Source organism: Eschrichtius robustus, chromosome 1, assembly GCF_028021215.1.
Source record: "Eschrichtius robustus isolate mEscRob2 chromosome 1, mEscRob2.pri, whole genome shotgun sequence".
NCBI classification, from domain to species: domain Eukaryota; kingdom Metazoa; phylum Chordata; class Mammalia; order Artiodactyla; family Eschrichtiidae; genus Eschrichtius; species Eschrichtius robustus.
Window position 1 is genome coordinate 168,036,365 of NC_090824.1, and position 144,179 is coordinate 168,180,543.

At 44.8% G+C, this 144,179-nt stretch overlaps 2 protein-coding genes and 1 long non-coding RNA gene across 3 annotated transcripts; 1 reads left to right on the plus strand and 2 right to left on the minus strand.

Annotated features, from left to right (window-relative positions):
- Positions 1 to 2,457: 2,457 nt before the first annotated feature.
- TMED3 (transmembrane p24 trafficking protein 3) lies at positions 2,458 to 13,687 on the minus strand. Its single transcript, XM_068559153.1, is given in 4 exon segments — positions 2,458 to 3,320; positions 11,190 to 11,438; positions 13,123 to 13,626; positions 13,628 to 13,687. Coding segments are annotated over 4 exon segments (1,050 nt in total). The 3' UTR covers positions 2,458 to 3,083.
- LOC137774018 (uncharacterized) lies at positions 13,555 to 35,289 on the plus strand. The gene is made up of 4 exons (XR_011075773.1): positions 13,555 to 13,789; positions 17,207 to 17,352; positions 19,656 to 20,017; positions 34,297 to 35,289. It is a non-coding gene; the product is annotated as an uncharacterized lncRNA (long non-coding RNA).
- Positions 35,290 to 40,161: 4,872 nt separating this feature from the next.
- On the minus strand, positions 40,162 to 41,769 carry ANKRD34C (ankyrin repeat domain 34C). The gene has a single exon (XM_068559146.1). The coding sequence runs from the start codon at positions 41,767 to 41,769 to the stop codon at positions 40,162 to 40,164; it is 1,608 nt and encodes a 535-aa protein (XP_068415247.1).
- Between the last annotated feature and the right edge of the window lie 102,410 nt (positions 41,770 to 144,179).

A 144,179-nucleotide genomic window follows, 5' to 3' on the forward strand; every position in this document is an offset into this window, starting at 1 on the left:
TTAGCTTTTTTTTTTTTCTTTTAATATTTTCTCCTTTTTTCCTGCTGCCATCTAGGATGGTTTTTCATACAGATCAGCTCTATGTCATGCTTTTATTTCCTCTGGAGTAGTCTTCATTTCTACTTTTATATTTCTCATCCATAACATTTCCACTTGGATCTTTATTACAACTTCTTGCTACAGCTAAATATTATTAACATTTTCTCATTTAGAGTACATTTATTATGTTACTTAAAAATTGGGGTCCACACGTTCCAACAACTTTGCTTCAAATGACATGTTTGAATGGTGGTCAAGGTGTTGTATCTTTTTGGTATCCTCGGGGGTCTGGTTGTTTCTGCCTGGGTATTCATGTTCCCCTGGGGTCTGGGAATGTGTATTGACAAGGGCTAAAATCGAGGACCTAGCTGGTGTCTCTGCAGAGGATTTAATGAGGTGGTGGGGGAGGAAGCCCCAGGATGGAGAATCACAATGGGTAACCCTCATTTGCTAATACTTGCCAGCCTTGTTGTTCAATGTTCACTTTATTTTTTTTTGATAATTTTTAGTTAATTAATTAATTAATTTTTATTTTATTTTTGGCTGCATTGGGTTAGTTGTGGCGTGCAGGCTCTTCGTTGCGGTGGGCTCCTCTCAAGTTGTGGTGTGCGGGTTTTTTTCTCTCTCTAGTTGTGGTGCACAGGCTCTAGAGCATGTGGGCTCTGTAGTTTGCACATGCGGGCCCTCTCATTGAGGCGCGTGAGCTCAGCAGTTGTGGTGAGCGGGCTCAGTTGCCCCGCGGTATGTGGGATCTTAGTTCCCCGACCAGGGATTGAACCGACATACCCTGCGTTGGAAGGCAGATTCTTTACCATTGGACCACCAGGGAAGTCCCTTAATGTTCACTTTAAACACTCAGAAAGAACAGCCTTGGGATGAGAGAGTGGACTTAGTTTTTAATCCACCAGCCATGGGTCTTAGGGAGGGGAGGACAGGTAGATGCCCTGGGGCAGCTGGTCAACCACCGCTCACCACCCAGGGACAGGGCCTTTGCTCTGCCCTGGTCGTGCCCTACACAGGCACCTGCGGCCTGGCTGCTGCCACTCAAATCATGGCAAAGGAAGGGGGGCCATGGTAGCCCCAAGGCAAAATGCAGGAGAGGCAGGCACAGAATGTCAGCTTCTAAGAGGAAACAGTCACATTATATTGCTTAATCCAGGTAGTGGCACATAAGGATGTGCTGTATTGTTTTTCACTATACTGCAAACATATTTCATAAAAAATCTTTTATATATACTTGGTACTTAACTTTAAAAGAGAAGAAATACCATCAAAACTCTATGAACAGGTATAAGTAGGATTTATGTTTCAATCAAGCTAAGTAAGGCTTATGGAGTTTCTTTCTCATGGGATTGTTTATTGTTCCCTACAATGCACTATTAACGCTTGCTAGACAGCTGAGGATCTCAGATTTCTTGGTAGGTTTTTTAGGACAGACATCATAGCATCTTCCCTCAAGACCTACTATACAGACACTTGATCAGTATGCATTAATTTCTTACTAATGGGCAAGGCTGTTCATCTAATAACTAATATCTATTAAGAGCTTAGTATATATCAGGCATTATTCTATACACTAAGAATACAGCAGTGAACAAAGTCCCTACCTTCATGGAATTTACATCTAGACAATAAACAAACAAGTAAACATATCTGTCAATGGTGATAAATGACATACAGAGAAGTAAAGCAGAGACAGAGACACAGAGGGCCAGGGACAGGTGAGATGATGCCATCTTAAACAGAGTGGTTAGGAGAGACCTCACTGACAAGGTGACATTGGTTAGGAGGAAATGATGGAGCAGGTCATGCAGATATCAGGGAGAGGGTGTTCTAACAGAGGAAACAACCTGTGCAAAGGCCCTGGGGCAGAAGCATGGCCTGGTGTGATAGGAACAGCAGGACCTGGAAGACATGGGAGAAGTGAGTGGAGGGAGTAGGGTAGGGGATTTCCAGGGCCAGAGGCTGGGGCACCAGATGCAGGACTTCAAGATCACGGTGAGGACTTTCATGAACTGTGAATGACATGCAGAGCCTTGGGAAGGTTTTGAGCAGGAGTGACAGGGTCTGACTTAAGTTTTAAAGAGACCACTGTAGCTGCTGTGGAAATGGCCTTGGGACAGCCACTCATCATTGCTCGGTCTTTTCTTTTTCTGTTCTTAGCCCCTCTATTTGGATTAAATGATGACTCAGTTGTTGACAGTAAGCACTAGGGTCTGAGAACACAAAATAACCAACTCCCTATTTCACTGTTTTCATTCAGCTGAGAGTTATTTACTACTCCCTCCACAAATGCCTACACATACACATCTCTGAGGCATCACTTGCTCTATTATGCTGTAATTATTTATATGCACACCAATGCTCCCCATTAAGCCATGAGCTCCTTTAGAGCAAAGAAATAATGGCACAAGTCTCCATGGTGCTCACAGACAGTTTTTATTAGCCAGAGTCCTGCCTCCTAGGAGATACACAGCCAACCAAGGCACCCAGCTACCATTTTGTTCTTGCTCGCATGGCTGAGTCCATGGCTCACCTGGGATGGGGATTTCTGCAAAGCCGCTTCAAGGTCTGGTTTCCACAGGTACAGAGAGCTCCATGTGAGGAAAGGCCAGACAGGGCCCTGTCTCCTCCACACGGGATAGGACACACAAGCCAAATGGGCCATGCGTCGTGGAGCAAAAAGAGAGCCCTGAGCTGCCCCCTGGAGGCCTGGGCCCTTGGGGTTCCTCATACGAGCCAGGCCATTGGATGGCTGCCTGCCTGCCCTCCCACACTGGCCAATCCCTAGCCTGATTGCACCCTTTCTGCATTCAGTGTCGCACACATAATGCAGCTGGATGCCTTCCGCTTACTGGGCTCTATGAGCTTTGGCTGCTGGAGTATAAGGACCAAGCATCTGAATAGAAGGCAAGGTGAGAGCATGTTACCCTGTGCTCTTCTCCAGGCAGCTCCTGGGTTGCACCCACCAGCCCCAGGAGCCTGTGACCAAAGGGATCTGCTCCGTCCTGGGGTGTGAGGGGCCTGGGAGCAGAGTGCCCCAACTAGGAGTGGACCATCCTGCTGACGGGTCGTTTTTCTGTGAAGAAGCTTTTAAGCAGCAGCACCTGGCTGAAGCTGACCACGAACAGCGCGATCGTCTCACCAACAGACCAGTAAGAGACTCGGCTATTCAGATCTTCGGCCCGGGCTCTGTCCTGGGCCTCCCGGAGCCGGTAATGCGTCTGAGAGTCAATCACCGTCTTCAGAGCCTCGTGGATGGTCACACAGGCGGACTCCATCTAGGCAGGAAGAGAAAAGCAGTCATTGTGAACCCTCAGAAAAGAAGAACAGGATCCAGCACACACACAGCAAATGTGATCTTCAACATCCTAGGTAATTTCTACTGAATGCTAACTATGTGTCTATGCTAAGGATTTGACACGGTTGTACTCATAATAAGCCTAACTGAGGCTCAGAGAGGTTACGTAACTTGTTCGGAGTCACACAGTTAGTAGATGGCAGAGTCAGGATTTAACCTCAACTGTCTGAGTCCTGAGCCTATGCTTTCAAATACTGCCCTGTGTTCTTATTTAATACTCACCATACCCCTGACAGGCAGGGATCATTACTCCCAATTTTAAGGAGGATTGACTGCTTACTGCATATACTGACGAGGAAATTGAGGCTCAAAGAGGCTACATGACTTGCCCAAGGTCACACAGCTAATGAACAGCAGGGCGTGAAGTAAACCACAATTGTGTTGGACTCTGAATCTACTGTTCATTCTATTAAATTTGCTGCCTACACTTCTATGTATACACAAACACATGAAGACATACATTTCTCATGTACATAGACCCACACACACAAACATGTGCAAAGACAGACATGTGTGCACATGAATGTGCACACACATGCATATACTCACACATAACGCATACTACTTCACAACTTCCTTTACCTGCTAAAATATTATGTGTAGCATGCCGAATTCTGAATATGTCCCACCCCCACTACCAAGGTCCCCTGCTCCAGTCCCAGGAAGCTGTGAATATGATGAGCTGCCACTCCTGTGATTATGTTATATGTCACAGTTGACCTTAAGAGAGGGAGACCATCCAGTGGGCCTGACCGAATCACAGGAGCCCTTCAGAGCAGGGAGCTTTCTCCAGCTGCTGGCTGAAGGAAAAGTCAGAGAGGCTGGATTCAAAAGAATTCAGTGCACCGTTGCTGGCTCTCAAGATAGAGAAGGTCACATGCAAGGACCAGAAAAAGGCCTCTAGGAGTGGACAGCACAACAGCCAACAAGGAAACGGGAACCTCAGTCCTACAGCTACAAGGAAATAAATTCTGCCAACCACCTGAATGAGTGTGAGAGCAGATTCCTCCCCAGAGCCGCAAGAGAAGAGGCCAACCCAACCTGATTTCAGCCTTGAGACCCTGAGCAGAGAATCCAGCCGAGCTGGCCCAGGCTCAGAGCCTACAGAACTGTGAGATAATGAATGGCTGTTGTTTTCAGCCATTAGTAGTAATTATTGACTCAGCAACAGAAAACTAAGATATCATGCCTGTGAAAGAACATGTGTTCTTACTCACAGGCAACCTCTAAAGCAATCATTTTATCCACAACCCAGCAAATTCTAACCCAACAATAAGTTCTTGCGCTACGGAAGTTCATAAGCATCCAAAAAACGTTTGTTTCCCAAATTCCAAAGGTGAACTACTTATAAAGCTCAACATAAGAAGCTAGAAGGGACCAAACCATTGTGTCACCACCTTGATGGACCCCCGTGAAACCCTCATTCCTCTCACAAATTGAACAGTTTCTGGAAAGCAAAGGGGAGACCATGACCAAAAAAAGATGTTGCCCTTACTTGCTTCATAGATATTCTTGACTCTGGGCTGTTCTAGGAGCTAAACTAGACTACATGAGGAAAGAGAAAAGCTTCCCTTTAGCCTCTGTGTTGACAAGGCAGCATCTTCTGTCTGACAACTGGTCTACCTCCTAGGGGTGTGGGTTTCCTCTGCACGTGCTGGATGACCCCCTCATTCTGATCTATAGGGAAGAGGTGGTGAAATGTCACGTGGAGGGAAAATTGACAAGGTCACCGTGTACGAGATGGAATTAGTGTCAAGGGGCAGAATCCGCTGTAAAGAACAAGGTCATTTGTGCTTCACTTTTTCCCCCAAGGGGAACCTTGATCCTGCTTTCTCAGTGACACCTGCGTGCCCTATTATTTGGGCTATATTACGGTCTTCTCTGGCGACTGGAGTTAGCATGGGCTTCTTCACCTTCCCCATGTCTGGTAGGTAGGGTGTAGAGGGATACCTCGGAGATACTGCGGGTGTGGTTCCAGACCACCACAATAAAGCAAATGTCACGATAAAGTGAGTCACAGGGATTTTTTGGTTTCCCAGTGCATATAAAGGTTACGTTTACACTATACTGTAGTGTATTAAGAGTGTAATAGCATTATGTCTAAAAAAAAAAAAAATCAATGTACATACCTTAATTAGAAAATACTTTATTGCTAAAAAATGCTAACCATCATCTGACAACACAGCGTTGCCAAAAACCTTCAATTGTAAAAAATACAGCACCTGTGAAGTGCAGTAAAACAAGGTATGTCTGTACCTACAGATGTGTGATGTTGAGAGATGGACAAATGATCCTGAGAAGGGTTCCTGACATCAAGAAGTTGATTCCAAAGGGGACTCCTAAGTGACAACTGACTTCAGATGCCAACCACCAGAGGAGACCTCTCAGGGCACAGACCTCTGCACTGGACACGATGGTGGCATTTGTAGGCTTGCTCCCCCTAGCTCTCCTGGTAATGCTTCCAGAGTTGATGAAGGCATGTCAACTGTCACAGAGGAAGGAAGGGGACTAAACTGTGAAGGAACTAGGAAAGAGGTCACAGAGTGGAGTCAGGCTTAACCTACGCAAACCTGTGCCAAAGTGGAAGCAAGGTATGGCCTTGCTAGACGCTTCCCTACTGTGCCCTTCCGGTCACTCCCCATGACCAGGACACAGGAAGATCTGCTAAGTCCAATTAGTTCTATATTTACAGCACCCTGGTGATCTTCGGAAGACCACGGCTATTGAAGGTAGGGCTGGGGCACTCAGGAGAGACACCTCTCAAAATGACACTACAGGAATTCCAAATCATACTCGGTTTTCTTTGAGAGCCCAAACTACACTAATTCATTCTTTCAAATGTTTATTTATTAAGTGCCTACTCGCCTTCCAGACATTGTGTTGGGTCCTGGGAACTGAGAGATGAAATCAGAGTCAGACACAGTCCGGGGTCTCAAGAAGGTCATAATTTAGAGAATGTAATCAGCTTCATGCAATGCCAAAAGAGCTAACAACAGAGGGGTGAGCGGAGTTATGGGAACACCTCAGAGAAAGCTGCTAATCCTGCCAGAGATGGAGGCGTACCTGACACAGGGAAGAGACAAACTGAACCTTGACAGATGGGCAGCATGTCACCAGGCAGAGGATGAGGGGAACGCATTCCACATAGGAAAAGCATGGCAGGGCTTCCCTGGTGGCACAATGGTTAAGTATCTGCCTGCCAATGCAGTGGACACGGGTTCGAGCCCTGGTCGGGGAAGATCCCACATGCTGCAGAGCAACTAGGTCTGTGCACCACAACTACTGAGCCTGCGCTCTACAGCCCATGAGCCACAACTACTGAGCCTGCATGCCACAACTACTGAAGCCTGCGTGCCTACAGCCCGTGCTCCGGAACAAGAGAATCCACTGCAACGAGAAGCCCACGCACCACAAGGAAGAGTAGCCCCCACTTGCTGCACCTAGAGAAAGCCCGCGCGCAGCAACAAAGACCCAACGCAGCCAAAATTAAATAAATAAATTTATTTTTTAAAAAAAGGAAAGAAAAGCATGGCAAAGAGCACATGCAGGGCCCAGTATGTGCATCCCATTGGGGATATGTGGAAAGCAAGTCATGGGTAGGTGGAAGCTCACGGTAAAAGCCTTGAGAGTCAAGACTTTAACACGAAGCTCTGTGAGCATAAGAATGGCAAGGCAAGGATCCCACTTTAAGAGAACCTCCCTGCCAGCCATGATGCAGAGGGGGATTGGTGGTGGGGAAACCACTTTGGTGGCTGCAATTCTGCTGGGAAGAAAAGACGAGACCCTCAATTAAGAAGGTCACCAAGTGGAGGATGAAGAGCGGATCTGGGAGCGATTTAGGGGACTTGGTAACAAGGTAGAGAAGATCATTCTTAAAATTAGTGGGATGGACAGAGATACACATATACATGTGTATACATGCACATGCATGCCCGTGTGTATATGCATGCATATGCATGTATACACATAGACATACATACACACATGTTCAGAATGTATAAATACACAGAGGCTTTGTTTTTAAACACTAGGGAAGGGCTCACTGGTTTTCCAGGCTAGAATTCCACCCTCCGTGTTTATTTCCATCACAAGCTCATTCAGAAACTCAAGATGTACATTACACTCACTTGAACTGGGAGCTCCTGGGACCCCTGAGCCCTAGCCCAGGCGTTCAGCAGTACAGGCTGGTACCTCCAGCCTCCTCCCAGGGTCCAGAATCACTGGAGAAGGAGTCGGGGTGGGGGGGTGGAGGGGAAGAGAAACGGAGGAGGACACAGAAACCATGGGTGCTGACACCCCGGGCAAAGGACACATCAGATATGCCATGTAAGGCATCACTTCAAAGACGTGGATCAGATGTCACCAGCCAGAGACCAGCACTGCACTTCTATGAAGAGGGCCTGAGGTCTTTACAGGAACAACCTCAGATCCGATCAGTGACAGGGAAGGAAGCCAGTTCTCAGGAGGTAACAGAGCAGGAGGTGGTACTCTACGGCTTTCCTGGCGTCTAAAACCAGAAGACACCTTTAGAACCTGGCACAGGCCTCACAGGAGACCCCAGGGCAACACATCACCAAGATTCAGACACCTGGAAGCATCCCCTTACCGTAAAAGCATGCTACTTCCCCGTCCACTGGGATCTGCCGTTGGCATTAGTCAAAAATACCACTTCAGCTTGTTCCCACAAAATTTCAGTTAGGCAACCCAGCCAGCCTGCTTCCTACCCAGCAGGAAGCCAGCAGAGGCCCTTCTGTTGCAAAGAGCCCTGTTTTCGCAGGGCCATGGGTCCCCAGCTCTCCTGCAGTGCGACCTTCACCCCACTGAGACCTCCAGCCCTGGCTGGTTCCCAGTGTCCGGGAGCCCCACGGGGATTGTGGGCACTGCTCCATCATGACAGGTAGTCTCTGGAGACACCCTGACCTGTCTCCCTCCCAGGACCATCCCTTTCCTCCATCCCGTGCCCACATCCCATCCCGTCTCTACCACCTGCTGATGCCCAGGTCTTCACTCTGTAACCACCAGCAAATTCCTGCAGCCTCACCTCATCAGGACCTCCACGGATAGAAGCACTTGGCTCTTTATTTTATTTTATTTTTTGGCCATGCAGCACACGGGATCTTAGTTCCCCCAACCAGGGATCGAACTCGCACCCCCTGCAAGGGAAGCGCGGAGTCTTAACCACTGCACTGCCAGGGAAGTCCGCGCTTGGCTCTTTAAATTCTTCAAGAGCTCAAAAGCAGCGTCGCAGGGGCTGGCCTCAGGGTAGAGTTAGGAAAACCTTTAATCTTCCCTCGACCACCACTGAGGCAGCCCCGGACCTTGGACCTCTGTCAGGAACCTTCAGCCTCCGCTAGGGTCTGCCCAGACTCTCAGGACGCCCAGGGCACCTCAAGCTTGGCCTCCCTCAGCAGCATCCCTAGCCCATGTCCTCTGCCAGGAGCCTGGTCGTGCTGGAACTCAGGCCAAAGACAAGTCCCTCTGGCCTGGAGCCCTGGCCCGGGACTCGGTCACTCTGGATCCTATTCTTTCACCCTAGGGCTGCTACTGGTGCCAGAACACACAGCCTCTGGCCCAGCACTGAGCCGGACGAAGCCTCAGGGGAAGAGAGAAGACAGCTGCAGGTAGAAAGGGGATCCATGCCAAGCAAAATAAGATCAGGACCGGTGAGCAAAGTGAAGTGATGCCCTGAATACCTGCATCTGCTGTTCTCCCCACCCAGGAGGCCTTTCCTCCTCCCGTGCCAGACACACTCCTAGGCAAGCACCCAGAGTGTCGCTTTAAGCTAAAACTCTCCCTGTGAAGACTTCCCTGACACTCCTGGAAGAGTTAATTGGTCCATCCCCTGACAACCCTCACCCTTAAATCTCAGCTCTGATCAGAGCATCCTGGAGCTCCCTGGTTTACGGGGTCGCATTCCACGCAGGGCTCCTGACAGCCGGGACAGCGCCCTCTGACCTCCTCATACTCCCACCACCGGGTACAGTGTGCAGACTGAGCGCGGGCCCACCACAGGCGAGCGGGAGGCGTCCGAGACAGGCACAGACCAGGCAGGGGGGTCAGAGGTACAGAAGGAGAAGGAAAGAGCTCTTTTGCGGCCGGGCAGAAGGAAGGATGAGGTTCCCAGATGCAGAAGAGGGGAAGTGCAATCACTCCTTCCTGCAACAAAACCAAACTCTAACTCTAAGGCTCCAGGAAAGAACGTCTCTAGTGCGCTAATCCACAAAGCCTTTTCTCTACTGGTTTCTTTTCCTCTGCTTAGAGAGAGAAATCCTTCAGCTCAGCTTCTGGAGACTCACAAAATCTTCAAAACAGAAGCTATTTCATCAACGACCAACAGACCTCCTGAGAGGATAGGTTATGAAAGATCTTACACATAAGACACACCCTGGGCTGGACCTCCTATCAGCAGTCACGCCGCTAAGTTCAAACGCACTGCTGTCCAGTGGAACTCTCCATGCATGGGCACCAGCCACTCGTGACTACTGAGCACTACAAATGTTGGTATAGAGCTAACAAGGAAGGGAATTTTTAATTTAATTTCAATTAATTGTCAACAGCCATATGTAGATAGCTGTTACTGACTGGACAGTGCAGTGCTAACCTCCAACTGCTCAGAGAATGAGCCCATGGTCAAAGCCACAGAGGAATGGAGCCTGTGGTCACCTTGGAGGGCAGCCCAGAAGGTAATCTGGCATTGCTGGAGACTCAGATGCTCTGGCTTTGGTTCTGGAACAGGTGCAGCCACAGAGGGTCATTCCTGTCTTGCAGGTTTCCCTGGGTCCTGCCACTCAGTCACTTGACAACTATTTGGTGAGCTCTTATTCTATGCCACACCCCAGGCGCTGGGGCGCTGGGGATTCTGGGGTAATATAGAGTCCTAGCCTCAGAGCCTGCACATGGGAGGGAGGGAGAAGCTTAAATAGCAGGAGGGAAGACTGATGGAGGAGGCTGGGGTCGGACTATATATAGTTAACTGTGACAGCCATGGGTGACAGAGATGACTATCTGTCCTCCAAAAGTGTCACCGTTTCTCTTCCAGATTGTGAAGTTTGTTGCTAGGAGGTGACTGCCCAACTGAACTGTGTCTGCCGCCTTCGTTTCATCCAGACTGTCCACAGGACCATTTCTCAACAATGAGATATGAGTGGGTGTGATGGCGTCACTTCTGGGCCAGGGCTTTTAAGAAGCAGATGGGACTTTATCATTCTCTCCTGCTTTTGGTGGCTAGAAACAGAGGACTCTGAAGCCCTAAGGGACATCAGAAAGATGACAAGAAAGAAGGAGCCTGGTTTCCTGAGTCACTCCATGGAGGAAAGTCCTCCACCCCTATCCCCACTCTCTGGATTATTATGAGCGAGAAAAAAAAAAAAAATTTCATTGTGCTAAGCCATTGATATTTGGGGTTTATTTGTTATAGCAGCCAGCCGTTGTTACCTTAACTAATATATACCACACAAAGTAGGACTGGTCTTTCTCATGTAGATACATCGTATCAGCAGAGAGACATATGCTATGTGTACTTTGAAAGTGGTGCTGTGTCAAAGACTAAATGGGAACGCAGGAATACCAGAGGAAAGTATTGCAGGGATCCAGTTAAAGAATGGAGAGGAAGACCAAAAGGAGAACATAGGGTCTTGCAGGACTGGATGTGAACAGAGGAGCAAAGTCGATACTGAGACTTCAGACTGGAGCTGGATAGCTGGCGACTGCTCATCAGCCAAGACGGGCACAGACGAGAAGGAGCAGGCTGGGGGAGGGGGTTCATCTCAGCCTGTTAGTGTCCACTCACCTGGGTGAGAGCCGTGACTCTGTTCCCCATGTCTGGGAGAATGGGGGGCTCGTCGCCCACTTGAAAGTCAAAGTAGACGGTCTTGTGAGAGAAGGTGGAAAACTCATTACTGAAGCAAAACTGATAAACGCCCTTGACCTCAGCCTGGTGTGTGAAGCTGTCATACTGCTTCTTGGTTTCCCTGTAGATGGTGTTCCCCAGGGGGTCCTCCACATAGCAGTCAACGTCGTAGTGGCCTCCAGTGATGACCTGACAACCGCAAAAGACACCCACAGTCTGCTGTTACCAGAGGGGCAAACACCACTTACCAAAGGCCGACCAGGCACTGTGATTACACGTCACCAACATTTTTTTCATTTAATCTTCACAGCCTTCTAAAGGCTGACACTCCCCAGTTTACAGAGGATGACACTGAGGCTGAGAGAGTTGAAGTTCACTGGCCATGGTCATGCCGCTTGAAAGTGACAGAACTAAGACTCGAATCCATGTCTGCCTGACTCTAAAAGTTCTGCTCTGCAAAAGTGCAGAGAGCCTAATCCTTCCCATTTTACAGAAGAGGTAACTGAGGCTCCGAGGTTAAGTAAACTGCTGAATGTGTCTGGTAAACGTTAATATTATTGCTGATGGAATGCAAGGGGAAAGCACGTATAGACTGAAGCCTTCGCAGAATCAATGATTACCAGAGGTGGGAGAGTCCTCGGGAATCATTAGTTCAAACTCTGTGTCAACACAGGAAAGACAAGACCTGCAAAGGGCAAAAGTCACAGAGGTGGTCAATGACTACAACTAAGGCCCATCAAATAACACAGTCAATGGCCGCCATCTGCTTCCAAATGTTAAAATTTCCTTTTGTCCAGGTGGAAGAATTTGCTTTGTGATTAGTGAGCTTCCTAATGCTGGGGGTGTGTAAACTTATGCTGAACCTGCTCTAACAGGGGTTCCTGACCTGGCAGGGACCAGATGACCTCTCAGGCCCCTCCATCCTCACAACGATCATGTTTTGGTGCCTGTATCTAGGTTACCCCTGTTAGCCCAGCTGCAATTTCCACACTGTCCACGGACATGTGAAAGTGGCCCCATCAGCGACTCAGAGGTCATCGCACATAGTGCTGTCCCCAAGCACACGCCTCTTTTAGTGGCTTTGGTCAGAGAGGGCCCACCATATGGCCTGCCCCTACTCCTGCTTCCCGTGCCAACTCATCTCTGTAATGCCTGTCCGTATGTGTCCACAAGTAGACGCGGGTCTGGGTATGATTCCCACTCAGCTCCCTACTCTTAGATCTGCTCACTAAACCTTAGGGGCAGATCTCTCACTCAAGACCTGCTCCCCTGAACTGTGAGCCATGAGATCTCTCAAAGGAGCCAGGAGTGCAGGAGCTAGGAGCTTTTCTGAGTCATATGGCAGCAGCCACAACACCACTCCTTGGAAACACTGCCAGGGCTCAGAGCCTGCGCTGACACCTTTCCAAAGCGCCATTTCTCATCACTTGCTGCGCTCACCCCAACTTGACTTCAAACACTGGAGAGAGGGAAAAATAAAACCAAGAACCCATTTCCTCTCGCTGCCATTTTTCAGTACAGGCGGGGACAAACTGGTCCAAAAAACTTGGGACAGAGAGCCTGTGTCCAGCTAATCAGACATGGCATTCCTTAGAGTCAAGGGGCCTGCAGGTCATTGAGAACAACTCCCCAGGATGCAGGACCCGCCGCCGGGGCATCCGCATCCAGGTCGCGCACCTGCGGCGCTACCTCCCTCCCTGGTTAGTCGGGCCTGTCTCGAGTGGGCTCTGACTTCCTCGCGGGGAAGTCAGCTGGTCTCTGGTCATTCCCGCCCCCTTCAGCCTCTTTGGCTAATTCCAGCTACTCCAGCCTGGGGCGCACCAGTGACCAACGGAGACCTGGAAGGGGGAGAGGAGGCGCTGCCGGGTCTCACCTGGTAATCCAGGGAGAACTTCACGCCCTGCTCCACGTCCTCGTGGAAACACTGCTTGGCGTTGTCAGGTAGCTCGAAGGTGAGCTCCGCGCCCCGCGGCCGCTCCGCCTGGAGAAGCAGCAGCAGCAGCAGCAGAAGGGGCAGCGCGCAGGCGGAGCGCGAGGCCACGCTGCCCATGATGCTCCCGGTCCAGCCCCGTGGGCCGCGGCTCGGGCGTGCGCTCCTCGCGGGTGGGACGGTGGCTGGGGGACCAGGGATAAGGCGCAGAGACAGACGTGGCGCTAACCGGGCGCTGCGCTTCCGGGAGGGCGGGAAGCTCAGCGCGCAGCCGCGCGCTCGGGGGTGGTCCCGGGACCAAGGCCAGAGAGCACCGCAGCCTCCCCCCGCCCCTTCTGCCCGCTGCGCCTGCGCGCTGGCTGGGCTGGCGAAGGGGACACGCCCCCTCCCCCGCCCCGCGCTGTTCTGCTGGGGCGTCTCGGCGAAGGTGAGGCGGGACGGCCACCCCCCAGCGCGAACCTCCCCGGAAGGGCCCTCTGCCAACATCCCCGACAGACGTTTTCTGCATCCTCTGGGACCCGCAGGCTTGAGTATTCCCCGGAATTGGCCCAGGTCCACGCAGTCCTTCCTCTCTGGCCGCAGCAGCACGAAGCCCATGGGGTTTTACAAGGTACAGGCTCTGCTTCTGACTGGCTCTGTAACTTGTCTCGCGCTTCTCTGGAGAATCAGTCTCCTGGTCTAGAACTGGGTGTGCCCAAACTTACTATCCACAGTAGCAAGGAAGGCTAGAGGAAAGATATGCAAACTCTGGGGACCCAATTAACACCCCCTTTCTCATTCCCATCCCCTTCCCAAAGTTAAAAAAGTATGCCACGGGGCAGGGGGGTGGTTGGTGAGAGTAAGTAAAACCCCAGAATTACATCTGTTCTGGGGAAAACTGGCAGGCATGCTCACACATAAAGCTTCCTGAAGCTTCCTGAAGATACGAATACAGGTCTCTCACTCAGGGATTTCAGGTATCTCTTGGTTGTCAGGATAAGTTGAAGGTTCTTCTGGGACAAAACAATTTTTTTTTCCCTTTGACTTCTCAAAAGCGCTGAAAGCAGATAAATTAATTTACTGTCTTATCTATTACCATTGACCTAAGAAGATACTTTGTATAATCATTTCTACAGCGTTTTATATTCACTATGATCAAGTAAAGACAAAAAGAAAAAAACGATTGTAGTCTCGCTACTCAGTAAAGAATTTTTTTCAGAACATCATTAGGTGAGGTGTATCTTGATTTTAGCAAATAATTTTACTGCCTATATAGGTCTCCACGTGGATAAGACCGAAGTGTCCTGTCACTGGGCATACTTGATGTTGGATTAAGGTGCTAATTGATATGAAAGCAGTCTGTTGGCTGTTAAATAACATGCATGCATAATGTAATTATTAATATTTACTGGCTCTGTACCAGACTTAGCAAGGTATATAGTGTGCTTTGAGGTTCTTTCCATGGCTCTGTCCTGTTAAACATTATTTTTCAGTAACTGGTAGAAAACATGTAAGTAGTAATCATCTAATCTTGATGCACCAAGTGGAGAAACAAATGACAGATGTAAGACCAAGATTACCTTGGCCATCTGGAGTACTCAGCTAAGGTTAACAAAAGAAATTTCACCAGGTTAAATGTTAAATCCTACATTTAGTTCCAAGAAAACACCTGCATACTCTCAGGGACAAGAAACTTGGCTTGGCAGTAGCTCAAGTCAGAGCAGTTGAAGACTGATAATCAACAGTTAGCTGAATAAAAGACAGTGGAAACGGATGAACTAAAAAAGGAGCCCTGACTTGGGCTGAGTTAATTAAAAAAACAGCATTGTTTTAGCAGCTATTGTGTGGAAGTCACTATTACTAAAAGGAACTGCCTGCCCAGTAACAGGCAATGATCAGATCACATCTATTGTTCTGTTTTAAGAGGGACATTAATAAAACAGGGGGTATAGGAGGTAATTAGGAGGGGAGCAGTATAATAAATTGCCAGGAAGGCTTCTCAAGCAAGGTAAAGTCAAAGGAAACAGGATTTAACCTGGAAGAGTGGAAACTAAGAAGGAAGAGAGTGTTAGCTTTAAAAGTTTGCATAACAGCAATCGTAGCAGCTACCCTTATTTAGCAGTTACAATGAACCAGCACAGTGCTGGCTACTTATACACTTTTACATATTTTACACTAATTAATCCTCACTCACAATCATGGAAAGAATTATTATTGTTTTCCCTTGTAACAGTGAAGAAACAGAAGCTCTGGCTGTTTGAATAACATTTGTCTCAGTAAGCCTTTGCCATGTAACCACTCAGGGGCTTAAACGAACAATGACATAATTTCTCATGATTTTGTAGGTCGGCTGCGCAGTTCTTTAGCTGGTTTCGCTTGGGCTTCAGGGCTGGGAAATCCAAGATGGTCCCACCTACATGTCTGGCAGCTGGTATAGTCTGTTGACTGGGGCACCTTAATTCTCCATACATCCTCTCACCTCCTGTAGGCTAGATGATTTCCTTATGTGGCAGGCTCAGGGCCGCATCTCAAGAGAGCCTGAAACAGCCTGGCCCTTCTCCCCGTGCCCTCCCTGCACCCCCCCCACTGCTCACTACGTTCCAGAATTTTCCCAATATCACTTTTGCCACATTCTGTTGGTCAAAGCACGTCCCAAGGCCAGCCCAGATTCGAGGTGAAGAAATAAGACTCCATCCGTCTCTGGATTGGAGGAGCTGCAAAGTCACATTCAAAGGAGAAGCATACTAGGGTGGCGGGAATCTGTGATCATTACACAATCTGCCATAGTGCCCAAATTCGCTCAGCTTGTTGATGGCTAAGCTAGCAATTGAACCCAGGTCTGCCTGATTCTAAAGGCCACGTGCTTTTCACCACACACACTGCTCTACCCATTCCTCGGGGTACATCTGTCCTGCATATTCCATCTGCCAGACTTGGGATGAATCTGACATTGAGGTACATTTCAACTAACATAAGAAATGACTTTCTGGCAACCAGAGCTTTCCAAAAATTGATGAGCAGAGATAATTTCTTTCATCCCTTAAAATATTTAAGCAGAGACTGTATAAACAGCCAACCTCTTGGAATGTTGTAGAGAAGATTTGTGAACTGAGCGATGGAGTGTAATGGTTGATGACCTTTAAGCTTCCTTCCAAGCTTTGTTTTCCATGATATATGGTAGAAACTTCCAAAAGTAGGGAAACTTGGAAAACAAAAGCAAAACCATTACCTGTCCACTTTCATGGCTGCCTTTTGTAAAGGCCTTTTAAAACAGTAAATTAAAAATGAATATCTTAATAGATTCCGAAAAAGCATGATAAAAAAAGCATGACATCCACTCACAATAAAAACTCTTAGCAAACCAGAAATAATAGATAACTTCCTTCAATGTCTATAAAAATATCTATTAAAAAATAAGAGCCAACCTCATGGTTAATGACTAAACAATAAAATCCTTCCCTTTGAAATTGGAAATACGACATGAAAGCCTGCTATTTAACATTGTTCCAGAAATTGTAAGCAGTAAAATAAGGCAAGAAAAAGAAATACAAGGATAAGAATAGGAAATATGAAAGTCAGAATATGAGGGGCACCCAAGGGACGGACTCAGAAATGTTCCCATTGTGACTCTTTGTTGAATTGCACACTTATGTTCTGTGTGTGTGTTTTCTTTCACAATTTAAAAGGTTTAAAAAAGAGAGTAAGTGTCTTATAATGACATAGGCATTGTAAGGTGGACCCATCTGTCCCCTGAAGCAGGATTTTTCATGGTTGCATACAACAGGACCACTGCCCAGCATGCTCTTAGCATTTTGAAAGAAAATCCATTTTTATCCATGCCTTCTACATGTAATTGATGGTGAGGAAAGAAAGCAATGTAGTCACTGTGGACTGACTGAGGCAAATAGAAAGTTTGCAAACCACTTATGTTGCCACGGAACTATAGCCAATACCAGGCTTTCCCCAAACAAACCAGAGAAAGACGACACACAACACCTCGCGTCACAGCACCAAAAGGGCCAGATATTCCCTCTCTCCCTGCTTTTAGGTCCCAAGACATGTGGGCATGTGACCCAGGCTCCGCCAACCAGAGGCTCTTGCATCTGAAATCTTGAGGGGGTATCCGAAGACATGGAGACGTCAAAGATTATTGATGGCAGTGGTAGGATGGAGACTCCAGGGGTGTGAGAGCAAGTAAGTGCCCAGGAGCAGAAGTTCATCCTGAGCGGAAGTTTCCTATGACATGATTTTGGCAGTGAACTTGGCCACTTAGCCTTTCTTAAGTCTTGCCCCTTTTATGAGTCAATTTCCATTCTTCTCATTGGCTCTATAGAGTTTGAGACTTTTTAAACTGAAGTAGAATGGGACTGGATTCCTCATTACCCCAAGGCAGCTAGAAAGCTATAGGATTTACCTAAAATGTCAAGAAGGAATGGGAAAGGGAAATTCCATGAAGTGCTTTTGAAGGCAATGTTTAGAATAAAATAATCTTTTTATGATTATCAATAAACTGTCTGTATAATTGTGTGTTGTGGAAGCATAGGATCAGGAGGATGCTTTGAAATAGACTTTCTCAAATTTTTTGGTGTTTGTAGCACAGAAGAGACACATACACTAATCCCACTCACAGCCTGTTTTCCTCAATTATCTCACGGCCTTGCTCAATGACAGGGTGAATGGGAAGATTTGTCTCCCATATGTCCAGAAGGAGAGGAGAACTGAATATGAGTGAATACTATCTATATCTATTGCATTACAGTAAAAAATAATAAAAAACATAACAAAGACTCAGTGTCTGGTAAAGGCAGGTTAGATCATTTGAACCTAAGTTCCCCCTGAAAACAACTAAAAATACAACTTTAAATGTTTTCTAGAAAGCATCAAAGAGCTGACAAGATTGTAAAGAATTATCAAGCCAAAATTGAAGGGAAAATAGTCACCTGGAGACAGAGACGTTCCCAAATGCTACTTTTCCCATGAGGGCATTTGGCAATTCTGAAAATGTTTAATTTGAATGTTTACAGTCACACAGGGAGAGTGGGCAGAAAACAGAGCCTGAAGAGGGGTGTTGGGGGCGCATGATATCACTTTCTTTCTCAGAAGCTGCCAGGCATCACCCACACCGACCACATGCAATTGGCTACACAGAAACATCACAGTCCCTCCTGGTCCTAATTATACCAGTTGGTCCCGACCATCACCTCTGTGCTAGTCTCTGTTTGGAGCCCATGTCCTGTGACAGTCATTTCCAACTCCGTGATTTGCTTGTGTTGTTTGTATGCCTGGAAGGGTCTGCCAGCTCCATCTGGGGACCCTGTCCCACACACCATCCACAAAACCTCTACCTACTTGTAATGAGTCAATGTGGCTGGGCCATGGGGCACCCAGATATTTGGTCAGACATTATTCTGGGTGTTCCTGTAACATGCCTTTGCATGAAATTAACATTGGGATCAGTGCAGTTTAAGTAGAGCCAATTACCCTCCAGGATGTGAGTGGGCCTCGTTCAGTCAGTTGAAGGCCTGAATAGACCAAGTGGTTGACCTTCCCCTGAACGAGAGGAATTTTCCGGCAGACAGCTTTCAGACTTGAACTGGAACGTCCGCTCTGCTGGTTCTCCAGCCTGCCAGCCCACCCTGCAGACTGTGGACTTGCCAGCCTCCATAATTCAATTCCTTATAATGAATCTTTAGATAGACAGATATCTCATATATATGCCTCATATATCATATATCCTATACATTCCATGTATATGTATGTATACTATTGATATATATAATATATATAATTCCATATGTGTGTGTTTGTGTGTATGTACAATATCCTATTGGTTCTGCATCTCTGGAGAACCTGACTAATACACTCCTCTTACAGCCTGTGCTGTCTTACCTTCTCACTTTATATAATCACTCTTTTATTCTTCTATATCAGGAGAGCTCCTTATGGAACTTTGCTAAAAATTGAGGTGTAACTGACATACAACAGCCTGCATCTATTTAAAGTGTAGTTTGATAAGTTGTCACATATGTATACACCTGTGAAACCATCGTCGTAATCATGATAGTGAACATATCCATCTCCCCCAAAAGTTTTCTCGTGCCCTTTGTAATCCATCCCTCTCATACCTCCCTAACCTCCCCATTCATCCCCATAATCACTGATTTGCTTTCTATCACAATACATTCATTAGCATTTTCTAGAATTTTATATAAGTGAAATCATACAAAAGCACTCTTTTTAGTATAGCTTCTTAAACTCAACACAATTATTTTAGGATGCATTCATGCTGAAGTGTATGTCAGTAGTTTATTCCTTTTTATTGCTGAGCAATATTCTAGTCCACATATGCATGGGTTTATTTCTGATCTCTCTAATTGGTTCCATTGATCTGTTTGTCCTTATTTGTGCCAATATCACGCTGTCTTGATTGCTGTGACTTTAGAAAAAATCTTGAAATCATGTCATGCCAGTCCTCCAACTCTGCTATTCTTTTTCAGAGTTGTATTGGTGGGACTTCCCTGGTGGTCCAGTGGTGAAGAATCTGCCTTCCAATGCAGGGGGCGTGTGTTCGATCCCTGGTCAGGGAACTAAGATCCCACATGCTGCAGAGCAACTAAGCCCGTGCACCACAACTACTGAGCTCTCACACCTCAGTGAGAGAGCCTGCATACTGCAAACTACAGAGCCCACGCTCCCTGGAGCCCACGTGCCACAACTAGAGAGAGAAAACCCACATGCCACAACTAGAGAGAAGCCTGCATGCCACAACTAGAGAGAAGCCCACGTGCCGCAATGGAAGATCCCACATGCCTCAGTGAAGATCCCACATGCTGCAACTAAGACCCAAAGCAGACAATAAGTAAGTAAATATTAAGAAAAAAACATTGTATTGGCTATTATAGGTCCTTTGCATTTCCAAGTGAATTTTATTTTATTTTTTATATTTTGTTACGTGGCAAAGAATAATTAAGTTTGCCAATGGAATTACAGTTACTAATCAATTGACTTTTTTTTTTTTTTTTGGCTGCGCCGAGTTGCATGCAGGATCTTAGTTCCCCAACCAGGGATCAAACCCGTGCCCCCTGCAGTGGAAGCGCGGAGTCTTAACCACTGGACCACCAGGACAGTCCCTCCAAATGAATTTTAGAATCAGTTTGTTAATTTCTATAAAAATGCCTGCAGGGACTTCCCTGGTGGTGCAGTGAAGAATCCGCCTGCCAATGCAGGGGACATGGGTTTGATCCCTGGTCCAGGAAGATCCCACATGCCACAGAGCAACTAAGCCCGTGCGCCACAACTACTGAGCCTGTGCTCTAGAGCCCATGAGCCACAACTACTGAGCCCGCATGCCACAAGTACTGAAGCCTGTGTGCCTAGAGCCCGTGCTCCGCAACAAGAGCAGCCACCGCAATGAGAAACCTGCACACCACAAAGAAGAGTAGCCCCCGCTCACTGCAACTACAGAAAGCCCGTGCGCAACAATGAAGACCCAACGCAGCCAAAAAATAATATTAATTAATTAATTTTTTTAAAACCTGCAGAAATTAGCCTAACCATATATATGGGCAGCTGATTTACTACAAAGGCACAAAGGCAGTAATTCAATGGAGAAATGACAGCTTTTTCAATAAATGGTGCTGGAAAAATTGGATATTCATATGCAAAAAAAAACCCCTTGTTTTAAAGGACATGGATCCATATCTCACACCATACACCAAAATAACTCAAATGAATCATACACCTAAATGTAAAACATAAAGGTATAAAACTTTATAAAAAGGAAAAAGCAGGGCAAAATGTTTATGACCTTAGATTAGGCAGAGATTTCTTAAATAAGATCCTACAATCTGTAATAAAAGAATAAATTGATAAATTTGACTTCACAAAAGTTTTTTTAAATTTTAAAAGATTCTTCAAAAGACTCTATTAAGAGAGTGAAAAATAAGCCACTGGGAGAAAATCTTTACAAAGCATATACTGATAAAGGATGTATCCAGAATAAATGAAGAACTCTCAAAATTCAGCAATAAGAAAGCAACCTAATTTTTTAAATGGGCAAAAGATTTGAACAGATACTTCACCAAGAAGATAAATGGATGTCAAGAAGCACATGAAGAGATGCTCAGCATTATTAAGTCCTTAGGAAAGTCCAGATTAAAACCACAATGAGATACAACTAAATACCACTACACACCTATTAGAATAACTAAAATTAAAATGACCGACTAAGAGTTGGTGAAAAGATGGAAAACTGTAACTCTCATACACTGTTTATAGGAATGTAAAATAGTGCAATCACTTTGGAAAACAGTTTGGTAGTTTCTTAAAAATTTAAACATATACCTACCATATGATTCAGACATCCCATTCCTAGGTATTTACAAACAAGAAAAGGAAGTATATGACTATACAAAAGCTTGTACATGAACGTTTGTAGCAGCTTTCTTTGTAGTAGCCCAAAACTAGAAACAACTCAAATGTACCTCAACAGATGAGTGGATAAACAGTTACAGTATATCCACACAATGGAATACTACTCAGCAATAAAAAGGGATGAAGTATGGATACATGAAACAACCTGGATGACTCTCTAAATGGTTATGCTGAGGGAAAGGGGGTGGACACAAAAGAGTACATACTCTGTAACTTCATTTATATGAAACTCTAGAAAATGCAAATTAATGTGTAGTCATAAGAAGCAAATCAGTGGTTGCCAGGGACTGAGGGGAGAGATTACAAAGGATGTGGGCAAACTTGGTGGTGGTAAAAATGTTTATTATCTTGATGTGGTGATGATTCACAGGTGTTACACGTATGTCAAAATTATCCAAGTGTATATATACAATGTATCATATGCTAATTATATCTCAATAAGCTGTTTTTAAAATAATAAACATAATACTACGAATAATCCTATGCCAAAAAATTTATAAATTTAGGGGAAAAACTGGATAATTTCTTAGAAAAACATAACCTTCCAAATCTGACTCAAGAAGAAGTATAAAATCTGAATAGCTTCAACTGGACAGCAACTGTTTGGGTGCCCAGATTCCTTTTCCCTGACCAGTGCACTCATCCCCTGCTGCTCTGTTAATTGCTAAATTTTTACAGCTTCCCTCTGCCTCCCAGAATCACTCCCAGATCAAGGTCAGAAAACATAGCCCTTTCTCCTCTGCCTGTAGCCTATAACTGACTGAAGCAGGGATACAAAAGGCCAGCCCCTTGCATCAAGGAGGGACAATTCTACAAAAAAAAAAAAAAGGAGGGGCAATTCTATGGAGAATATTATTCTCTCTATACCCCTCCTCTGGGGATCAAGGCAAGGCTGGACTTCATCTGAGATCACCTCCTTGCCAGGTTCTTCTCCTTCCCAATCCTGCTTCCCAACCATCCTTTGAGGTTTTTCCTCAAATAAATTGCAGGAGACCAAATCCCTGTCTCAGGTTTTGCTTTTAGTGACCCCAGCATAAGAAACCCATAACCATTAAATAAATGGAATTAGTCATTCAAATTCGGAAGTGCTTGTTAAACCAGAGGGCTGAGTTCCAGTCCCACATTACCACTTCCCAGCTGTGTGACCTTGAGCAATTTACCTAATCTCTCCGTGCCTCAGGTTCATCATTTGTAAATGGAGATAATAATTCTGTTATAATATAAATAATTTGTAAATGGAGATAATAATTACATATGTGTGTGTGCACATATTCATACATAATCCCACCTGGACCAGATAGTTTTACCAGCAAGATCAACTTATGAGAAAAAATCTGTGAGGAACATTTAATCCAAACTAAAACTTTTCCAGAGAATATAAATTGAGGGAACATGCCATGATTAATTTTATAAAACTAGTATAAACTTGATATCAAAATAAGAAAAGCTATGAAAGAGGAAAACTGGAAGCCAATCGAATTTATGGATACAAATGCAAAACATCATAATCAAAATGTGTCTTGCTCTTTTCATTTAAGTTTTTAGATATATGCTATGAAAAAAGGATCCAATTTCATTTTTGTTTCATATGGAAAACAAATTGTCCAAGCGCCATTTATTAATCTGCAATAAATTAATCTCTGTCATACCTAAATTTTCCATCTATGTGAGAGTCTAGGTCCTCTATTCTGGTTTTGTGGGTCAACTTATCTATTACTGCATGTTATCACGCTGTTTAAATAATTATAACTTTTTAAATCTTGTCATCTGGTACCATAATACTCCCAGTCTTCTTATTCTTCTTCTAAATTGTCTTAGCTATTTTCAGCTCTTTGCTCTTCCATATGAATTATAGAATGGTTTTGTCATTTTTAATGAAAAAGTCCTGTGGGTATTTTCACTGTAATCACATTAAAGAAAATCTAGTTTTGCTACATACCAGCAATATCCAATGATGTGGGAAAGAATATCACATTGACAAGAGCAACAAAAATATATATGATGTCTAGAAATAGGATGAAAAAGAAAGTATAAGAGCCCTATGTAGACAACTAAACACTTTTTTTAACTGAAGTATAGTTGATATACAATGCTGTGCCAATCTCTGCCTCACAGCAAAGTGACTCATTTATACACATATAGACATTCCTTTTTTCACATTCTTTTCCATTATGGTTTATCCCAGGAGAATGGATATAGTTCCCTGTGCTATACAGTAGGACCTTGTTGTTTATCCATCCTATATATAATAGTTTGCATCTACCAACGCCAAACTCCCAGTCCATCCCTCTCCCTCCCCCCTCCCTCTTGGCAACCACAAGTCTGATTTCGGGGGAGCTTGGTAGGCAGTCACTGCAAGCGGGGCTCAGGCTACAGAGGTGACGAGTTCAGGCATCCTGACTCCCGTGTGGTGGTCACGATGTTTTTCTCCAGGGCCCGGCCGTGGGTGGGGGAAGCCAGCCTCTCAGAGCACAAGAAGTATTTAAAGCATGCAATGAAGATAACAAAGGCTATCTAAGCAGAGAGGACTTTAAAGTTGCTGTTGTAATGCTGTTTGGGTACAAGCCCTCCAAGCCGTGTGGCTGACAGGGTCTTGGTGCTCCAGCCAGGTGTCAAACCTGAGCCTCTGAGGTGGGAGAGCCGAGTTCAGGACATTGGACCACCAGAGACCTCCTGGCCCCACGTAATATCAGTCGGCAAGAGCTTTCCCAGAGATCTCCATCTCAACGCTAAGACCCAGCTCCACTCAACAACCAGCAAGCTCCAGTGCTAGACACCCCATGTCAAACAACTAGCAAGACACGAACACAACCCCACCCATTAGCAGACAGACTTCCTAAAGTCATCCCAAAACACATCACCAGACGCGGTCCTGTCCACCAGAAAGACAAGATCCAGCCTCATCCACCAGAACACAGGCACCAGTCCCCTCCACCAGGAAGCCTACACAACTCACTGAACCAACCTTACCCACTGGGGGCAGACAGCAAAAACAAAGGGAACACGAACCTGCAGCCTGCAAAAAGGAGACCCCAAACACAGTGAGTTAAGCAAAATGAGAAGACAGAGAAATATGCAGCAGATGAAGGAGCAAGGTAAAAACCCACCAGTCCAAACAAATGAAGAGGAAATAGGCAGTCTACCTGAAAAAGAATTCAGAGTAATGGTAGTAAAGATGATCCAAAATCTTGGAAATAGAATGGAGAAAATACAAGAAACGTTTAACAACGACCTAGAAGAACTAAAGAGCAAACAAACAATGATGAACAACACAATAAATGAAATTAAAAATTCTCTAGAAGGAATCAACAGCAGAATAACTGAGGCAGAAGAACGGATAAGTGACCTGGAAGATAAAATAGTGGAAATAACTACCACAGAGCAGAATAAAGAAAAAGAATGAAAAGAATTGAGGACAGTCTCAGAGACCTCTGGGACAACATTAAATGCACCAACTTTCAAATTATAGGGGTCCCAGAAGAAGAAGAGAAAAAGAAAGGGACTGAGAAAATGTTTGAAGAGATTATAGTTGAAAAGTTCCCTAATATGGGAAAGGAAATGTCAAGGCCAGGAAGCACACAGAGTTCCATACAGGATAAATCCAAGGAGAAACACGCCAAGACACATATTAATCAAACTATCAAAAATTAAATACAAAGAAAACATATTAAAAGCAGAAAGGGAAAAGCAACAAATAACATACAAGGGAATCCCCATAAGGTTAACAGCTGATCTTTCAGCAGAAAGTGTGCAAGCCAGAAGGGAGTGGCAGGACATATTTAAAGTGATGAAAGAGAAAAATCTACAACCAAGATTACTCTACCCAGCAAGGATCTCATTCAGCTTTGATGAAGAAATTAAAACCTTTACAGACAAGCAAAAGCTAAGAGAATTCAGCACCACCAAACTAGCTTTACAACAAATGCTAAAGGAACCTCTCTAGGCAGGAAACACAAGAGAAGGAAAAGACATACAATAACAAACCCAAAACAATTAAGAAAATGGTCATAGGAACATATCAATAATTACCTTAAATGCAAATGGATTAAATGCTCCAACCAAAAGACATAGACTGGCTGAATGGATACAAAAACAAGACCCGTATATATGCTGTCTAGAAGGGACCCACTTCAGACCTTGGGACACATACAGACTGAAAGTGAGAGGATGGAAAAAGATATTCCATGCAAATGGAAATCAAAAGAAAGGTGGAGTAGCAATCCTCATATCAGGCAAAATAGACAAAAATAAACACTATTACAAGAGACAAAGAAGGACACTACATAACGATCAAGGGATCAATCCAAGAAGACTGTATAACAATTGTAAGTATTTATGCACCCAACATAGGAGCACCTCAATACACGAGGCAAATGCTAACAGCCATAAAAGGGGAAATCAACAGTAACACAATAATAGTAGGGGACTTTAACACCCCACTTTCACCAATGGACAGATCAACCAAAATGAAAATAAATAAGGAAACACATGCTTTCAATGATACATTAAACAAGATGGACTTAATTTATATTTATAGAACATTCCATCCAAAAACAACAGAATACACTTTCTTCTCAAGTCTCATGGAACATTCTCCAGGATAGATCATGTCTTGGGTCACAAATCAAGCCTTGCTGAATTTAAGAAAATTGAAATCATATCAAGTATCTTTTCTGACCACAATGCTATGAGACTAGATATCAATTACAGGAAAAAAACTGTAAAAAATACACACACATGGAGGCTAAACAATACGCTACTAGATAACCAAGAGATCACTGAAGAAATCAAAGAGGAAATCAAAAAATACCTAGAAACAAATGACAATGAAAACACGACGGCCCAAAACCTAGGGGATGCAGCAAAAGCAGTTCTAAGAGGGAAGTTTATAGCAATACAATCCTACCTCAGGAAACGAGAAAAATCTCAAATAAACAACCTAACCTTACACCTAAAGCAATTAGAGAAAGAAGAACCAAAAAAAAAAAAAAAAAAAAAAACCCCAAAGTTAGCAGAAGGAAAGAAATCATAAAAATCAGATCAGAAATAAATAAAAAAGAAATGAAGGAAACAATAGCAAAGAACAATAAAACTAAAAGCTGGTTCTTCGAGAAGATAAACAAAATTGATAAACCACTAGCCAGACTCATCAAGAAAAAAAAGGAGAAGACTCAAATCAACGGAATTAGAAATGAAAAAAGAGAAGTAACAACTGACACTGCAGAAATACAAAGGATCATGAGAGATTACTACAAGCAATTTTACGCCAACAAAATGGACAACCTGGAAGAAATGGACAAATTCTTAAAAAAGCACAACCTTCCGAGACTGAACCAGGAAGAAACAGAAAATATAAAGAGTCCAATCACAAGCACTGATTTTGAAACTGTGATTAAAAATCTTCCAACATACAAAAGCCCAGGACCAGATGGCTTCACAGGCGAATTCTGTCAAACATTTAGAGAAGAGCTAATACCTGTCCTTCTCAAACTCTTCCAAAATATAGCAGAGGGAGGAACACTCCTAAACTCATTCTATGAGGCCACCATCACCCTGATACCAAAGCCAGACAAAGATGTTGCAAAAAAAGAAAACTACAGGCCAATATCACTGATGAACATAGATGCAAAAATCCTCAACAAAATACTAACAAACAGAATCCAGCAGCACGTTAAAAGGATCATACGCCATAATCAAGTGGGATTTATCCCAGGAACGCAAGGATTCTTCAATACACGCAAATCAATCAGTATGATACACCATATTAACAAATTGAAGGATTAAAAACTATATGATAATCTCAATAGATGCAGAAAAAGCTTTCAACAAAATTCAACACCCATTTATGATAAAAACTCTCCAGAAAGTAGGCATAGAGGGAACTTACCTCAACATAATAAAGGCCATATATGACAAACCCGCAGCCAACATCGTTCTCAATGGTGAAAAACTGAAACCATTTCCACTAAGATCAGGAACAAGACAAGGTTGCCCACTCTCACCACTATTATTCAACATAGTTTTGGAAGTTTTAGCCACAGCAATCAGAGAAGAAAAAGAAATAAAAGGAATCCAAATCGGAAAAGTAAAACTGTCACTGTTTGCAGATGAGATGATACTATACATAGAGGATCCTAAAGATGTACCAGAAAACTACTAGAGCTAATCAATGAATTTGGTAAAGTAGCAGGATACAAAATTAATGCACAGAAATCTCTTGCATTCCTATACACTAATGATGAAAAATCTGAAAGAGAAATTAAGGAAACACACCCATTTACCACTGCAACAAAAAGAATAAAATACCTTGGAATAAACCTACCTAAGGAGACAAAATACCTGTATGCAGAAAACTATAAGACACTTATGAAAGAAATTACAGATGATACAAACAGATGGAGAGATATACCATGTTCTTGGATTGGAAGAATCAACACTGTGAAAATGACTCTACTACCCAAAGCAATCTACAGATTCAGTGCAATCCCTATCAAACTACCAATGGCATTTTTCACAGAACTAGAACAAAAAATTTCACAATTTGTATGGAAACACAAAACACCCCGAATAGCCAAAGCAATCTTGAGAAAGAAAAACGGAGCTGGAGGACTCAGGCTCCCTGACTTCAGACTATACTACAAAGCTACAGTAATCAAGACAGTATTGTACTGGCACAAAAACAGAAATATAGATCAGTGGAATAGGATAGAAAGCCCAGAGATAAACCCACACACATATGGTCGCCTTATCTTTGATAAAGGAGGCAAGAGTATACAATGGAGAAAAGACAGCCTCTTCAATAAGTAGTGCTGGGAAAACTGGACAGCTACATGTAAAAGAATGAAATTAGAACACTCCTTAACACCATACACAAAAATAAACTCAAAGTGGGTTTAAGACGTAAATGTAGGTCCAGACACTGTAAAACTCTTACAGGAAAACATAGGCAGAACACTCTGTGACATAAATCACAGCAAGATCCTTTTTGGCCCACCTCCTAGAGAAATGGAAATAAAAACAAAAATAAACAAATGGGACCTAATGAAACGTAAAAAGCTTTTGCACAGCAAAGGAAATCATAAGATGAAAAGACAACCCTCAGAATGGGAGAAAATATTTGCAAATGAAGCAGCTGACAAAGGATTAATCTCCAAAATATACAAGAAAACAACCCAATCCAAAAATGGGCAGAAGACCTAAATAGACATTTCTCCAAAGAAGATATACAGATTGCCAACAAACGCATGAAAAGATATTCAACATCACTAGTCATTAGAGAAATGCAAATCAAAACTACAATGAGATGTCACCTCACACCAGTCAGAATGGCCATCATCAAAAAATCTACAAACAGTAAATGCTGGAGAGGGTGTGGAGAAAAGGGAACCCTCTTGCACTGTTGATGGGAATGTAAATTGATACAGCCACTATGGAGAACAGTATGGAGGTTCCTTAAAAAACTAAAAATAGAACTACCATATGACACAGCAATCCCACTACTGGGCCTATACCCTGAGAAAACCATAATTCAAAAAGAGTCATGTACCACAATGTTCATTGCAGCACTATTTACAGTAGCCAGGACATGGAAGCAACCTAAGTGTCCATTGACAGATGAATGGATAAAGAAGATGTGACACATATATACAATGAAATATTACTCAGCCATAAAAAGAAACGAAATTGAGTTATTTGTAGTGAGGTGAATGGACCTAGAGTCTGTCATACAGAGTGAAGTAAGTGAGAAAGAGAAAAACAAATACCGTATGCTAACACATATATATGGAATCTAAAAAAAAAAAAAGAAATGGTTCTGAAGAACCTAGGGGCAGGACAGGAATAAAGACGCAGATGTAGAGAATGGACTTGAGGACACGGGGAGTGGGAAGGGTAAGCCGGGACAAAATGAGAGAGTGGCATGGACATATATATACAACCAAATGTAAGATAGATGGCTAGTGGGAAGCAGCCACATGGCACAGGGAGATCAGCTCAGTGCTTGTGTCCACCTAGAGGTGTGGGATAAGGAGGGTGGGAGGGAGACGCAAGAGGGGAGAGATATGGGGATATATGTATATGTATAGCTGATTCACTTTGCTATAAAGCAGAATCTAACACACCATTGTAAAGCAATTATACTCCAATAAAGATGTTTTAAAAAAAAGTCTGATCTCTATGTCTGTGATTCTGTTTCTGTTTTATAGACAGGTTCGTTTGTGCCATATTATAGATTCCACACATAAGTGATATCATGGTATTTGTCTTTCTCTTTCTGACTTTCTTCACTTAGTATGCTAATCTCTATTTGCGTCCATGTTGCTGGAAATGGCATTATTTCATTCTTTTTTATGGCTGAGTAGTATTCCATTGTATATATGTACCACATATTCTTTATCCCTTCATCTGTTGATGGACATTTAGGTTGTTTCCATATTTTGGCTGTTGTGAATAGTGCTGCTGTGAATGTAGGGGTGCATGTATCTTTTTGAATTATTGTTTTGTCTGGGTATATACCCAGGAATGGGATTGCTGGATCATATGGTAATTCTATTTTTAGTTTTCTGAGGAACCTCCATACTGTTTTCCACAGCGGCTGTACCAACTTACATTCCCACCAGCAGTGTAGGAGGGTTACCTTTTATCCCCACCTTCTCCAGATTTTGTTATTTGTAGACTTTTTAATGATGGCCATTGTGACCGGTGTGAGGTGGAAAACTAAACACTTTAAGTTTTATAAATGAAGGATAAAAAAGATGAAGATTTGGATTTTTAGAGTAACAATCCATGTTTCTGCATTGGGAGACTTAATCTTTTAAAACGTTAATTTGCACCGAAATAACTAAATGGCAAAGAATCCCAGTCATAATCTCAGAGCATTTTTAACATTTAATAAAATGATTTTAAGAAATAATTTGTCCAAAGAGAATTGAGAATGAATGTGACTCACCATTTGTGAAAGTGAGTTAAAACCCTACAGTAATTAAAATAGATGCTCTGGTATGGAACAGAAAGACAGATACACCAATGGAATGTAATACAATGGAACAGAATGGGGTGGAATGAAGTGGGATGGGATGAAATGAGGGAGTTTAGAAACAGACTCAAGAATTTTAAAAGCAAGAATTTAGCATGTTACAAAGATATTTTAAATCAGTGAATATCAGGATACTTTTAGCTTCAAGTAAATTTTTAAAACTCCAACTAGATTAAATGATATATAACTTATATTAAATAGACTATAGAATCCTAAAATATACTACTCATATCATATATATCGAAAAATATACCATTTAATATAGCAGAAAGTTCAGAGGTGAATTCAGCTTCAGGCATAGTGTGATAAGGGCTCCAGTCCATTTCCCTGCTTTTCTCTTGGCTATTCCCTCCTCTGCATGTTGGCTTTATTCTTAGGCTCTATTATTTTATTGTCACAAAAAGGTTGTCAAACCAAACAAACAAGCTTGAGACAACATGTTTATTTAGTCATGTCTATCAGAAGGAAGAGAAATATTTCCTTCACTCACAACCTGTATGTCCTTTCCTTCAGTACAGTTGGGCCAACTTAGGTCATGTGCCCATATCTGGATCTAAGCCACTGACAAGGAGAAAGTCATGTACTGATTGGCTTAGGCTGGATCCTTTAGCCAATCACTGATAAGGAGAATGGGGATTGTCATAATTAACTCAGACCAATCAGGGCTTCCCTTGGAGCTCGGGACAAAGTCAAAAGGGCTGCAAGGATACAGGGTGACTGACTACATAAACAAAATCAGGATCTAATGGGAAGGAGAAGGGAGGATCAAACTGGGTAGGCAACAATATCCAACTGCAGCAAAGAAAGGACTAAGTACTGATTAAATTGTAATGGGATAATTTAAAAATGTATTTAGACCCTTACCTGTCACCCCGTGAGAAATCATTTTTGCCCTAGGTCAGGAGTGTCTGTGATTCTGGGTCCATCATCCCAGAGGAGGCAGAGGACTCCAGAAGGGACAGCCAGGTGGGCTTCTTTCATCAGGCTGCTATTTGGACTGGTTCACACTGGCAAGACCTTGTCCATGAAAAAACTAATCAATAGTCAATCTAAGAAAAAATGGGAAATTTTATTCGAGCCAATCTGAGTATTATAACCCAGGAGACAGTCTCTCCAAGAGTTCTGAGAACTGTTCCAAAGACGTAAAGGAGGAAGCTAGCATATATGTGATTTTGGCAAAGGGGGTACCTGCAGTAAAACACACATCTATCTCAGTGGAAGGTTGCTGCTAGTCACAAGGAGCATACATCTTGGTTAATGGTTTTAGTGCTTTTCTACGTATGGGAAGATCCAAGAATCCAGGTTCATAAAAGATCTCTCCTAAAGAAAGTATCTGAGGGCCGGTTCTGTCAATTTTCCCAGAGCACAGAGTGCCTCATCCTGATCTTCGCCCTGAATTCCTTTCAGGGTGTGTCGTAGGTCAGCAATTGCAGTGGCGAATGACTTGATTCCTGTAGAACTAGAGATGGTGGCCAACAGTCTTTATTTTACAGCCCCTTCCCTTTTACTCTTAATTTCAACCAACGTTTGGGGAGCATTTTGTGACCAATTTGTCCCATGGCACTAGGAATGCTCATTCCCAGGTCAAGTGAGGATTTTGTTGATAGGTCACTCTACATGCTATTACTGGACTAGGCTCTGTTAACAATAGCCAAAAGCCTCTGGACCACCTGTCTTACTAGTCTGTTACGGTCCAGGAAATGGTTCCCTCTTATTGCTTCTTCGCATATCTAGAGTTACACTATTACAATCGTTGATCTTATAGGACTATATATTTTGATCAATCATTGCAAATTGCCTAATCATCATTAATTTTATCTGTGGCTCAGTCACACATTTGGTAATGCAATAAACAATAATCTTGTGAAATAGGCAGAATACAAGTAATATAACTAGCGACATTCATAGGTCATAAGGATTTAAACTAAGAACTTCTATTAGGTGAGGCCCAGTATCTCCCAAGGTTCCTGCCATTTGGGAGGTCTGGTTAACATATAATGCAGTTGCGCAGTGCACACCGGAGTTGGGTGGGGAAGGAGGTCAAAGGACAGAGAAAAAAGTTTTATGTTTCAGTTTTTCTTGTCTTGCCTTAAAATGTGAATTTTTATTTCATCAACCTTGACCTCTTCTATCCTTTCACTTCTTTCTCTTCTCTTCCTCTCCTCCGACCCCAATCTTCATGCGTAATGATTACCCTTTTCTCTGATGAAAATTGCTAGATTTTTAACTCTGTGCTTTCACAATCAGTCTACTGGAATTGGATCACAACATCACCTTCAGCTAAGGTGTCCTGGTGAGAATTACCAGACACTTATTCCTGTGTTGACTTATTAGATAATGCTACACTTCTAAAATACTTACCTCCTTTCTTTTTCTGAGATCTGCTCCTTATTCTTGATGTCTTGCCACAGATAAATTCCAAGTGTGAGCAAGTTTTTTTCCTTCCTACTGCATGCATGCCATTTTGTAACTTGGACCATAGTGTCGCAGGAAGGGGAAACCCTTCAACGGCCCAAGAGTGGGCTCTTGTCTAACACTCGGAAATGAATTGTCTGAGGAGACACACAAGCTGACAAAGCAGGACACTTTATTGGGAAGGGGCGCCCGGGCGGAGGGCAGCAGGGTAAGGGAACCCAGCGGGACTGCTTTGCCATGTGGTTTGCAGTCTCGGGTTTTATGGTGATGGGATTAGTTTCCAGGTTGTCTCTGGCCAATCATTCTGAGGGTCCTTCCTGGTGGCACACGCATCGCTCAGCCAGGATGGATTCCAGCAAGGAGGATCCTGGGAGGTTGGTAGGACATATGGACTGGTGTCTCTTTTGACCTTTCCTGAATTCTTCCAGTTGGTGGTAGCTTGTTAGTTCCATGTTCCTCACCAGGACCTCCTGTTGTTAAGATAATTCATGCAAGTTGTTACTATCCTGTTTGGCCAGGGCAGGCCGTTTCCATCAGTGGTTCCCCTAACAATAGGACACGGACTGCTGTGAATTTCACCTCATTAACCTTCGGACGTGAGAAATGTCACATTTCTTTACTTTGCTAAATCAAGTTAAAATTAATTGTATTTCTCAACCCCACCTTCCCAAAACTGATAAGAAAATCCATCTCAGCCGTGGTGGAGCTCTCTCCACTGTGTTCTGTAGACGCCTTAAGCAGTGCACAGCCTTCAGGTTCAGGGAGCCCTGGGATCCTTGTGCCAACCTGTTCGCTGTCCAAGCTCCAGTGTTTCTTCAAGGCAAGTACCTCAGCTGCCCTCCTGCCCAGCTTGACCCAGGCCCATTCTCCCAAGATGCACATGTCAGTTACAAATTGGCACTTGTCATGGGCACTTGCCATCTACCTCTACAAGGATTAAAGCAGGTGCCGCTGCAGCTGCTGACCTTCAACACCCCATGAAAGGGATTCAGGGTGGAGATGAGGAATGAGGCCCTCTGTGCTCTGAGAAAAACTGGGAGAACAGGTCTTCAGATAGTTAGATATTTTCAGAAGCCGATTTTATGAGCCCAATTCTTGCATCTCCTCATATCTAGAAAAGCACTAAATTCCCTCATGGTGACATTTGCTCCTCGTGACTAGCAGTAACCCTCAGGAGACTAGCAGAACCTTCTGCAAAAATATGTGTTTGGGCTTCCCTGGTGGTGCAATGGTTAAGAATCTGCCTGCCAATGCAGGGGACACGGGTTCGAGTCCTGGTCCGGGAAGATACCACATGCCGCGGAGCAACTAAGTCCGTGCGCCACAGCTACTGAGCCTGCGCTGTAGAGCCCGCGAGCCCCAACTCCTGAAGCCCACACGCCTAGAGCCCGTGCTCTGCAACAAGAGAAGCCACCGCAATGAGAAGCCCGTGCACCGCAACGAAGAGTAGCCCCCGCTCGCCGCAACTAGAGAAAGCCTGTGCACAGCAACAAAGACCCAACTCGGCCGAAAATAAATAAATAAATAAATTTATTTTTTTTAAAAGTGCAAACTGCCATGTATATTAAAATATATATATACGTGCTTGATCGTATGTACACCCCCTTCACCAAAATCACATATATACTGACCTTTCCCCCTGCCTCTTTGGAGCAGTTTCTCAGAGCTATGTGAAATGCTGTCTCCCGGGCCGCAGTCCTCATTTTGCCCCAAATAAAGCTTAACTCGCAACTCTCACGTTGTACATTTTTTTAAGTCAACACACATCTAGCCACTCCCCTCTAAGGTTTTGCTCTGGAAAGGAGCAAGTTCCACACAAGGGACCCCAACTTCTGAGCCTCCTATAATCTTGGGAATGTACTCCCTCACTCGGGGTGGGGGGGGCCTTGTCCCTCATCACACCTCCACCTCCCCCAGCACTTTCTTCTCCTCCCAGGGGATCCCTCCTAATCTCTCCTCAGAGGAGCTGGCAACAGTATTGACCTCCCTTTCCTGCAGATAGAAGTGGGGAAAAGACATGCTGAAACTAGTCCTTTCCCCTCCCCCGCTTTTTAAAAAAATTTTAATGGCGTATAGTTGCTTTACAATGTTGTGTTAGTTTCTGCTGTACAGCAAAGTGAATCAGCTATACGTATACATATATCCCCTGTTTTTTGGATTTCCTTTCCATTTAGGTCACCACAGAGCATTGAGTAGAGTTCCCTGTGCTATACAGTAGGTTCTCATTAGTTATCTATTTTATACAGAGTAGTGTATGTATGTCGATCCCAATCTCCCAATTCATCCCACCCCCGCTTCCCCCCTTGGTATGCATAAGTTTGTTCTCTACATCTGTGTCTCTATTTCACTTTTGCAAATAAGTTCATCTGTACCATTTTTCTGGATTCCAAATATAAGCGATATTATACGATATTTGTTTTTCTCTTTCTGACTTACTCCACTCTGTATGACAGTCTCTAGGTCCATCCAGGTCTATGCAAATGGCACTATTTCGTTTCTTTTTATGGCTGAGTGATATTCCATTGTATATATGTAAATACCACATCTTCTTTATCCATTCGTCTGTTGATGGGCACTTAGGTTGCTTCCCTTTTCTCCCCCTTGTTAACCGTAGTGTAAGCCCGACAGCTGGCTTTTCTTTTTGTCATGCAAGTGCCTGACTTAATTTTGATGGCTGAGGCATCCACTTCAAAGGCGGCCTCCGCCTCAAAGATGGCTATCTCGGTAAGTACACATTGCCAGCCACACAGGACTAAATAAAGGGCCAGGTCATGCCCCCACCCACTCCCCAACTTTGTTTTAGAGATCTTGGTTGATTTCAGTGACTGACCATTTGGGCCCCTTGTTTTTTCTCTTCTCACACTTTAAATTCCTGCTCTTATGTTTTAAATTCACTAATAAAGAGTGAGCCCATGAAACCCTAGGCCCTCAGCTTGGACCCCAATAAAAGCAGAACCCCAGGCCTGGGCCCTCTGTCTACCCACAGCCTCACTGTGTGACCCCAGGTGTGCCACGTAATTTCCAGGACCCGTAAGTAACAAACCTTTTTTTTTCAAAGTTTCCTGATGATTATTGCTGAGGGCTTCTTGCAACCACAATAAGAACCACAAGGGCTGGTCCAGCCATAACATTGGTTATCAATAGGCTGAGATGGGCACAAAACAATATAATTTATTTCAACTGTCTAGGAAGGAACCTAAGGGTAAGGTTTGGAACTTTCCAGGGAATCAGGAAGTCTGGATGAAGTCTGAATCACAGAATTCTAGAGTTTAAGAGAGAAGCGAGACCATCCACCTGGTTTATTTGATACTTACCAGCCTGCCCTGGAGTAAGAGCTAAGAGAAATCAGCTTATATTAACATTCATCGACATTAGAAATAGGGCCCAAGGAGGGATATCCAGGGACCCTACCAGTAGCAGATGGCAGGTGCAACCCTGGGGGGAACCGAGCAGCAGGGGCAGAGGAAAAGAATTCACCCCCTTTGCGGCAATGCACCTTCTCATTCTTAGCCTTTTTTTTAACCAAAAAAGAAACTATAATACCTGTGTAGTTAAAATTTCATTTTTTAAATCACGTGTACATAAAATAGTAGGTGTTTGCTCAGGTCGATGTTACCAGGCAGTCATGTCAAACCCATCTTAAGGAAAAGGTAATATTTATAATTGAGATTTCACTAAGAAAAATGGGAAATACTTACTACTGAAGGATTGTAATATATCTTTTATTGACATATTAGAAATATCTAAATAGTTCCATTGCATGGATTTTGATACATCCTTGAGCACATCGTCAGCTGGAGACTAGGATAGAACTCTGTAGAGAACCAGCTTAAGCAACACACGATACATCTGAAGTACCAACACACACAGAGGAGGAAGGTCAGACAAAACCTGCATTTACTCGATGAAATTCTAAGAGGCTCGACGATGGACTTAAGCAAACAAACAAAGGCTTTAGAATGTCTAGAAATTGAACCCAAATTCCAGATTTGAAACTTTAGACTCACACTCTATATTTTGATAAACATTCCAGAGAGTCTTAAGTAGATGGGTTATTGAAACTAGTTTGTGGCTATCTTCTGTAGTGACCCTAGGCTCCCCCAAATCTCTGATCTAGGAAGCGTGATTCAATCTAAATATGCTTTTAAAAAAGCATTTCTCTGAGGTGTGTTAACACGAAGAAAATTGCCCATGTATGCATTAACCGTAATTAAGTATTGCAGTGGTTGTACTAGTTTGGAACAGTCTAATTCAACTAATGCATCGTCAGATAGTGATGAAACAAGGTACTATCCTGATGACCGTCTACAGAAAGGCCAATGGAAAGGTCACAGCTGATGGATGCAGGCAGGAAGTGGCATGAGCGTACCTGCTGTTACGCGTCTGTGTGATGGATGGGCAGGCTATTCCAAATGGGCAACTCATCACGTTTAGTGTTTCACCTAAGCTAATTGCTATGAATGTACCACATTCACTACTTAGGATAAATTAGGCTTTCAAATCTTAGCTAAAGGTTTAGAAAAATTCTCTTATGCAGTGTCTTGCTATCCCCACAGTTAGATACTATCAACACTAGCAGAGGTTAGTTTTAACTGACACTAACGACCATTGGAAAAGTACTTAAAATGTGTAGTGTGTGTGTGAGTTCCTTTAATGAGCTGCTGAGAACAGTGGTTGTCTGTCTGGTTCTCTCTTTAATACATCAGGATTGTTGCTTTGCCTGTAATCACGTCCAGTTGGTGAGAACTCTTACCATCTAAATGGTCCTGAAAAGCCTATGGGTTGTGACACTCAACCAAGGTCATGAGCCCTAGATTTTCACTAGCTTATGTGCTATTCTTCTCATTTTCTTCCCTTCCTGCCAAGTACAAGAGGCCATTAGCACTCAGGTCAAGAATCCTGAAGGCCCACGTTGTATATAAGTCATCTTACTAAACTACAGTTTGAATTGCCTTTAAGTTAGTGGGACAGCCTAGCCAGCCAGCCAGACCTACACCTTCATGCAGTTTGGGTGCTCTTGACATATTTCTACCATGTACACAATCATTCTCCTAGAGCAGTGGTGATCAGCTAAGGTGATGTCACCTCCAGGAGATGTCTGGCTGTGTCTGAAAGCGTTTTTGGTTGTCCCAATTTAGGATGAGGATGCTACTGATATCTAACGGGTGGAGACCAGGAAGGCTGCTAAACAACTTACAATGTACAGGACAGTCTCCCACAGGAAAGAATTATCCAGCCCAAAAGATCCATAGTGCCAAGGCGGAGCATGTGCCTGCCCTAAAGGAATTACTGAAAAACAAACACTCGGTGTATTTATAACCATCATTAGCACTTCTGATTGGGATATACAGATACATTTCTGGCAAATGTCATTATAGAAATGGTCTGATATGCAGAGCTTCTGTGGCAGAATTTCTTTTACTCTACAAATGAGTTTAAGGCTCAGTATTTACAGAACCCCTGAGAATCTCAAGGGGCCCTTTGAATATTTCAGCTAGACTTTGCTTCACTTTGTGTAGGGTATTAGGTATTATTTGAGATTTTGAGGCTTCGGAGGTCTAAAGGAGTATTAAAATCAGCTGCCTCTTTTCCAATTACTTCTACCTGTGCCAGGCACAGTTACAGGCACTTTCATACATTATCTCATTTAATTCTCACCACAAACTTGTAAGGTGAAGCATTACTAACCCCATTTTACAGATGAGGGAGTGGAGGCTTGGAGAAGTTAAGCCACTTCCTCAAGGTCACGCAGCTGGTAAATGATGAAATAGAGATACAATCCCAAATCTCAAAGTCTTTCCTCTTTCCTCTATGTGATGCTATCCCCAAGGACTACTGAATTTTTTTAACCATAGAGCAAACATATCTAAGCAGCATGAAAGAAAACAATAAATGGGGAAAAAACCAGAAAGATCTTCATCTAGAATGTGGCTACATTACACCAAACGTGCTAAATGTCTGCTTCCATTCTTGGGTTCGTACAAAGTGGCTTGAAAAGGTTGTACAGGTTATTTCTACAAATCTCCCGTCACATAGATAATTCAGGCAAAGAAGAAACCAGATGTTCTTGAATTTCCCAGAAAAGTGAAGGGGAAGTGACAGTTTGCACCCCTTAAAATTTTCAGGCTACAAGTGGTCTCCACTGCCTCTGGCCTGAGAACCATCTACTCTACCTTGTAATATATGCATCTCCCATCACCATGTATCATTCTAGTTTGGGGAGATCTTACCAAGTTTTTTTTTTTTTTAAAGAATAATCAGGAAATGCTTCTTATGTGTCTATTCTATGAGTTGTATAATACAAAACTCCAAATTACCTAATAGCCCCTGACTGTTTTTCACAAGATTTCAACACAGAACCTGTGTCAGGGCAGGAGGCCAAGGCCAGTTTCATTTCTGGGCAATATTCATCTCTGAGGCACCAGCTACTGTGACACAACAGAATTTGGGGGACACGTAGATCTAATATTTGGGGACTCAGAGCACACCCGAATTAGTACGTGGATAAAGCCTGTTACCGGAGTTCTGAAAGATCTCAACTATGCTACGCTAGCCAGTACCCCATGACATGGTAAGAGGCAGGACCCGAATACCAGAACCTCTCTGATGGGAGAATTCTACCTCCATTCCTCCAGATGTAACACAGATACCCATATTTAACAGCCCAAAGATTGGTTTTGAACTTTTGCACATTCTAAAAAGCCTCATTTTCTTTGTAGGCACTTTATAGATTTATTACACATGACATCCTCCAAATACCATCTTGTGATTTAAATTGTTTGTCTGATAGAAAATAATGGGTGTCAGCAGCTTAGATCATTGTACCTGCTGTGTGACTTTCAAACTCCAAAGGTTTTCTTCCTTTGGAGATTTTTTTTTTTTGGCAATTTCATCTCCACAACCCAATTATACTGGGCTCTTTTCAAGTAGGCCTATAAAAACCCAGATGTTCTTTCAGAAGGGAAGCAGCTCCGTTTCCATCTCTTCGGAAGCAGCCACACACCAACATTAAGGAGTGATCAAGATGCAGAGACTCTGCACGACTGTGTTGGTCTAGATTACGGTACTTTTCATAAACTACATAGATTAAAAAAAAAAAAAACACCTCACTGAAAAAGCTTCTAGGTCATGATTTCTTCAAAGTCAGACAGCTGCTTCATCTGTTCAATTTGCATAGAATGCCTTCTGAGGAGCTTCTTTTTACTTCTCAAGTCAACTCTCTTTGGTGAACTTGGAGCAACAGGTACCATGGATTTTAAGCCACTAGCAAGTGGAGAGGAAGGTTTGCTGCTCGATCTAATATCCGGGATGGGTGGGTTCAGATTTACATTTAAAGGTGGAAGGAAGCCAGGCCTGGTCTGGGAAATTCGGTCTAGTAGCAGAGTTCCGGAACCCCGTCTTTCTAGAAGATGGGGTGGCCTGCGGCGCGCTGAGCTGGGAGACGTGCAGGGCACAGCATCCAGGGCCTCCCTGGAGCCCTGGAAAAGAGACAAGTGGGAGTTGTTGAGCTTCTTTCGATCTAAGGGCCCTTTGCCTGATTCAAGGGAAATGGAGTTGGGCGGGTCAGCCCCTGGCTGTAAATCTAAATCATAGAGGTCATTTTCCAGCCGTTTGAGGGACACTGCATCTTTGAGAGCAGAGGGGCCTGATGGGCCAATACCACCCTTCTCTTGGTCAATAGGGAGAGTTCCTCTTCTGGCCAGACGTGAGTGGGGAGGCTGACTTTTCTCGTAGGCTGCCTTCCACGAGGCCAGTGCCGAAGAGGCTGGAATCTTCAGAACCTGCTCTGTGAGCGTGTGGAAGAGGCTGGGGTCTTTGCTATCAATACTGTTGGTTCTGGAGAGGGGGCCCCTTTTGGGGAAGGACATGTCACTGATGCTCTTGATGACCTCGCTGTCTGCACCTGCGCCATGGGTCTCATCCTGGCGCATAGAGGCGGCCAACACGGAGGGCGCGGTCAGGCCCCAGGGCTCAGATTGGAGCCTCTTCAGTTGAGGCAAACGGGCCCTTTTGAGGTTCCCAGCTTTCCTAGTGGGTGACCCCGGCTCATTAGGAGCCTTGGAGCTGTTGCAACCACCTGGATGCCCTGATTGGAGGCTAAAGAAGTCATCTTCCTTCTCACTGGGTGGAGAGCCCAGGCCTGGAGCCTTCAGTTCAATATCCGAGGGAGATGCATACAGTGGAGGCGACTGTCTGTCTTCCTCTTTGGGTGAAGGAGGGACATTAAGATACTGTTTGGTGGTTTTGGTGCCTGAAGATGATTTATCCGTTGTTATAATAATCACCTCCTTGCCTTTGGCTTTGCAGGCATCCAGGAGATGTTTCAATGCATCCTGGTCATCTGCATTTATTGCGTAAACCAGAGCTGAAGCCCCTGTGCGATCCTCGAGGCTGGGGTCTGCTCCATTCTCCAGTAGCAAGGAGACCACTTCTCCCCCAGCTCTTCTGATGCAAGCATGGATGAGGGCGGTCTTGCCAGACTTATCCTGAATATTGGGGTCCGCCCTGTTGTCCAGCAGATACTTCACCATCTTGGACTTGCTGATGCTTTGCTGGTCCACATGTTTGGTGATACATGCCACCATGAGAGCCGTTTCGCCTTTGTCGTTGCTTTCGTTGATGTAAGCGCCCCCTTCCAGGAGGAGTCTGGTCAGCCTGAGCCTCCCCAGCCACACGGCCTTTAAAAGTGAGTTTCCATCAGTCCTTAATTCGGTGTCGTCATCCATCATACTGGCTACAGCTTAGAGTCTCTGAGCCACAGTGGCGATCAGACCTAGCAAGGGAAGAAGAGAGAAAAGGGTCATGTATTCGATAGAGCTGATCTGAGCAGCAAGGCTGTTACAGAGTCTGGATACAGTCATGTCCCAGTTTGATCCCAAGTTATGCCACCTTGCTTGGTTATTTAACTTCTCTGGGTTTATTTCTTCATCTGTAACATGGCAGGGGTGACTGTGGTGATAGTGGCAAGCTACCTGACTTTGTGAAGATTAAATGAGACAGTGTATATAAAACACGTAACCACACGTAAAGCGGTTGGCATGACGCCTAGGAGAGAGCAAGCAATAAAACGTGCAAGGTCTTACTGCGTTGACTGCATGAGACTTATCACAAATGCCGTTTAAGAAACTTTGTTTTCTGTCTGTCGGCATCACTAAAGTCTAAGTTTCCATAAGGAAAGGTCTGAGTCTATCTTGTTCACTGTTGTAGCCTCAGCGTTTAGCAATGAGTCACACTTAATAGGTTACCTCGTAAATAATGGTTGAATGCAGTATAGTTCTAGGTGTGTATCAAAAAGACCAGTAGGAAATACACCAAAATGGTGATAGGATTATGAAGAGTTTTCCTTTTCTTCTTTTTGCTGTACTTCCTAAACTAAACATGAATCACCATTGTCGTAGGGGGGAAATACTGTAAAACAAAAGCAATCCAGCTGCCCATTTCCAGGTTGTAGCCCCCACTGTTCAAGCAGATGTCAGAGCTCTCATCCTCCTCATTCAGACTCTCAGAATAGCTCAGATAATGCAATGCTACCTCCTCCTCTCTGGTTGAACAGATCTGAGGCAGAGGATGGACAAGGGGATTGCCTTTTTGCTCACGAATGTTAGGAAATAAAGCTCGTTCCAGAGCTCCCCCCGCTGAGGTCTGTCAAACCTGGGTTTTCTGCTTTGGTTCTCCTCGTGTCAATTACCTAATTCCTGGACTCAGAGCCTCCAAAATGGGTGTTGGTCACGAGGTCTCCCACGAATAAGGAGAAATGGTCTCCCAGAATTGATGCCCTGCCAGCCCCGGGTCCCTCACTGGCCATGCTCTGCCAGCACGGCCCCTCCATGTGGACTTTTTGTCCCTCAGTCTCCGCTGAGCAGGTGTCACAATGCCTGAGTTTTCCTTCTCTGATGCATGTCATCCTTCCTCTTACCCCACTACCCTGAGCAGTTATTGATCAATTTCTATTCCTCTATTAAATAGGAAGTCAACAGCTTTTCTTGGCTAAAGTTGAGAGATGGGTATATTGCCTTTTAAAACTTTTAATCCATGAATAGATACTTTGTTTAAAAAAAAAAAAAGCCCAAATCACACTTAAGTATATAAAGAAGAAGAGTACCCTTTACACGCCCCCAGCCCACCTTGAAGCTACTCATCTCTTCACAGTTAACTGTGGTTAACAGTCTAGGTTGTATCTTTCTGCTTCAGATCATTTTCTGCTTCTTCCAAATGCATTATTCTAATAACGCCATCTCAGTCCGATCTTGTTGCAATTGTGTTTGGGTGTTCCTATGAGATTTTCTGTAAAATCCCTACCATCCAAAGACACCATATATTATTAAATGTATTCACAAGAAGTTTGTTTCTCTCTCTTCAACTCTGTGCTTCTTTCTTCAATCTCCTACTGAGTCCTTCTTCCTCTCTCTCTCTCTCTCTCTCTCCCTGCCTGCGCCCCCCAGATGTGGCCATTCTTTCTCTTCTGTTTCTGTCATTTTAACTCTTCTGTGGTCATATGACCATTTTATTACAGTTCTATGTGTCAAGAAGCTTGTTAGTCCCCAAACTCTGGACCTCTAAAGCAGAATTTTCAAGGGCTAAATAAAGAAAAGGCAATGTGCAGTGAAAACATGCTGTTTTCCATTCCATCCAAGGGGCCCTTCACCTCCTGGCCACACCTCTTCAGCATCTGCCCTGCTACTCCTGTTCTCTTTATACGCCATCTATCTTGAAATCTGGTCATTTCTCAAATGCCCCACTGTTTATTTTTCTTCCTTCTAACCCTGTTCATGTTTCTAACTCTAAGACCTCCCTGCTCTTCTTTAATTATTCATCATCCCTCAAATCTCAGCTCAAATGTTACTTCCTTTTTAATCAAGAGAAAAATCACTCAGGATGGAAGGGAGAAAGTGGAATAAAATGACAACTGACTCATATCCAGACTATATAAAGAACTCCTACAAATCACTTCCTCCAAAAGAGGATACACAAATGGCCAATAAGCACAGAAAAAGGTGCTCAGCCTTGTTAGTAATCAAGGAAAATCAAATTACAGCACAATGAGATACCACTACACCCTCCAGCATGGCTAAAATTAGACCGACAGTACCAAGGATGGAGGAAGATGGGAAGATTCAGGAACACGTTGGTGGGAGCATAAATTGGCTCCACTAAATTAATGCCTACACTCTGACCCAGTAATTCCATGCCTGGGTTTAGGTGTGTGACAGACTGAAAAGCATGGCCACAAAGTCCTGCCATCCCAGTGTGCACACCACTTACCATGAGGTCTTGCCTCTCCTCCCATGGAGAGGAGGCGTCAGCATGTGATTTGCTTTGACCAATAAAATGCAGCAGAACTAACTTTGTGTGACATTCAAGGCATGGCCCCAGTGAACCTTGTAGCTTCAAGATTTGCTCTCTTGGAATCCAACTGCCATGTGCAGAAGTCTGGGGTATCCCTAACCAGAAAGGACACAGGGCGCTTCAGCTGACAGCCCCAGCGAACATCAGAGTGTGCACGAGGCCAGCCAAAGCCCCAGATGATTGCAACTGCGTGAGGGAACCCAGGTGAGGCCAGCAGAAGTTCCCAGAGGCTGGTCCAAATCGCAGAAATATGAGCAAATAGATGATTATTGTTTTAAGCCACTCGTTTTGGGATGCTTTGTTCTCAGGAATAGATTACTGATAAATATGCATAGCAAAACGTGTGCAAAAATGATCCTGGCAGTGAAAACTAGAAACAACCCATCAAGAAGAAAATAAAGAAATTGTAGTATATTCGTATTCATACACTGGAATATTATACATCATCTTTATATTCTCTCTCGCTCTCTCTCGTGCGTGTGCTCTCTCTCTCTCTCTCTCACACACACACACAAACACACATGCACGCACACGCACTCACACACACAACATACCAAAAGAAAAAAGTGAATGCTGCATCCCCTGGGTTCAACTTTCTCAACTGAAGTATTGATCTGGTTAATCATCTGGGCCCACCTCCTCCCCATATATCTGAGCCCCTCGAGGCAGGAAAACTGTCCTTTCTCCCCCATCAGCTGCGTGATAATTCGACAGTAAGATAAAGGAAAAGATGGAGGAAGGGAGGAAGAGAAAAAGGAAAGGAAGATGGGAAGGAGACGTGGGTGGATCATTGGGTTATCTCTCTGTGTTGTGTGTGGTGCAAATCACATAGCTCTGGACTACCTCGAAGTCCGGGGAGGGGGTGCGGGGAGTAGGGGAGGCAGGTAGGGAACAAAAGAGAAAAGGAAAGCAGGGAAGAAGATGGACTATCTGAGAGATGCTTCTCTCCCTTCACTTGGAATCAGTGGCCACCTCCTCCCCTGAGCCCAGGCTTGTCCCCAGTCAACACTGCCCTGGCCCCTAAGGAGAGAGCAGGATGGAGGCATAGCATCCGAGTTGTTCTCTGAGGTCTGGAATGTCTAGCCCATCTATAGAGATAACATTCTCTGTCCACAGTGAGCTAGTTTTCGGGTTGTCTCTAACCATTTTTTCACTGTGGGCCTCCCCACTGAAATTCCTTAAATGACGAAAATGCAGGAGCTCCGTGTGAGGACAGAATCAGACCCTTCCCTCATTCTTGTAGCCCAGATCAAATGTGCTGCCTTAACATTAACTGTTGGTGTGCTGCATTTGCCTTACACTTTTCATGTCAAGAAAATTGGGTTGAAAAGATTGCAGTTCACACAGATGTAGAGAATGGACATATGGATACTGGGTGCGGAGGAAAGGAGGGGTGGGATGAGTTGGGAGATTGGGATTGACATATATACACTACTGTGTATAAAACAGATTAACTAATGAGAACCTACTGGATAGCACAGGGGACTCTACTCAGTGCCTTGTGGTGACCTAAATGGGAAGGAAATCCAAAAAAGAGGGGATATATGTATACTTATAACTGATTCACTTTGCTGTATAGCAGAAACTAATACAACATTGTAAAGCAACTATACTAAAATACTATACTATATAGCAACTATACTAAAATAAAAATAGAAGATTGAAGTTCACATAGCTAGTTGACAAGAGCCTTGCAAATTACGCCAGACTCGCTTTTTGTATCATCCCAGATTCACATAGCCCTGTCTGCTTACCCTCTCTGTGAGTTGGCTGCTCACCTTGCTCTCTTGCCTGAGTGGATTTAGCAAGTTCTATACCTTGGTCTTAGAGTCAGGACACTGCTGCTGCTGTCACTGCTACAGATGGCCGAGCCCCACACCTGGTTTCAACTGATCAGGAGAAACTGACAATTGGAGAAACTGTTTCTCCAACAGCTGCCTGGAGAGACAGAATTACTCAGCTCAGAAGTGTGGGGGGATTAGCCCTCTGTAGAGCAAAATATTGACCAATGGGAGATGGGAAGTAGATGTCAGGAAAATGCTTTTCCCTTTCGTCTCCTAATAGCCTGGTTTTGGTGAGTTTAAAAGATTTGGGTGGGATGCAATGGATTATACAACTTCCGCAAGACTGAGCAATCAGTGCACTTGTCTTCAAGCCGTGAGTCGCTCAATAATGTAGCCCTTGTATTTGCTCTTCCTCTTGCCTGGCCTCGTATTCCATTTCCCCTTATTCCTACTTCCCAAGGGTTTTGTTTGTTTGTTTGTTTTTTATTTTATTTTTTAATTTTTATTGGCGTATAGTTGATTTACAATGTTGTGTTAGTTTCAGGTGTACAGCAAAATGAATCAGTTATGCATATACATATACCCACTATTTTTTTAGATTCTTTTCCCATATAGGTCATTACAGAGTATTGAGTAGAGTTCCCTGTGCTATACAGTAGATGGGTTTTTTTTTAATTGGAGTATAGTTGCTTTACAATGTTGTGTTAGTTTCTGCCGTGCAGCAAAGTGAATCAGCTATATGTATACATATATCCCCTCGTTTTTGGATTTCCTTCCCATTTAGGTCACTGCAGAGCATTGAGTAGAGTCCCCTGTGCTATGCAGCAGGTTCTCATTAGACTTCCCAAGGTTTTATAACCCAATGAAGTGTTAATACGTATGTTTTTGCCCCAGGCTGATACCAACTGCCTTCTTTGAAGCATCAAATGGCCCTATCAAATTTCCTCTCCCCCCCATTTAACAAACGAAGAAACTGAAGCCAAGAGTGAAGGATTGGCTTGCCCTGGGTCATTCAGAGATCAGTGGGTGGGTGACTCTTCTGAGATGTCCTGCCAGCCCACACTGACCCGTCTCTCTGTCATCTATCTCCCCGCACAGTGTTCAGCTTTTGGTAGGTGACTTTGTACTCTCTGACCTGCCCCATGTGCTTGACTGACTTGACCTTGGGTAGAATTTGACATTGAGACTGAGAAACACCAGTTATCTTGGGCTCTTTGTAGAAACTGAAGTGTTAGGGACTCCGGAGATAAGGCTGCAGTGGTCGGGTAGCCACATGCACAGAGAAGCAGAAAGGCTGAAGTGCACAGTGAGAAGAATGAAGTAAACACACTGAGAAGCTGATATGACAGGTGGAGAGAATCCCCTCTCTCTTCAGCAGTTCAGCTCCCTCTGGGGTCTGTGAACACTCTAGAAGCCATGTTTCTGTTTAGCATAGCTTGAGTTAATTTTTATTATTTATAAAAAGGTAAACCTTCACTAAGAACACTGGCATTACTTGCTGGCTCATTCATTCATATATTCACCATCAAACACTCAATGTGTCTACTCCACATTAGGTGTTGAAGAAATCTGTAGAATTCTATAGAATTCTAAAGAAATCTATAGAATTCAGGATTGGAAGGGTGAGACGGGAGGCTGGAGGAGCCTCTGAGAGATGACGAGGTTCAGCAGCACCAAAATGAGGAAGTTATGGAAGAATCAAGCTGGAGAGATGTTCGAAAGCTAGAATTGAATAGTGACCCATTGAATGTGGGAGTCAACCAAGACCAAATTTACTTTTTTTTTTTTGGTTGCATTGGGTCTTCGTTGTTGCGCACAGGCTTTCTCTAGTTGCGGCGAGCAGGGGCTACTCTTCGTTGCAGTGCGCAGGCTTCTCATTGTGGTGGCTTCTCTTGTGGCGGAGCACGGGCTCTAGGCGCGCAGGCTTCAGTAGTTGTGGCACGCGGGCTCAGTAGTTGTGGCACACAGGCTTAGTTGCTCCGCGGCATGTGGGATCTTCCCAGACCAGGGCTCGAACCCGTGTCCCCTGCATTGGCAGGCAGATTCTTAACCACTGTGCCACCAGGGAAGTCTCTGAATTTACTTTAGCTTGGGAATTTATCTTCTACTGTGCATCACAGAGAATGAATGTTAAAAACACCTATTGCTGGAAACAGCAGATGCCTTTCAGGATTTCTAAGCTTGTTGGAAGAAAAGGAAGCAGTCCTGACTGAAAAGAGCTGGTACATGCCCAGAATTTTGAAATCCCATCCCCTTTGGCTGCTCTAGGCACCACGTTTTTATCTTTAAAAATTAGCAACCCCTAAGTGGTGAGGGGTTTCTTCAAGTGTTTCAGAAGAGGAGTAAACTGAGAAGTGAGCAAAGTTTGGCTGGTTCCTCTCTCTCATGCTCCCTTCCCAACCCCACCCCCCAGCCCCGCCATCCTTTTCACTTTTCAGGGCTGTTTTCTGTTTAATTCATCTCCACTATAATGGTGACTGACATAATTTCTGAAGGCACAGGGACTGGAAAAGAAATGCTGAAAACCAAAACATCACTAACACCAAAAAAAAAAAAAATTGTTTTGATGGAGGGGATGAATGGGTGGAATTATTTGCCTTTTTTGTCCAGAAACCTTTGAATTATTTCATTATCCACAAAATTATGTAAGTCTTACGCCTTTGAAGCTGAGAGGAGCCATCTTGTTCAATCTTTCCCAGTTTATAAGTGGGAAGTTTAAAGACAGAGATTGAGTCTTTAATCTCACTGAATCTAGGCTCTTTCACTCCCATGTCTTCCCAGACCTTTAGCCTGATTAGTGTAGAACAAGGCTGCATAATACTGGGCTGAGGGACTAAATGTGATGCACAGTTATGTATTGCTCCACTAGAACAGTGCTTTAACTTTTTTTTTAATTTGAATGTTTTAAGATGGATTATGCATTGTCCAGTTTGACAAAGACCCTGCCATTCTCTGCAGTCTTACAAACTGGCCCAGTTCACACATTCAAGTTACTTACCTAGCCTCTGTAGGTACGTGGGTTTATGACATGAGGCATAAAAAGTAAAATACATGAACTTACAAGTCATGATGTTGTGTTTTTGTTCTTCCCATCACTTCCTAGTTTCTTACCTCTACAGGTTTGTTAGGAGGCTCCAACGAGCTGATGGATGCAGAAGCCCTTTTGATAAACTTTAAAGTATGATGTGCTTGTGTGAACCATTATAAATAGCTAACACTTCATTACTTCAGTGCAGATAAAATACCATTTGCTTTATCTCCACTTTCTTGAGTCTCATTGGCATCAGATTTCCAGTTAAACGTCCCTTGTTTGGCACAGCAGTAAATCTTTCAGAGGGTTGAGGCATTGCATTGGTTTCAAGACTACTCATATTAGAGCTAGTAGAAAAATTATGCAAAAGAGGAGCAACAGACTCCTACAAATGTCTGCAAAGTTTCTCATGTCCCTGTGTAAGGGACTGGATATACACTTTATTGTACTTTGTGACCCAAAGCAAGTTTCTAGGACTTTATAATATGCATATTTTATTTTCATCTTATTTCTGGCTACAGCCTTCATCTTGTTTCTCCTGTATTTTCTTGACTGCTTCTAATATATATAAACCTGGCATCTTGTGGATCTTTATAAATTGTTTTAAATTCTTTGTGGAACAAAATAGAATATAATCAATGAACATTTATTAGATTGATCCATATGACGTTACTGTTTCTGTAGGTAAAAAATGGTCAAACCATCATCAGTTTCACATGGTCCAACCTGATATTTACAGTGCTTATCTAAATATATTTTAGTGCTGTAATTGCTCCATAATCCAAGTTCTGGAGGATGCACCAGTCATGGTGGAAGGATTACAGGATAGAGAAGCAGGAGACCTGGATTCTAACCTCAGCTCTGCTACTAGGTAGCTGAGTAACTGAGGGCAAGCATCGTCTTGCCAAATGAATAGAACTCCAATTCTGCCTTACAAGTTTGTTATAAGGATCAAAGGGCAGGCTATATGTGAACACTATCATCTACAAAGTCCTCTAAAAAGCCAAGGGGTTATTATGTTGAATTAAGCTCATCTAGAATCCTACCTCTAAGCCCTCCCAGCACCCTGTAGAGTGCCACTAATGTCATTACCAGTCCTCTTTCTCTTCCAATCACCTGCTGCCTCCTTCCTTGCCTCCACCACCCAACCACAATTCAAAGTTTGCTGAGTCTTTCCACGTTCATGATCTCTTTGACCACCCTCCCCTCACACTTCTGCAAGGGAAGCTTTATTATCCTAATTTTACAGATACAAAGTCTGAAGTTCAGACATGTTAAGTAATTTTGCCCAAGAGCACACGTTTGTAAGTGGTACAGCTTTTATGCAAACTCTGTTCCTCTGAGCCCAAGTTCAGAGCTCTTTCACAGTGAGAATTCTGCTCAGACACATCTCCTGACTACTGCAGCCGGGAGTGGAGTTTAAGAACACAGCTCTACCATTGGGTGGTTGTATAAACTGGGCCAAGTTACTCAGCCTCTCTTGCCTCAGTTTTCTCATCTGTAAAATGGGGATAATCACAGACACATTTGTGGTGTGCTATAACAATAAAATAACTCATGTAGAGCTCCTAGCACAGGGCCTTGGCACATGGAAAACGCACAATAAATGTTAAAATTTGAAGAAGTTTGTGTACACCTTTCCAAATCCAGGAGGCCACCCCGTTCAACTGTAGTATTTGCGGAAGCTTGGGGGCTATCTTTATACTCCGCCTCTTCTTTCTGCAGTCACGGGAAGCAGTTAGAAGCGGATCAGAAATTGAGTTCCACGTTTGCTCTTGCGATTCGAAAATCCTTTCTCCCAGCTCTAGGGGCGGCGATAGGTAGTCACCCTCAGAGGCGAGCCGCGGTGGCCTGGGGCGAAGGAGACAGGATGCCCTGTGCTCACCGGGCGCCGCGCGCAGCCCTTTTGGGCTCTGTCCGAGGTGCTGAACGCCGCGGGCTCCGGGCGCGCGGGCAGTGCGTGAGGGCGTCCACTGTCGCCAGTGTCTGTGAGCATCTTCGTGGAGAAGGCAGAGCACGGGGGTCAGGTGAAACCAGGACGGTAAGTGTGTCTCCCATCATTTCTCTAAAATGCTTAGGTTCATACTCTTTACCATTTCTTGCACATTTTCAGGCTCATAACCTCTCACCTCCCGTTCATCATAGGTTTCTGCAATAATGTGGACTTTGCTCCCCCTTCAGTCCCTGCAGAAATTCAGGCGCCTGTCTCCAGCCCCGATCCACAACCATTTCCTACAAAAATTCATCCCCCTATGCATCTCATCCCCGCGCGTCAATGCAAAAATTTAAAAAAAAAATTTTTTTTAAACCATCTTTCACTCCTATCTCCCACAATTTCCTGTGATAAAAGCAGACGCTCTCCTACCAACCTCCCACTCATGCCTGTGGCTAAACTGTGCAGACTTACTTCTTAGGAGCTGAAGGTCCCGCCCAGGTGACCAGTGGAGACCCCGGGAGTGCGCTTACCTGGTGGGGACGCTCACCAAGCGAGGCCACCTGGGTCCAGGTCACGGGTCGTGTCATTACTCCAAATGCAAAGTCAGAGGGCGCCCCGCACCCCTGCCTGAGGCTGTGGGTTGGCTTGCCAGGCTGAACCAGCTCCGGGAGCTGGGGTTACCTGGGGCCTCGCGGGTCCTGTTGAGTGACTTGCCCAGAACTTCTTTAAGGTTTATAAATAAAACTTCTGCGTCAGTTCCTTCAAACCACTCCTTGTTCCTCCAAGTTGCAGTGGGAACAAGGGAGTTTTTTTTAAAGAGAAAGAAAGAAGCATGAAAGAAAGATAAGAATTGTCCCCCGTTGTGCTTTGCAATCTCCTGCGCAACCCCGGCCCTCCAGCTCTTTCTTCGGCTCTACTGGCTGCCGAGGCTCTGCTGCCCGCTGGCGCCGGAGAGCATCTCTCCAGCCGCGACGCGAGCGGTTTGTGTGGGTGTGTGTGCTGGGGAGGAAGGAGGAAGGAGGGGGCAGCGGGGGTGGGGATGTGCCTACCTGCAGCTGCGGGCAGAGGCGCCGGCCACCCCGCCCCCTCATCTCCAGCTCTTGAGGGATTAGACTCGCTTAACAACTTAACCTGAGCCTCTAGGAGCCCCAGAGGGTGGGTGCAGATGGGACACGGCGACCCTTGGATGATCAGGCGAAGTGAGGGGACGCTCCCAAAGTCTGACACTGCAGATCCCAGACCAGGGTAGGGATTTGAACTCCTGTCTCCTTTGCTCTTTCCGCGGCTCTGCCTTCCTTCATAAAACGCCCTCGGATCTCAGGATGTCTGTCCACAGTGTGGGAAGGAGAGGGAGAGAAGAGGGGGCGAGTGAGACTGTAAGACCTGCGAGGAATCTGATTATCACAGACAAACCATTGGATTCCATTCCAACTCCATCCTTTAGCCCACCTCCTGCTTGTTCCTAGGACTTCCCAGGGAGCCATTCACCAACAATATTTGCTTCCTTTCTAACAGAAGTAATTCGTGGCTTGTATAGGATTCAAAGCACGCGGCATTATATTTAGAAAGCAGCTGCCCCCCCTCCGCCTAGCTGGTCACCTCCTTCCACTATTAGTCCCATTCCCCCGAGGTAACCTGCATTTTCAAACCACAAACCCACTGATATATATTATCTATCTATATCTGTATCTATATCTGTCTATCTATACACACACACAAAGTTCTATTTTTCCTTTACAAAAAAGGTCCTACTTCTTGAGTCAATTTTAGTCATTTACATTCTCCTAGAAAATTGTCCATCTCACTTACAATTTCAAGTTCACAGGCACAAAGTTACAACTAGTATTACCTTATAGTGTTTGCTTTTCTCTGAAATAATACCCCCTTTTCATTCTTAATATTGTTGATTTGTATCTTCCCCCTCCCCATGCCAATGTTTTTTTTTTTACCAAACTTGCCAGAGGGTTATCGATTTTATCCATCTTAAAGATATAAATATTGTTCTGTAATTTGCCTTTGTCACTTAATGTTTCCGTAGTGTTACCTATGGAAATGTTTTCATGTGGCACCCATTGTTTGTTAAGTACTGAATAATATTGGGGGGGTCTTTCTCTGTAAAGTAGTTACAAGGTTTTGTGTACTCAAATCTGTAAGTCTTATCTTTCATGGCTTCTAGATTTCCTACCTTGCTTAAGGAGACCCAGAATCGCAAGAATAATTGCTTAAATGTTCTAGTAACTTAGAACTTTTTTGTTATTGTTGTTGTTGATGATGATATTGTTGTTAGATTGTCAATTCATCTGGAAATTAGATTTATGCATAAGGTAGGACAAGGATTTGATGAAGGCGAGAAGCCAGCTGTCCCAACACCAAATCTGAATAGTCCATCCTCCTCTTACTGATTCAAGATGCCACCCTTAATTATACCACATATATATTCCCCCAACAAACTTTATGTGGTCAATGTATGTTCTTTTATTAAAATACACTGATGGATTGGAATTATTTATTTATCTTAGGGCTTTTAGGGGGCATCTATATTAATAAATAAAATTATTTTTTTCCTTCTTAGGGGATGGTGAGGTTCTCATTCAAATTTGAGACAAGGTTATGCTAACTTTCTAGGATGATTTTGAAAGCATCCTGGTTTTTTCCTACACACTGGTATTTTTAAATTATCAAGATATCTGTCTGCTCATTGATGATTTAAAGAATGCATCTACAAAACAATCTGGACTTGATGGATTTTAGAAGGCTAGATCTTTAATTATTCTTTCCAAAGCTATTGGTAAGTAAGGGAGTATTCATTTTCTGATTCTTCTTGAGTCAATTTTGGGTCATTTATATTTGCTTAGAAAAGAAGTCCGTCTCATTTACATTTTCAAATTTATTGGCATAAAGTTACAAATAGAACTCCTTTATAATTTTTCATCTCCTCTGAATCTGTTCTTATGTCCCCTTTTTCGTTCCTGATATTTCATTCCTGCTTTCCCCGTTATTTTTGGTGTTTATAGCTAATGTTATTTTGCTGTGGTCAAATTATATGATCTACGTAATTTCCACTCTGTGACCTATGAAATGACCAATTAAAAATACTCAAAGAGCATTTTTCCCTCATACTCAAGGAAGAAAAAAATGTACTTTCTCGGTTTTTGGATACAAACAACACAAATCCACCTGTAAAGTTAACTGCACATTATTACTCTCTATATCTTTATTTTGTACTGCAAGGCAGTAAAGCATGTTGGTTAAGAGCGCAGGCTCTGAAGTCAGACTACCTGGATTTAAAGCCTCACTCAGCCACCTGCCTGCCATGGGATCCCTGGTGAACCACTAAACCGCTCTGTGCCTCAGTTTTCACCTCCGTAAAACTGAGTTCATAATAGTATCTACTTCATAGGATGGGGACCAGAGGCAGCTGAGTTAATACATGTTCAATGTTTAGTGCAGTGCCTGGTAGGGAGTAAGCACTATATATGTCTTAGCTATGTTTGTCTACCTGATCTGTTAACGTTTAAATTAAACTGTTAAAGTCTCCCAGGATGCTTGAATTCATTCATTCAGGAAAAATTTATTGAGTTGAGGCTATATGATGTGTCCTGCTTTCCTTTGCATGCCGGAGAGTCAGTTGTGAACAGGAAAGACAAGTTTTCTCCCTTTGTGGAGGAACCTTCTAAAGGTTGAAATTTGTCAGCATCTCTGTGTGTGTGTGTGTGTGTGTGTGTGTGTGTGTGTGTGTGTGGTGTGTATCAGGGCTCTGCCATCCATTTCATACAAGACAATATGAGACAAAGGCCTTTTGCAACCTATTCCAAGTCTGCCTTCTGGTGGTATCTCAGCCACATTCCCAGAGATGCACCGTATATGCGAGACTCACATGATTAATAACAATACAGCAAGTCCCCTACATACAAACGAGCTCCATTCCGAGAGCGCGTTTGTAAGTCCAGTTTGTTCATAAGTACAACAACGTTAGCCTAGGTACCCAACTAACACAATCAGCTATATACCGCTGCTTTTATTTTTGCTTCTGGACATCCACTGTACTCTATACAGCACTATACAGTAAAGTATGCAAAAGCACAACCACTTGTAGAGGATGCACGCACATGACAATGTACTCCAGACTCGTGAATTAACTTACGTGATTGGACATGAGAACGCATGTTCACATCTTTTAAAGTTCACAACTTGAAGGTTCGTATGTAGGGGACTTACTGTAATAATTATTTTTTAAAATAATAATTGCTGGGACTTCCCCGGTGGTGCAGTGGTTAAGAATCCGCCTGCCAATGCAGGGGACACGGGTTCGAGCCCCGGTCCGGGAAGATTCCACATGCCACGGAGCAACTAAGCCTGTGCGCCACAACTACTGAGCCTGCAAGCCTAGAGCCCAGGCTCCGCAACAAGAGAAGCCCCGCTCACCACAACTAGAGAAAGCCCACGTGCAGCAATGAAGACCCAATGCAGCCAAATAAATAAATTTATAAAATAACAATTGCTAATAGTAGCAATAAATGTTTTTGAATGCTTAATATTGTCAGTGCCCTCTAATCAAAGACCTCCAGGAGCACACCTGTAGTTGAACAAGTTGGATTTATTACCTGTTGCAGCAAGGGCAAAAGCACACCATGGAAAAGCAAGGAGCATCTCAGTAAGAAGGTGTTAGGAAGAATGTGTTACAGAATTTGGGCTTTGGTTGGGAGATTTGGGGAGAGTTCCCTCCACGCTTAACAGAAGAGAATCACATTAGATGGTATTCTGACACCACAAAGAAAATTATAAAGTGATCTTTGGTGCCTTAGTTCCCTGTGCACTCTGGGTTTGCTGTTGTTGTTTGTTTTTTATTGATATAATTGACATATAGCATTATGTTAGTTTCAAGTATAACATAATGATTCGATACTTGTGAAATAAATGTCTGGTTAACATCGTCACCATACATAGTTACAAGATTTTCTGTGTATGTGGTGAAAACTTTTGAGATTGACTGTCTCAGCAACTTTCAAGTGTACAATACAGTGTTATTAACTATAGTCCCCATGCTGTACATTACATCTCCATGACATTTATTTTATATAGCTGGGAGTTTGTAGTTTTTAACCCCCTTCTCCCATTTCACCCACCCCCTCCATGCCCTCCCCACTTCTGATAACCACCAATCTGGTCTCTGTATCCATGAGTATGCCCTCTCTTTTTGTTTTTGTTTTTTTAAATTTATTTATATTTGGCTGCGTTGGTGAGCGCGGGCTTTCTCTAGTTGCAGCGAGCAGGGGCTACTCTTCGTTGCGGTGCTCAAGCTTCTCATTGCGGTGGCTTCTCTTGTTGCGGAGCACGGGCTCTAGGCGCGCAGGCTCATTGGTTGTGGCTCACGGGCTCTAGAGCACAGGCTCAGTAGTTGTGGCGCGTGGGCTTAGTTGCTCCACGGCATGTGGGATCTTCTCGGACCAGGGCTCGAACCCGTGTCCCCTGCATTGGCAGGCGGATTCTTAACCACTGCGCCACTAGGGAAGCCCCTGCCCCCTGTTTTTAAGCCAAGGAAGTATAGTGTTTATTTCCCATTCTTGAGCAGTTTCCCTGCATAGAGTATCTGTTCAATCAGTCATTGTCCACAGGGAAGAGAATGACAGACTCAGAGATGAGCACTGAGCTCTTTCGCTGGAGCTGTTAGCAAGGAGCCTTAAGAATCATTTGATTCCTTGTCACTACACAGTTTGGGAGGCTGAGTTCTAGAATGATGAGGTGCTTTCCCAAGATCACACAGCAAATCAATACCAGGACTGCCAGGTCTTGGGAGACCAGCATTGCCGGGATTGGATGTGTGCCAGACTATTATAAAATTTTAAATAACTTTTACTAGGTTGTTATTACAGATGCGTTACACGTATAGTCTAGAAAATACAGATAAGATACAGACTTATTCTTCCAGTCCTTTTTTTCCGCCTCTTAATTTTTTAAAAAAATAGTTTCTTTCAAGCGTTTATATGGCACATTTAAATCAGTTAGAAATGCTTTTTGCTGCAAGTAACAGAAAGCGCCATCTAAACAGAGGGACTTGTTTTCTTACATAACAAAATGTCTGAAGGTGAGCAGTTGCTACTGATGGTTCAGAGGCTCAAAACTTTCAGGACCAGCAGTGATGCTGGTGGCCTTTCCCTTAAGTGTGCTAGAAGGCCGCTGACTATGGCTCCAGCCGTAACATCCACATTCCAGACAGGAAAACTGCCAAGAGTAGAGCCAGACACATCCGTCCCTTTTATCCGACGAGCACACCTTCCCCAGTACATCTCACAGCCGACTTCTCCTTGAGTCTCTGTTAGAAATCAGTCATATGCAAGAGATGTTGGGGAAACAGAAAGCAAGATTGCTACGGTTGGCTTAGACCAAGAAATGATGCCTTTCTTTGGTATGGTCTAATGCCACCCCAATGAAAATAGAATTCTGTTAGCAAGAAAATAAATAGGAAATGGATAATGTGATCATAGCAGTGTTTGTTATTGAAAACTTGGAAAATGCAGATGAGCAATAAAAAGAGGCTATAATACAATATTTATAATATGTAATATAAGTATAATTTTACAAAGCTAGAATTAAACAGAGTATACTCTATTTATACGGCATCCTTTTCTTCCTCAAAGCATCAGCTATAAAGCTATCTATTTTAATTATATATTTTTTCACTCTGAGAACTTATTTCCACATAATTTCATGCTGTTCTTCTACTTCATTTGTTAATGGCTATATTTTGATGTATGCATGAACCATAATTTCTTTACTCAATTCTGCTAAAGATGTGAAGGTTTCACGTAGTTTCTCTTTATTGTAAATAACGTTGCACTGAAGATCTTTTAGTTAATCTTTTTCAGATTTCAGAATTATTCCCTTAGAGCAAAATATTTGAGATTTTAGACAAAAAGGTATGCAAAATTTTAATATTTTTGATACAGATTGCAAATGTGTCCTCCAGAAAGATTGTACCAATCTTCATTACCCCTTGCTCATTTTTTTTTTTAATTAATTAATTTATTTATTTATTTTTGGCTGTGTTGGGTCTTCGTTTCTGTGCGAGGGCTTTCTCTAGTTATGGCAAGTGGGGGCCACTCTTCATCGCGGTGCACGGGCCTCTCACTCTCGCGGCCTTTCTTGTTGGGGAGCACAGGCTCCAGACGCGCAGGCTCAGTAGTTGTGGCTCACGGGCCTAGTTGCTCCGCGGCACGTGGGATCTTCCCAGACCAGGGCTCGAACCCATGTCCCCTGCACTGGCAGGCAGATTCTCAACCACTGCGCCACCAGGGAAGCCCCCCTTGCTCATTTTTAAATGCATCATCAACCACACTGGAGCTCATTTTTGTTTTTTAAGTTTGAATATGAGTCACAGTTAATTTTATTTGACCTGCATAGCATTTTGGAATTTTTCAATTAGTTGCCAACATTTAAAAATGGGAAGATTTCTTATTAAACTTCAGATTTTACTTTTTCTAAAAAAAAATGGAAAATCTGACACTGGGTTTGCTTCCTCACTTGGCAGAAACGTCTTGGAGGTGAGTAGTGGACGCCTCTTTAGAAAGGATGTGTCCTCTCCGTTCACCGTAGTCCCTGGTCAGCCCACTTCACTCACTCTGAGACTTCCTACTCACGCAGACGCCTGAGTCTTCACGTCCTGGACTAGGTAATCTTCCTGGTCCCTGATGGTTCAAATTCACTTATTCCCTTAACTCTGTCCAGTGGAGGTTGTCACATCTATCGGGCTTCTCCCCACAGCTATATTTTCTCTTTCCAAGATTTTGAATCAGTCTTTCTAGTATGCATCTGTTCTTTTTTGTATCATTTTTTTTAATTAAAATTTTAATTTTGAGGTAATTGTAGATTCACATGCAGTTGTAAGAACGAACACACAGAGATCCTGGGTGCCCTTCTGGATGTCATTATTAAAGAAATGTGCCAGTAGGATCATTTTAAAATGTATCAGGTCATTGTTTTAATTTGTATTTATTTATTACTAGTCAGGTTGATTTTTTTTAATGCTTATTGCCTATCTTTCTGTAAAATTACTCATTATATCTTTTAATCATTTTTCTGTTGGTGTTGGTGATTCACAGTTGATTAGAAAATAGACATAAAGTCAATAAAATTGTTCATAATTTCCCTATCCACAGATAATCTCTATTATTCATATGGGTTATATATTTGTTTCTCTCTCTCCCTCTCGCATCTCCCATCTATCCAACTATTTATCATTCAATCTATCTATCCACCTACTAGCTTGTGATTATTTCATTAAAGTTTGAACAGCATTGAATTTCAGCAGTGGTTCTCACGCAGGCTGTCCATTAGAATTTACCTGGAGTATTAAAAAAAAAAAAAAGTAGCCATACCTGGGTCCCACCCTCAGAAGTTGTTTACTTGAATGGAGGAGAACACAAGCATGAATGGTTTTAAAAGATCTTCAGATGATGTTAATGTGGAAGCAGGACTACGGCTCTCAGATATACCATTCCTCCAAGACTCCCGAACTCTTTCTGAGAAGCAGAGGTGAAAGTGCTTCTGGAGGAGGCACAATGACAATGGTCTGGGTGGCTGGAACCCATCCCTGGCAAGTTGCCTGAAAACCAAATCCCAAAACCTGAATGCATCTACAATTCCCAACCGCCCATTTCCTACCAACAGAAGGAGTCATTGCCTCCTTGGAACTTTAGTTATTATCCTATCCCTTTGGGAAGATGAAAGCTGTGGAAAAACCAACAGAGGCAACAAGCTCACAACATTTGTTTCATGCCAAGTTTATGCTGTCATCTCTGCTCTGGTTCTTTAGCTTCACTCTAAAGAGATGGTATTGAATGTATCAGAAAGTAATGTCACAACATAAATGCTGCAGTGTTATGATCACCGTCTTCCTTCCCACCCTCTTCTAAAGGCTCCTACGGAAATTGTTTTTATCTTTTCAGATTTGAAGTGCATTATAAAAATACTCAGCAAATAGTTCAGCAAAAATAAATGTCCCTAAATAGCCACTCTATCCAGTATAAGTCATGATCACCAGTGTTCCTCTGAAATGCCTAAAATAGAGTCTGTGCTAGCAGTTCCCTCCAAGGAGTGTCCTTGTTTAGCTAACCTAGTTAGAAGCTGTGAGTTTGTGCTTTTGGGTCCTGTGAGAGCCATGTGTTTTTAAAATAATTTTGTCTAAAAGCCCTTCTCATCTCTCAAAGGAGATTCATGATATGCAAATTTCCAGGAACTGGGAGCATTGAGCTGACCTGTTTGTAGAGGTACAGCTCTTGTCTGCAGAACCCCAGGAAAGGGCAGTATTGTTTGTACCAGGAACAGTATCTGAGTAGAAGACCCTTTGGAGCCCCTCAGCCATGTTTCCTTTGGGCTGTGTTTCTCCACTGGTGGCGTGGACAGGTGTGGAGCCCCTTCTCCTGCTCTGACACTTTTGTCAGTCCCTTTAGAGCAACAGATGTGGAGGAAAGTTCCTGCATTTTAATCTGATTCCTGCCATGACTGGGGAGAGAAGTGGGCATGGTCTTCTCTCTTGTGGAGAGAACATACTTGTATCAGAGTGGGGAGGGCGTCCTCACGGCTAACCTCAGAAGTCGACTAAGACAGTGGCGATAAAGCCTACTGGTACCTGTGATGACAGCAGTGACCAACTCATCCCGATTTGCCCGGGACTTTCACAGTTTCAGCACTGGAAAGGCCATTGTCCCAAGAACCCTCTCAGTCCTGGGCAAACCAGAACAACTGGTGACCCTAGGTGGCAGCCCAAAGCCACCACTCTTATGACGTGGAAGAGTAGCCCCTGCTGAGTATCATGATGAAATGTTATAAAATTTAAAATTGAAAAACCAAAGATTTCATGTACAGGAGTCAGATGGGTACAGCTATTAACCAAACCCCCATTTTCGGGAGACATGAAGGTAGATCGGCTTCAGTTTCCGGTCCAAAGGGCCAGAGCTAAGACAAGGGACCCCCACCCAAAGCAGCCGGCTGTGGAGGGTACTGGGGAGCTGCGGCAAGCACGGAACCGAGCCAGCCAGGGTGCGAGTCACGTGAGAGTCAGAGGGAAGAGGGCCCGAGCCATGGTCAGGAGAAGACCCGGGCTGCGGCACGGCAGGCTCACTTTCCTGGTCCACGAGCCTGCCTAAAATAGGCAGGCAAAGGATAGACGCCTCAGGCAGCTACTGACTGCTACAGAGACTCTTTGAAGGATGAAGGGTAAAGAAAAATGTTAAATCATGTCCTTCTGTACTATAAAAGGAATACATTTATAATGGAGGAAAAATGTGAAAAGTACAGGCAAATATAAAGAAGAAAATTAAAATAATACAGAAAGCCACCACCCTGAACAAACCATTTGTAATGTTGCCATATATATATATATTTTTTTAATTGGAGTATAGTTGCTTTACACTGCTGTGTCAGTTTCTGCTGTACAGCAAAAGTAAATCAGCTATACATACACACATATCCACTCTTTTTTGAATTTCCTTCCCATTTAGGTCACCACAGGGCACCGAGTAGTTCCCTGTGCTATACAGTAGCTATTAAACATAGTAGTGTGTATTTGTCAATCCCAATCTCTCAGTTCATCCCACCCCACTCCCTTCCCCCTTGGTATGCATAGGTTTGTTCTCTACGTCTGTGTCTCTATTTCTGCTTTGCAAGTAGTTCATCTGTACCATTTTTCTAGATTCCACACATATTCATTAACATGCGATATTTGTTTTTCTCTTTTTGACTTACTTCACTCTGTATGATAGTCTCTAGGTCCATCCACATCTCTGCAAATGACACAATTTCGTTCCTTTTTACGATATTGCCATATATTTCTTTCTCCCTAAAAAAGCCAAGAATTTATGTGGTCCAGTGCCAGCTAGTAATCAAAAGCCATTGAGATCTTCATCGGAGATTCTTAAAGAAAATCAAAGGGAATCTCATTTATAATCAATAGAAACACTTCTTAAAATTTTCTTTCCCATTTCCAACCTCTTGTCACCTCCCACACCCTGCAGCTTCCCCAAAACTCCTTAGCCCTCACTCTCACCTACCAGCAAAAATCTCTCATAAAGCCCAACATCAAGGGGTTTCTCTTCCCTTTTTCCCTTCCTCACCTTTTTCAAGTTGCTCTTTTTCCTCTCAGAGACTCTGCTTCCATTCCCAATATTAAATTAATTAAACTTGTTTCACTTCTTGCAGTTCATCTTTTCTTTCTGCCCATTTCCCCAATTCTACCTGGAAGAATTTGAGCTAAGCAGATACATTCCTTCCCCCAGAAATTGGAGGAGAAGAAGCCAAGCAATCAATGACAGAATACTCTTTCATGAGCAACAGGAGGAAAAAATATTGCAAAATATGCAAAGGCCCATAATGTAACATCTTTTTTAAAAAATCTTTAAATATTTTAAATATATTTTTCTACAAAACTCATTATACTGTAGGTGCAGTTTTATATTGTGCTCTGTAAACTTTACATTAATGAATTCGTTCATTCAGCGAATAGTTTTGTGGGCTTACTGAATAGTTTTGTGGGCTTACTCACAAAGGAAACATCAATGAACAAAATAGGCAAAAATTAAAGCGCTCATGAAGCTTAGTCAGTTAGTAAGAGATAGACAACGAATATAAAAGGAAGCTGTACATTATGCTAAAAGGTCATGGACACCCTGTAATTTTTTTAAGTAAAGTGGGTTAGGAGTGCTGGGTAGAGGGCTGGTTCCTTCTCAGTTCAGGGAGGTGATTTATGGACGCAGACTTGAGCGAAGAGAGGGCATGAAGCATGCAGGTTGCAAGGAGGAGCCCTCCAGGGGGGACAGCACAGCCAGTACAACAGCCCAAAGACTGGATGGTGCTTGGCATTTTCTAGGAATAACAAGAAACCGAGTGTGGCCAGAGTTTGGATGTAGGATGTGAGCGAAGCCGTTGATAGTTCCGTGATTCTCAGCCTGAACGACTACAAGAATAGAGTTGCCATTAACTGATGTGAGGCGCGAATGGCGGATGGAGCAGATCCTGGGCGGAATCTGGAGTGCAGATTTGGACGTGTTGCGTTTTAGATGGTTCTTAGCCATCCAAGTGGAAAAATAGGGGATGCTGTTGAGAAAAATATTTCCCCGAGTCTTTAAATATTATTAGAAAATCTAAATTTTTAATAAGTAATGCTTTATTATAAATTTAAAGAACTTAAAAAAGGGTATACAATGAAAACTAAGTTTATTTCCCTTTCCTCCACCTAGCCACCCATCTCTTCTCCCCCAGATACATCCTCTTTTACAACTTTTTCATATATCCTTCCAGAAACCGTCTACACTTTTATAAGTATTCGTTTTCTTTTTCTCTCCCATAAAATTTTAGCATGATATGAACACAATTTTCCACAATGCCTTTTTCACTTAACCAGATGTCTTGCAATATTTCCATATCAGCAAGAAAAGAGCATTGTCATTCTTCATAATGACATAATTTTCACAGTTTTCACTTGTATGAATATATGTAACGTATACAATATTATTTTTAACTCCCTTGTTGATAGACATTTAAGCTTTTGTTTCCAATCTCTTGCTGTTACAAGCAATATTGAAACACGTAATGACCTTTTATATATTTCATTTAAATGTGCAATTATATTTATAAAGTAAATATTTAAGAGTGAAATTATTGCTGAGTCAGAGGGTATGTGCGTTTATATTTAGCTAGATATCACTACATTTCAATACAGCAGAGCATAAGAGGACATGTTTTCCCACACTCTCCCCAACAGTGTGTTATCAAATTCTTTATAATTTTCTGATACAGTAAGTGTGAAAAATTTTTTAAGAAAAATATTATCCCACAGTCATATTGTTTATGGTTTCTGCAGCATACTTTAAAAGGCCTTCCTCTCTCTGAGTTTGCTCTTTTAAAAAAACTGCCCAATTTTTAAAAGTACATTTATAGTTTTTTTTTTTCTTTAAATCTTTCACATAGAATTAACTGGGGGGAAGGTGTGAGGTAGGGATCCAGTTTTTCTTTCCAAATGGCTGTCCAGTTGTCCTAATATTTTTTCTCTCTGATCAGAAATGCCACCTATAAGATATAATAAATTCCCACATACTTTGGTGTTTATTTCTGAAACTTTTCTCCTTTTCCATTGTTCTGTCTCTCTCCTATGTTCCACATTAATTTCATTACTCAAACTTTACATTTTGTTTTCATAGTTGGTTGGATGAATTACCCCTCATTACTTATATTTTCTGAAGTTTTGGCTTTGAACAGTGGCAGACTCTTGGCATATTAACGCCTTTCTGACTAGAGAAGCGTTGCCATTTGACTTTCCAACTGGTACTGTAATAGCATGGCTAGCTCACTACACTTCTGTGAGCACTAAGTATTTTGGGGTTCTTAAAAGTTCCATTTCATATTTCAAAAGTGGTGAATACTTCATTTTTTCCTGTGTTTATGGTACTCTGGTATTCCTTCTGTGAATCATCAAGTCAGGACTTTTGCCCATTTTTATATTATATGTCCATCTTTTTCTCAAACTTTTAAAAGATGGTCATATAGTAAGGTTATAAAAGGAAATTTAGAAAGAAAAATATTCTCATATATTCACAACAGTTCTTTTCCCTTTATTTTTTTTTAAAGATTTTTTTCAATGTGAACCATTTTTTTTGTCTTTATTGAATTGGTTACAATACTGCTTCTGTTTTATGTTTTTGGTTTTTTGGCCACGAGGCATGTGGGATCTTAGCTCCCCGACCAGGGATAGAACATGCACCCCCTTCACTGGAAGGCGAAGTCTTAACCACTGTACCACCAGGTAAGTCCCTCTTTTCCCTTTAACACAGGGGTTGGCAAACTGACTCGTGGGCCAAATCCAGCCTGCAACCTGTTTTTGTAAATAAAGTTTTATTAGAACGCAGCCATGCTCATTCATTCACATACTGTCTGTCTATGGCTGCTTTCACACTACAGGGGAAGTACTGAGTAGTTGTGACAGAGACCATCTGGCCTGTAAAGCCTAAAATATTTCCTATCTGGTCCTTTACAGAAAAAGTTTGCCAAGCTTCATTTTAAAGTATTATCTAAAGTTATATTCGAATGTGTGGGTATTAAAACATTGTAACAATTGTTGAGAGTCTATTGAGAATCTATTTCAAGCTTTCTCTTTTCATTTTGTCAGGTAGAGTTTTTAATTTTACTATTTAGTATTTGTTTTTAATATTTCAACAGCTGATCAATAATCTATCAAGAAGTAGTATCATTCACAAGTGGTTTAACCATTAATTGCTTATTTGACTACATGCTGCCTTATTCCTCACAGGATTAAGTCAGTTATTATCCTTCTATGTATAATGATGTTCTCATAAATAGCACCAAAATGGACACCTTCATACATAAGTTTTTCATCTCTTTGAGAGATGTCCTTTGGGAAAAAATATCCAGAAATAGTATTTGAAAAGCAATTGACAGTAATCTGAAAGGTCATCAAAATGGTCATATCCTTTAACTCACTTATGTTTCTGGAAATGTTTTCCAGTTCAATAAGGCATGATGAGGCTTTTATTCTAGGAAACAGACATATATGAATGAGTCCAAAGTAGCTGGAGGAACAGAAAGAGGCTCACAGACATAGAGAACAGACTTGGGGTTGCCAAAGCGGTGGGGTATAGGGAGGGATGGACTGGGAGTTTGGGGTTAGTAGATGCAAACTATTACATATAGCATGGATAAACAACAAGGTCCTACTCTATAGCACAGGGAACTATATCCAATATCCTGGATAAATCATAATGGAAAAGAATATAAAAAAATGTATATATGTGTATAACTGAGTCACCTTGCTGTACAACAGAAATTAACACAACATTGTAAATCAACTATACTTCAATAAAAAACAAAAAGTACCTGGAGGAGATGGAGGGTAAGAGAAAGGATCTAGTACTCTTAAGGGCTTACCCTATTCTAGGCACTTTGTAAGAAATGTATACATATCATGCAATTTAATCTTTACAAAGCCATTTGGAGTAGGTATTGCCATACCCACTTTTCACCTAAGAAACCCAAGGATCAGAGAGTTTGACACAACATTGTAAATCAAATATACTTCAATAAAAAAAAAAATTTAGGGCTTCCCTGGTGGCGCAGTGGTTAAGAATCCGCCTGCCAATGCAGGGGACGCGGGTTCGATCCCTAGTCCAGGAAGATCCCACATACGGCGAAGCAACTAAGCCCGTGCGCCACAACTACTGAGCATGCGCTCTAGAGCCCGCGAGCCACAACTACTGAGCCCGCGTGCCTAGAGCCCGTGCTCCGCAACAAGAGAAGCCACCGCAGTGAGAGGCCCGCGCACCACAACGAAGAGTAGCCACCGCTCGCCGCAACTAGAAAAAGCCTGCAACGAAGACCCAACGCAGCCAAATATAAATAAATAAATAAAATAAAATGAAATTAAAATAACTTTAAAAAAAATTTTTTTTTAAAAGGGATTAGAGGGACTTCTCTGGTGGTGCAGTTGCCTGGTGGCAACTAGAGAAAGCATGCGCACAGCAAAAAGACCCAACGCAGCCAAAAATAAATAAATTAATTAAAAAAAAAAAAAAGGATTAGAGAGTTTGGGAAACTTATCCATGCAAGTGGCAGGCCTGGGATTCAGATCTGCTTTACCTGTCTTCGAAGACCCATGTGCTTTCCACTACCGTCCTTTAAGGTATGCATGAGTGTCTAAAGAAATATTGAGTGGACCCTTAGCAAATATTTCTGCCTGAATCTGAGTAGGAGCTGAGGAGACAGCAGAAGCAGACAGCGATGGCAGTGTGCTCCATCGGGCTCCTTGGCTCAGGTCCACCCTCCCCCTCGTCCTCCCTTCCTCCCTGTCTCCCCCTGGAGTTCCCTGAGCATCAGTCTGACTCCTTTCCCCTCCCTGCTCTCATCTCTCTCAGGTTCCTGGAGCGCCTGGGACACCAAGTCCCTTCTCACTGTCGCCTCGTGCTGCACCCAAGCACCATGCCCGCTACAGGCTCTCCTTCCACTCCGCCTGATCATCTGGCACCCCAAGGACATGCAACCATGACCTTGGCATGTGGAGTCTCCACTGTGTCAACACCCAGGCCATTCAGGTAAAGCAGAGCAAGAATGGGGATGGGGAGAGCATGAGAACTCTGGGTGGCACTAGGGCCCTTGCCACTTAACGAATGGGGTTGTCAGTGTGTGAGTGTGTATATGTGTGTGTGCACTTTAATGACTGTGAGTTACCGTAGGGGGTGTGGCTCCATGTGTGTGGTTCAGTAAATATGAGTGCGGGCATCTATGCAGACAGACACGTACATGTATCTTTCTGCATGCATCTACATGCGTATCGGGGATGCCTTTTTACAAATGTTAGTGTGTATAAGCGTATCTGTATTAGCTGTCATGTAGGTGAGAATGGAGCTCTACGGAGTGTCTTTTGTTTCTGAGAATAAAAAAATACTCTGCAAATATATATCTTATTGCGGGGAGGGGTGGGGCTAAGTCTAGGAGCTAAGATTCTTGGGTATGACTGTTTCCCTAGAACAGGATGCCTCAACTTCGGCCTTACTGACGTTTTAGCCCGGGTGTTGTGGGAGCTGTCCTGTGCATTGTAGGATGTTTGGCGGCATCCCTGATCTCTCCCCACTAGATGCCCGTGGCATGCCCACGCTGTGACAACCAATAACGTCTCCAGATTTTGCCAAGCATCCCGTGATACGCAGAATTGCGCCCAGAGAACCACTGTCCTGGACCAGTAGTTCTCATCGCTGGCTGCACGTTCAACTCGCCTGTGGAGCTTACAAATGCTCAGACTGCACCTCAGGTCACCCAAACCAGGATCCCTGGGAGCTGGCGCCTGAGCAGCAGGAATTTTAGAAGCTCCTTGGGAGTTCTCTAATATGATTCTAACATGCAGCCTTGGTGGAGGACCCTTGCCTTAATCCAGTGGTCCTCACGCTTGGGCATGCATCAGAATCGCCCCGAGGCCTGTCAAAACATAGCCTGCCCAGCCCACCCTCAGAGTTCCCGATGCAGGTGGCATGGACAAGGCCAGAGAACTTGCATTTTTAACAAGTTCCCCGGATAAGAACCACTACCCTAGAAAAGTGACATTCAGACTGTGGTGTACACAGGGACAACCTGGAGAGCTGATTGAAAATGTCCATCTCTGTGCCCAAATATTCTGACTCTGTATATCCTGTGCAGGGCTCAGGAATTAACTTTTTAACCAGCAGTATCCTAGGTTATTCTGATGCAGGGGTTCTGGAAAACCACTTTGGGAAACTCTGCCACATGTCAGACAGAAGTTCAGTGGCAGTGGGAGGTCCTGGGCTTGGTCATTGAGGCCCATTTTCTGGAAGCAGGCTCAGTAAGGATGGGGGCGGGGTGGCTGAAGCTGGGCTAGGAGAACTATCTCAGCAGCAGGAGTACAGGGACCAGGGTTCGTCTCTCACTGATTTCTAAACGGGAGGGAAGGGCAACGGCCCAGGTCAAGAATGCAGCACCCGGCCCAAACCCCTCCTACTGAACTACCATATAACCCAGGAATCCCACTCCTGGGCATATACCCTGAGAAAACCATAATTCAAAAATATACATGCACCCCAATGTTCATTGCAGCACTGTTTACAATAGCCAGGACATGGAAACAACCTAAATGTCCATCGACAGATGAATGGATAAAGAAGATGTGGTACATATATACAATGGAATATTACTCAGCCATAAAAAGGAACGAAACTGGGTCATTTGTAGAGACGTGGATGGACCTGGAGACTGTCATACAGAGTGAAGCAAGTCAGAAAGAGAAAAACAAATATTGTATATTAACACATATATGTGGAATCTAGAAAAATGATACAGATGAACATATTTGCAAAACAGAAGTAGAGACATAGATGTAGAGAACAAACATGTGGACACCAAGGGGGGGAAGTTGGGGTGGATGAATTGGGAGATTGGGATTAATGTATATACGCCGCTGGGTATGAAATAGATAACTAGTGAGGACCTGCTGTATAGCACGGGGAACTCTACTCAGTGCTCTGTGGTGACCTGGATGGAGGGAAATCCAAAAGGGAGGGGATATGTGTACGCATGTGGCGGGTTCACTTCACGGTGCAGCAGGAGCTAGCACAACATTGTAAAGCAACTATACCCCAATTAAAAACAAACAAACAAACAAACAAAGAAGTGCTAAGAACTCTAAGAGAAGAACACCTGATGGCTGCTGTCCTGCCCCTCAGACGCTACCTAATCGATTGAGACCCTCATGACCTCACAGTTCCACCACGGGGGCAGTGCTCTGTGCCCAGGGCAGCCGACATGCCCTCTCCCTGCAAGGCTGCTGGACCCCCTCACTCATCTTCAGAGGCCCTGCGTGGCCTTCCCTGGGCCTCAACCACCTTGAGGAATTTTCTGGAATCGCCTCATATGCTTCCACTGCACTATTAGGGCATTTTTCTTCCGGAATGGCTTGGTTTCATGTCTTTCTCCTTCACTAGACTGTGGACCACCTCTGCTCCTCTCTGTGTCCCCAGGGCCCAGTACAAGAGGGTCGCCTTGTGCCGACTGCTCTATATGACCTAAGGCAGCGTACACACTTACCCCCATCACCTTCACAAAAGACTCTGGCTGCACCTTGACCAGGAAAGCTCTAGCACTTCACCTGGAGCCCCGCACACTGTAGGTGTGACTCAGCAATTGAACGAATGGATATCATCCACTGATCTGTCACCCTCTTTCAGTTCTCATCAGAGTACTTACCACTGTGTGAACATGTTCATATTAATTAGCTGTATTATTTTCCTTTCCTTATCGGAATGTAAGCTCCAGGGTAGCGGGAATATTTCCTGCCTTGTTCTGAGCTCTACTTGGCACCTATGACAATAAGAATAGCAATTAGAGCAACCTATGGGGCATTGCCTCTTTGTGGTATGGCATGGATGAATGAATAAATAAATGAATGAATGAAATGACACATTAGAAAAGAGAGCATTCCTAATTAAAAACTATGCTGAGATAACATCTTTTACACATACTGATGAAAATACAAGAGTTGAATAATACAGGCTGCCGGCAGAGCTATGGAAAACCACTCTCACAGACTGTTGGTAGGGATGAAAAATGACACAGTCCCTATGAGGGGAACTTGGCAATATCTAGCCAAACTGCATATGTGATTGCCATTTGACCCAGCAAACCCATGTCTAAGAATCGATCAAAAAGATACACTGGCAAATGGAATAAATTACACATGCACGGGCTATTTATTGTAGCACTGTTTTTGCAATAGCAAAAAGGAAAACTGAAACAACACAAATGTCCATCAATAGAGGACTGGTTGAATAAGTTACGCCATGGGGTTCGATGCCATTGTAGAAATGAATGAGGACAACCGGCGATTCCAGTTCTAGGAATCTAGCCAATAGAAATTAAAGTATATGTTCATACAAAGATTCATATGTGAATGTTCATAGCAGTGTTATCCATAATAGCCCCAAAGCGGAAGCAATCCGAATGCCCATTGACGGGTGAATGGATAAACAAAATGTGGTACAGTCATACAGTGGAACACAATTAGACATTTAAAATGAACAAAGTGCTGACACATTCTGCAGCATGAATGAAACTCAAAAACATTATGCTAAGTGAAAGAAGTTAGACATAAAAGACCATATGACCACATAAAATATTTAGAAAAAGCTGTTTTAAAGAAAAAACAAAGCAGACCAGTGGTTTCCTAGGGCTGGAGTTGTGAGGATTGACTACTGATAGGAACTTTTTGGGGTGATGGAAATGTTCTAAAATGCACTGTGGTTATGGTTGCACAACTCTATAAATTTACTAAAATTATTGAATAATATACTTATAATGAGTAGATTTTATGCTATGTAAATTATACCTCAATAAAGCTGTTAAACCAAAATGGTTAAGGAAGACTTCCGTGTTCTACCGTGGAGGGCTCTCCAGGCTACAGTGACAAACTTAAATTTAAGGAAATAAAAAAAGCACGGTGCAGAACAGCATTTAGAGTGAGCTACCTTTTCCATAAGGAAGTAGATGTTCAAAAAAGGAACAATGGAAGTACAAAACAAACATTAATTAAAATGTTTAGCTGTAGGGAGAGAAAAAACCAGAATGGGGGTCATGTGGAAGGAAGCAAGATTGTTTTTTGAATTCTAGAAGCTAGGCTTCTCTTGTTTTATAGTTTCGAATTTGGAACTGTGAAAAATAGTTCATATAATTAAATATATAAGATAAATCAGGGACTTCCCTGGTGGTGCAGTGGTTAAGAATCCACCTGCCAAGGCAGGGGACACGGGTTCGAGCCCTGGTCCAGGAAGATCCCACATGCCGTGGAGCAACTAAGCCCATGCGCCACAGCTACTGAACCTGCGCTCTAGAGCCCATGAGCCACAACTACTGGGCCTGCGTGCCACAACTACTGAAGCCCGTGCGCCTAGAGCCTGTGCTCTGCAACAAGAGAAGCCACCGCAACGAGAAGCCCAAGCACCGCAACGAAGAGTAGCCCCTGCTCGCTGCAACTAGAGAAAGGCCGTGCAGCAACGAGGACCCAAAGCAGCCAAAAATAAATAAAATAAATAAATAAATAAAATTTAAAATAAATCAACAAGAAATGTAATCCCTAAACTGGAAGCAAACTGAAACAAACTCGTTGTCAAGTTTGTTGCATGACTACCAGAGAATTCTTTCAAGTTGCTCTACTGTATAGTATCCTGACTCTTCGTGGTGGGAGAGGCAGCACGGGCTGACCTGGATGCTGAGTTACGCTGAGTGGGGAGGGCATGTGCGTCCCAGGAGGTGGCAGTGGCTGAGCTAGCACCCCAGCACAGGGTGCCCGTGGATACTTTTATTACGGTCCTCATGCATAGCAGATATACACAACAGAGTGCAAGGGCCATCGTGTCAGCAACTCTCTCAAATGATTCAGGGGGGAAAAGCTAGCTTTTTGAACTATTCTTGCAGTTTTTGGAAAGTTTGAAATCATACTTAAACGTAGAAAGAAAAAAGAATGAAAGAATGAATGTGCACTCTGGGGTGTTTTCCAATATTAACAATTAATTCTCTGATTCTCCAGACACCAATTGGGTGTCCAAAGATTCAGTTCCATCCTGACGCTCACTCCCAGAGTCAGCACAGACCTCACAGGTTTAAGGCTCAGTCTCACAAGACGACCCCCACTTCAGATGCCTGTTGCAAGTCCCGAGCCACCAGTACTTCTTACCAATCAGCTAAAAATGGGAGGCTCCCAGAACTCTCTCCTCAGGTTTGATAATTGGCCAGAATGACTCACCAAACTCTGAAACAAACTTTCTTTACATTTATTGTAAAAGATGCAACTCAGGAGCAGCCAAATGGAAGAGATGCACAGACAGGGTATGGGGAGAGGGCATGGAGCTTCTATGCTCCCCCAGCACTTCTGTGTGTTCACCAACTCGGAATCTCGTTTGAAAGTTTTTGTAGAGTTCACTCTCCAGCCCCCCAGGTTGGAGAGCAGGGCTGAAAATTTCCCCTTCTTATCACGTGCCTTTCTGGGGATAAGCCCCATCCTGAGACCTTGTAGGCGCCCCACCCTAAAGTCATCTCATCAGTATAAACTCCAGTGTGATCGGAAGAAATCATTACGGACAAAAAACACTCCTATCCTTCGCTCAAGAACCTGGGACAAAGGCCAAATATGTATATTTTTTTTATTATACCGTAGGCACCAACGTATTTTTCTGAAAATTAGTAACTAAAGAGAAAAAATCAGACATATATCTTTCTTTATTCTGTATGGACAGTATTTTAGGGTCACCAAGTAGTTAATCAGGGAAAATTCATCTTTAGAGAAGTTTTCCAGCTAGTAAAGGGAGAAGCAAATGATTGAATTAGAAAAAAAATCACTACTTTGTCATCTCTCATGAAATAACGGATGGAGGCTGCAGTCATCAGTAGATGGTAACCCTTTTGGAAGCTTTCAAGTTGATGGATTAGATTGACAACTCCCGAACTCATGGACCAGTCTTAACATCATTAAAAGTGGGGCAATCAGACACTACAAGCCTCCTGATAAGATGTAATAATACTCTGAGCCACTGATGACTTATTTTTGCGTTATAAAAACTGAACCAGGCAAAAAAAGAAAAAGAAAAACTGAACCTGAATCAAATCAAGTCTCTAGAGCCTCTAGATAAGCAGTTCTCAACCGGGGTTGATTGCCTCTCCCAGGGAACATTTGACAATGTCTGAAGACATTTTTGGTTGTCACAGCTTGGGGGAGGGGGCGTGCTAATTGCATCCTGTGTGAAAAGGCCAGAGATGCTGCTGAATATCCCACTGTGCACAGCTCCCCACAACAAAGAACTATCTGGTCCAAAATATCAACAGGGTAGGGTTGAGAAACTCTGCTCTAGATCTAAGCTGCTTACAGGAAATATGGGAGACCAAACACCACTTTAAGTGACTCCAGAAGGATGCTATCAGCCAAATCCAGAATGCTAGAAATTTTACAGCACAAATGATCCCATTACTTCAACAACAACAATAACAAACGGAATAAAAGCGGAAACAGAAAGGGACACTAAAATAGGTTTTGATATGTCTTTCTTAGAGACATATCAAAAACTACAATGTGTGGACATAATTTAGATCTTGATTCAAACAAAGCAGCTGTAAAACAAAAATATTTTGAGAAATTAGGGGAAATTTGGACACAGGCTGGGTTTTAGATGATATTAAGATGTTATTAACTGTGTTACATGTGATATTAGTGTTGAGGGTTTTTTTAAGTCTATGTTTGTTAGGGATGCATATTAATTATTTACAGGTAAATGTTGTGATGTCTGGAATTTGCTTAAAAACAACAGTTCTGAAAGTGAGGTCTATAGACCCTTAAGGGGGATCTCTGAGACTCATTCAGGGGTGTGCAGAATCAGCCTACTTTTGTAACAATATTAAGATTTTATTTATCTTTTCCACTGCTTTGACTGACATTTGCACCGATGGTGCAAAAGCAATGGTGGGTAAAGCTGCTAAAGTACATATCAAGAGAGTGGCACCAAACTGACCTAGTCAATGTATTCTTTACTGCCACATAGTGACAAGTTTTTTAAAAGCCAATTTCACTTAAGGATGTACTGTATGAAGCAATAAAAACTGTTAATTCTCTTAAATCTTGAACTTTTAGGATATGTCTTTTTAAATATGCCATGTGAACTCAGATGTTCATCAGTGGGTAAATAGTTTAACTGTATATTGCACGGAATTGCACAGAATACTACTCAGCAAGGAAAAGTAACTATTGATACAGTAAATAGATCTCCAGTGAAAAAAGCCTATCCCCAAAGATTATGTGCTGTCTAATCCATTGTATATAACATTATTAAAATGATAAAATTATAGTGATGGCAACAGATTAGTGGCTGGCAAGGATTAAGGTGTGTGATGGGGTAGGAGGGAGGTGGGTGTGGTTATAAAGGGCAACATGAGGGATCCTGGTGGTGATGAAAATCCTCTATATTTTGACTGTAAGTCTATCAATATTTTGTTTTTGATATTGTTCTGTCGTTCTGCAAGATATTATTATTAGGGGAAACCACATGTGAATCTACAGTTATCTCAAAATAAAAGATTTACTGGAAAAAACAATGAAACTGGGGGGGAAAACCCCTTTGTATGTAGCAACCCAGAAAAATGCCTATGATATAATCTGAAGTGACAGGAGCCGATGACAAACTTTCTTGTTTCAGAGTGATGACAATTCTGGAATAAGCATGCTTGTTGGGGGAAAGAGACTGGAAGGCAACGTACATTGAGTCAGAGGTTTGAAATCAACCTGTTACTTATCTGTCTGTCTGTCTATCCGAACATTGGTCTCCTTCGGTCGTTCCTGGTTCTCCAGTGGGAGACGGACGAGGAAGAGGGTGGTTGCAGTGTAGGGTGCTGAGTCTGGGGTCGGTCTGTGCACTATGCGTGGAATTATGGGTAATGTTTTCTTCTTATCTCCAAGTTCCAAACGTGATATAGCTATGTTAATTTTTTATGATGGAGGAAATTATATATTAAAAAAGGAAACCACACGCGCAAAGTAAAGCCATTCTGCTAGCCATTCTTGGGGAGCTCATAGGGTGCACGGGTTACTGCCCAGTGGTCTGACAGCAGCTCTGGGTTCTAGGGACTCGGCAGGTGGGGTGGGATGGGCTCTGAGCCCTTTGCTGCTGGGGCTTTCCCCTGCACTTCCCTGACACAAGCGCATCCCAGAACCAGATGGCTGGTAGTGGGCCTCACAGGCCAGACATACCTGTTCTAGCCTGTTCTGCCACAAAGCAATAAATCAGAAGGAGATTTCCAGGCAGCAGTGGGGCGGGGACTGTCACAGGAGCCCATGTCTCTGTTCAGCGGTGATGTCCTCACCCAGACATGTCCCGTGCCAGGTTCTGTGATATTAAGATTTATAATAGGAAACATATATTTGGTCTTCCTCTCTGTTTCTGGCACAGAGCCCCTAAAACCTTTGGAATTTCCTAACTGATAAGAGCAATAAAGGTATTTCATGTTCATAACAAAAATATATATATATGCCATGTGACAAAATAAGAAGTATCCATAAAGGAGTTCCCTGGTGGCCTAGTGGTTAGGATTTGACATTTTCACTGCGGAGGCCTGGGTTCAGTCCCTGGTCGGGGAACTAAGATCCCACATGCCATGTGCACAGCCAAAAAAAAAAAAAAGAAATACCCATAAAGCACTTCTGCTACATATCAAAGGATAATTGTCTCAAGGAAACATACTTGTGGTTTTATTTGAGTTTTGAGCTGAACTAGCTGCTTTTTCCATGGAGCATGATGTTTACTTGCAAAACTGACCAACAGATGAATTACAGTCGATTCAGACTTGACTCTATTGGGTATCTTGCAGACATTGTCCCCAAAATGTACAGTCAGGTGTCACTTTAAGTAAAATAATGGACGAAATTTGATGCCAGTCAAAAAACTTTGAACTTCCAAGTGAAAATTAGAATGTAAGAAAAGTTGTGTCTGCCAGCTGGCCAGAATGTAAAGACATTCTGATGAAATTGGTGATGACATTAACAAATGTAAGTTTTTGATATTGTGTAATGAAACATGTCATAAAACATTTGAAAAATCTATATAACTTAGTCAACTAATATTTTCCAGATAATTAAGGCATGATGAGACAAAATCAGGTCTGAGTAAAACAGCCAGTCAAAGTGCAAGAGAGAAAAATGGATTTTAATGTAACAAGTTACAAGAAGCTCACTGATATAATTTCAGATTCCACAGTGCAACTAACATTTAAGAAACCAGTATTTATCAGGTTCAGTACAGTATCAAATAGGAATATCCACAAATATCTGAAAAGACTATGAAAATATGCCTTTATTTTCCAACTACGTATCTGTGCAAGGTCAGATTTTCTTCTTGTATTTCAACCAAACAACATATTGTAATCAACCAAATACAGAAGCAAACACAAGAATTCAGCTCTCTTCTATTAAGAATCCAGTTGTCTTCTACTAACCAGACATTGGAGAGACTTGTAAAAAATGTAAAACAATGCCACTCTTCTTACTAGTTTACGTATAGTTATTTTTCCTTAAAAAGCATGTCATTTATGTTAACATGTAATAAGTGTTATAATTTTTACATGAATTAATAAGTAAATATTTTCAAGTTTCTCAGTTTTAATATCTAATATAAGTATCAAAAATTTAACTCACATAAACCAAAACTTTTGGGGGTCCTTCATATTTTTTGAAAGTGCAAGGGAATCCTGAGACCAAAAAGTTTGAGAAACCCTGCTTTAAAATGATCTTGATATAGCACAGGGAACTATACTCAATATTTTGTAATAACCTATAAGGGAAAAGAATCTTAAAAGTTTTATATATAAAACTGGATCACTATGCTGTACACCTGAAACTAACACGATATTGTAAATCAACTATACTTTGGGACTTCCCTGGCAGGCTAGTGGCTGAGACTCTAAGCTTCCTGTGCAGGGGGTGCGGGTTCCATCCCTGGTCCAGGAAACTAAGATCCCACATGCCGTGTGGCGCAGCCAAAAGAAAAAATCAACTATACTCCAATCAATCAATCAATCAATCAATCAATGTTTTTTAAAAAAAATTTTTAAAAATAAAATAAAATGATATTGAACAAAACCAAACAAAAAGGTGTTGAGGGGAAGGAGACTTACATGTATGACAGGAGTGAGTTGAAGTTGGGGACTGGATGCATGGAGATTCTCTTGTACTATTCTCCCTCTTCTTAGTACGCTTCAAATTTCTGTAATAAATTATGTTTTCAAAGAGAGCATTTCCCTCCCTACGATGTTGATAACTACACCTGCCCATGCTTTCCTGTGATTTCAGGGCCTGGGAGCCCAGCCGGAGGTAAGAAAATCCTCTGTAAGCAACATGGAGTTCCCACTCCTTTCCAAGGGTGCCTAAGGACAGGGACCTGGAGGGTGAAGGAAAACAACATCAGATCAAATGCCCTTACCTGGGGCCAAGACTCCCAGCTCATTGCAGGGGTATCTTTGATGGCCATGCCTAGTGGCCCCCCGGGAAATCACAGTGGGAAGTGGGAGGGGTCTGAGGTCACTTCTCTGCACCACTACACATGTGCTGAGGACCATAGACTCCTCTCTGGGCGGCAGTTGGACCAGATGATCTTTGAGAGCCCTTCCAGCTAAAGCACTCTGTGAAAAGCGATTCCTCTTGGTCCCATGAGTTTCCATTCATTTAGTAATTATAAGTGTTGACTGTCTCTCAAGCATCAGGGTCTGCCTCGTACAGGACAAGAATACAAAGCACAGCAGCATCTGCGATTTCAGTGACATCAGAAGACCCAGATGCCCCGGCCACCCTTCCATCTTTGTATTCCCAAAATTCAACTATTAATGTAACACTGCTTTGATTTCTTTCGAAATGACTCACTGACACTTTAACAGGGAGATGAGTCTGACCCTTTCCAAAGATAGAAACCAAAGGGGAGGGCTGCATTGACAGAGAAGATATTTAATTTTATTTGAGACACATCGATTTTATGGCTCTAGGGGATGTCTTAATGGAAGTGTCCAGTTGGGTATATTGATCGAGAGCTCAGAAGAGCCGTCTGAATTAAGAGGTAGAGATTTGAGAATTGACCACATTTACAAAGTAGTGAAGATATGTTTGTGTTCAATCAGAGTCTCAGAGAGGAGAAGAAGCAAGGAGGAAGGCTGAGGAAAAGCACATTCAAGGAGGGACACTTACAAAGGGGACCAGCAAAGAATGAGCAGAGGGGAGGAGATGGGAGGGAGCCCAGGAAGCAGGAGAGCTTGTGGTCCAGGAAGACAAGGGAAAGAGGTAGGAGGAGGTAGTGCCAAAAGGAAGAGGCCTGGAAAGAATAAAGACAGAGGTGCCTAGTGGATCTGGCAACAAGGAGGCCACTGGGACCCCATTCCCAAGCAATCTGGGTGGGGCCGTGGGGCAGCAACCAGACTGAGATTGAGAAAGGGGGATGGGGAAGAGAGATGATGGGTATAGACAACCCCTTAGGAAGTTTGGCTGGCAAAGGAAGTTTGGCTAACACAGCATTCAGCAAGAGTTTTTGCTTATTTATTTAAAAAGGGAGAGACTTGAGCATGTTTTAAAAATCAACACTTTTTAATTTTATTTTATTGATGTATAGTTGGTTTACAATGTTGTGTTAGTTTCTGGTGTACAGCAAAGTGATTCAGGTATACATATATATTCTTTTTCAGATTCTTTTCCATTATAGGTTATTACAAGATGTTGAATATAGTTCCCTGTGCTATACAGTTGGTCCTTGTTGTTCATCTATTTTATGTACAGTAGTTTGTACCTGCTAATCCCAAACTTCTAATTTATCCCTACCCTCCTTCCCGTGTGGTAACCGTAAGTCTGTTTTCTAGGTCTGTGAGTCTGTTTCTGTTTTGTAAATAAGTTCATCTGTATCATATTTTAGATTCCACATATAAGTAATATCATATGATATTTGTCTTTCTCTGTCTGGCTTACTTCACTTAGTATGGTAATCTCTAGGTCCATCCATGTTGCTGCAAATGGCATTATTTCATTCTTTTTCATGGCTGAATTGTATTCCATTGTATATATATACACCACATCTTCTTTATCCATTCATCTGTCCATGGACATTTAGGTTGCTTCCATGTCTTGGCTATTGTGAATAGTGCTGCTATGAACACTGGGGTGCATGTATCTTTTTGGATTATGGTTTTCTCTGGATATATGCCCAGGAGTGGGATTGCTGGGTCATATGGTAATTCTATTTTTAGTTTTTTAAGGAACATCCATACTGTCCTTGGTAGTGGCTCCACAAATTTACATTCCCACCAACAGTGTAGGAGGCTTCCCTTTTCTCCACACCCTCTCCAGAATTTATTATTGAAATCAACATTTTAATTGATTGTGTTGATTGGTGGAAAGGAGGCAACACGGAGGGAGAAGTTGAAGAGACAGCAAAGATGGTGGATAATCAGAGGCTAAGGGTGGGGTCCAGAGCCCTATACTGGGAAGTGGCAGGAACACACAGCACCTTCACACACCATGAAAGCTTGAGGCATACCCTCCTGTGGACAGAGGGTACGACCGAGCAATTCCAAGAAACATGAATGACCAACAGAAAACTTCAAATTCAGGCAACAGTGAGATACTATTTTTCATCAACCAATGTGGCTGTTTACAGATAAGGAAACTGAGGCACAGAAAGGTTCCAATCAGGACGACACAGGCAGCACATAACAGAGCCAGGATTAGAACCCAGGCCTGGCTCCAGAGTCTAAGCTCTCAAACACAGTTTGACATCCTTTTTCTAAAAAGAATTACACATTGCATAAATACGCAATTCTATAAATAAATGTGCATACACGTATGTATGTGCATGTATAATACATATTCATGCAGAAAAGACTAGATACCATAATATGAAGAGTTATTATCTCTGAGCAATTGGATTATAGCTGGTTCTTTTTCTTTGTTCTTTTCTGCATTTCTAAATCTCCTACAGAGTGTCAATTACTTGTGTTCTAAGAAAAAATAGAAGTTATTTTTAAAAACCAGCCTGGGGAAGAGACTAGGATGACGACATAGGTCAGACCCCCGTTGTTCAAGTCCAGCCTTCATGGATAACCTTGGGGGGAGGGAGGGCGGGCAAAGGATGAGTGGGTGAGTCAGTCTCTCGGCCACACAGACAGAACCCACAGGTTGTCTCCTTGGTTTTCCTGAAAGTTCCAACTACTGCTTAAATCTCTTTAATGTTCTGCAAAAGCCTGGAGCATTTTTCCTGGGGATTGCTATCTCCTGTCTCAAGCAAAACTACTGTGATCTGAGGGGACCCTGACATAGGGTCTTCACCTCTCCAATCAGAAGGTCCCTCCAGATTTCCCCATGATCCCCCAGAGGAGGAATCAAGATGCATTCCCTCCGGATATGCTCCTTCCCTCCATCAAGGGCATGTTTCTCAGGCTCTTTGCAGAACCAAGACCAGATCAAAAGCCTCCCCAGGGCTCAGGGCCCTGAGGTCAGGCTTCCAGACCATCTGGCTCTCCATGACACCATGCAGGTGACCACTGTCCCAGCCTGTGCTCCCAGGAGCCACTCCTTCCCCTCCATGGCAGCTTTTCTCCAGAAAGACATCACTTCCTGCCAGCTGACCTCTCCCTGGCTGCAGGCATCATAGAGCTTAAACATTTTATTTACTAGATTGTTGGTTTATTATAAAAGGATATAACTCGGAAACAGCCAGATGGAAGAGATGCAGAGGGCAAGGTACAGGGAAAAGGCGCAGAGCTCCCAGCACCTCCACATGTTCACCAACCCAGAAGCTCTCCAAATCCCATCCTTTTGTGTTTTCACGGAGGAGGCGTTGTTACATGGCTGTGATGGATTATATCATCGGCCATTGGTGACTGAACTCAATCTCCAGCACCTCTCCTCTCCCCAGAGTTCAGAGGGGTGGAACTGTTCCACCCCTCTCATCCCATGGTCAGTTCCTCTGATGACCAGCACGCAACCATAGGTGACCTAGGGGCATTTCAAAAGTCAGGTCACTTACATAACAAAAGACACTTTGACCATGCTCAGCCCTTAGGAAATTCCAAAGATTTTAGGAGCTGTTCCAGAAATGGGAAGACCAAATATATATTTCTTTTTTTTTTTTAATTTTATTTATTTTTGGCTGCATTGGGTCTTTGTTGCTGCACATGGGCCTTCCCTAGTTGCCGCGAGCTGGGGCTACTCTTTGTTGCGGTGCGCCGACTTCTCATTGTGGTGGCTTCTCTTGTTGCGGAGCACGGGCTCTAGGTGCGCAGGCTTCAGTAGTTGCAGCATGCAGGCTCGGTAGTTGCAGTATGCAAGCTCAGTAGTTGTGATTCGCGGGCTCTGGAGCACAAGCTCAGTAGTTGTGGCACACGGGCTTCAGTAGTTGTGGCACTCAGGCTCAGTAGTTGTGGCTCATGGGCTCTCGGTGTGCAGGCTTCAGTAGTTGTGGTGCGTGGACTCAGTAGTTGTGGCACACGGGCTTAGTTGCTCCACGGCATGTGGGATCTTGCCAGACCAGGGATCAAACACATGTCCCCTGCATTGGCAGGTGGATTCTTAACCACTGCACCACCAGGGAAGTCCCAAATATATATTTCTTATTATAAACCACAATGTCACACTTGCACTCTCCATTGGCCCTTGTATTCCTTCCTTCCTTCCTTCATTCAATAAATACTAATCAAGTGTCTACCTGTCCTCAGGGCCTGGTGCTGGGTGCTGGGGTACAAGCTGAAAAGACACACAGTCCCGGCCCTCAAGGTGTAAAGACAAGGCAGGGATACAGGTATGTAACTGCAAAGAGGCAAGTGGCAGAGAGAGCTCCCTGTCTGCGTCAGCTCCCACCTCTGCCAGGGAGAGGCAGGCCCTTGACCTGGTCCTGCTGGGGGTCTGGAAAGTCTGGTAACGTGGGCAAATGTGCAGAATGTCAAGGACATCACCAGTCTGTCAAGAAAGAAATGATACTGCCTATGTTTCCAGACATCGTGGAAACCTGTAGAAGGCTCACGGGCATCAGCCCATAAAGCAGAGATGAAGGGCAGAAGGGGGTGGGGGAATTGGTGTTGCCATTAAGACCTGGGTGACAGAAGCTGACATGGGCCGGGACTTCCCTGGTGGTCCAGTGGTTAAGACTTTGCCTTCCGGTGCAGGAGGTACAGGCTCGATCCCTGGTGGGTGAACTAAGATCCCACATGCCTCGGGGCCAAAAAACCAAAACATAAAACAGAAGAAATATTGTAACAAATTCAATAAAGACTTTGAAAATGGTCCACATCAAAACATCTTTAAAAAAAATAAAAAGAAAGAAACTAACAGGGGCCATGCAGAATGCATTCATGCATTAACGACTTAATTTGATTCCCACAACAGACCCACAAAGGGAGGTGTTTTGTTGGTTTTTGGTTTTGTTTTATTAAAATCCCTACTTTGCAGATGAGGAAGCACAGAGTGGTGTCTGGGCTCCAGCTCTGCCAATAGAAGGTGGGCATTTAATGTAGATTATCTCGGCTCTGGCGCGCAGGGGATTAAGTGAGATGAGAGGGCAGCCAGCATCTTGACTGCTGTCAGAAAGGCCACATCTTTCCCAGCGGTTCTCACGCTGCCATGGCGACAGCCAGATAAAAATAGTTCAGGCACAAGTTGAGGCGTCAATGCGCACTGACACTGGGAAAGCTCACGTCGGCGGTCTGGAAGGATGAGCGCATTCCCTCCCAGCACGGGGTGCTCCTTACAAAGTGTGGGATGCACCACATCCTCTGGGCGCTCCCGAGATTTTTCCTATGGAGATAGAGGTGGACCAGGCACATCCCTCGGGAACGTTGTCAGAGAGTGGAGGGAGGGAGCAGGAACTATTGGAATAGCCTCCTCTCCGACCTCCCTGCCTCCCTCTCCCCCCACGCACGCCTCACACTGTGCAGCTACTGCCCCAGTCACGTGCCTTCCACTAGACTCTTATGGGGGCCCCTGGAGCACCTTTGCTCCCCTTTACCTCACCTGCAGCTACCACGGTGCCTGACTTTCAGTGGGTGTTTCATACATACTTATTGAATAAATACATAAGACCTTGAAAATTACCATTTTTAACTCCTTGTTTTGAGCCATATTTTAATATTTCTGACTCATGCACTAGCAAGCCCTGATTCGTATAGGTTGGCTAGAATCATATGCCCGGCACGTCTGGGCCGGGTCTTGACAGCTTATCCAGCTCAACACCCGCATTTCACAGAAATTCAGAGAGAGACTTGTGCTTAGTTGGACAGCATCCGTCTCCTGAGTCCACCCCCAGCCCACCCACCCCGTGCAATGCTTTCTCTTTCCTCATTTCTCTTATTGAGAAAGAGAAATTGACTTTATCTGAGCATTCTCAGAGCCAGAATTGTTCTAAAACGATTCTGGCAATGAAGATCGTTGTTTTTCAAGAGACGCTCACGTCCAGGAGGCCTTCAGATACCTGGAGGAAGAAGGCAAGGGCTGTGTGTGGGCAGCTGCAGGCCATTCCAGAATCCTGGGAGAGGAGAGGAGGGAGTGAAGGATGGCCAGCCCTGTCTGTGCCGCAGGACAGGTTATTTGCATGATGAGCCCAGTGCATGCCTTAGCTCCCGGCTCCTCACAGTCCAGAGGAGTGAATGGGTATTATTAGTGTCATCTTATCTAGAACTGGGTCACACCAGAAAAGACAGACTTTCCAGATGGCTCCCAGGGATCCGACTGTGCTCAAGCACGTTGAAGACACCAGCAAAGGCTGCTGCCCTGTTCAAGCCTGTCAACCATCACAGCCCTTCCTCTAGGAAATAGAGAATCAACCATCCTCTCCCCTGCTGGGCTGGGGCCTCTTGCCTTTTCACTCACATCCTCCATTGTTTCTGAACCAAATGGGGTCTGCTGGCCCGGCGTGGCGGGCAGCGGGCAGCAAAGGCAATTTGTTGACACCAGGTTGTGGTGAAGGAAAAGACAGTGTTTATTGCAGGGTGCCAAGCAAGGGAGTGGAAGACAAGCCTCAGACCACTCCCACTTGGTCTTTGAGTTAGGGGGTTTTTTTAAAGGGGAAGAACAAAGAAGCTGGGGTTACTCATATCTTGGGACATGGCTTAATCATAGTTTTGGGAGTAAAGGTGTCTCTGGTTTGTGATTCTCTGACCAGGTTCACGGCTGGGGGTCTGTTAGCTCATCTTGCCCTGGGGAAACAACCTGAGTTTGTACGTTAATGATGTGATCTATAACAGCAATTTTAGTACATTTACAATGTTATTGACAACAGCAATGGTAGTCATCTGACTGTTCAGTTAGCACAGGATTGAGGTCAGAGGGGACAAGAAAAGGAATAAAATTTTGGATAGAGAGATTAATCGTAAACTCGGTAAGGGAACTCAGTTTTAGGGGGACTCAGTTTCACCATCAGTAACTCACCCATTTCAATCACCTTGGACTTAGAAAGTGAATGAAAGCCAAATCTTTATCTCCAGCCTACCTTTCTCTCCAAAGTTTCAGACATTTATATCCCTCTGCCCAAGAGATGTCTCTACTTGGTGGTCCCAGGGCCCAAACAACACATCCAAAACCAAACGCAGCGTCTACCCCTGAAGCTATTTTCCTCCTTAAGTCTCTGTCTTGGTGGCTGTCATTGTAGCCAGAGCACAAGTGAGTCACCTCCCCCTGCCAGACATTCACCCTCAGATCACTGTCCTGTCCATTTCTCTCCACCTCTATGAAACTCACCTGCATAATGACAGCAGCACCCAGAATGGTCTTCCGCCTCTCATCGTGGCCTCTACAACACCCACCCACCGAAATCAATTCTCCAAAACTCCACCTGTGTAAACTTTCCGACCCAACTGTGACACTCCTCTGTGTGACAGCGTTCTGGGCTCCCCAAGGCTGTGAGATTGAGACCTTGGCCCGGCCCCAGGAGCCCTGTGACCTCTGCCCCCCTCCAGTCTCACCTCCACAACCCTGCCTGCACAAAGGCATATCCCCTGGGCCCCGGACATTCTCCCTCCTCGCAGGCCCCCAAATCCACCATGCTGTCTCTCACAGCATGTCCTCCGCTGCTGCCAGAGCCCTTTGAAGCCTGGGGAGGGGAGAGCTAGGTATGTTTAAAATATAAAGAAATCCCCATCAAGGGTTTCCAAAATGGCAGTGTATTTTCAATGTTTACAACTAATTCACTAATGCCTTTGTCACAAAGACCTTATAATGCAATGTAATTGTGCCAGTCAGAGGATAATGAGAATCTTAAAAAAAAAATAAATGATGCAAATGAACTTATTTACAAAACAGAAACAGACTCACAGACTTAGAGAACAAACGTATGGTTACCAGGGGGGAAGGGTTGTGGGGAGGGATAGTTAGGGAGTATGGGATTGACATGTACACACTGCTATATTTAGAACGGATAACCAACAAGGACCTACTGCATAGCACAGGGAACTCTGCTCAATATTCTGTAACAACTAATTGGGAAAAGAATTTGAAAAAGAAAAGATACATGTATATGTATAACTGAATCACTTCCTGGTACACCTAAAGTTAACACAACATTGTTAATCAACTGTACTCCAATATAAAATAAAGAGTTAAAAATGAAACCAAAAAAGTTAATGAAAGGGTTTATGGAATATAATCATTCAGGCTGCCCTTCCAGCCCATCTTTCCGGGTCTGCCAGGGCTAAGGGGTTTCCCAGGAAGCAGGACTGTCAGTGCTAAAATCAGGGAAGGCCTGGGCAAACCAGGACAAGCTGGTCACCGTTAAGTATAAAACGGCAGTTCACAGGCGTATGGTGGTCTTCTTCCTTCAGCACCGTCAGTGTATCTCTGTGGCTGTCTGCCTGATGTTAGATTGAAGGCCACGTTTGAGGCCGTGGAGGGTGGGAAGCCGGAGCTCTCCGGCCCGTGCTCCCTGCTGCTTGCCTTTCCTGCCCCCACCACCTGGCTGTTCCTGCTCAGCCTTTTGGGCTTCTGCATCCCCAATACGCCTCCTAGCGGGCGTCACACTGTGTTGTGGTTTTCTCTGTGCGTGTCAGTTTCCACCTTTAGGCGGTGAGCAAGTTCAGGGCTGGGCTGACCCATAGAAGACCCTCGGTGGGCGATGAACAAACAAGGCTGTGCATGGCCCACCGAGCAATCCCATCTGACATGTCTGCTGGGCCCGGACAACTCACAGGTTTCCTGGGCACCTCCTGTGGGCCAGGCTCGAGCGCAGCCTCAGCCTCAAGGAGCTTAGAACCACGTGTTCTAAAGGCATCCAGGAGAGCAGACAAAGGAAGCTAGCAGTGCTTGTTTCATGCCTGCTTGATGATAAAACACCGTCTAATTCCTATGGCACAAGGGATCAGAAGGTTGAAGTGCCCAGGGAGGGCTGCCTGCAATGTGTGTAGGTGGCAAAGAAGGCACCTGTACCAGACATAAGTAGAAAGAAGGCAGATGTCTTGTTGTCTAAAAAAAATATAAAAATTTAAAAGAAACAGAAATGCCAAGTTACAGGAGAGGTTGCTCCCAGCAGCAAGACCTGAAAGCCAAGTTCCGATGGCCCCTTCTCCAGAAGGAGGGCTGAGCAAGGGGACCTCCACAGCTCCTTCCAGATTCTACTGTTTAACCTTGGCATTGCCAGCGGGGAGCAAGCCACAGATGCAGGAACTGAGCAGGGGTATTCTGGGTACAGTGCTAGTGCTGGCCAAGTGGGTCCGAGCACCTGGGAGATGAGTCTGGACGCGTGGATGGAGCTTGAATTGGGACCACCAGACTCCCCTGGACGCGTTTGGTGAAACAGTGCAGAGTTTGGGGGCAGGTGAACAGCAGCACCCTATCTCAGGGGCAGGAACTACTGCAGGATGTGAATGTTTGCCTGTGTGCCACCTCTGGTTCGTTCTCTCCTCCTCACACATTTCTCACAATGGAATTTCAGGGCTTATCACTAACCACAAAGATCTGGAAATCAATCCAGCCCTTTCCCCGCCGTGGGTCCCCAGCAGTATGACAAAGGAGGCCTCAAAGAGCCAGATCAATAGCTGCGAAAGCTCACCTGGAAAAGCATCTTGACTCTGCAGCCAGTCTGGTTTCCCAATACTTTGCTCTGAATTGGGCTTACCCACTTCAAACTACGGGCACATCCCAACCAGGGCAGAGCCCGCCATGGTCAGCAGCATGGAGGGGTGGACCAGGGGGGAAACAGGTGCTCGTGTGCAGGGGGGTCAAAGGGGAGAACCCTTGGGAGGGGCTGGTAGGCGCAATCTCAGGCTCTTTCTCCAATCTTATCAGGCGTATCAGACTCTCCCCTTTGCCCCAGGGAGGAAGAGTAAGAGGCAGGCTGGGAAAGCCTTCAGGGAGCAAGACCTCCCTGTCTCTGGAGGTAGCAGGTGCTGGATCCCATGTGGGGTCCCCACAGACGTCTTTATGGCTACTGGTGCTCCAGACTCCAGTCTGGTTCTGCCTGTTGGTCTTACCCTCCTACGCATGTGCAGGATGCAGGAGGGAGGCTTTGTTCCATCTGCACAGACTCTACAGGAACCCAACAGTTGAGTAGGATTCAGTTACTGGATCCAAACAGAGCATTACATTTAACTCCTACCTTCCCAGTGGCAGTCGTAATCAAAGACTATGACTCATTTCTCTCCAGAAAGCATAGAGGATATCAGAGTCCAACTTGTGACAGGGGCCTTGATGAGAAAGGCATGGGATCATAGTAAACAGAGCTGGGTTTGAATCTTAGACAACTACCAACTTCGAGATGCTGCATAAGATGTCACTCTCCAAGGTACTGTTCCATCAGCAGTACGACGATGATAGTATCACACGATGCTGTGGGAATTATTGATAATGTGTGAGCCTGGCACGTAGAGGTGATTAATAAATAGCAGGTTTTTCCTCACCTGTGTAACAGCCTGTCACTCCAGGCAAACATCATCACCCCTAGCCCTGGGCAGGACTTGACGCAAGTTCTCTGGCCAGATCTCTGCAGCTCCAGCATGGGTTCCAGCATCCAGGCTGTGCTGCCAGATCCCAGGCTGCAAAGTTCCTATGGCCTCATAAGTCTGCAGGATTGAGGCTGCTGCACTCCTTCTGTCTCCTTCCAAACTGGCTCTGGAATAGGGATGGGATAAGATGTACAGATGGGATCCTCAGAACCTCAGATCCACATGAGGGCCTCAGGGGAGACAGAGGCAGATGCAAGCAAGCAGGACACTGTATAGCATCACGCTTTAAGCCTTTAACAAGGTAACCAAGCCTGTGCCGTAGTGATGATCAGTTCATGCACATCCAGGGATTCCAGCTCCAGCTCTGCCGCCAACCACTGAGCAGGTCCCTGCACCTCCTAGAGCCTTAATCTCCTCATCCACAAAATGGGATGACATGACCTTCCTTGAAGGCGGGTTTCTGTCACCCTGGGTGTGAGCACTTCTTTGTAAGCTGCCAAGATGCATGCAATTGGAAGGGGTGGCGATTATGGAAGTGTCATCGGAGGCACATTTGTTGCTGTGGGAAATGCAGGCGCTGGACCATTCTCTCATCTTTCCACAGGTTGCTAGAATCACAACTTATAATTAACGCTCAGTGATATGGCTTGACCCAGTTTCCCAAATTAGAATGTTTCAACTACAACCGATGAAAGATGTGAAATTCTTGTCTTCCTAGCAGAACTAGCTGGATAAACCTCCTTTCCCTGGACTCCAGGTTTTCTTCAGAGCTAATGAATAAATATACACGTTAAGCAAATGTATAAATTCGCTTATTCAATAAATATCAATTGAGCACCTACTCTGCACCATTTATTATGCTTAATGGTTTACCTGACTTGTCCATTTAATCCCCACATGAATTCTGTGAGATGGGCACCCTGATGTGAGAATTAGGAAACTAAGGCTCAGAGGGGTTAGGTTACTGGCTCAAGGCCATACACCTAGAAAGCGACAAAGCACAATTAAACCCAAGTTTTCTTGACCCCTCATGCACCTGCTCTTTCATGATACCACGTGGCTTCTCCAGGCCCCTAGGAAGGGGAGTTAAGGTTATGTCTGGTAGAAGGAAGGAGTATGGATGGACCACAAATTGCGGCTGTTGTGTGCCCCAGTGTCACCACATTAAATATCCCAACCTTTCCTGGGACCCAGCCATTCATCCTGCTTCCCAACTCCAGGCAGGTGGCCCCTGGAATGCACTTACTGCCCCTGTTCTTCTGGCCAAACTCATCAGCTCTGCCTTGTCCTCAACCTTGGTTCTGACTTGTTTCACTTTCTACTGTCCCAGGTCCATCTAGGAATGGGCTGGCACTGAACTAGGCACCCCATCTCCCTTGGGCCCCTTGGGCTGGTGGGCAGCAGCTGGGCAGTACAGGGCATGGAGTCAGACAGAGTGAGGCGCTTCTGATTGCTCCCCATTTGAGAAAGTAACTGGTTTCTCTGTGCCTCAGTTTCCTTATCTGAAAGTTGAGGGTAATCCCTGTCTCACAGTGTTGCTGAGAGTCTTAATGGGATAAGGTACTACATGTGTGGCATACAGTAGGCACTAAGCAAGTGCTATTTCCTTCACCTCCCTGCCCCACACTTGTAAAGTACAGCAAATGGTACATTCTGACTCGGCTACTTTTTCCTCTGTGATTTCTTAGTTTTAAATATTTAACTCTCATGTTGGTGAATAGGGTAAGGTACAAATCTAATTCCTTTTTCAAATTCAATCTTCAGTATTCCAACATGATTTATTAAGTGAGCTTTCCCTTCCATATTGCTTACTCATCACATATGAGTCTCTCATATAATTTGGTCTAATTCTTGGCCCTCTTCTGCATAACTTATATATAGTTTTTTCTTTGTAGCTGCACTCCAGCTGTTCTTATTACTAGTTGCTCTAAAATAGGTTTTTATAACCAGGCAGATAAATCTTCCCCACCCCTGCTCTCCCACCCCCACCTGAATTATTTATTTTTCTTGGCCATTTATTCTTCCAGCCATACTTTTTGTCAGGTTCCAAGAGAAGTTTTGGAGCTTTAAATGAGGATTTGCTGGGTACACAGAGGATGTGAGGGCTAGCACTTCGGGGAACTTGTGTCTAAATCCCACAAGCCTTGAAATCTCAAGTGGTCACACACACACACATGCACATATGCACATACACATATACACACACATACATACACATACATGCACACACAGTACACATATACACACATACACATACGTGCACACACATATACACATACACATATACACACATACACGTACACACATATACACACACATGCACATACACATACACACATACATGGACATACACACATACACACATACACACACACACACACACACACACACAGCCAACCCTGTTCCTTGCTTGCCCCTCCAACCCTTCCCCATCGATAGGAAGAAGACAGTAAATGACAGCCATTGGTACCCAATTATGACCCCTTACCAGGCCTGCCTCGTGTTGAAAGGCATGGGGATGAGGCTGGAAATTAGTCCAGTGATGGGCAAGTTCAAGGGAAATCCTAAGAACCTCGGAGTCTAGACCTGCTTTACTAGTTTCCCATTACATTGACCTCTGAGGCATTTGACTAACCCAGTGGATTTCCAGGTGGAGGGCTCCCTACCAGCAGCCCCTGGGAACTTAATAGAAATGTAAATTCTTGGGCCTCACCCCAAGAATTGAATCTGGGTGTGGAGCCCAGCAATCTGTTTTTTTAACAAGCCTCCCCATAACCGAATGCTTGAAATTGAGAGCCACTGGATTAAACAAGCATAGCTTTACTCAAAGGCTACCTCTGCTTATTTCTGAGATCTCAGGCATGCTGGTAGCCTGGTCAGCTGCACAGAAGAAACTTTGAAGGATGCTTGCAAATGTAGGAGAGCTGCGACAAAGCCAGATTCGTTGTATCAATAATTGGACCACACAGTGACCTACACAGGAGGAGGGTCAATATCTTCACAATATTACTCCTGCTTGCCAGGAAAATGCAATTCTCCTTCTGCTCTCCTGCAGGAATCACACGTATTATGGTTTTCTCTACCAGGTCACAAACATCCTGCATTGAGTTTATTCCAAAGTAGTTACTATATTTTGTTATTGTGAATGGGATCTCCTTAGCTGTGGATTTTCTAACTGATGGTGCCTGCTATTCATCTAGCATCCTGAGCATTCATCCGTAATCACTCATTTTTCTGACCTCTTTATTTCTAGTCCTTTTTGACAGCTGGTTTGTTTGTCTTTTTCAAGGTGTCTTTTGAATAATAATATTGCCTACTTTGGGCCTAATGTTTATTATTTGCATTTCTGCTTCAGGGGCCCAGCTGGAGGAGTGGACAGATTTGACAAAAGACAGTGGAAGGAAGGGCATTTAGGGGGCCAGACTTGTCCTGGCACACACTTCCCACCTGGCCACCTACCTGAGCTTAATTTAGCCTTTGGGATTCACCTGGTAAATTCACCTTTGGGTTTTTGGAGTTTTTTTACCTTTGTTTTAATCCAAGTTTTAAAATTTGTTTGCATAGAGTTATACAGACAATTCTGTAATCATTCTTTTACTTTAGCTTTTATGGATCCATTTTTATATATAACTCTTGGATCCATATGGAATTTCTTTGCATGTGAAGAATAAGGTATGTTACAGGGAAGAACAAAATCTGGCTACATGTTAGATCTGTTTCTTTTACTCCCATTGCTTTCGTTCACTAAAAGGATACTGTTTATACAAAATGGCCTGCCTCGGGGAACCCTGCCCCTCGGCCTGAATGTTAAAGCAAAGTGCCTTTGTTCAGGGGAACATCCGGACCCTGTCCACCTGTGGATGGGTGCAATAAAGAAGAAATTAACACATCCTCTCCCCGAGGCTGGCCATTCCAGGGGATATTTGCAAGACTTAATGGTCTTTTTACTTTACTTCCTCACCTTCTCCGCCTCTCTGTTCTATAAAAGAAACTGGCATCCAAGCCCTGATAAGACGGTTATTTAGAGACACTAGTCTGCCATCTTCTCGGTCTTCCGGCTTTCCGAATAAAGTCATATTCCTTTGCCTCAATACCTCAACACCTCATCTCGGATTCATTGGCCTGTCACGCGGCGAGCGGAGGGAGATTGGACTCAGTAACAGTAATAAATCATTTTTTTCCTTCAGATAACTAACCAGTTTTCCCAATGCAGTTTATTGAATGCCCCATCCCTGCTGATAAATTTAATGATGCCATTTTAATCAAATACTCATTTCCCATACGTGCTTGAATTTATTTTTTGGCTCTCTTACATTGATTTCTTGGTCTATTCCTACTCTGAAATGTCTGTGGCCTTAAACAAAGGTTTGATATACCTGATAGTATCATAGTCATATTTGTTATTCTTTTTCAGATCTTTCTCTGCCTCCATTCATGTGTTTATTTTACGAGATGAATTTAGCTTTAATAGATCAAATTCCAAACAAAATTCTATTGGTAATTGGACTGGGAACACACTGAATTTAGAGATTAAATTCAGGAATTGAAACTATCCTACTGAATAGTCTTCCAAAGAAAAACAAGGGAGGTTTTTCACTTACTAATTTGTGTAGCTTTTAACAGGAATTTAAAGTTTTTAGCATAGGGTTAGGACTACACTGTACTATATAAGGTTAGGACTGTACTAACATTGATTAGTACATTTGTTCTTAAGTATTTTTGTTTCTATTGTAAATGGCATCTTTTCTTCCCTTAGATTTTCTAACTGGTTATTATTTGTAATATAGTAAAGGTTTGATTTTTGGCATAAACTTTATAACCAGATGCCTCTTCCTTTCTAAGTTTTGTACCTCTTATGTCTTTCTTATATATGATAGTGGGAATTCTTGTTTCTGACTTTAACGGGAATGTTTCTGGCTTTTCACATTAAGTTGTGCTAGCGTTTTGGATGGAGGATTATATTTTATAATGTTAAGGAAATATCCATTAGTATTTATTTTGTTCATTTTTAAAAAAACTGAGGGACTTCCGTGGTGGTCCAGGGTCTAAGACTGCACGCTCCCAGTGCAGGGGACCTGGGTTTGATCCCTGGTTAGGGAACTAGATCCCACATGCCACAACTAAGAGTTCGCATGTCACAACTAAAGATCCCGCATGCTGCAACCAAGACCTGGCACAGTCAAATAAACAAATTATTTTTTAAGTGGTCCTAATAACTTCTGCATAAAAATCAAAAAAGGTTAAGATTTTAAATAAGTAAATAAATAAATAAAAACTGAAATGAAGGTTGCACGATAGCAAATGCATTCTTTAGCATAAAATTTTCTAATATTAAACCATCCTTACATTCTTAAATTTTATCTCTCTTCATGTATCTTTCTTTTAGTGTCTTCTGCTTCTCTTTGCTGATATTTTATTAAGGATTTTTGCATTGGTTGTCATAACTGAGTTTGATCTGTAGATGTTTTTCTTTTTTCTTTCTCCTTTTTGTTTCAGGCTTTGGTAAAGTTTTGGGTGAGATTCTCCTGTCTCTGGAAGCAGTTTCAGTAGCACTGTGGTTATCTGTTTCTCAAAGGTTTGGAAGAAGTTACCTGTGAAACCTAGGGACTTAGTACTTTTAAAGAGAGTAGTTTTATTGTGATTTTATCAATTGAATTCTGTGCCTTAGAACCTTTATTTTTTTTTTAACATCTTTATTGGAGTATAATTGCTTTACAATGGTGTGTTAGTTTCTGCTGTATAGCAGAGTGAATCAGCTATACCATATACATACATCCCCACCTTAGAACCTTTAAACAGTCATCATAACTCCTTATGTTTTCCGTACAGATGGAATTCACCTACGAAACCAGCCTCATCCTTGCGAGGGTGGGATGGTTGAAAGGGGTAGGTCTTAGATCCCTTTCCCAATTTCTTCCATGGTCTGACTCCTCTTTATTAAATTTTGATGACATAATTTTTTAGAAAATTATGCATTTTATCTAGATTTTCTAATATTTAACCACAGAGGTTGTGCAAAGCACTCTATAATCATTTTTTTAAATCTAAGTTCTTTTTTTCTTAATTCAAATTTTGTTTGAGTTTTCTCCACTTAAAAGAAAAAATAGGTAAGGCAGTGGTTATCATATTTTATAATTTTTTCAGCAAATCTTCAATTTATGTTCTTGAATCTCTGTATCATTTTTTTTTCTGTCTTCTAAATTGCTTGCTGCTTTTCTCTTCATTAGTGTCTTCCCTCTACTTTCCTTAGGTTAGTTTAATTATGTTTTCTAAAATTCTTACATTAATTGCTTAATTTTATTTCATTTCATTCTTTCTTATTTAATAGTATAGATATGTAAGCTAGTAATTTTTTCCAAACACTGCTTTAGCCACATTCTGTAGTGTTTAATATGTAGTGTTTATTGTGTCATCACATTTTATTTTTGTGGATATTCTAGAGCAGAACTACCAATAGAAATATAATATGACATCATCTGTCATTTTACAGTGTACGGTATCCACATTTAAAGAGTAGAAAGAAGAAACAGGTGAAATTATTTTAATAATATTTATTATTTAACCCACAGTATACCCCAAATATTATCATCTAAACATGTAATCAATAAAAATATCAATACGTTAATGAGATATTTTACGTTCTTTTTTCATGTTAAGTCTTGGAAATCCAGTGTGTTCACACTCACAGCAATTCAGACTAGCCACGTGTCAAGCGCCACGTTTCAATAGCTACGTGGGGCTGGTAGCTACCACATGGAGCAGGACTGCTTCAGAATTTCAGCTTTGGTCTCCTCTTTGACAGAGGCGTTTAAGGAAGAGATTAAGACGTAAGCAGAGTTAGGCTTTTTGTTTATGTTTTGTCTTTATAGTCTGATTACACTGGGGTCAGGGAATATGATCTATTCGATTGTTGATGGGAAAATATATTTTCCATTTTTTGAAACTGGCTGATGTATGTCATATTAATATTAATCATATTTTTAAAATATGATTTTAAAATAAATGTTCCATAGGTCCTTGCAAAAGAGATGAATTGTCTGTTTTTTGGGTGTAGTGTTCGTTTCATTGTTTATGTCTATTATGTGGGGGGAGGTCTACCGTGAACCAAGTGATACACATCTATCTACCATGAAACCACCATGAACTAATGTAACATCTCCTCTTATTATTATTATTTTTATTATTATTATTATTATTTTTTGGCTGTGTTGGGTCTTCGTTGCCGCACGTGGGCTCTCTCTAGTTGCGGCGAGAGGGCTTCTCATTGCAGTGGCTTCTCTTGTTGCGGAGCACGGGCTCTAGGCGCATGGGCTTCAGTAGTTGTGGCTCGCGGGCCCTAGAGCGCAGGCTCAGTAGTTGTGACATACGGGCTTAGTTGCTCCGCGGCATGTGGGATCCTCCCAGACCAGGGATTGAACCCATGTCCCCTGCATTGGCAGGCAGATTCTTATCCACTCTGCCACCAGGGAAGCCCTCCTCTTATTATTTTGTATCTATTCATTTCTCTTTTTTTTTTTTAAATTTTTTTTTTTAAACTAATTTATTTATTTATTTATTTTTGGCTGTGTTGGGTCCCCACCTCTGCGCGAGGGCTTTCTCCAGCTGCGGCAAGCGGGGGCCACTCTTCATCGCGGTGCGCGGGCCTCTCACTATCGCGGCCTCTCTTGTTGCGGAGCACAGGCTCCAGACGCGCAGGCTCAGTAATTGTGGCTCACGGGCCCAGTTGCTCCGCGGCATGTGGGATCCTCCCAGACCAGGGATTGAACCCATGTCCCCTGCATTGGCAGGCAGATTCTTATCCACTCTGCCACCAGGGAAGCCCTCCTCTTATTATTTTGTATCTATTCATTTCTCTTTTTTTTTGCAACTTCTAAAAAGTTTACATTGATGTTATTTTACTTAGTATTTAAGGATTTCGTTGGAAACCGTAAATTTTATCCGTATGAAATTCCCCCTTTTGTGTTTCTCTTTCTATCTTACATTTTTATTGATGTTAATATACTTCTGCTTTTGTTTGCATTTTCCTGATATGCATTTTCCTTTTGTTTGCATTTTACTGATCTGAATTGCTCTTTTAGATGAGTTTTTTTGTAGACAGCATACAGCTGGGTTTTCACTGAGCTGATATATACTGTCCAAGTAACCAGTAAACACAGAGAATATGGTCAGAGAAAAACAAAATAGTTCTTCCACACCCAGTGAATACAATTTATCCCTAGAAGAAAGATAAGAGCTCTTATGTCTATAGCAGGATCCCAGCCTCGGCACTATTGACTTTTGGGGGTGGATGATTCCTTGCGGTGGGGCTGTCCTGTGCACTGTAGGATATTTCACAGCATCCCTGGCTTCTACCCACTAAGTACCAGTAGCACTCCCCCATCCCCACCCCTGGTTGTGACAACCAAGAATGTCTCCAAACATTGCCAAGCGTTTGTTGGAGGACAAAAATCTCCCCTGTTTAGGAAGGGCCCTTCCACACCTAGAAGGGCCGTTCCACACCTTTTTCTCAGGCTTCTCACCCACCTATCTGCACCTGTTCCCTCCAAATACAGGTTTCAGAGTGAGATGTATGGCAGACGTGCTGCTTCTCAGCTGTGGAGAAAGCCCCTGCTCTGAGTTCTAGAAACTTCCATCTCTGATGACGCCTTTCACATTTGTGGTCAGAGGTTTCAGTCCTTGCCTTACTTGAACATGACCCCTTGATCCTCTGCCGGTATGCCTCCTCTGTCTGTTTCTTATGAAGTGTACGGAGAAGGAGGTTACATGTTCGTCTGTATGCCACCATCATCTGCAGCCATCTCCCCTCTAGTCCCCAATCTGAGCTCTTTTTCCCTGCATGTCTGACAGAGAGATGTCAGGTTTCAGTAAAACAATAATTAAATCTATAGTCAACTCTGATCAGATGGCATTAAACAGAGGAACACGGAACAAGGAACAATGTTCTCTGAAGGGAGAAATATTTTTACATGAATATTTTGGTATTTGTTAATGTACTGGAATTAATAGAGAGGTGTAGGAGGTGCTGAACAGAAATCCAATTTGTACTGATTATTCCCAAATTAAGATTAGCACAGAAACCTGTCTGGAGTGGGAGGCGAAGTCTGCTGTTCCAAAGAAGAGGTTTTAAAGGTGTAGGTGGGGTGAGTGAGAGAAACTGAACGTAAATGTTCTTGCAAAAAGAACGAGGAAAGAGCCTGCGGATCTCCTGACAGCCACGGGCATCCCTTTGAAAGAAGGCCCAGCCCTCAGCCCAGAGATGACCAGCAGGGGCTATTCCCTAATCCTGACCCTTCCAGCATCCCTTAAATTCATTGGGTAGCTTACGGTTTACAAAGAGCTTTTGTATATTTAGCATTTCAAATAAAATGGATAAATACACATGATAGCCTAATAAAGGGATTTATTATGGGATTCCTCAATAGATGGAGAGATTTGAATAAGCTATATTAGTTGCACAGAGCTATTACTTCATCCCATAGATGTTTGTCGAGTGCCTGTTGGGTGTCACATACCAGCTATGGTGTGGAGATGATTCTTCCACACTCTGCCATCAAAAGGTTGACAGTCTACTGTGGAGACAGAAGTGAAGTACCAATTACAAAGCAGCGTTATCAGACCCATGATAGAGACCTGATGTCTGTCCAAAGGAAGGGCACTTAATACTGTGTGGGAGGGAGGGAAGGGAGAGAAGTCAGGGAAGGCTTCAGGGAGGAATTAAGACAGAGCTGAGTGTGAATGGATGAGTAGAAGTTATCCTAGTGAAGGTGGCAAAGGCATTCCTGGTAGAGCAGTCTGCATGAGCAAAGGCACTGAGACCAGAAACAGCACAGTGTGTGCTGGAGGCAAAAGCAGATTCATATTATGGGCGTATCAAGTCCAGGGCAGGCAGTGGCCATGAAGCACCTTGGGTCCTCTCTTCCAAGTCTTGGTATTTCATCAAGTTAGTGATGGGGACCCACTGACCAAACCGTCTTTGCTGAATCGCTTTCTGCCCTTGGCTTCTGCACTGGACACTCCTGATTTTCCTCCTCAGTAGCTGCTCTGAGTGGTCTCCTTGTCCTGATTCTTCCCCTTTTCCACCCTCTAAATACGAGCGTGCCCCAAGGCTCAGTTTTTGGCCTGTTCCTCTTCTCCATACATACACGCTCCCGTAGCTTTCAGTACCATCTCTTTGCGGATGAATCCCAAATTTACATCACTAGCTTCAGTCCTTACCTCCCAGATCCAGATGCATATATTCAATCGCCTACGCCCCATCTCTATTTGGGTCTCAGAATTAATGTTCAGTTGCATGTAGCAAAGACCCAAAATATCAGTGAATTTAAAAGGATAAAAGCTCAGCTATAAGCCATTTGTGGCCAGCATGGTGGCTCCACAGACATCTAGGACACAAACGTTACTAGATTTCTACTCCAACAGACTTAGAGTGTGGTCTTCAACCTCGTGGCACAAGGTGGAGCCCCATCCATCGTAACAGAGTTCCAAGCAGCATGATGAAGGAAGGGGTGATGAAGGAGCTGTTGCAGGTCAAATTGCCCGGGCGGCACACTCGGAGACAGATGCTTGCATACAAGAATCTCATTGGGATGTACACCTCAGGTCAACCCCTGGGGGTGAGTAACAGAAGTTGGACTGGGCAGAAGGAGAAGTTGGGCTATGATGCATCAGAACAAGACCTCAGCCAATCCTACAGGAAATTCTGCACTCAGATGGTCCTCAAGAGTTTTCCCAAATGGGGCAAGGGGACCAGATCATTTTACCCCCACTTCACCCAGTCACCAGATGCAGGCTGCACCAGGAAGGGGCATCACTTGGGGTGAGGTGGCTCTCATAGCTAAGGACAATCACTGGAGAAAGGGACTCAGCTGAAAACTGTCAGCACTCACCATTCCTTGCAGCTGGGAGAACAAGTGCTGCAGTACTGAACATGGGAGAAATCTGGGTGGGAAATGACAGAATCCACTACAGTCCACCCCTTGAGCTACTCAGATCCACTTGCTTTGTATAAGTTTTGAGAGGAGCACCTTCAGGATTCCGGTGGGCCTCTTTTCCTGGGGGAAACTTACAAAGAGAAGGTTTTGCCATTGCAGCTTGTCTCAAGGTAATAACTGGTACTCATCAGCTCCTTCCTCTACTAGACCTGTGAGATCCCCCCACTCTGAGGAAGCACCTCTTCTGATCTAGGTGGTTTCCTTTTGTCGGTTACCCTGTGGTCTGAGCTCCTGGTCATTATGCCCTTCTCAGGCTATAACACTTGACCGTTTGCCATCAAATTTGGACAGGGGAGACCTAAGAGACGCCCTTGTGGATCACTTTGGTGCCAAATGTATTCTTCTTTGCCCCCTTTGCATGACAGGAGCCCTATTTTCACCTGATGATGAATCAGTTACCACTGCCAAGATGGTGACTCCTTTTTTGTCCCTGTTAGCACAAAGAGCCCAAAAGGGAGCAGGCAGTAGCCATAATTTGAAATTTAATGGAACTCATGTTATCTCCTTTGATGGAATCATTGCCCCCCCTGCCCCGAGGGTCAAGACCTCTAAACCCACTGAGTCCAAAGTTGTGGGAACAGGATGCAGACATTCTGAAAGTGGGTCATGAGAGAAGGCCCACTCTTCCTTCATCTCTTAGTTCCTAGACCTATATCTTAGGGAATCATTGAAGTCTTTTGAGTAGAGAAATGGCAATTCCAAATCAGCAATGTTGAGGATAGACCATAAAGGAAAGTATTTAAAGCAGGAAGACCAGTGACGAGGCTGTTAGAACAGTCCAGGCAGGAAATTATGTGGGCCTAATAATGGAATATTATTAGAACCTGACATTTCCTTCAGCAGGAAAGCAAGCACTTAGTATCCAATTAGTGTCTCTGGGTACATCAGGAGGCATACCGTAGGTTAGGAAAGACATTTGTTAAGCTCTCCCTGCACTCATAGAAGCAAAACTATTACAGAATCATTCCAAAAATAACCCAGCCAAACTGCTGAACCGCAGCTCGGCGATACGTCAGCTTGATCAGCAGAGACACAGAAATAAGACAGTCAGGCAGGTAGACTGTTTCTCTCAGCCCCACCCAGAGTGGGGCCAGGGATTCTTCCCCTAGACCTTGATCTCTGCTTATTTCTCTGTTCCAGAACATTTACCATCATCTACCTGGAAGTCAAGATGTTTACCTATCTGGTTGCCCTGCTCTAGACTGCGATCTCATAGAACAGGAAGTTTTTCCTGCCCTCTTTTGTGCCTATCACAGTCACAAAGAGACAAAGCTCAGTCACTTTTGAATGGAATTGAAAAAAAACCTTTGCAAGTGAGATCCTGAACTGCTAGCAGTGATCAACAATATTAACAATAATAACTATGACAGGTAACATAGTGGAGGCCCCTTCTATGGGCCAGGCACACTTCGAAAGGATTTACTTGCATTATCTTATTTAATCCTTCCCAGAACACGATAAAGTAGGTATTATTATCATCCTATTTTCCATAGAAAGAAAATTTGTCAAGAGAGGTGGCAAAGAGAACTCCAGAGAGTCTTGCGCTGGCAACTTACAGCTCCTGCCTGAAAATGGCACACGTCCCTCATTCATGATTCATTGGCCAAAAGAGATCACATGGTCCCACTGATTCGCAAGGGAGCCCGGAAGTGCAATCTCACAAACAGGGGTCCCAGAAACATCTGAAGACGAGCACTAGTGACAACGACACTATGGAAATGAGATTTCCAGGGGCCCTGAGGGAAAGCTCTGTGAGGTAGGAGAGCAGTAGTTATTGACGCGATTCCCCAATACGAGTTGATCTGATTCCAGAGCCCGTGCACCTAACCATAATCTAGAAGGATACACCAAAATGCCCACAACAGTTATCCCTGGGATAGAACAAATAGGTTAATTTTATTTTCTTCTTTACACTTTCCTGTCTCTTCCAATATTTCTACAATGAATCTGTATTTACTTTGATAATCAGAAAATATGTATCATAGGGAAAATAATATCTGCATAATAAGTATCTTCCCCGGACAAGGTATTCCACTCCCCATCAGCCCTCTTTATTTTTTATTTTTTTAAATAAATTTATTTATTTAATTTATTTATTTTTGGCTGCATTCGGTCTTCGTTGCTGTTGCTATGTGCAGGCTTTCTCTAGTTGTGGCGAGTGAGGGCTACTCTTCGTTGCGGAGCATGGGCTTCTCATTGCAGTGGCTTCTCTTGTTGCGGAGCACGGGCTGTAGCGCGTGGGCTCAGTAGTTGTGGCGCACGGGCTCAGTTGCTCCGCAGCATGTGGGATCTTCCCGGACCAGGGACTGAACCCGTGTCCCCTGCATTGGCAGGCGGATTCTTAACCACTGCACCACCAAGGAAGCCCCCCATTAGCCCTCCTTAGATGCTATCTCTTCCTTGCTCCTTTTCCTAAAACCCATCCTCAGAAAACATTCTGATTAAGTCCATGACACAAAAGAGGTCCTTACTGGTATTCAGGTTTTACCCATTCTGAGATGTTAGCCTTATGCCAAAAGACTTCCTAGATGGTAGCATTTCAGGTGCACAGTACCACCAGCCTGGATGGAGAGCTGCCTTTTCTAGTATGGAGAATGGAACCATCACAGCCTCCCTGAAAACACCCTGCACAAACGGCCATAGATACCACTTCCAGCCTCATGCCCCCAACCCTGCTACCCAACCTCCAGCCATATGCTCCTCTGAGGATTTTGCAAGTCCCTCTTCTGTAGGCATTTATTTTCAAGGAATCGAAGGTGTCATCAGTTTCTCTGTCATCCCTCCTCCACAGCTGCTGCCCTCTTCCTGCAAAGCTTCCAGCATCTCAGCACAGGGTGAATACACCTGCCCCTAGAAATACAAAACCCACTGCCTGAGCACAGGCACAGCAATTTCAACGGGAACCCCAGGACCAGAGCAGCCTCACCCCACCTGCTTCACCTTGTGCCCACCCTCTGTGTTTCTCACCTTGCCCACTACACGGATGGGTTTGCTCACGCTGTCCTGGACTTTGACAAGAAGGAGCTAGGGCCCCACCCCTTGCTGCTGGTTACGTGACACAGCCATCACCTCCTTCTCTCACTTCCTTCAGAGGCTGAAAGGATGCTTCAGGGAAGCAGCAGTAAAGTACAAACATAAACATAAGAAACTCCTACAACTCAATAGCAAAATAAATAAATAAATACACAATTAAAAAATGGGCAATGACTCAAATCAATAAGCAGTCTGGTGTTCAAGGCCAGCCCACTCAAGTCAACCAGCATCAATAGAGCACCTGTTGTATGCAGAGTCATGAAATGGAGCCAAGAGTAGCTGCTAGGAGAACAGAAGTGTTCCAGATTTCCCTCCATCAAAGGAAAAAAATCCAGGCTTTCTGTCTAGACAGCAATCCTCAGAGGCTCTGAAGATACTTTTCCATTTGGAATCTCACCCAGAGATGCTCTGTGATATTATAGGGCTCGCCTGAAGGTGCAGCTGGCAGACTCCAGCTCAGGCGGTTTCCAAGAGGAGCTTGGTTAACGAAGACACCACTTTACAGGTTAAAATCATCTCTCATTGCCATGGCAATCCTGCAGGTTATTAAAGAGAAGCAGTTAGGGCTGGCGGGGCTCCTGCAGGTCCTGGGACTGGCAGGAACCACAGGCCATGGAGGATGGTAAAGGGGGGCAGACAGAAGACCGGTCAGAAAGGCAGAGGCTGCCCAAATGCCTGTCCTTCTACCAGGAAACAGACTGGAAGTGACTGACATGCAGGACACTCACTGGAATCAATGAACTCTCCAGGATCAGGAATGTTTGCAGGAGTCAAGAAAATACTCCTTATGAGGGGCTGACTCAAAGGCTCTCGTAGCAGACCCCTACATCTGGACACAGCAGAGCATCTAGAACTGCAACCGCAGAACAGGCAACGGGAAACCAGGAGATGCGCCCTCTCGGGTAAGTGTATCATCCCAGAGGGGACTGAGGGCCGGGGGCGGGGGAGCGGCGTGGAGAAGAAGAGTGGTAGAAATGAGGAAGGGGTGAGGGAGGACAGCCATCTCTGCCAGGTAAATGCAGGGAATTCAGAGGCCGTCTGTCTCCCAGATCCTTAAGAATTTCTTTACCGCCAATAGTCCCCAGCATCATGAGTAGAGACAGTGAGATTTTGAACTTAGCTCAGAGGCGGAGCTGTCCCAAAGTCTTTCTTTCAGCCTCATTCACCACCCCTTCCCAACTGAGGGCCTTTCCCATCACCATAACAGCTCACATCCCATAATAATCAGTGGAACACTTGATCGAGAAGGATAAGCAAAGTAATCTGCCCCAGTTCAGAAAGCTTTGTCTTCTGGGATCTCCTGGAGGATCAGGAGAGCTTGCTGAGACTCCTAGCCCTGGGTAATCAGAACTAACAGCTCCTGAACTTGACACAAGGGCCTCTGCTAGGGTATAGATGCTCATCCAGCAGACATACCAACAGGTAAGGTGAACCCCAACATTCTGTCTCCCCTACATAGCACCAGATGCATAGGCTGCAGAATTCCAAGTGTAACTGTGACTAATCCTGAAAAGGGTCTACAGAACATTCTGTGATAAGGAGTGCTGCACAGGATGTCATGGAGAATGTGAGCTCAAACAGAATGGTGAGAGTACAATCCCGTGACATAGAAGGGCAGAGGAATACAGGCCAAGCTGGTAGACAGGTTCAATATAGCATTGAGTGGAAAACCCAAGAGAGCTCAGTCCAACTCTGTGCACGCCCCTGCCCCTAGGACGAGCTTCCGCAGCAAAATAGACCTGCTACAGGGCTGGAGGCTGGGACCATGGACAGTGGCCTGGAGGTTGGAAGGACAGGATTCTCCAGAGGACACCAGCTCTTGCTGTCACAATGAGTCAGGCTTGGACACGGAGCATATGGAGAGATGAAGGGATGGGTCCTCTAAGCTTGGTCCCAGAGGGCATCTGAGCAGCCCAAGAGGGGCTAAGATGTACTAGGGTATAGGCACGAGGGAAGCCTGGCTACAGACACAGCTGGTTCTGTAGGTGAATGGCAAGCGCGAGCAGACCCCAGGGGAGGGCTCCCAGGGAGGGAACCAAGGTCTGAGGCAGGGTCCATGGCCCAGCCAAGAAACCAAGACAGAAGGCCAGAGCTTGGGAGCTTCACTGCAAGTTTTTAGGAATCCCCCAGCTCCACAAAGTGTTCTCTAGATGGGAAAGGGGCCCTGAGCCCACACTGAGATCCCCTCCCAGCACTCAACAGCTTAAAAGGCCAAGATTTCAGATGGACAGAAGTCTTCAGAATGTACATGCAGGCCTCGTGCTGGTCGGGATGGGGTACCTTGCCATCTTGTAGGGAGCAGCAGAATTGTACCCCAGCCCCTTCAGGGCCCTGGTAGTGTCCGGTAGCAATAGATGGCGCCCTCCGAGGACAGGGTTCCTTAGCTGCAGGGCTGCATTTTGCTCGTGGGGCATATACAGGTTTGAAGCCAGGGGAAAAAAGAGAGATGAGGCTGCACCCCCTGCCCATCCTCCTTCTCTGCCCCTCCCCCATTTGAACGCAGCCCCTCCCCAAATTACTTTTGAACCAGTTGTCTTAGGACCCGTGTTTTAAAGGGGCCAAATTACTAGCATGCGGTGACACCCGCATGCGCAGTCTACCCTGTTCCCCCACCCTGTTCCAGCTGCCCTTGTGCCCCTGCGGTGGGTGAGCTGCGGAGCTGAGGCCCAGAGAGATGGGTGGCGTGGAGACACACACAGCAGCACGTCTGGACTCAGAAGGCCGGGATGGCTTCCTCACTCCTTTATAAATAACCCCTGAGGACCCGGGCCAGTGTCCCAATGGTATACAGTGCCTAACCAGGTTTTTCTTATTGCTCTGAGAGGACCGCTAAAGCCCACAGCCAAGAACAAGAGGTGGTAACTACCGCACATGTGAAGTCCAGGAACCCCCAGCGCTGGGTCAGTCACCTGGCAGCAGAGCCAACTTAGAGATGGCAGTTTGGTGACCCAGACTATTACCACCCCCAGCCCCTTGGACAGACGGGAGGGTAGGAAACGAGGAAAGCAGCTGTTGAGGTCATGCTGCATTTGTGAGGAGAAAGCATTCTGTCTCCCTCTTTCCTGTGAGAGTGGGAAACGGGGTGTGTTTCCAACCCCAAGGAAAAGGAGAGTGGTCCCAAGAGAACATGTAAATTGGGGGGCTGTTTTCAGAATGAAAAGTCTAGATTTGATCCCCTGGTTAGATACCTGCTTGGTCCCCACACTTCCTCCTCCCCGTGTGACCAGGGCCGGGAGGGACTCTCTGGAGGGAGAGGGTGTAACGGGGCCACAGGCAGGAAGACAGGCCAGGGTCATCCCTTCTGACCACCAAGAGGATGGAAAATGGATCCTGCCTAGTTGTAGCTGGTGGCTTGGCGGTGCTAGCCAGGCAAAGGGACAACTGCTGTGGGTTTGTGAAGCAAACCTCTGTCTTCCCCTCTCTCCTTCCCCGTCCAGTCCGAGGGGACGTGCCAGGATGGTGAGGGCAGGGGCCAGAGGGAGCAGATCTCACCCCACCCCTTCCCCAACCCAGCCTCCAGCCCTGATCTTAAACCCTTAGCGCTCTCAGTCTCACCAGCTCTGGGGGAAAAGAGAAAGAGCCTTAAATAGATGTGAGATCCACATTTTCAAGGGAACAGAGCTGAGTTCTTCCTAATTGCAAGTGACTGAACTTTCTGGAAGAAGGCTGAGCCTTCCCTAGTGGAGCTGCTACCCAGAAGGAAAGGCCTTCACCATGACACAGCCAGGGCAGTTCCCAGAAAAAAATAGAGCAATGCATGTCATGTTCATACCCTGAGGAGTCGCAGCTGCTCAATAAACCAGTTATGCTACTACAAACCGGTTGGCTCAGAAGCTTTCTAACACCTGGAGGCGGGAGAGTGAGGCGCCAGGGGCCACAGATGTGACCAGGGAGCCGAGCCAGGAGAGGTCTTGCTACCAAGGCCCGCTGGAGTCACACTGGCAAGGGACGGGAATGCCAGGCTGGGGCTGGATTGGAGTCGGTTCCCACTGAGGAGGGAGGCATAGGGGCCAGTGCGCACAGATTGGCGTGGCATTCTGGTGGAAGTTCATTCCAGGAAGGCTGTTGACCACTCTTATGCGCCCCGGTGACTGGTCCTCGCTGTGTAGAAGCCATGGGGAAAGGTCTGGAAGTAGGGGGACATCACACATCATGGTGCCTTTGGTCGAGCCACAGTCGTGGCCTGTGCCCTCCTCTGAGGTCACACAGTCCCAAGGCTGTAGGGTCATTGGCTGCTTGTGACACTCTCTGTCTCCCCGGACTGAGAAAGTCTCGGGCAGGGAGGGCTCTGATTCATTTCTCTCTCCCCAGCACCGAGCAAAGACCCAGCCCATAGTAGGAACTCAGTCAGTGCTTCTTGAATGAATGGCTGGATGAGTAATAGAATGACTGACTGGATGGATGGACGGACGGACGGACGGACGGACGGACGGACGGACAGATGAATGCATGAATGAACCCATTGGAAAACCCATTGTTTTCCCCTATCATGTTCCCACTATACAAAGGCACCCAGGCCCCAGACTGAGGCCTCAGATAATAGGAGATGTCTCTGTTATGAAACGTCTGTGACCTTCAGTATGACAAACCTAATAAGAGGCCTGACTAAAGCTAACTGTGCCCTCTACAATCATCACATAAAGAGCTTCAAGTGTTCACCCTCTAGTGGCCGATTGCTAGACTGCTCTGCTGCTTAGTTTCTTTTGCTGTGTTCAAGAACAGATTGGGCAGGGTTTTGTCAATTAGGGACATAAGGGACTCCATTTGGAGGCATTCCACGTTTTTGCTCCTGGAGGAAAAGACCTGGACTTTGCACATCCTGTGTCCCCGTCAGGGAGCTTCTTGCCAGAACTCAAATTCACTCCCAGCAAATGTGTATTGAGTATTTGCTGGGGGTGTAATTTATGCATTGGGTGGGGCCTTTGCGGCCTGAAAGGTATTGGAAAGGCAGGGCTGGGGGGCTGGAGTCCCAGAGCGGTCTCCCCAGGCTGCAAGCCCTGAGTGCTGCGGAGAGGTGCCCTCCTACCTGGGCATCTACTGTGGTGCTGAGCCTGGCCTGCCTTTCACAGACCAGGTATGGTAGCTGTATGGTGGGAGTGGGGAGCAGGAAGCTCCAGGCAACCATCCTGAGACTCTGCTCATCTCTGACATCTCCGGGATTTGTAGGTGACGGCTCTATGTGTATACTTTTGCAAAATAGAGCTTCATTGATTTTTCACAAATTTGATGTAGAAAAGTTTGACTCAAAATCCCTTCATGTTAACCCCCAAAAAATTTCAGCAGCACAGGAGTCAAAGAAATAAAAGAAAGGACTGTTAGGTTATTTAAACGTAATTTCAAATCGTGACAATTGCTCTTAATTTCGTCGTTGCTGTTGTTCTTAATTGTTTATTATTTACCTGGGTGGGAAAATTTCTAGTCAGTGTTTTGAGTTTAAACATCTTGATCAGAAGTTTCATATTGCCATTTCAGATGTAAAACCTGAATATTAAAAAAACAGATGCAAACTCAAGTTTCTCATTAAGAAACTTGAGGGACTTGCCTGGTGGTCCAGTGGTTAGGACTCTGCCCTTCCACTGCGGAGAGCACGGGTTCTATCCCTGGTTGGGGAATTAAGATCCCACATGCCACGCGATGTGGCCAAAAAAGAAAAAGAAGAAAGAAAAAAAAAGAAACTTGAAAATATTTTATTTATAAGTTTTATACAAATCCAATATTTAGTATTTTCTCTAATATTTTATCTTAACTATGTACTCTACGGAAAATACAATGCTTTTTCACATAGCCCTGCAGATGTCCCCAAATCCCCTCAGTTAACTCCCATGTGCGACGCAAACGTTACTATGTGTGCCATGCCATGAAAGAATGTTGGAAACCACTGGGGTAAAAGCCTGCCTATTCCACCTCAGAAGTGCTAACATTCTTCAAATCCCTGTTAAAAGTATGAAATTCTGGCATAGGCTTGGGTTTTAACAACTCAAAGCTCTTTTCACTGGAAAAATCGTATCAGAGGTCAGGCTCTAGAAAAGTTGTAAAACTTGGCTGCCAGGATCAACATGTGGCAGATTATATTTTCCAAGGATGACTGCAACAATATCTTCCCTCCCACGTGATCTTACTCTATGACTTTGACATTCCTCCTATAATGAAATGGGGTCTGTGTTTCCTCCTCTTAAATCTGGACTTGTGACTACAGTAGAAGCTATGTTGTATGACTTCCAAAGCTAGTTATAGAAAGTAATACATATTCTTCCTGGCAATTTCAATACACTGGTTCTTGGAACTCAGCCACCATGCTATGAAGAAGCCCAAGCAGCCCCCATGAGGAGGTCACATGTAAGTGTTCCAGGTCAGTTCACAGCTGATCACCAGCACCAACTTGCCAACAATGTGAGTGAGACATCTTGAAAGTGGATCCTTTGGTCCCAGCTGGAGTCAACCCAGCCGACACTGCATGGAGTGGAGATAAGTTATATCCACCCAGCCCTGCCTCAATGGCAGCTTTGTGCACAAAATAAATGATTGTTGTCATTTAAGCCACCAAATTTTACAATTAGGTATACAGAAATAGATAGCTGGCACAATGGAGAAACAAAATAATCAGCTAAAATAGGTCAGAAGAGGATAAATTAGCAATACTTATAGAAAGCTTTCAAAAATATGTGTACCCTTAAATCCAACCATTCCAATTTGGGGAATTTCATCCTAAGGAACAAATTTAAAATGCGCTCTGAGATTTAGCTATACAAATATTCTTACTGAATAGAATCCTAGAACAGTAAAAGGACATAGATAAAATCTAAGAAAACCTCAATAACAATGGACTTCAGTTAATGGTAATATATTGATATTGGTTCATTAATTATAACAATGTGTCGTATAATGTAAGAATAGGAGAAATTTTGTTTGGGGGGTATGGGAACGCTGTAAAATCCTTGAAATGTTTCTGTTAGTCTAAAACTGTTCTAAAATTAAAAGTTTATTAAAAAAAAAAACAAAACAGCAAAAAGCTGGAAACAACCTAAATGTTCCTTAGAGAATTGGGTACCTCAATTATGGTACATGTAATTCTGTTGGTCCAAACCTGATCAATCAGAATCACCTGGGGATTTTAAAGAAAAAAAAAATGAGTAGTCCCTCCCCCCAGTTCCCTTGTTGGTGAATACTAAGATTGTTTCCAGTTTAGGGCTATACAAAGAGTGATGTAATATATTTCTTTAGTCATCAATTCTTAGGTATTATTGCTTTTGATCTCATAAGACCATTCCTAGAAGTAGGTTGTCCACATCAAAGGTATGCACAGTTTCAACTGCAATAACTGAATAATAATTGTGGATAATTTTCCACAAAACTTGTAGCAATTTACACTCAGCAGTAATGTATGACTTCCCATTTCTCCACACCCTTGGCAGCCCTGGGTGTAACTAATTTCTTAAGCTTTGTCAACGTGATGTGCAAACACTGATGTCTCATTTTATCTCAATTTACATTTCCCTGATGATTATTGAACTTGAGCAAACGTCTGTTCCATTTACATTTCCTCTTTTAGGAATGTCTTCTCTATGTCCTTAATTTTTTCCCCTTCTGAATTATTTATCTTTTTTTTCTTATTATTTGGTAGGAGTTTGGTTTTTAGGGGTTTGTCTGTCATAAAAAGTTTTAGGCATTTTTTTCTCAGGCCTTCACTGGTCATCATGGCAGTCACCAACCACCTGTGGCTATATATATTTAAACCAATTTTTTTTTTTTTCCCCCCTTTGGCCGCTGCACACGGATCTCAGTTCCTGCATCCCCTGCAGTGGAAGCGTGGAGTCTCAACCACTGGACCGTCAGGGAAGTCCCTTAAACCAATTTAAATTTAATTTCATTTAAAATTCATTTCCTGAGTCACACTAGCTTCATCGCAAGGGCCCACTCGCTGTGTATGGCTCGTGACTACTGCATTGGACAGGGCAGGATAGAACATTTCCGCCACCAGAGAACATTCTACCAGACAGCGCTGTCTCAGACTGCCGTTTGTCTTTCATCTTTTCTAGGTGTCTTTGTCTTGGCCATCCCTAATTTGAAATATTTGTAGAGTTAAATCTGACAGCGTTTTCTTCATGGCTATTAAGTATATATTTCTTGCTTATGAGAACCAACCTTTTCCCAAGGTTATGTTTTTTTTAAACTTCCATTTTTTACTTCTCATATTTTTATACTTTTTCTCATTTAGATCTTTAGCACACAAAGAATTTATTTTCACATAGGGTGAGGCTGTACGTCTGACTTTATTTTCTTCCAGATATGTAGCAATATGATTTGTGAAATAACCCTTCTCTTATCAATGCAACAGTTTGTTTTTAATGCTCAGTTGTAGAATGTCTGTGTAATCAGACTGTGATTGTTTTTATTTATTTATTTATTTTTGGCCCCAATGCGCAGCATGTGGGATCTTAACTCCCCGACCAGGGATCGAACCCACGCCCCCTGCATTGTAAGTGAGGAGTCTTGACCACTGGACCACCAGAGAAGTCCCTCGTTTTTCTTTATGAATTGGGCTTTGCTCTCGTCCCTAGACAGCTCTGTCCCACTGTTGGACAGTCAACACCCAGCTGCCTTTTCATCTAGATCTATATGGCCAATTAAAGATGGGGAAACTGAGTCCTGGGAATGGCAAGTAAACAGCTTCAGGTGACAAGAGGAAAGATAAAGGGACAAGGATGTGGCGGTGAGAGGCATTTTGAGTGCAGCCGTCTTGCAGGCTGGAGGACGTCACCGTTCCATCTCCATTTCCTGCATATCTGCCACGTGGCTCTTCCACCACCGGTTCCCAGGCTCGGCTGCAGGGAGACAGAGATGACGTAGACCTGAAGCCCCAGTTCCCTCACCACGTTCCATTCTCACGGGCTCCAAGACCTGCTCCCCGGCTGATACATAGGGCGCTCTCAGCGACCACCCTCTGGGTGCCTCTGGGCACCTCTGGGTGCCTGGCTGCAAAAACGTGCTTGGTACCAGGAAACCGTGCATCAGATTCAAATGAAAGCACCAGTAGGAGGCTCCCCTCAGAGGAAGAACTGGCTATGTAATTTGCAGGGCCCAGTGGAAAATGAAAATGCAGGGTTCCTTGTTAAAAATTAAGAATTTCAAGTTGGTGACAGCGGAGGGTCTAACCAAGCCTGAGGCCTTTTTTAGCATGGCGCTGTGGAGCCAGCCCTGCTCCTAGGGGTTACAGGCCCAGGGAATTGGGCCCGCCACCTAAGCTCCCTCCCCACTCAAATGGAGGCGCTCTCATCCTCCTGGCACCAGAGCCCTGACTGCAGAGGTTGGTGGTGCCCCACTCCAGCCACTCCCAAAGCCCCAGACTGTGCCCCCCAATCAGGGGCTCTGCTTTAATCCTACTAATTTAGAAACTTCGGCTTCACAGTGACCCCCAGCCCCCGACCCCATCTTCACGACAGCACATCCGAGTCAAAGCCAAGGGTGTGACCTGTGGTTGTGGACACAGCCCCTTGGACCACAGCAAAATGAGTGAGAAGCCAGCTCTGGGCCGCAGGAAGCACAGACCCCGGGCTCTGGAATCAGGTAGACCCAGTCCAAATGCATCTCTATCACTTACCGTCTACATAACTCTGAGCCTCTGCTAGGGATGCCTAGATCTGCTCCAGAAGCTGCCATAAGGATTAAATGAAGTGAGACCCAGTGCCTGGCACAGAGCAGAGGCTTATGAATAGTCACTTTGAAGGAGAGGCAGTGTAGCCAAGTGGTGAAAGCTTGGACTGCCTGAAAAATCCCAGCTCAGCCCCTTACCAGCTGTATGGCGTTAGGTCACATTCCTAAACATCTCTCTGCCTCAGTTTCCTCAGAAGTAAAATGGAGATGATTTTAATAGTACATTCCTCTTTGTGTTATTTTTAAGGGTTAAATAAGGTAATGGTAGATGTAGAGAACAAATGTATGGACACCAAGGAGGAAGGGGTGAGTGGGATGAATTGGGAGATTGGGATTGACACATATACACTATTGATACTATATATAAAATAGATCACTAATGAGGACCTGCTGTGTAGCACAGGGAACTCTACTCAATGCTCTGTGGTGACCTAAATGGGAAAGAACTCTAAAAAAGAGGGGATATATGTATATGTATAGCTGATTCACTTTGCTGTACAGCAGAAACTAACACAGCACTGTAAAGCAACTATACTCCAATAACAATTAATAAAAATAAATAAATTTTTATATTATATGAATAAATAAGTAAATAGGTTAATGTTTGCCACTCAGGTTAGAACACTGCCTGGCACATAGCAAGAGGTATGTGAGTATTTGTTTATTGATGAGATAAAGAATTGTCTACGGTCATGTAGGGTTTGGGGCAGAGTTGAGGGGCAGGTCTGCTCCAGCTTTTTCACCGAGGAGCCTAAGCAGGCCCTGTGGGTTCCCTGATCCTGTGCTTGGGTCTTCTGGCCACTTAATGGACCTAATGATTGGGGCCTTTGGGCTGTTGCAAGAATCAGACTTGCCTCTGGCACCAAAGTGCTGATAAGCGAGATGCAAATGTTGGCTGCTGTCATGGCGATTCTTTTTCTGGTCATCAGAATCCCTGACCTTGTGAGGCCACATAAGGGGCACAGGATCCATTCAGTAATGTGAACTGTTAGCCTGCCCTGTGGCTGGCATTGTGCTAAAAGCTAAATATATGGAGGCGAGTTGGAGGCCCTGCCCTCCAGAAGCTCACTTTCTCCTGTTTATGGCGGACAAATAAACACCAGACTTATACTGGACAGAGGGGAGTGTTGCAGGAGATAGAGTGGGCTGGGGGGTGGGTGTGGTCCCGGGGGCAGGAAAGGCTTCCTAGCAGGGGCATATTTAACTAGAGGCCTGGCTATGCCTCTCACTAGCTGTGTGATCTGAGCCAGGGACCGAGACCTCTGTGAGCTTTAGTTTCGTCATCTGTAAAGGAGGTAAAGAGTGAATTAAGCAAGATAATGTGCACGCAATGCATGAGTGGTAAATAATAGATGTTGCTTCCCCGCTCTTTTCTCTCCCAGCCATGAATATCAATGATGACAGAAATGGGAGGGGCTCCTTCCCCCAGATTCAGACCGAGCAAGTTCACCTAGAGGTTGCCGTGGGCTGAGGGCTGGAGGCCGGAGGGGCCTGGGATCTGAGCTGTTTAGATCTCCATCTGGGATGAAGGGAATTTCCTGAAGCTGGCTTTGCTGTCCCTCGTTCCTTTTATGAAACACTGGCCTCTTCCTGCATCCATAAAGATGAGGACATTCTTTTGCAGGGATTTAATTTCGGGGCTGCATGCCTGGCCCCTGAGAAAGTCCAGGCTTCCTCCTCCTTTTAAATCTAACCCGGGCAGCTTTGTGCGCTCCAGACAAGACCGCATTCCCCTTAATGCTCCTGGAATCGCTTACTCACACCGAAATCCGCTGCCTCAGGGCTTTTTCCAGCCAGAAATAAGCCTCCTTTTCATGGGCAATCAGGCAGCAGCCTGGAGCAGAGAGCGGGAGGGGGGGCCTGCATGCCCTGTTGGGTCTCTGTAGACAGTGCTGGGCACGGGGCCCTCCCCTCTCCCTGACCCCAGGCGATGAGCCCTGGGGAGGCCCCCAAGCCTGGGGAGAAGATGTGCAGAGACAGAAAAGTTATCTACATCTGCAAAGGGGAAGCTGAGGCTGGGCGTGACCCCGGATCTGCTTGGGTCAGTACCTGGGTTTAAACCACACAGATTTCCTGAATCACCATCCAGAGTCCCCACTCTCTTATGGCTGAGGTCGCCTTCGGTACTTGCCGGGAGCTATGTATTGTGCTGTGCCTGACTTAGTATCTGGGGGCAGGAGGTGAATACACTCAGAAGAGTGGGTCCAAAGGTGGGAAACGTCCACCAAAGGCCCTCTGCTCCTCTTCTTGGGGAGGTGACACACAAGCTTGAATCTCTAAAGATTGTGTTTGGTGGAGGACGGGGGGTGCGGGGATTCACGTTGCCTCTGTGCCCAGCAGGTCTGGGAGGCTTTTCGTCAGCAAATCTTTAATGTGAGCCCACCGTGTGCCGTGTATCATGCATGCCAGATGCCGGGATTCAGGGGGGAATAGGGTTGACAAAGCCCGCCAATCTCTGTAGCACGAGGGGTGGAAGGAGCATGGGCCGCGGATCTGGAAGAGGTGAACTTGGTCCCCACCCTTCCGCTTACTGGCACTGTGTCCTCAGGCAGGTGATCTATTTGGATGGCAGTGTCCTCATCTGCAAAATGTGTGTGACCCTGAAACCTGCCTCTCAGGACTCTCTAGAGGGATCAGCTGATGCTCTGTAAGTGAAAATGTCCATCCGCTCTCTCGCCTGTCGCCGCATCTGCGAACTGAGGTCTGACCTCTGCCGTACGTCCAAGGTCGCTCCGGGTAGTACGTGCAGTGGTTACACACCCTGCCCTCACGATCTGACAGTCCTGGGTTCACATTCTGGCTCTGCCACTTACTGTGTGACCTGCTGCATGGTACTTAGCCTCTTCGGACTCCTGTATTCCCAACTGTAAACTGGAGATGATAACAGTAGTACCTAGCTCAGACTGTGGGTATGATAATTAAAGGACGTAATTCAAAAGTAAATTTAAAAATTATTAAAATTTAAAAGTAAGGGACTTTGCACAGAGATGTTCCCCATCAGCCCTAAAGAAATGTGAGCTATACTTTTAATCATTAATATTCTTATAATCCAAAGGCTAATCCAAGGTATTTTTCTATGTTGCCACATGTATGTCTTTGGACCGGTGCAAAAAAAAAAAAAAAAAAAAAAAAATGGGAAACACGCTGCACAAAGACAGAGTTATGAGGAACTGTGGAAACAACCCAACACCTTTGGAGAATTGACTGCAAAGCTAGATGCTCTGTTGGTATTGTTCTGCGCTCAACAGTGTCTTGCCAGGTGACCACCAGGTGCTTCCAGCGTCACATGCCATGCAGGAGGATGGGGAGTTCTCAGCCCCCTTTCTACACAGCCCCTTCACTGTCCCGCCAGCCCCTAGCTGGCCTCTTTCTGTCCAAAGGAGGTGCTGAGTCTCTGCGCTGTGCTGTCTGCTCCTCCCAGCAGCCTCTGCCCATCCACCCCACGGCCTCTGGAGCCGTTCTCCGTACTCCTGGACCCAGAGTGGAGACCTCCAGGTGCTGAGTCCCCTCTGGTAAAAGAAGAGGGGGGGCCTCAGCCACCTCTTAGAGCAGGAAGGGCCAGGAGGGGACATTCACTCCAACGTTGGCCCCCAGGTTCTACTGAGCTTAAAAGGAAACTGAGACATGATAAAGGTTAAAGATTTCTCTCGAGTCATAACAGGAGTCAAGGTCTCAGCCAGGGCTAGAAGACGGGCTGTCGGACGACCAGATTATAGCTATAGATTGGGTCACCTGGGCACAGCTACAGTGCCGTGTCTGGACTGGTTAAATCAGAATCTCTGCGAGTGGGACCCAGGCATCAATGTCTAGCACCCAAGGCTGTACAGCACTGCATTAGAGCGAAGAGACCCCCACGTGAACACTAAAGGCCTTGGTTCACATTCTACTCAAAGCCCAAACCGTATGCCGGAGATTCTGATGTAATTGACAGCGCACCAGGATCATTCAAGACTCCCAGATGATTCCAACGTGCAGCTACACTTGAGAACCACTGTTTTAATGTAGCATCTTAATGTAACTTTAAAACTCTACTTTACTCTCTAAGGAAGATCATAATACTTCACTGTAGCCAAAAAAAAAAAAAAAACAAACCTTACCTGTTCAGTCGAGATGCAATCCACTGCCTGTTCATCTGTATTCACCTTCCAGGAAATAGAAGCATTTGTAGTTAAGGGAACATTAATCCCCGATTTTGTCTTTCCAAGTAGGTGTAGTTAGACTTGCTTGCGTGTCACTCGATTAAATCATTTGCCAATTCAACAGAGATTTATTGTTTGCTTTAGTATAAGCAAAGTTTAAAGGATAATTCTGAATCAACAACATTATAAATAACCATCTTTAATATAACAGAAAGAAGATAAGTTTAGTTAGCACCATGAAACATCCTGTGTTAACATATGGTCCTTATAAATTGAGTTTAGTGAGTGTCATTTGTTGAGGAAAATGTCTGGGATGGGACTTTCTCACGAATCAGATGGAAATTCCTGCTCTCTCTTTTTTTTTTTTTTTTTAAAGTAAGATTGCCTAAAATTCCAAAGCCTTTTAGCCTCTTTATTACCTCCCAACTATGATGAGGAAGCCTCAGGAATAAGCACCCCAAACACTCCACCGCTGCTCTCATGGGGGAGACCCTAAAGGCAGTCACAGGGAGCACATTTTGAATAAGGCAAGTGAAGACCTCCCCGAGAACAAAACCCCAGGGCTGCTCCAGCATCCTCCGGCAGGCAGCACAGCCCAGGGCCCCCGATGCCCGCATGGTCCTCCTCCCTCCCCCTAGGATCCCCTGCTGCCCTTGGGCATCCAAGCAGGAACATCAGGTTTCCCCAACACGCAGGTGACCCTCGGGGCCTCTGGAAGCTGTGAGTGTCAGTCACCTACTCTTATCAGTTCTCCGTCCAACACTTAGAGTTACAAAGCTGGCTGGAAAAGTGATAAGGGGATGTGACTGGCTGGCAATGACATTTTGATGAAGTTTTGAGGGACAGGAAGAAAACAGACTTTTGATTTCCAGGTCAAAGCCTCTCGTGCCCTGCTGCTTGGCTCCGGCCTCTCCCCAAGTCTCTCCTTCTGACATTTGGCAAGGCTTTTCTGTTTCTGCACACTCAAATGGAGGCATGCAGACCTGGATCGCTATAGAAAGTCGTGGATTCTTTGCATTTTTCAAAAAAAATTAAATGTTTAAATTAAGTTACATTTTTAAATGAATAAATAAACCAAAGTTAGCAAAGTCTTTACCCAACAGCTCTTGCAGGTCTGAGGCAGGCCACCCGGCATGTTCTCCTCCTCCCGGGCTCTGGGTCTAAGCTCACACCCACATGCCATTCATAAAGTCCCTACTCTGAGTCTCCTCCTCCTGCCAGGATTGGTCCTCCAGAGGTGCTGGCCCCAGGCCAGGACCCATCAGCTGCAAATCTGCTCGAGCTGGATGTGTCCACTGTGCTGTGTGGCCTTGATGGGATGAGGCTAGGGTGGGGTTCGGGTCTAAATGTGAGCTCTGCTGCATCCAAGCTCGCCCATCGTGTCAGATTCTTCCCTCTTGACAGTTGACCATCCACACTGATCTGTACACAGACTCTTTGGAAACCAAACACTACTGACATGGCTTCAGTTGTGGAGAGGTTAATGTGTTTCTCTATGTCAGGATGAAACCAAGAATAATAGCCAGCTTTCAGGAATGGGTTTCTACAGAGCAGTGCATTGTGTGAAGTATTGCATTGTATAAAGATCATCAACTTGGATCCCAACTGCCTGCCACCCACTTCCTAGTTGTGTGACCTTTAGCAAATGACTGAATCTCTGAGCCTTGGTACCTGATCTCTGAAACAGTACCACCTAACTCCCAGGCTTGCTGTGAGAGTTAAATGAGAAGAGGGATGGAAAGTGTGTATGCTTATATTTAGGTTCAAATCCCATGTCAGGCGCTTCCTGGTGACAGAGCCTTCAGCAGGTCTCTTAAACTCTCTAAATTTTAGCTTCTTCTTTTGCAAAGTGGGGATTCTAATAGCTACCTCAAGGGGTTGTTCTGAGGATTAAAATAGATATATGGTACAAGGTTAAGAGCATGGCCCTTGTAGTTGATTGGCCTGGATTTAAATCCTGACTTTGTCAGTTACTGGCTCTGTGTAAGTCACCCAGCCTCTCAGAGCCTCACTTTCCACATCTGCAGAATGGCTGTGACTCTCCTGACAATCCTACCTCAGGGCTGTAGTAAAGGTTAAAAAAACCCTAAGCACAGAGAATTCAACAGAAGTGCAGCTGGTATCATTAACAAGGTAACACAATCACCGACAGTGACCTTGACGCAGGAGATGCCCACCAGGTGGCAGCTATTTCAACTAATGTCCAAAATGTGCATGGCTTGGGCCACTTGGATGGCTTCTCCAGGGTCAGGCCAGTCAAGTCCTGTCCTGTGGAGCTTCTGCTCCGTCTGTGTCCTATAGAGAAGGCACCCCGTCTCTATAGGATGACCCCACAGGGCTTTGGAAACCAGAACCAAGCGATTATACAGTCCCAGCCTTCTGACTCTTGAAGGTGAAGTATCAAGGTCCAGGGCTCAGAAAAACAAACGGAATCAGGGTCTCTGGGCAATGGAACAATCGAGCCAGTCCCAGGACTCGAGGAGGTGAGTTCAAGGAGGCCAGGTGTGTGGGAAGAAGGAAGGCCCTGACCTGTGATGGTCTGAGCTCACTCCAGAGTCCCTAGGGTCAGCCATTTGGGGAACCTAGGACTATACGGTGACAATACACGTGTTCCTATGTTGTCCAACTCCCTTGTTTTACACATAGGAAACCAGAGCCCAGGTTGAAACTCAGCCAAAATCCCAAGGATGCAGCTCTTGTCTTTGAACCTAGATCAGAACATGTATATGGTGCAGATCAGAAGCAGGTGTTTGCAGAGAGTGGATAGGAGTCCTGAGCAGTGGGAGGAGGGTGAAACTGGCAACTGACCAACCGCTGGACCCGCAGGACCCGGTCAACACCCCCCAAAGACCCAAATTGTGACAGAAGAGAAAATGCAGTGGTTCATTTCCTCTTCCATGAAAGCAGTTGCCCCACTGCAGGGATCCTATAATCCTTACCTTCACAGCAGGTGCCACAGTCTCTGTAACACTAAACAGTAGCTTGGAAACCAGGAAGGTACTCTGGAATGTTCAAACGTGGAGGGTGTCTAAAAATACAACTCCTTGCTCTCCTCCATGGCCAATCTACAAGCTAATGCTTTGGCAGGTGGAAAGAGCTCAAACACCCCTCTCCTCTCGTCTTGCTTCCCTAGTCCAAATGATGTTCACAGTTGGGTGTGTACATATATATATATATATATATATATATATATATATGTCTTATAACCTTTCCATGGGATTCACTTGCATGGGGCTTTTTCATTATCATTCGATTCATCCCACAGGCATTGATGAGACCATTTATTGCCAGGGATGGCTTGAGCCATTGGATAGAGGAGGGGATTCAGTCTCTGAGCTCAAGGAAATGAGAACCCAGGGCTGATACTGACCCACATGCTGAAGGGGGCCATTCACTCTGTCTGGGGGAGACTGAGAAAAGTGACATTTGACCTCTGCCTAGGAGCAGAGAAGCGGGAATGGATTGAAAGGTGAAGGGAGCAGCTTGTGAAGGTAGGAAGATGTGAAGCAAGGACTTGGTTGGGGACCAGCAAAAAGCCCACCGTGAGGTGATGGTGTAAAATGAGGCTGGAGGTATAAGATCAGGGTCAATCACAACACCTTGAATATCCGGTTAATTAGTTTGAGTCCTACCTGGCAGGCAACAGGAAGCCCTGGAGCTCTGAGGAAAGTCACATCTGATTCAAGGAAATAAGGACAAAAGGTTTGGAAAGAGAAGGGCTGCAGAGGAACAAACTGGACAACTGCTGCTCAGCGCGGCTGAGAGGTGGGAAGAGTTGGAATTAACACAGTGGCAGTCGCAATGGTGCCCTTTAATTTTAAACTTAGCACGTTCTTTAAATAACTATATCATGCAAGTAATGATACTTAAATTTGGATAACGTCTACAGTATGTAGGTGCTGCTGGACTCAGCTCATCTTCATATAGTATTTCATTTCATCCTCTCAACAACCCTGAGTAGTGTGTATCTGGGGTGGGCTCCGCCCTTCCTGGGGGCAGCAAGGGTCATGGGAAGCTATCAGGGCAACAGAATGTCAAACTCAGAAAACTCTCCCAGGAGAACGAACTCCATTCCAAGGTCCCCTCCAGATGGCAAGGCCACCAAGTGGAAAAGGGGTGACAGTCACAGGGCAACCCTTGTATTATTTACACAGGTCACGGCTATGCCAGAAGGAGAGACCCCAGGCATACGCCATGTGCAGGACAGGACACCCATGGGCTGCAGGCTCAGGACAGACCTTTGATTGTCCACCCAAGCTTTGCTCCATTGATCTTACCCCCACAGCTGCACAACTCACTCCGGTCCATCTTCCCTGGCTAAGTCATAAGACCATGTACTGCTCTGTCTCAGTTAGGACTTTGTCAGCACATGGTTTTTATTACTAAAATGCATCAACACGAGGAAGGGACCCCTAGCCAGAGAGTCTGGAGGGACTGCCTGCACAACACAGGTTGCCCCCTGGCTCACTCACTCTGTGACCCCAGAACTGAAACACTCTCCAGCCTCCCTCTCCTCCTTTTGTTGTGTTTTCGTGACTTTTTACCAAAAGACATTCTAAAACCACTTATGGACATATCATGGGTGCACTAAATATATACCCTCTAAAATATACTTTTATGGACGTATTTGACTTGAGTTTTCCCACTTCCAATACGATAAATTTTCTTAGGGATTAGTTCTACTCAAAGCATCACCATTTTCTTTTTATAGAATAAAAAACAGATTCAGAGAGGTTAAGCGACTTGCCTAAGGCTTCACAGCTTGTCAGAATTGAAGCCCAGGTATTTCTGTCTCCAGCGGTTTCTCCTACATCACCCTCCCTTTCTAAGTGCACAAACAAGTGAATAGGCATCACCTTCAACACTGCTCACAAACATTCCAAGTCACGCATGCCTTTTTTTTTTGAATTTTAGAATTTTATTTACTTTTTTATACAGCAAGTTCTTATTAGTTATCCATTTTATACATATTAGTGTGTATATGTCAATCCAAATCTCCCAATTCATCCCACCACCATCACCCCCCCCGCCCCCCGCCACTTCCCCCCCTTGACACATGCCTTTTAAAACAATGTACTGTTCATTAGCCCAGAAACCAAAGGACGGTCATGGTCAAGGAGGCAGGCCTGAGGATGAAGCGAAATAATTGCTGAGCTGCCGAGCCACACCGTGCTCATCTTTCATGGGCACCCTGTCCAAGAAGTTCCCCTGCGATCCCACCTGGTGCTTTCTGTAACTCCTTTGGCCTTGGATGACTCTCGTGGGTTATGAAATCCCCACCTCCCAGGTCTCCGGCTGGGCGGTCTGTCACAGTCACTTTGCATCTCACATAATCCTTTCCTGCCGGCTGACTGGCTCCACCACAGCCTGTCTGCCCGCCAGGGTTAGTAAGTTCCTTATGGGCGGTGCTGATGGCGACCTGCAACCGGCCAACCCCCTCCCCCTGAAGCTGGAGAGATGTACTTGCCCCACGGTTGGGGGTATAACAGGCCACGGAAGGAGCGGGCAGCATCAGGACAGGTGGAGGGAAGGAGAATGCTGAGTGCTGGGCCCCTTCCAGAGCAGGCTGCCCTGCCCGGCTGCATTCAGGGGCCACGACCTGTCTCCTCCCCGGTCTCCATCCGGTTGGGCTCACTTCACCCAGTTTAATGCGCTCAGGAATGTGCTCCGTTGAGACACCCAGTGTTTGCTTTGGCCCCTTTGAGCCGAAACGTGCCCCGGGCTCTGCTCATCCACCTGCAGGCTTGCTCGATTCAGTCCTCAGAGAACATCCAGGGGCAACAGGTGACCTACGCCCAGAACAGGGCTCAGTGCCTGCATTTAATATGTTGTGAAGCATGATAAACATCCACCAGGCCTGGCCTGCAGAGATGGCACGGACCCCGTCCTGGGAGCCAAGGAAGCCACATGGCTTTGAAGTTGGTTCCAGCTCGGTTCCTCCTGCCTCAGAGCTGGAGGTGGCAGGTCAAGAACCAGCTACTTCCCTCCCTGAATACCTCTCAGTTCTGAGGGCCACGGGCAGCATCTGCTCCCTCTGAAGCCCACATGGCCATCTGAACGCTGGTCTAGGAAGCACTGTGTGCTGGCTCTGAGCTGGGGTCCTGGGACGCAGCTGAACCAAAGCTCCCAGGCTGGGGAGCAGGGAATGTGGGCAGGCAAAGCAGCACACTTGATGTGATAGAAGAGGGAAATAGGGGCGTGGAAATGGGGCCCAAAGTCCCAAATCAAACTTGGGATCTGGTTACAATTTCATCCTAACTCGGGGCCTCAGTATATAAGAAAAGATAAGAAAAAAAATTTGATTTTGGAATGGTTCCAGAAAACCTGGGTCGTCAGCTTGAAAGTGGAACTCAACTCAGAGCCAGGCAAGGAAACTGTGTCCAAGCGCAGGCAACTGGACGGAGCCTTTGAGCTGGATCTCAGAGGGAGGGTGGGCGGAAGTGGCTGGAGAAGTGGCCCAGCACAGACCGGGAAGTGTCTAGAAGGCCAAGCAGAGGAGAGTGGCCTCTGTCCTGAAAGGTGAGAGGAGCTGTGAAAGGATGTGAAATAGCATCTCACACACCTGTTTGTCCTTTGCTTAGTCCCTGTCTCCCCCACTTGAACGCAAACACCAGGAAGACAGGAACTTTTTCTGTTTTGTTCCTTGCTGCTTCCAACGTGCCTAGAACAGAGACTGGCAGATAGTAGATACTCAATAAATATTTGGTGAATGAATGAATGAGCAGGGAAAGGATTTATTGAGAGAGGGGCTATTGAGGAATTTAACTTTTTGTTAATACTGGTTCTGGTGCCAACACCCTTTGAAAAAAAAGACTCAAATTTGTTGGAGGGAGGCAATTGCTGGGGGGTTAGAAGACCAGGGTTCAGGTCCCAGATCTGCACCTTGCTCTCCAGGAGAAAGAAAGAAAGCCAAAGGTACAAGCTGCTTTTCAGAAACCTCCATGCTCAAGACGCCATGTCACTACCAGCCTACCAGCCACCCTTCGGCAAGCTTCTACACACTTCTTTCTCAACTGGTTGCTTCTCAGTCATGGGGAACACTCATAAACGTGTTCTATAAAGACCTCACAGACACACCCCACCTTGTTCTGGGAGCCTCAAGGCTGCCATTGCCCTCACAGCCCACTCCTGTCTCCTCTGCCCGTGTTCAGAGCTCTGCACACACTGGTCCCCACCCTGATATTTGTCCAAGATATTCTTGTATAAAGCCTATGTCTCAGCCACATCAGACCAGCCAGTGAAACACAAACATGTTCTCAACGTGCCCTTTTCCATACCTTTGTCCATCATGGTTTTCTTCATGCACATTGCCCGTTCTATCCAAATTCAGAGCCGAGCTCAGATGCCTCTGAGATGCCTGCCTGATCCTGACGGTGGGAAGGAAAGCCCTCTGCTCTGTTCTGGCCCAGCCCTGCATTCACTCCTTCTCTCTCCTGGTCTTTATTTCCCTGTGTCTCACTCCCACTGTAGTTATTGTTTACTACATCTTCTCTTGAGTTGCCCTGAATGTCGAGTGTTCTGTCTGCCATGGTGGATGCTTGCAAAAACTTATCAAAGTGGGTGGTGTCGCACCTTCTAAGATTTCCTTCCCTACAACAATGGTACAGACAGAATGAGGGAGAAAAGGTGAATTTATGAACCTTCAGCTAATTGGCATTGGCTGGGAGCATGTCCATGAGAAAACCATCAGGCCGTCCTCATTTACACGATACTCTTGGGCATCTAAGTTCCACGCGTGTCCTTATTTCCACCCTTGAACTTCTCCCTCATGGGGTCTCAGTCATTGTTCTGTCCACAGACTCCTCCCACATTCCATAAGTTCCTCCAACATCATGTGATCTCAACATAGTCACACCCGCATGCGTCAAGCCCAGGCCTCCAGCCTCCTGCCGAAAGAGACATCTCCTTCTAATTCAATACAATCTCTGTCTGCCAAACGCAATGGAACATCAAAAGACTCCCAAACTTGCATAAGTACATGTGGAATCTCTCTCAAGATATATTTCTTATGCACTCGAATACAATGAGCAGCCAAGAAAATCAGAAAAAATTCCATGCAGCATCAGTAGGAGCAGATGTTGTCAATGCCCCACCCATATCCTCTTGGCGTCACCATTCCTGTACATGCCTGTGGCTGCAAACATCTGCAGTGCTCTATCCGAGGGATTTTTCTTGGCTTGCGCCAGGGACCAGCTGGACACGCTGGGGAATTAGCACCTCTGGGGGGAAAATACCCCAGAGACCTCACCCTCTGGTGGGCAACTCTGAGATACGTTCTCCCGGAGGTCTCCAGCAAGACTGAGCCCCAGTTGCCCATGGTAGTAACTTGCTCATACCCTCTGTATTGGTCTCCTTCTCTTCCCTGTCTCACTTCCCCAGTCAGCCTCCTAACTAAACCAGTTGTACTCAAGTCTTTGTCTAAGAGTGTGCTTTGGAAGATCCCAGCCTAAGACGATCTCCCTGCCGTTTTAAACCCCTTCTGCCAAGAATATAATATGTGCTTCTCCTCCATGCCCAAGCCCTCATTTCTATCTGGAACCAGCAGGAGAAAAACGGAAGAAGTTCTAAAACAAAGTAAGACCCTCTGGGATAGCAGTCACACATCATCAAATTTTAGAAGTATGATGTCTATAGGGATTGGCCAAATTCAGCTCTGTACTTCTCAAGTGGGGCATCTAAAGACATCCAAGGAGAAACAAGTTGCCCAAAGTCACCCACCAGGTTAATGACAGAGCTGGAACTAAGACTTGAGTCTCTCCACTCTCAATTTCAAGGCTGGATCCTCTATGCCATGTTGCTGTGAAAGGGTTTAACCAAGTGGCAAGTCCCTCCCAAGGTCACTGGTTAAGTTCACAGCCAAAGAAAAACAAGTTCTAACATTCCAACTCTCTCCTGTGAACCTTGCAAACACTTAAAAGAGAACGTACCTAGCCCTTTCCAAGCCCACGTGTCTAGATGGCAAAGAGAAGTCAATTCTAGGAGCAACGACCCACACAGTTTAGGCCCAGGGAGGGTTTGCTGTAATGGCAGTCATTCAAGTAATAGCCGCATCTCCATACCTCTTCTTGGTCTTGTTCAGGGAGACCCAGGGCTTACTAGCAGAGAACAGAGATTCTCACTTTCTAGTTGAACAGTCCAATCCGTAAGAAGGGAAAGATGGAGCTCAAAAAAAAAATCGTATTCAAATGCTTACATATTTTCCATAATACACCGCACAAAATAGGGCAGCTGCTGGGACAGCAGAGCCAGAGATCGCATAAGAAAGACCGGCATGGGGACATGGGCTTATGTTTCTAAAAGGCAGCGAAATGCTACTTAAGAGTGAGTGCGGGTCTGTAATTCCGGCGATCCTCTGCTCAGCTGGGTCCCCTCGTGTCCTGTCTGCTTTGTCCTGGCCCCACTGGTGAGGACACATCAGACTTTCACAAAGGGGTAGCTTTCTCCTGAAGCACACGAGAGCTGCTTTTAGAGCTGTGAACCTATCTGCCTCTCAGCAAAAGTACCTTGATTATGTATCGTGAAGGTGGAGTGTAAGCGAGGCCCAAAATACCCCCTGGCCCATGTACACACACAACCCAGGTGTAGAAAGTGGGAATCTTCTCATGTCTTCAAATAGCTTTAAAAACAACATATTCTATTAAAAACAATATACTTTGGTTTTCCTTGCTTCTCAGGATGTCTTCAAATATATTGAAGACAATCTATTTTAATTTTTATGACATTATTTCTATAAACAAGACATTTTAAAGTGAAAACTGCAAAGTGGATTAAAATGTCCCTACTCTTTGATCCTTCAAGCTCCCTTCTCGGCACCCCCCTCCCAGGCAAGCAACAGAAAATAGAGTAGTCTACGCCCAGAGATGCTTTATTCGGCGTTGCAGATCACAGCCAAAAAAACCCCGGAATAACCAAAATGGCCACTAGGAAAAGTTCAGTGAAAGAATCGGGTGCATCCATTCTATGTGAAGTGGTATGGATAGTGTCATGGTTCTAAAACATGTCCTCAAATTCTTTGACACGCACTCCATCAAGAGGTGGGGTCCACGGCCCGCCCCTCCAGTCAGGGGGTGGTGATCGTGGCTGCCTTGAGGAGGAAAATGAGGAGGAAGGAATGCTGTGTGGCTCCCGGGCTGGGTTAGAAAAGACCACACAGGGACTTCCTTGGTGGTCCAGTGGTTAAGATTCCACGCTTCCACTGCAGGGGGTGTGCGTTCAATCCCTGGTCGGGAAACTAAGATCTCACATGCGGCACAGCGTGGGCAAAAAAACCCAAAAAACAGAAAACCCAAAAAATAAATAAATTAATTAAAGTCTTATTAAAAAAAAAAAAAAAGAAAAGGCCACACAGCTTCTGCCTGTCTCAACTTGGGACACTTGCTCTAGGACCCTTGAACCACTATAGACAGAGTCAGCTGCCCTGAGGCCGCCGTGGGGAGAACAGGACGCCCCAGAAGCCCAGCTGTGTGAGTCTTCCCAGCCCAGGCGCCAGATGTGAGAACAAAGAAGACTTCGTTCAAGGGAACCCTCACGCCAACTGCCTGATTGACCGTACATGGGAAGCCCGGCTGAGAAAAATCAACATTGTTATTGGTTGAAGACACTGTTTGGGGGATGGGTTGTTACATCACAGTGAATAACGGAAACAGAGGTTCCAAGAAGTGTTGGATCTTACTCAAGGTCACATAACTAATAAGGAGGGAAGCCAGAGCTGGAATCTGAACCCTGGGTCTTCAGTGTGGGGACATTGACAAGCGTACAGTCTTTTCTGCTACAGCACGAAAGAGTTCATGTTGCTTGGTAAACAGAAGGAAGATGTCGATCTATGACAGAACCCTCCTTGGTTCCTATGTGACTTTTCCCAGTGTATCAGTATTTGGGGTCAGCAAGTATGCAAAGTACACGAGCACCGCTGAAGGTTGCAGGCTGCCAGGAAAACAGTGCTGGGATGGGATGCCCCTCGTGTCTCTCTTCGCCTAGGGGCTCAGTCCACCACATGGGTTCCTTGGGCGATGTTTCCTGCCCAGGTCTCCCTGGTATTTGTGGATTTTGCTCTTGTCTCCTGACCTCAGAAGCCTCAACCCCTCCCTACATTAGGTCAGAAATGCCCGCTCTCCCACAACTGGCTCTATAAGCCAGTCTAAGCTCTATAGACAGAGCTTACATTCCCCAGAGTCCGGCAGTCCCCCACCTGGTCCAAGACACTCATTTCCCTTACCTGCCTGGCCGTGCAGACGTTTGAGTTGGCAACCCTTGACTTAAGAACCGAGACGTTCTTCAGTATGGAGACGCGTCTGTCTCTACCTAACCCAGGGCATCCTCTACTGGTTCAACCACAGAACTAACTCTCAACCCACCTCCTACATACTGCCGACTGCAGTGTTCCTAAGGAGGCGCAAAATAGGAAAAGCTGCAGGGTCTTCTTTTTTTATTATTATTATTAATTTTTATTGGAATGTAGTTGCTTTACAATGCTGTGTTAGTTTCTGCTGTACAGCAAAGTGAATCAGCTCTATGTATACATATATCTGCTCTTTTTTGGATTTCTTTCCCATTTAGGTCACCACAGAGCACTGAGTAGAGTTCCCTGTGCTATGCAGCAGGTCCTCATTAGTTATCTATTTTATACATAGTAGTGTATGTATGTCAATCCCAGTCTCCCAGTTCATCCCACCCCCTCTTCCCCCTTGATATCCATAAGTTTGTTCTCTACGTCTGTGTCTCTATTTCTGCTTTGCAAGTAAGGTCTTCTAATTCTACTTATCAGCACCCGGTTATTAACAGACTCTAGCCTTGGTGAGCTTACTTCCTTCTGTAGATGCCTCAAGACATTTACAGACCGTCTGGCCTTTCTCCTCCAGGTCCACCAGCTGCGTTTACAACGTAGAGATTAACAACCTCTGTCAGGGCCTCTGTGTCTCTTCCATGAGCATTTAGTGCCTCGTGCCCTTCAGTTTACGACCTGTGCTACCTTCCTAACAGTCAGAGCACCAGTCTCCACTCAGTCCATTCTGCAAGTAGCTCTGAGTTGCCCTTTTTTTTACTTTATTTTTTAAATTTAATTCTTTATTTCATACTGGAGTAGAGTTGATTTACAATGTTGTGTTAGTTTCAGGTGTACAGCAAACAGACTCAGTTATACATGTACCTATATCCATTCTTTTTTAGCTTCTTTTCCCATATAGTTTATTACAGAATTTTGAGTAGAGTTCCCTGTGCTAGACAGTAGGTCCTTGTTGGTTATCTATTTTATATATAGTAGTGTGTATATGGCAATCCCAACAAGTTGCCCTTTGAAAGTAACTATACAACAAGGATGGATATTCGACTTGTGTGCTCCATGTGATCTATCTGTGGGGATCGAAGAGCAAGACCGCACTTGCAGAAGGTCTAGAATTAATGGCCTTTCATCCTGGAAAGTGCCCATCCTGAAATGGGAAGTAAAGACTCCATAGTGGGTTAGGAACTGTGGCCTCAAAGAAAGATCTATCTAACTCCTCACTCTTGGTACCTGTGAGTGTGACCTTATTTGGAAACAAGGTCTTTGCAGATATGATTTTTTTAAAATTAATTAATTTATTTATTTTTGGCTGCGTTGGGTCTTCGTTGCTGCGCGCAGGCTTTCTCTAGTTGCAGCGAGCAGGGGCTGCTCTTCATTGCGGTGTGGGGGCTTCTTACTGCGGTGGCTTCTCTTGTTGTGGAACACGGGCTCTGGGAGTGTGGGCTTCAGTAGTTGTGGCTTGTGGGCTCTAGAGCGCAGGCTCAGTAGTTGTGGTGCACGGGCTTAGTTGCTCCGCGGCATGTGGGATCTTCTGGGACCAGGGCTCGAACCCGTGTTCCCCTGCATTGGCAGATGGATTCTTAACCACTGCGCCACCAGGGAAGCCCTGCAGATGTGATTAAGTTAAGGATCTTGAGAGGAGATCATTCTAGGTTAGGGGAAGGGGGCCCTAAGTCCAAGGAATGGAGGAATGAGAGGAAGGAGAGGGAGATTTGGGATGCAGAGATGCACGGGGTGGGGTGGCAGGGAGATTTGGGATGCAGAGATGCACGGGGTGGGGTGGCAGGGGAGCCTACGTGAAGACAGAGGCAGAGATCAGAGTGATGCACCTGCAAGCCTGAGGAATGTCAAGGATTTCCAGCAGCCACCAGAAGCTAAGAGAGAAGCAAGGAACAGATTTTCTCTCAGAGCCTGCAGAAGGAACTAACCCTGCTGACCCCTTGAATTTGAACCCCAGACCCGTGAGAGAATAAATGTCTACGTTTTCTGCTACCCAGTTTGTGGTCCTTTGTTACAGCAGCCACAGGAGACTAATACAGACTCCAAAGGCAGGTGAGGGACGAGGTACAATTGCCTCATCTCAGGGGCCACATGGCCATGGGGAATGGGGTAAGGTGGTGAGGGGACCCTGCAGAAAGCCTGGGAAAAATATCCTCTACACACTTTCAATATATTTATGTATATAATATACACACATATATGCGTGTACATGTATGTATATTTGAAAATAAACCTAACAAGGAATATGTAAGATCTATGAGAAAAAATGCTAACATTCATTGGGAAACATTTAGAAGACTAACAATTAGAATTATAGAGCATTTTCCTGAGACAGAGGTAACAGTATAAAGACGTCCAGTCCCCAAAGAATCATAACCAAATTTATAAGTTTTTTATTTAAAAATTTTCTGAAACAATAAATGCATGGGGAAAAAATGAGATAACTCTGAAAAAGAAAAGCAGGGAGAAGGAATTGGTCCTCCCAAGTGTCAATATCCCCTGCAAAGCTACAATACTTAATACAGTGTACTACAGCTGCAAGAAACGACAAATCCATGGAAAGTCCTGAAAGGGTTGACTGTACATATAAGTGACCAGAGTGAAAATACGATTTTCTGTTCAACTTCGGTGAGACTTGTGGAAGCTAGAAAATTCCCCAAATGGCATGCAGCTGTCTGCCTCCAAAGGATGGAGACTTGAACTTGACCACTATTTTCGGGCTGCCTGTTTGCTTCCTTCTGGTAAAACTTCCTGAATGATCCTTCAGTAAAGCAAGAAGCAAGTCAGTGTTGGGGGATGGACTGTGAGAAAAAAAAACACCAATAAACTGCTCATCAAATACCCCCCAGTCCTGTGGCCCCTCCCCCAGGTTGCTTGCTGCTGGGTGGGGTCATGTGACCAGCTCTGGCCAATGGGCTTCTAGAGGAAACGACGTGTGCTATTTCCAGCCCCAGACAGAGAAGAGCCTGGTGTGACCTTCCAGCTGTCTTCTCCTGCCATAGCAACCAAGGAAACCAACTGTTTAAGACGGTGCCCTCACAAATAAGGATGCCTCCGTCAGAACGCTCTCTGCACGGGGCAGAGTGTCCCACTAACCCTTACTGGACATGCAGTGTGATTGAAAGACCAAACTTTGTCATGATAAGCCACTAAAATACTGGGATTTATTAGTTACTGTGGGATACCCCAGCCTCTCCTGACGAATAAGACCAGTCACCTCGATGTCAGCATTTCAAAGCAGTGGTTCTCAACTCAGGCTACACATTAGAATCACCTGGGAACTCTGGGGAAAATGCCAGCTCCCAGACCCCTCTGAGAGCTTCTGACTTCATTGCTCCAGAGAGCGGCTCAGGCAGCAATAGTTTTCAGAGTTTCCCAGACAAGTGTACTGCGCAGCCCCGGTGGAAAACCACTGCTTTCAGTTAAGATGCTAAGCATTCTGTAAGATAAGATCACATGTAGTTCACGGTCAGGTCAGCATCTGCTCTACAGACTTGGTTCTTCCCACGAGCCTGTTTTTCAATGGATTTCTGCTGCCCTGAGCTTGCATACCGTCGCTGATTCTTTTTTTTTTTTTTTTTAATTTATTTATTTATTATTGGCTGCGTTGGGTCTTCGTTGCTGCGTGCGGGCTTTCTCTAGTTGCGGCGAGCAGGGGCCACTCTTCGTTGTGGTGCGCAGGCTTCTCATTGTGGTGGCTTCTCTTGTTGCGGAGCGCGGGCTCTAGGCGTGCGGGCTTCAGTAGCTGTGGTGCACAGGGCTCAGTAGTTGTGGCTCACGGACCTAGTTGCTCCGCGGCATGTGGGATCTTCCCAGACCAGGGCTCGAACCCGTGTCCCCTGCACTGGCAGGCGGATTCTTAACCACTGCGCCACCAGGGAAGTCCCCCATTACTGATTCTTGAGAAGCTGCGTGCGTGCTTCTGTGAAGATTTGGTATCAGGCATTCTGAGGCTGAGATCCAGGGGAAAACACCACCTTTGCCCCATGTCAGAGGCACCTCTATAAATAGGAAGGTAGGGCCTGATATGGGAAAATTCAACCTGGAGTGTCCAGTCAGGTGTTCTGCACAGAAAGCTATTCAGAACTAAGACCCTCGCGGTGTTTGGAAGCATGCAGATCCTGCACTGCTGTGTTCTGATGTCATCTGCCTGTTGGGGTCAGGAGGGAAGCTGAGACTGGGTGGGGTTCCTGACGCAGGGAGTGAACATTTCCGCTGTCATCAGCCTGGGACCGGGTTTCCGGTAGTGCAGGCAGGCTCACAACCCCCTCAGAGAGCTGTAAGTGGGCCCCACTGCATGAGGCAGGCTGAGAGATGGGCAGGGAGACTGTTCTACCAAATCGCGACTCTCTGTAAGTGTAACTTTATCCCAAATGTTTAGTAAAGTCTCATCAGAAGGCACACACTGGTTTCTGCACCACTTGGGAAATCAGGGGTCCTGGTCATAATAAACATGTCTCCTCTCCTGTTCCCCACATTCCACAGCCTCGAAGCCTGTGTTCTTCGTAATCCCCCTCCCTCTCCCCAACATGGGGCTGCCCCGCAGATCTGCAAATACCTAGCCTGCACCTGCTACCCTCCCTTCCTGGACCCGCGGCAGATATCATGACACAATCCCAGCATCCTTTGCCACCAAGCCTGCCCGAGGTCTTGACCTTCTGATCACAGGAATCCAGGCAGCATCCGCCTGCTGGTCACTGTTGGGAATGGCCACCCGACACGTGCTTTGATTTCAGGAACGTGGTGGTGCCAGCTAGACGCAGGAGGCTCACCTGTGTAAACATCGTCTAGGGCCGCTTTCATGTTGCAAAGGCAGAGTTCACAGTTGCAACGGAGATTCTATGGCCTACAAAGCCTAAGATATTTACCATCCAGCTCTTTGCAGAAAAAGTATGGCGACCCCGAGTAGGTAGAGGCAAGGCATGTTCAAATTTTTTTCTCCCAGAGTAATAAAGTTGTCAATAAACTTATAAATAGAGTATATGTTTCTATTCACAAAAAAAGAAGTGTAAATAGAGTCATCTGAAATTTAAAAATAAGGGAATAGAGATATCTAGTGATTGTGGGAGTCAAATAGGACTAACCTCAAGGGTTACTATACCTAGTTAACTCAACCTCGGTTGCAAAACTTACTTTAACTCTCTTCCTAGAGCCTCCTTGGGCTGTGTTTCTCTGGTGTCCGGTCTTCAAGGCTACAGAGAGTCCGTGCTGGGGACATTAGCCCTCCCCAGGAGGATGCCAGCACAGGGGGTTGCTAAGAGCCCTTCCAGATGGGTGCTGTGACATCACACCTCATCTTTCCCTCCCTGGGCTCAGGGTGGGAAAGATGGAGAAAGATCCGGCAGCTTTGCCTTCTCCATCTGCCCCCTGACTCCCACCTTCCCATTAGGATGTGGTTACCAGGGACGCTCAGTCCCCTCAGCTCCCAGCCCTCTAGGTCGGGCCCCTGTCCTAATGAAGAGCTAATTAACACCAAAAGCATTGGTTCAGTCCACCGCTGCTTTTCATAATCACTGCCCGTCCCCAGCAGCAGCTTCAAAGCTGCCTCGCCCTTCAGCACACATTACTCACATGAAGCTACACCCTCTCCATGTTTTTCAACGGTGATCTGCAATGCAGATCGCCTGCCTTGTCTGTCACCCACACAGGCACCCCCTCTCACTGCCTGCAAGGGGGAACTCTCATGCAGCTGGGAACTATTAGCCCTCACCTGTGTGATCAAGAGACTGGGTTAGGAATCAGGAACCCCGTCCTGCTTCACAAACAAGTGTGTTGCAAGAACTGTTAGGAGACCAAGGCTGCTCTTCTTCTTATCAGACAAGTAGCTCAAAGCCTCGCTATGGGAAGGGGAGGTCCCACCTTGAAGGAAGAGCCCTCCACCCCCAGCCCCACTGCCTGGCGAGCCTGGAGAACCTGCACAGAGTTGAGTTCCTCATCCCAATTGATGACCACTCCTTCCCCTGATCGTCATGTGGGGTCAGATCCCAGATGACTGGAAACCAAGACCAGCAGATTTGGGCTTTGTCTCGGCAGGGTCCTGGGGTGGAGGGGTGTGTGAACCAGACTCTTCGTTTCTGCAAATTGATCTTTAACATCCGCAAAATGGCCACGAGCTGTCCCCAAGTAAACCCTGGCTCACCCCAAAACACCTGCGGACTTTAGATAGTCCCAAACCCCGTGCTCTGATAGTCACAGCGAACATGAACTTCACGGGGTCGCCACTTTCAAACAGAGCCAACCCCAAGCTCGCTCACCCTGCCTGGCCTCTCACTCCTTCCCAAGGAAACCACCATAAAGGCACTGGCCCACAGCTCTGGTCTCTCCCTCTGCCTCATAACCAACCCCGTGCTTCCTTTGGGTGGCCCTATGTGGCATGCAATGTTCTCCCCAGGGAACTGAGTATAAAATTATAAAGCTGTATACCTCTTTCTGGTTTCTTTTGCTCCGCATCAGGCCTCACCGTACCCCACCCAAATTCATATAGTTTGAGCAAGTGCAGACCAAGATTCTAAAACTGTGACAGCCAAGGGGTCATTAACAGAGGGACATGAGTGGAGGAAGTGAATTGGAAGTCAGGAGAAAATTCCAAGAAAGAAAAGGATCTTACTGAAAAGAGATGATCACAGACTCAATTCCTTTCCTTGATTTAATAGGCTTAATAGATTAGTTGGGAATTTGCTGGAGATAGTTTTCATCCAGATTTCGGGGAGGCACATAACGTGACAACCTTATGAAGACGTTGGGGTGATGTATATCCTTCCAGGTGGGCTGGAAACCAACTGGACAACTCTAATAACCAAAGACTACTGATGACAGGCAGTTGTCACCTGGAAGGCGGTCAGAGCCACTCACCAGACTTCAACCGTGACTTGGGGGAAGGGGTGGAAGGCAAGCTGACCTAATCTGCAAACGCCATGAGGTTGAGTACAGAACTCAACAAGCTGGGCGACGGAGTCGGGATCCGTGAGCCTCTGACCTGGACAACAGCACAGCCTCGTGATGGAGCACAGATTCCCCGAACTGAGTCTCCCTGGGCTCAAATCCCAGCTCCGTCACTTACCAGCTAGCTATCTTTGGCAAATTGCTTGGGCTCCAACCATCACTAAGTGAGTATCTCCCTCATTAAATCAATGGGTGGGAGGGGAAGTGGGGGGCGCAGGGACGGGTAGTCTGTTGAAGTGGTGGAAAGCCGACACGGAGGCCCTGTTCTAGACAGGAAAGCAAGGCATCCACGTGACTCTGAGTCCCTCAGGCTTTGTCTATAAAGAGAAGCATGACGTCTGAAAGTTTGATGGTTTTCCATGTTGGCCAGGAAACCCCCAGGTGCAGAAGCCTGGCTTGGGAGAGTGAGCCGGGTGAGGGGTGGGGCTGGGAGCACAGAGAGGGCAGGCGTCAGGCAGGTGTGGCCTGTTGCAGGGAGGGGCAGTCTGAAAGCCCCGGAGGGAGCGAAGAGGAGGTGGGGGCTTCTGCATGGGTGGACTCCCAAACCCAGCAATGGAGCAGAGCAGGGTGTGGTCTGGGGAATGTCTGGGTCAGAACCTCGGTCACCATCACCATCCCAGGAAATGAGACATCCCAGCAGAGTCAGTGGGCAATTCTAGGCTGATGGGTTGGCAAGAAGGCCGGCCTGGGAGCTGGGCCAGTGCCTTATCTCACTGCCGGGCAGCCCCATCAGCACCCTAGCTCTAAGTGAGGCATGAGTCACCTTCGGGAATGCCACGCCCCATCAGTCCTAAAAGCCCAGCGTGTGCTGACCGCACGCAAGACATGATTAAGACCCCAGCCCATCTACTAGTTGTATGATTTGGGACAAGTCACTTAATATTGGGCTGGCCAAAAAGTTTGTTCGGGTTCTTCCGTAACATCTTACGGAAAAACCTGAGCGATCTTTTTGGCCAAGCTCAAAGTGTGCAACTGTATAACGGGAATATCCTACTTCCCAGAGCCACTGAGGATCAGATGAACTAATTATAGTAAAATACTTAGCACAGTGCCGGCCACAGAGCAGACTCAACAGTAAATGCCTTTCTCCTCCTCCACCTCCTGCTTCGTATTTTGCAGAAGGAGTCAGGGTGGGACACTTAGCAGGGAGTTTTTGCTTGTACACAATTCATTCTTCACAGCTAATTAAGCTGAAGAAGCCTGGGAATAAAGTTTGAAACAAAGGTTAATAAAGTTCTTTGCCCAGTAAAAAAAATGGGGCTTTGGGGGTGAAGGGAGTTGAGTGAAACCTGAGACAAGAGCCCATCACCATGGCCTAGAAAGAGCTAGACCATGAGGACTACAGTCCTCCAGTTCTGCCAGTTGCCAATCTCTACTTTTGAAGTTGCCCAGGGACCACGGAGGTCCCATCAGGGGTGCGAAAGCCCAGACAGTGCCCCTAGCTAGCAGAGGTTTGCAGAGCTCCAAAGCTCAGCTCCCAACCTCAGGCCACTGGGGCCAGAGCTGCATATCCTTGGTTGCTGGGACTTACCTAGGGGGCTTTTGCTTTCCACTTATCTTGGGCTTCCTTAGTATTTCTCCACATAAACTGGTCAACTGGATGCATCTGCCAAATGTCAGCCATCTAAGTTGTTTGAACGTGTGCACCTTCCAAAGGGGGAGATCCCAGAATTCCTGAACCCTGGGTGCCCTTGGAGTTCATCTAGACCTAAGGGACTCCTTCAGAAAGCAATTAAAGAACTAGACCCTCACTCACACAAATGTGGGATCCATAGATCCCACATTAAGAACTTCATTCCACCCCTTCGGGTTGCAGATTGGGGAGCCAAGGTCACACAGGGTATAGTGGCAGAACCAGGGAGCAGATTTTTTGCCGTGCCTCTTAATACCTGTATCCAGAGAGGTGCCATCCTGGCTAAAAGGTGGGGTCATCTGCATACAACCTCACCTTTGCCTCCTACACCTGGGGAAATAGCTGGGCATCTCGCCAGCTGCCAGAGCCCTTCCTCACCACTAGGTGGCGCCTGTGCCATGTGTTAGACTGGAGTTACAGACACCCTGGAAATTCAGAGGTGCTCCACCTACCTACCCCTCCTGATTACAGATGGGTAAACTGAGGCCAAGAGAAAGCAAAGGACTCCTCGAGTTATTCTGAGACATTATCTTCCTCCTTTTTGATATACAGTCTTCCCCTTCCAGTCCCAAACGGCATTTCGACTAGAATCAGTTTCCACGATGGAACCTTGGGTTTCATGGAAGTTCCATGCGGAACAAGACTGGAGGAACAAGGCTGTCCCCAGACCTCCAGACTAAGCGAGCAGGGCACAGGGCACAGGCCTCTGAGCCCCTCGCCTTGTGCTGCCACCAGACCAGCCCCGTTTTACCTGTTTTATATACTGGGCTACTACATAAAATTTCATGTGAACAAAGGGTTCTGTGGCTAAAACAGTTTGCAAAGGCCTGGTTTCAGTGGACGCTGAGGATGGCTATGGCCCAGGGATTCCACAACTTCACTCCAAGAATTTATGTGGCTTCAGACCTTTAATAGTTTCCAAATTGGCAAAGGCATGCGGCCCTCTGATAATCTGGAAAAATTCTGGGGAGGCACCCAGCCAGCAGGGGCAGAGCTGGGACTCAAAGCAGGCAGGTGTCCTGACCTCAGGCCAGTGCTGGGTCAACAGCATCAGCAATGCAGGTTACATGAGCACCTGCTACGCCCCAGGACTTGTCACTGTGCTTGCTCAGCATCTTCATGTCTGTTCTTTAATCCACTTCTCCCAAGGTTCAGCACTGTAAGAATTACCTCCCCATGTTACAGATGAGGAAACTGAGGTTCAAATGATCTGTTTAAGAGAGAAAAAATAAGTCACATATACTCAGGGATGGAATTATTTTGGACTCCCAGTTTCCCCGGAGGAACTCGAGAAATAGAAGGCTTATGCTTGTGGTCCAGTAACTGCCCTGCCCCATGAGGATGTCTCTCCACCCCTCCACATGTGCTCAGTTCTTCCTTCCCTCCCTCCCACCTGGCCATCCCCAGCCATACTCTTTTGTTTGTTTGTTTTTTGTTTGTTTGTTTTTCTGGCCATTCTGCACAGCATGCAGGATTTTAGTTCCCAGACCAGGGATCAAACCCGTGTCCCCTGCAATGGAAGCACAGAGTCCTAACCACTGGACCACCAGGGACGTCCCAGCCGTGCTCTTCTTGACATCAGTCAACCACTAACAGACATGGACTCCCGGAAGCTTGAGGCCTGAATCAGGCAGAAAGCTACCCAAGCCCCACACGCCTCCCCAACTCACCATGCCTGCAAGTCCACCACTAAGAGTGTCAGTACTTGGGGCTAAAGTCTCTGGAAAGGCACACGTTTTAATCTAAAGTCAGACATCAGTCAGATATTTGAATCCCAGAGTGAATGAGTACCCAATCTTTTCCAGAGAGCAAGGAGAGAAGAGAAAAACTATATATATGAAAGTTCCTGGAAAACCAGAGGGCGTCCCTCCTGAAGGAGGGAGAGTGCAGGGTGCAGATGCTCTGAGCGCCAAGAACTATCCCCATTGACTCCGAGGGGCGCCCTCACCCACAGCGCTCACATTCTTAAGTGTCTGTTCAGGGCCAGGCCCTGTGCTGGGTGCAGCTAGAAACACCTATAAGATGCAGCTCTTGCCCTTGGGGAAGGAAGAAGCACATAAATACCAAACTAGGTGAGGGGCAATAAGAGGGTCCTCCGTGGTCCTGTGGAAACCCAGAGCAGAGGGCATTTCCTCTCCTGGGGACTCAGGGAAGGCCTAGAGACTGGCGTGGAATCAGGAAGGATAAGTTTAGGCACTTCCAGTTTCCGTGGGACCTGAAGATCATACAGGGGTGTGTGTGTGTGTGTGTGTGTGTGTGTGTGTGTGTGTTTCTGGCAGGGGGAAGTGGGAAGCCTCTTAAGTAGAAGAATACAAAACCAAATTTTGGTAAAAAACCTAACATTGATTTAGAATGAGAAAAGTAATCACAACAAATTACGATTTTTTGAAGCTGGAAAATATTACCAACTTCACAAAAATCAGAACATAGTATTTTTATTAATAGAATGTCTGACATCTTTAAAATACTTTTGCCTGCATAATCTTTGACAGCCTCTGCATAGGACAATAAGTTGATGAGATCAATTTTTTTGGTAGAGAGAATATAGAGATAAATCAGTCTTTCCTCCAGCATGGTGGATAAGAAAAATTTTTTTTTATTGTTTGATAATGTCACAACTTATTATTTGCAAAGTCAAATAAAATTTTAGGATTGTTACCTATTTGGGAAAACTTCTATCAAGGATAGCAGGGAAGTCCCTTAAATTCTCTTTATTTTTTTTTATTTTATTTTTTTAACATCTTTATTGGAGTATAATTGCTTTATAGTGTTGTGTTAGTTTCTGCTGTATAACAAAGTGAATCAGCTATATGCATATGTATATCCCCATATCCCCTCCCTCTTGTGTCTCCCACCTCTCTAGGTGGTCACAAAGCACCGAGCTGATCTCCCTGTGCTATGCAGCTGCTTCCCACTAGATATCTATTTTACATTTGGTAGTGTATATATGTCAATGCTACTCTCTCACTTTGCCCCAGCTTACCTTTCCCCCTCCCCATGTCCTCAAGTCCATTCTCTACGTCTATGTCTTTATTCCTTGTCCTGCTCCTAGGTTCATCAGAACCATTTTTCTTTTTAGATTCCATATATATGTGTTAGCATACGGTATTTGTTTTTCTCTTTCTGACTTACTTCACTCTGTATGACAGATTCTAGGTCCATCCACCTCATTACAAATAATTCAGTTTTGTTTCTTTTTATGGCTGAGTAATATTCCATTGTATATATGTGCCACATCTTCTTTATCCATTCATCTGTTGACGGACACTTAGGTTGCTTCCATGTCCTGGCTATTGTAAATAGAGCTGCAATGAACATTGTGGTACATGTCTCTTTTTGAATTATGGTTTTCTCAGGGTATATGCCCAGTAGTGGGATTGCTGGGTCATGTGGTAGTTCTATTTTCAGTTTTTTAAGGAACCTCCATATTGTTCTCTATAGTGGCTGTGTCAATTTACATTCCCACCAACAGTGCAAGAGGGTTCCCTTTTCTTCACGCCCTCTCCAGCATTTATTGTTTGTAGATTTTTTTGATGATGGCCATTCTGACTGGTGTGAGGTGATACCTCATTGTAGTTTTGATTTGCATTTCTCTAATGATTAGTGATGTTGTGCATCTTTTCATGTGTTTGTTGGCAATCTGTATATTTTCTTTGGAGAAATGTCTATTTAGGTCTTCTGCCCATTTTTGGATTGGGTTGTTTTTTTGATACCGAGCTGCATGAGCTGCTTGTATATTTTGGAGATTAATCCTTTGTCAGTTACTTCATTTGCAAATATTTTCTCCCATTCTGAGGGTTGTCTTTTTGTCTTTTTTATGGTTTCCTTTGCTGTGCAAAAGCTTTTAAGTTTCATTAGGTCCCATTTGTTTATTTTTGCTTTTATTTCCGTTTCTCTAGGAGGTGGGTCAAAAAGGATCTTGCTGTGATTTATGTCATAGAGTGTTCTGCCTATGTTTTCCTCTAAGAGTTTTATAGTGTCTGGCTTTACGTTTAGGTCTTTAATCCATTTTGAGTTTATTTTTGTATATGGTGTTAGGAAGTGTTCTAATTTCATTCTTTTACATGTAGCTGTCCAGTTTTCCCAGCACCACTTATTGAAGAGGCTGTCTTTTCTCCATTGTATACTCTTGCCTCCTTTATCAAAGATAAGGTGACCATATGTGCGTGAGTTTATCTCTGGGCTTTCTATCCTGTTCCATTGATCTATATTTCTGTTTTTGTGCCAGTACCATACTGTCTTGATTACTATAGCTTTGTAGTATAGTCTGCAGTCTGGGAGCCTGATTCCTCCAGCTTCATTTTTCTTTCTCAAGATTGCTTTGGCTATTTGGGGTGTTTTGTGTTTCCATAAAAATTGTGAAATTTTTTGTTCTAGTTCTGTGAAAAATGCCATTGGTAGTTTGAAAGGGATTGTACTGAATCTCTAGATTGCTTTGGGTAGTATAGTCATTTTCACAATGTTGATTCTTCCAATCCAAGAACATGGTATATCTCTCCATCTGTTTATATCATCTTTAATTTCTTTCATCAGTGTCTTAGAGTTTTCCACAGGTCTTTTGTCTCCTTAGGTACTTTATTCTTTTTGTTGCAATGGTAAATTGGAGTGTTTCCTTAATTCCTCTTTCACATTTTTCATCATTAGTGTATAGGAATGCAAGAGATTTCTGTGCATTCATTTTGTATCCTGCAACTTTACCAAATTCATTGATTAGCTCTAGTAGTTTTCTGGTGGCATCTTCAGGATTCTCTATGTATAGTATCATGTCATCTGCAAACAGTGACAATTTTACTTCTTCTTTTCCAATTTAGATTCCTTTTATTTCTTTTTCTTCTCTGATTGCTGTGGCTAAAACTTCCAAAACTATGTTGAATAATAGTGGTGAGAGTGGGCAACCTTGTCTTGTTCCTGATCTTAGAGGATATGGTTTCAGGTTTTGTTTTGTTTTGTTTTTAAAATTTATTTACTTATTTATTTATTTATTTTTGGCTGTGTTGGGTCTTCGTTGCTGTGTGTGGGCTTTCTCTAGTTGTGGCGAGTGGGGGCTACTCTTTCATTGCGGTGCATGGGCTTCTCATTGCGGTGGCTTCTCTCATTGCAGAGCATGGGCTCTAGAGCGCAGGCTCAGTAGTTGTGGTGCACAGGCTTAGTTGCTCCACAGCATGTGGGATCTTCCCAGACCAGGGCTCGAACGCTTGTCCCCTGCATTGGCCAGTGGATTCTTAACCACTGTGCCACCAGGGAAGCCCAATAGTCTTTATTTTAAAGTCTATTTTGTTTGATATAAGAATTGCTACCCCAGCTTTCTTTTGATTTCCATTTGCATGGAATATCTTTTTCCATCCCCTCACTTTCAGTCTGTATGTGTCCTTAGGTCTGAAGTGGGTCTCTTATAAACAGCATATGTATGGGTCTTAAATTCTCTTTAAATTGATGGCTCCCATTAACAATTTTGTTACTGATAGATTTTGGTAACAGCATATTGTAAGGTTCACATTATCTTTGTCAATGTCAGTATTTATTCCAAATCAGAAAGAAATTTAAATCTTTTCCAAATATGTTCATATGATTGCTCCTCTTCATTCATTGGATGATCAAAACGTCCAAGAACCAATTCACTGCCTGTACAGAAAATTCATCTCTTCATCTTAATGAATTATATGCTTTAATTCACTCCTCAATGCCAGAATGATTTCTGTTAATTTTGTTGCTCATCTTTAAAGCTTTTGTTCCATATTCCATTTATTTTTATTTGAATAGTCTCTCTGTTCTTTAATTAACTAATTGAATGATGTCAAAAGAAGGATACCTTCCTATACGTCCAAATAAGGAGTCTGTGATTTCTCATTTGTTTTACGGAAACATTCCAAAATGTCTTTTCAAACTGCAGTTAAAATGGTGTATTTGAGTTTTATTAAATTGTTAAATAAAACTTTTGTATCAGTGTTTGAGTTCCTCTTCCAAATCTTAAAAAATATGTTTAGATTCCTCAAAACATCCCGAGCCCACCTTGCAAGAACTGAAGTGTGCATTTGGGGGTTCAAACCAAGGAGAACTTGAGTTGGGGGTACATTTAGTTTGTGCTAGTGAGGTTCACTATCAATCTGATGTAGAATTAAGTCGCTGCAAGCTGTCTCAGTGTAGCGGGCCTTCCAGGAATATCCCCCTGGCAGCTGTGCCAGCTCCCTCAGTTTCCTGACCCCAGAGTTACAGGGCCAGGGGATGCATCACAATGGGAATGTGTCAGGTGGCTCCTCCAATGCCATGAGGACTGGAAAATAACCGCTCTTTGACAGCAGACTTTGAGAAGTGTTCTGAATCCAACACCATCTCAAGTTATTTCTGCTCTCCCCCTCTTTAGGCATGGTAAGCGACCCCCACTTGGGCAGTGCTGTTCTCAAGGGCAATGGCTCGGCCAACAGGAGGCAGAGAACCTGTTGGCTGCACGAAGCGACACCATGTTATGTGGGGAGGGTGCTTTATGGTCCAGCAGACCCTTCGCCACATTTGGCTCTTGGATTCAGCCCTCACATCCCTGGGAGGCAGTCAGATGACTCATGTAAACTGGTTAACAAGGCCCAGATGCCACGAGTCATACTCCAGGGCGATAAGAGCTGGGCCCAGTGCCGTCCAGACGATCTTATCATTTGTCATGGGACCCCTCCCTTGAGACAGTTTCAGAGGCGATCGGCACCACCCACCCTCAGAGGGCCCCTGTCAACTGTGGGGCCACTGTCCTTCCCCCCCACCAACCCCCCCAGTGCTCTCCACCTTCAGGCCACAGGGCCCTTTCAGAACATTGTGCAATCTCAGTCGACAAAAATATCTTGACTTCTGGTTCTCTGCTAAACCCAAGAGGACGTCGCCTACTAGAAACCACTGGGGTCACACAATGAGTAAGTTGTCAGCATTAAAGAAAATGGATGGTGAAAAAGACTTCGATCATGTATACCTTGAGGCCATTCAGCCCATGTATTCAAAATTATCTGAGGCTCAGGGGCACAGCAGCATAATTCATCTCTAGCGGGATCCCCTTTGACTTCTCCCAGCTTAAGAGACACCCCTTTCCAGGTGCTGGGCTGGATAGGGGAAGGGGAGAGGGCTAGTGTGTCCTTTGGGAAGCACGCATCTTAAGCTTTGTGAGCCATGAAAATCAGACGTGCTCAGCTCTCTGGGGACCTTATCCCAGAAGCTTCTATCCCCGCCCCATGAGAAGGTATAGGAAGAGCGTTACTGACAACTAATTTCCTGATAATTGACGCTGAATTTCCCTGGGTGGGGGTGGGAGGGGGAGTCACCATTTGGTGCTCAGCCAGCAGGGGTGTCTCCAGCTTGGGGGTCTGGGGTGGGGAACTGATTGGGTCAGATCACAGGACAGGTAGAGTCCATGATGGCCTTGAATGAGGCCGTGTGATCTGGGGCCCTGTGTGGAGTCCCAGTTGCCATGATTTCTAACCCATCTGAAGCAAGAGAATGTGGAATTCACCCCAGGTTGAGGGCTTCTCAAATGGTAAGGTGCACACAAATCCCTTGGAATTTTGTGAAGCAGATTCCGATTCAGTAGGTCTGGGGCAGCCTGAGATTCTGCATTTCTATCCAGCCCTTAACAGCATCATCTAACAGGCAATGCTGGCACTTTTCTGGTCCGAAGAACACACCCTGGGTCTCGAGCCTTGGTATCACCCTTAGCCCTCCTTCAGGTTTCCCTCCAAGGCCAAACAGATGGGAGAGCTGGGCAGGATGGTCAGATGACCTGTGCAAATGGGGCCGCCTCTCAACCCAGAATTCAAAGGTGGCCCGTAGTCTCCTGAGATAGTTTGATCTTATAGCATCCCCTGAAGGCATTCAATCAGTGATTGTTTTTCCATTTCCTTAGTTCACCTCGTAGCCACACTATCAGAACCAGGTAACTTGAAGGCTCCTGAAGATGGCCACAGTCATCCAACGGGAGACATTGGCCCACCAACATCATCACTTTGGAGACAGCATTCTGATGCCAGCATCTGGATCAATGAGGTTTATCCGGATTTTGCAACTTACAAGCTCTGAAGCTTTAGGGAACCTCTCTGAGCCTCAGTTTCTTCATCAGTAAAATGGGGGTAGGGCTTCCCTGGTGGCACAGTGGTTAAGAATCCACCTGCCAATGCAGGGGACACGGGTTCGAGCCCTGGTCCGGGAGGATCCCACATGCCGCGGAGCAGCTAAGCCCGTGTGCCACAACTACTGAGGCTGTGCTCTAGAGCCTCCGAGTCACAACTACTGAGCCTGCGCTCCACAACTACTGAAGTCTGCACACCTAGAGCCCGCGCTCCACAACAAGAGAAGCCACCACAATGAGAAGCCTGCACACAGCAACAAAGAGTAGCCCCCACTCGCCGCAACTAG

Bases quoted from the DNA above. Each gene is read 5' to 3' on its own strand.
- ANKRD34C (XM_068559146.1), bottom strand. From the start codon at position 41,769: ATGATGGATGACGACACCGAATTAAGGACTGATGGAAACTCACTTTTA.